Source organism: Martes martes (genome assembly GCF_963455335.1).
Source record: "Martes martes genome assembly, chromosome: 2".
Classification (NCBI taxonomy): Eukaryota; Metazoa; Chordata; class Mammalia; order Carnivora; family Mustelidae; genus Martes; species Martes martes.
In genome coordinates, this window is record NC_137889.1 from 190,251,855 (window position 1) to 190,396,033 (window position 144,179).

General features: G+C 33.2%; 1 protein-coding gene across 5 annotated transcripts; it reads right to left on the reverse strand.

Moving 5' to 3' along the window:
• Nucleotides 1-2,625: 2,625 nt before the first annotated feature.
• On the reverse strand, nt 2,626-102,708 carry TECRL (trans-2,3-enoyl-CoA reductase like). Of its 5 annotated transcripts, none has more exons than XM_080796586.1 (12): nt 102,394-102,708; nt 76,423-76,474; nt 46,428-46,472; nt 40,663-40,766; nt 33,019-33,134; nt 27,755-27,860; nt 26,414-26,486; nt 21,837-21,880; nt 12,588-12,645; nt 5,344-5,429; nt 4,767-4,812; nt 2,628-3,891 (listed from the first exon to the last, which is right to left on the reverse strand). In XM_080796586.1, the coding sequence occupies exons 1-12, from the start codon at nt 102,625-102,627 to the stop codon at nt 3,764-3,766; spliced, it is 1,092 nt and encodes a 363-aa protein (XP_080652712.1). In that variant the 5' UTR covers nt 102,628-102,708; the 3' UTR covers nt 2,628-3,763. The 5 variants fall into 5 exon arrangements, with proteins under 5 accessions (XP_080652715.1, XP_080652716.1, XP_080652712.1 ...); XM_080796588.1 differs by having other exon boundaries at nt 40,663-40,691; nt 102,394-102,672; XM_080796587.1 differs by having other exon boundaries at nt 40,678-40,766; nt 102,394-102,672.
• Nucleotides 102,709-144,179: the final 41,471 nt, after the last annotated feature.

Consider the following 144,179-nt stretch of genomic DNA (forward strand, 5'->3'; position numbering starts at 1 on the left):
GACTACTTGTGATCTCTGTCTGTCAAATAAATAAATAAAAATCTAAAAAAAAAAAGAATAATAATAATTATATTCTTTGGGTAAACGATTTGGATGATAGAGGCTGAAATCTGTGATTATATTTTTGCCCTCCTGCTTAAGTTTATTTCCAGCCTTTGTTGGGAATGGGTCCTTATTTGTGAAGACATAGTAAGTTCTACGTTAACGGAGGGACCCATTGTGTGAGACTCATTTGCCAACCTGGTCTTTTCTACATTGCATAGTTTCATCCTCCTAAAGACCCTTAAACTGAGTTTCATCCTTTGTCTCTAGATGTGTAGAAGGGAGATATAAAACATCAATTAAATCAATAAATAACTCTATGAAGATATCATTGGACATGATTTTATAGATCTATAACCACTAATGATATATTTTTATTTTTTAGATTTTAGGGGGTTTTGTTTTGTTTTTATAAACGGTATGTTCTGCAAAAGTGATAGAAAAGAAGAGCAATTTTAAGATATTAGCAAATGGCCTGAGAGAAGATTGAGCATATGAACCAGATTCCCAGTTCCATAATTTAAACAGGCGTTTACAGCTTGAGGTAATCTCCATTGCTTTTTTATCTATCATAAACATAAAGAAACATAAACACAAACATAAAGAAACCTTATAGTATCTTTAGATGTTTAAAATCAGAGTGTAGATGATATGTGGAGAACTTATGTATTACTTTGGAATAGTCATGAAAATACTACCATCAGGCTATTTTTATGTTGTTTTTATTAACCATGAAGGGCTGGTAGGTAGTTCTATATTACTATGTCAGTTAATGGAGAGGAAATACTCATTTTACATGTTTCCCTTTGTGAAATATAGAAATAAAAGACACAGACACTGTGTCCCTACAGAAGACTTTTTTCTATTCAGTTTCTCTTCCAGCAAACTTAGCTGTTTGAACCTCTCATTTGTACAGTATCCTTTTTGCTGAGTGAGGCATCATAACCACTCACCCATTTTAGAATAACAATGTGACTGCTGAGTTACTGATTCATTTAGAATAATTATTATTCTTTTTTTTTTAAGATTTTATTTATTTATTTGACAGACAGAGATCACAAGTAGGCAGAGAGGCAGGCAGAGAGAGAATGGAGGAAGCAGGCTCCCCGCTGAGCAGAGATCCTGATGCCGGGCTCGATCCCAGGACCCTGAGATCATGACCTGGGCCAAAGGCAGAGGCTTTAACCCACTGAGCCACCCAGGCGCCCCTAGAATAATTCTTATTCTTGTTCATTAAGGACAGATCCTATAGCCTGCTTTGAAATCCTAGGATCCAAGTATTTTGTTTCATTTTTTTTTTTATTTAAGTTTTTATTTACTTCCAGTTAGTTAACATGCAGTGTTAAATTAGTTTCAGGAGTACAATATAGTAATTCAACAGTTGCATATACTCATCATAAAAAGGGTACTCCTTAATCCCCATCACCTGTTTAATCCATCCTGGCCCCAGTAACATCAGATGGTTGTCTTTCCCTTTGCTTGTTTGCTTTGTTTCTTAAATTCCACATAGGAATGAAATCCTATGGTATTTTTCTTTCTCTGACTCTTCGTTTAGCATGATACTCTTTAGCTCCATCCTTGTCATAGTAAATGGCAAGATTTCTTTCTTTTTTATGGCTGAATAGTATGTCTGTGTGTGTGTATCTGTGTGTACCTATACCTATATTCTTTATCCATTATATCATCAACTGACAGACATTTGGGCTGCTTCCAAATATTGGCTATTGGAGATAATGCTGCTGTAAACATAAGTATGCATGTGTCCCTTGAATTAGTGTTCTTATATTTGGGTAAATGCCTGATAGTGGGATTATTGGTTATATTTCGGCATCAATGTCGATAAAATGGTGTAAATTTATCAGGTTCTTTTCTTAAAATTTTTTTATCTTACTTTTTTCAGTATTCCAAAATTCATTGTTTATGCACCACACCCAGTGCTCCATGCAATACGCGCCCTCCATAATACCCACCACCAGGCTCAGGTTCCCTTTTTGAGGCAATGATTCCTCCAGGAAATAAAAATTAGAAAGAAATAAATTTCAAAAAACAGTTCATAACCCATTAACCAAGATGTGATTCCCAACTGTAAGGAAATGATTGATATGAGATAGATATGAGGGAATGTAGCACCATGGGAAGACAGACGTCTGTCCTATATGTATCCCATTCTTCCTTGCTGCATCAAAGAGCTTCTAGTCCTGTAAGAATGTGCAAACTTCCTGGATTGGTATCAATTAGGATCTAGTTAAGAATACGTAACATATTTTTTGTCTTTCAACAAAGATAACTATCACAGGTGGTTGATTACATAGATGTATCCGGCATATGTGGTTTAAAGCATTAGTACCTCCTTTTAAGACTTTTGCACGATTCTGTGCTACTTTGCTGAGTAGGTATTAGGGAGAGTTCAAGTTTGTTGTCTTCCTCTTAGATATTTTAATGCTACACATTTGGGAATGATAACAAAGCTTTTAAAATGGTGCTTTTGTTATTTTTTGAATAATTTGACACATATATTAATGATAGATACCCACAGATGAACACATACCTACATTTACCAAAGATATTTAGTCAAATATGCATATAATCTAACAGCTTTAATGAGGATATTTTGATATATATGGAGAAATTTGAAAGGCTCTAGGAATTAACAAATCTAAAGAATCCCAATTTAAAAGTGAAAAAAACTCAAATTAAAAAAAAATATTTAACTGATTTTTCTATCAGTCATCTCCCTGTCATAATATACATGCATATTCAAATACACACTCACACATATGCAAACAAGCTTTGAGAGGACATAGGACATATTTCCACTCTTAATCTCAAAAGATCGTCAATGTACTCTATCATCACATATAATCAGTTTGAAATATACATATTTTAATATATATTTCATATAAACATGGTTTATATGGAAATATAAACATATATTTAATGTGCAGTATATATTCAAATGATTTAGTAAAAATGTCTAGAAAATATTTTAATTTTTATAGTTTCATAATAGCAACATAGAATGTATGTATGAGTAAATGAATATGATAGATTACATGTTTAACTTTTAATATAGGTAGAATTTTCATAGGAAATTGAAATGTACTTCTCAATAACATGTTGAAAAATAAAGAAAATAATAAATTACTATCAAAATATGTAAAATTCAAGTGATTTAAATGTCACAATTTTTTTTTTTTTAACTTTAGAATTCAGGTGTTTAATTGTCTTAAGCAAATAGTATTATGCAATATTGAATGAAGTAAGAAAATCTTGTTTAAGGATCAACCTTTTAAAAATATATTGGGTACTATTTTTTATTAGTCATATTTGTAGTTTCTACTTTTTATTTGCCTCAGGTTTATTCCTCTAAACTTAGCTAGATTCTACCATTTAATATTTCTACTCAGTAAAAGTACTGTAGTTTTGTTTTTTTTTTAAGATTTTGTTTATTTATTTGACAGAGAGAGATCACAAGTAGGCAGAGAGGCAGGCAGAGAGAGAGAGAGAGGAGGAAGCAGGTGCTGAGCAGAGAGCCCGATACGGGACTTGATTCCAGGACCCTGAGATCATGACCTGAGTTGAAGGCAGAGGCTTAACCCACTGAGCCACCCAGGCACCCCTCAGTAAAAGTACTGTAGTTTTTGAAATTCTGTTAATTATTGTCAACAATTGCCCATGTCTGATTTATTGAGATTATATACTGTTCTTCTATACACTTTTCCTACAGTATGAATGGAATCATTGCTGATTTTCTATGCATATAAGAATTGAATTTCTTCAAATAAATCTTATGCTTCTTTTGTGCCCACAGAGACATCTGGATACTCATCAGAAGTGTAAAAATCCCAACTAGAAAAAAAAAAAAGGAAATAATTATTATTTCTTATTCCTATGATAGATATAGCAAGTTATATTAGAAAACAACTATCATATTTAGCTCTTAAAATATTTCTCAAGTACTTCACACTTCCACATCAATTTTCCTTACTCATATTAATTGTCGAGCATAATATATGTTCAACTATTTTATTGTATGATTGAATAAACATAGAAAGTACATAGCAGAGGTCAAAATAAATCCACATTTTTTTTTATTTCCAACTGCCACAAAGTATTTCCAAATAAGGAATTTTAACTCTCTGAATTTTTCAATAGTAGTTTTCTGTATGTATATAATATACATCTGCACATACACATGTGTATGGCAAACTGCATTAATTATGATTCAAAAATTTTATACAGTGGAACAAATAATGGATGAAATGGATGTAATACATACCCTTTCCAATACATGCAGCTCATTTCAATTTAAATCTCCTATGTGTGTTAAAATGCCCAGCATTTAAGATTACACACTCATGCTCCCAGCCTTCCCTTCAGAGACATCATGGACACTTGAAGGACACAACACATACACATGTCTGTGTTCATGCATAAGAGAGAGTTTCAAGTGAAGTGCATTATTACCACCACTTCTGTTAAATTCTTGCTGTTTAATAAATATATCTGGGCTACATTTTCCAGGTTGGATTAAGTCACGGTTACCTAGATAATTTTGTTTCATTATATTTTAATACTGCTAAAAATATCCAAGATAAAAATAAACGTAAAAGCCTCAAATCCTTTTGCATAAATGCCAAACTTTAGCACTGTAGAAATTTGTTCTCAGAAACCACTTCTCCCAAAGGTGCATTTACTTAAATGTCAAAAAACCTAGGTCTTACCTGGCAGAGTTTGTGTCATGATTGTGAAACTAATCCATGATCCAATCTGTTAGATTAAAACATAAATTAATAAATACCTATGATTAATATAGTATTTTTTTTCATTTGTGATATTATATAGGTAATGTGAAAGCTTAAAACACAGTAGAAAAACTATGGGTAGAAATAAATTTCCCCCAAATAATACTTTTGTTGTTAAAAATGATAGTCATAATTCCATAAACAGCATCATATTCATAAAACAAAATGAAAGATATTGTTCCAAAAATTTTGAAGATATAAAAAGGAATCCTGAAATATCTTAAGACATTTTATATGAAGATTATATTTTTTAAATAAATACATGCGAAAATATTCATTTTTTGCAGGGAAAATTGTGGTTAAATGTTCCAATTTCCTATGCCTATAACTTGAATTGAAATAATACATCATAATTTATATCCCTGTGCCAAATCTACAGATAAAATCTGTGTATAATCATATATATTAAACTTTAATATATATGTAAATACATAAACATATGCATTTAGTATATCATGGGATAAAGTTTAATTATTTACGTAAATAAATAGCATACCTCATAGGTGTAGTTAGGACATGAAACCAGGAAAAACATCCACGTGAAGGGGTTGTAATTTGGACTTGGAAAACATGCATTAATTCCTTTTAAAAAGAAGGATATAGAATATCAATGATGATACATATTGCAAATTTAATCATATGTCTTATATAATTCTAAATTGCCTGGAATAACTTATACTACATAAAATGTCATCACATATTTATAGAAACCTATTTCCTAGATTACTCAGAAGAATCCCAGTTTCAAATGTTATGACCTTTTGACTCAAACAGAATATCCGTCATTTTCTATGTCTACAGCTATGTTACTATAAAATTGCAGAATACACCATGATAATCAGTTCTTTAAATTCTAATATATAAATGTTATTTTTCATAATAAATGCAGCTGAATTGCATAGTGAAATAGTAAATGTGCTTTAACAATCGCATGCCTCTTCTCTTTTAGTATCAAAGAAGATGATGTTTTTGGTTGAGATTATTAAATACTTCAAACCTCCCTTTCTATTTAATTAGTGAAAATCCAAGGGGAATTTTATAAGGATGTCATTTATATTAGAAAAGTGTGAAAATCTCTCATAAGAGGATTACAATGAATATCAGCAGAGTTAATATTCAGAAATACCACATAAATTACTTCTGCTTAGCAATCAGAATTGTTATTTACAGTTTTCATTATACTTAGCATATTGTCGCTTGATTTTTGTGATTTTTTTGCCTTCTAATTTCTTTCAAGAAATGTTTTAGATAACAAATTTATAGTGATTTCAAGTTGAGCTTTGAGCAGTGACATTTGTAAAAGTAAATATGAATTATAAAATTACTGTTTATTCTCCATAGCAAATTTAATCAGATAACACATCAACTAATCTCTTTTAGTTATAATTCTAAAGTCATAATGAAATGTCAGTATGTCGTTTTCAGAATTGTAACTATTGTTAAAATATCAAAGTAAAAAATATATTAGGTACTGGGCAGATTTCATGTACTGCTTATTTCAAGATAAGGTTAAATACATATACCATTTAATATTACAGATTCTCTTGATAACGTACATGCAAGTGCCTTTTTGTAACACCCATATATTCATCAGAAGAAAGGTGATTGAGGAACCTACTATCCATGTTATAAAAACTGCATTTCAGAGGTGGAAGATGCACAAAAGATAATCTGGGTTAAACCTAGTTTATGACTGTTCAGCCGCTAGTGGTAGTGGAAATGTTCAGGGATTCACAAACATGCATTTCTTCTAGTTTGTAGATTTAATAACCAATATGCCTTGGGACCCAGAAAAATATATGTATATAGATACTATCTCCTGTATCTATTTACTGTTAACGTTAAGATGTAAGTCTAGAGGTTACTAATTTAGTACTTGCATTCCCATGAAAGGTTTTCTCAATCAATAGTTACTATTTCTAATAGAACTTCCATTAAATAAAAGTCAGAAGACTTTTTACATTGCAGTGCTGCACTCCCCAGATTCTTCTTTGGGTATAAGAGTTTATTCCACAGCTTCAGGAATAACTGCTGGCAGAAAACTTTAAACTCTCAACACTTTCTATGAAGATTGTCAGACAGAAGGTATCAACCTTACACAAGATCACATTCACTCTTTGCTGTAGCCACAATCCAATATTTGACCAATGTGGTAAGTAAAGGATTCAACTCAGAATAACACTGATTGTTCATTGCACCTGTACCATGCCCCATAGGTTCGTTTGAAACTCCCCTCGAAATTGCAGACTCTCAATTTTCTCCCCAAACATGACTTATTTTTTTTCCATTCATAAAATCTCTCCCTAAGAGACCTCCTGAATGCTAATCTCCACTTCAGCATCTGCATCCCAGAAAACTGAACCAACAGCAATTTTTTTTTTTTTTTTTTAGAATGGCATTTTAAAGTGGAATGACCTACTGAAAAGCCTGCAATGAGTATTCCGTCATTAATAGTAGGTCCCATACAGATAGCTGGTGGTACACGAGTAGCTCTGCAAATGTAAAGCCTTTTACCAGTGGTATGCTGGCATGCTATACTGGTGGAAAGGAATGCTTTATTTGGTCCCATGAAATTAAGTGGTGATTACTCTCAGTGCTCTTGATAAAGACAGCTGAAATTGAAATTGACAACTGGCAATTAAAATCCAGCTGTGAGAAAGTTAGAGGACCTCATCAAAGAAGCTCTAATCTCTTGCAATGAGAGAAAGACAGAGAGAGTTGAAGACCAGGACAAGGACTTACTTGAAAGAGTAGTCAGGCTTCAAAGAAAAAAGAACTCTGATCCAAACTAGGTCTGCTAAGCCAAGGTTGTTGTTCACAAAATCTTGGAATATATAGATTTCCATGAACTCCCTGAACCTGCAGAAGTCATCCACTCCTCCCTATTAAAAGTTAGCACACTCCCTTGCTTAAAGGCAATACATATGCCACTATGTTGCAAGAAAATCCCCTCTAGGATCTTCTCCATGCCCTCTCTTAACTCCTATGTTATAGCCTAGGGCTCCAATTCAAAAAAACCTACCTGAGTTTGTTCTGGATCCGATAAGCGAACAACAACAACAACAAAAGATTATACCCCAATGGATGTACAGAACCCAGCTACCATGTGCTGGCATATTATGGAAAAATATACTGTGATTGGGGTGCTTGATGAAAAAGGCAAAATATAAAATTGGACAAGGGTAGGCTTATTATGTTGACACAGTCTTCTGAGATATAGGAAATAATGTTCTGCTAAAATGATACAAACACACTAATGTGCACCTGGAAGCACGAGCAGAGTAACGGCATACAGTAAGGAAGGAAGAAATGTTAGAATCCCATGGCAAGCAGGGGAAGAGGTATCGAATGGTCTGGGAAAGCAGGGATCCTAGATTAGTCTATACAAGGCTGAAAAAGGAAGACCCCTTTCTACGGGAAAAATTGTTTTCATGTTCCATATTCCCATGTTCTTTTTTATGTTCTTAGAACTTAGAGCATTTCCCAAAGCTATAAGGAATGTTTTCATGAAAGGGGCACACCAGCACTAAGATTAGTGTTGTTTTTCTGCAGTTCCAGTCTGAGTATAAGGGATGTCATCTTAGAATTAGAATGAACTAGTAGTGATCGAGATTTAAGGATCTGTACTTCCCCTTCTCCCAAATCAAGGCATTTCTAGTGGCAGCACTTAGCTGTCATAAGACAGAATGTGTAGTAAATTCAGAAGAAGTTTGATCCACAAAGCATTATGGCTAGTTAAAATAATGAAACATTCGTAGCGACTAGCTGATGTTTACTCAACACCACTATTTCTGAATTTAGGCAAAATAAGAGATGAATAGAGATGAAAAGAGATTTGGGGCAGCTGACTTAATATAAAATCCTTTCCCAGTTTTTGGACTTCAACCGGTTGTAAGACACTAACCTCAGTGGTGGAAGAACAACCTGGGACCTCAGGAAAGAAAACCCTGCAACACTAAAACAAGTATCCATGAAAATTTTATCCCCTAGTTGAGGATCTAGTAGGGGCACCTGAATGACTGGCTCAGTCAGTTAAACATCTCTTGATTTCAGCTCAGGTCGTGATCTCAGGGTTGAGAGAACAAGCCTCATGTTGGGCTCCACAATGGGCATGGAGCCTGCTTAAGATTCTCTCTTTCTCTCTCCTTCTGCCCTTCCCCTGACTTAAAAAAAAGAGAGAGAGAGAGAGAATGAATCTAGGTCATGCCAACAGATAATACCTGAGACATTAAACGAGCATGTTGAGGGTAAAAGGAATCTATCAGTTTGTGGAGAAGAAAATTAGCACAAATCAGCCTTAACAGTGGTTAAAGCTGTGTACTCTCCCACTAGCATGTCTCTTTTAAATTTCACCCAGAAAGAGAGGCCTACTGGCATCTTGACAGGGCTACTACCAAAAAGGATACAAATTGGATCTGTGAAAAAAAAAGAAAGAGACTGTGATGGTTTCTGTGATACACTGTTAAGATTCCCAGCAGGTATGATGGACTTCTTCCATAAATGCTGGGAGTGCTCGTAGCAGAAAGTTTTCAACTATCAGACCCTCTGAGAGAATGGTTTTGACTAAAGACAGCTGCCTTATCCTTGGTCATTCACATTTCCCAGAGAGATCCATACCTAAGTTACCTTTTTTCTACTCATTCCAATATAAGACACAAGTCAGCAAGATTATCCTAGCATCAGATACCCCTATAGAATTGACTGAGGCCACCCATGAGAGCGCATCAATTTCCCACTTAGCAAAATTCTTCTTCCTTTCTTCTTTTCCATACTTTGTAATAAATTCTTTTAAACTTATTCTATATCAGATTGTGTCTACTGGGGAGCACATTTTGTGACATCTTGTTTAAATAATAAACGTTAAATGATCTCCCTATACACAACTTAGGACTAAAACACTTCTAAGGAAGAGATATTATTATAAATTTCAACTAATACATAATGGGGAGTAAAAATTCAGGAGTAGCAGAAATTTTTCAAAGCCAACAAAAGAACTGGTATTTTAAAAAAGGAGTTTATGTAAGAAAACAAGAATGTACTGTATTATAGAAATCTAGAATTCCTGATAAGAAAAAGAAGGTCTACCCTGAGAAATGGTCTGATACCTGATAGGTCAGAACACTGGATATGAAAAACTGAAATGAGATGAAATGATTTGGAAGTAGTGAGACCAGAAGGTTTTCATCTTAGAAAACACTGCTTCCATGAAAAGAAAAGTAGTATCAAAGAGCAGTACATGGGGAAGACATTGCTTGGAGGTTTGGAGGAGAAGGAAAAGAAGAACACAGTTCTGGGAATTGGGAGGTTAGCAAAAAGGAGTGTTTAAAGAATCAAAAGATGCAACAAAGAAACCCCCATCCCCTCCAGAATACTTTAGGGACTCTACTTCAAGCTTCCGATCTGTAAAAAAAAATTTGCTATTCCTCTTTGAGGACAATCCATACACTTGAAAATGAACAGAAGTTGATCGGCATTCATATAAGCTTTCTTCCTTTTTTTTTTTTTTTAAGATTTTATTTATTTATTTGACAGAGAGAGAGATCACAAGTAGGCAGAGAGGTGGGCAGAGAGAGAGGGGGAAGCAAGCTCCCCACTGAGCAGAGAGCAGGATGTGGGGCTCGATCCCAGGACCCTGAGATCATGACCTGAGCTGAAGGCAGAGGCTTAATCCACTGAGCCACGCAGGTGCCCCTCATATAAGCTTTCTATGTCAACAAAATAGGAAGTTACTTTCTCCATGCTGATAAAAATATCCCCCCAAAAAAGAAAACTGAAAAATTTTAACAGAACATGCCTAAACAGAAGCATTTGCAGATACCAGAGAACATAATTATTATTATTATTTTTTAAACATTTTATTTATTTATTTGACAGAGAGAGAGAGATCACAAGTAGGCAGAGAGGCAGGCAGAGAGAGAGGGGGAAGCAGGCTCCCCGCTGAGCAGAGAGCCTGATGTGGGGCTCGATCCCAGGACTCTGAGATCGTGACCTGAGCCGAAGGCAGAGGCTTTAACCCACTGAGCCACCCAGGCGCCCCCAGAGAACATAATTATTAAGAATTCCAAAACTCAAAATAGATATGTTCAAAACAGAAAGAAAAAAAGATGAAAGGTGATTGTATTCAAGAAAGAAATTGTAGAAAAAGAAAAAAGACTTCTCATTAATATAGACATTTCTATTTGCCTAAGAGTGGAATGTTCAATAGAATAGGGAATATTAAGTAGGTGAACAAAAACAGCCAAAAACAAACAAAAAGCTAAAAATAGAAAATGAAAGATATTAACATATAAAGATATAACTTATATATAATTTATCCCCGATAAAGCCCACAATGCAACAAAACAAATTTAAAACTTCTAGAACTTAAAAAAAAAAAAAAAAAACCATGAATCAACCTACTGGAAGATTGCATCATGTTTTTGGGAAAATTGTCCTGAAATTATGAAATCCAAAACCTATCTGGCAAAATTAATAGACTTAATGGTAAAGAAAAAGTCTTTGAGTCTCAAGGCAAAAGGACCAAATCAATTAATAGAGAAGACAAGAGTAGATTGGCATCTGCTTTCTCAAGAGCTACATACAAGCAAGATAAAAGATGAAGTAAACACTGAAGAAAAGAAGTCTTTTTCACACGAACAATTCCAAAGTCATATTTGACTTCAGAAACATAATGATTGAAAATTTTCATTTTCAAATTATGATACCATAATCCAAATAGATGAAGAAACTTGAGCAAAGTTTTCCTTTGTAATTCTATATATTATATGAAAAACATTATTTTGGAAAGTTTTTCACCAACCTGCCAGAAATGTACAAGTTAAGAAAATGTTAAGACAACCAGGTAGATGTTAAAAAACACTTGAGGCAATGCACCTTTATATTTGCAACTAGACTGATAACAGCATGAATTCCAAATGTTGACCATTGCCATTTAAAATTATAATTAGGGGCGCCTGGGTGGCTCAGTGAGTTAAAGCCTCTGCCTTCGGCTCAGGTCATGATCCCAGGGTCCTGGGATCGAGCCCCACATCCAGCTCTCTGCTCAGCGGGGAGCCTGCTACCTCCTCTCTCTCTGCCTGCTTCTCTGCCTACTTGTGATCTCTGTTTGTCAAATAGATAAATAAAATCTTTTAAAAAATAAAATAAAATTATAATTAAATTATGTATCATACACAAAAAACAGTATGGACCCATACCTATAATTAAACCTGAATGAGAGGATTGATTTATAAAGAATATCTTTATATAAACACCGTGAATTTTGTGAAATACTTTAAACTAACTACTAAATTCAAAATGTCCTCCCTGGCATTGCTATTTCAGAGCTATTGAATTTGCCAAACAAAGATCACTTTTATTAGAAAAAAGTTTAAGCCACTTGAAATACAGTGGGATTATATAAATTATAATGTAAATTAGATCAAGATTGAGAATTAAGCTAAGAAATTGGCATTTATCCTGGATTTTGTACTGCCTTAATTCTTAATCATCTGTTTATTTTTTACAGATTTAAGTGAGATTGTCATTTGACGTGAGGGGCATGCACATTTCATTTTAGAGAGACCATTATTAGAAAATACGATTTAGTTCAAATATTTGAAAAACTTAGGCATACAGGAGCTAGAATTGGAACATATTGTCTTTAATGTTTCCAACTATTGCTTTAAAAATTGTTTGCTAAATTTTTTTAAAAATAGTAAGTAACATTGTTTAGAGAGATAAAGAGAAAAAGGGACTAACCTGTATGATTGGGATGAGCCAAGATTACATTGATGAAATGATTTCCAGCTTCACAAATCTGTAAAATATTTTAAACTTTTCAGTGTGATCTATATGTTCCTCTTTTAAAATCATGTTCTATAGGGGAATCTGGGTGGCTTAGTGTATTGGGTGGCTGCCTTTGGCTCAGGTCATGATCCCAAGGTCCTGGGATCAAGCCGCAAGACCGGCTCCCTGCTCAGTGGGGAATCCGCCTCTCCCCCTCCATCTGCTGCTCCCCTTGCCCCTCTCCCTGCTCCTTCTCTCTCTCAAATAAATAAAAAATTTAAAAATTAAAAATTGTATTTTATAAACTTACCAATATTCATGTGATATATTAATTCCAAAGATCCAAGAGATACATTATTACTCTAACTGCAGGGAGAAGGAAATTCGTATCCTAACAATGATGAAAAAAGCCACTGTAGATATATATTGAATTAACATAATGAGTCACATTGAGCTAGAAACTTTGAAGATATTATTGATCCCTTTTGATAACTAGGTTAAAGTTCCTTTGTTAAAAATCAGGTTGTGCTGACTATATGCTTTGTACTTGTTTAATAGGTTAAGTTTCCATGCCATAAAGAGAAAAGTCAGTTCAGGAAATACAGACTTGGCATGGGTATGCATGCTCTAAATTCATTAGCACATTAGCAACCCTGTTACTGCAACAGTGGTAGTATGATGCCCACCTGGTTTCAATGTAGTTTAGAAAACTGAGTGTAAACAGTACTGTCCTACAAAGACAGGGGCTGCTTGTCTGCCATCTGACCTTCCCAGTTAATAGGCCACCATGACCATCTAAGAATCTTAAGTCTTACTGACATCTCCAGGGTTGGGATTAATAATGTTCCAAGTTTGCAAAAGCCTGAGTGGCTCAGTCGATTGGGGAACTGCCTTCAGCTCAGGTCCTGATCCTGGGGTCCTGGGATCCAGTTCCACATGGGGCTCCCTGCTCAGCAGGGAGTCTTCTTCTTCCTCTGCCCCTGAACCCCTGCTCGTGATCTCTTGCTTGCCAATAAATAAATAAAATCTTAAAAAAAAAAAGTTCCCAATTTGCAATGTGCCCTCAGAAATTAATACCCTTTCTTTTGTCATATATACGCCTCATTTGATTAACACAAGGTATATATTCAAAATTTAATACTTTGTTTATTAATAACAGATTGTTATCCAAAACCGTCATTGCTTAAAGTCATCCAAATTTTCACTATAATATATCCTATAAATTAAGCATGTTTTGAATTATGTGTCTTTCATTCTATTAATCTCTTACCATATATCTGATTTTGTTCTTTTCAACAATTTCTGTGTGGATTTCTTCACATGTAATAGTTTTGTAATTTTAGAAGAGGTTCCAAGTTTCTCAAATTATCGTTAGGAATAAAAGCTGAATTTTACATTTTCAGATAATAATTTTATAATTGAACTTATGTATAGGTGAATGTGGTTAAGAGTGTGAGCCGTTGTTTGATGAATTTGTGCTCAAATGCCTCATCTTTTACTTTTTAGAGATTACATGATTAAAACATCTGAAATTCCATTTCTTCACCTAAATGCTAATATTACTTCCTGTCTCATGATGGTTATTTTAGGATGATTAAATGAAATCAAGTGTCGGATATATGAATTACGCAATAAAACTATGATAATTTTAGTTAACAATGTCATTAATTAAAAACTTCTTCAGAGGATAACTCTACATTGATTAATCTTCTCTAAATTTCTATCTTACAAAACGGCAGCCCTACAAAACATGTAATTACTAAATTAATAATTTGTCATATTTGTTGTCTTCCTATCTTTTGCTCACCTTTCAGTCAAATCTCATGTCATACTTATTTTTCATCACTCACAGGGCCAAATGCAAAATGGAATATATGATTAAAAAGTCTTATTAATAAGCCAATTTACTTACCAAATTTTTGTGATCAAACAATATTTTTAAAATTATAGTTTTTTTCAGGAGTGTCTGGGTGGCTCAGTGGATTAAAGCCTCTGCCTTTGGCTCAGGTCATGGTCCCAGGGTCCTGGGATCTAGCCCTGCATCGGGCTCTCTGCTCAGCAAGGAGACTGCTTCCCCTCTCTCTCTCTCTCTCTCTGCCTGCCTCTCTGCCTACTTGTGATCTCTGTTGAATAAATAAAGTCTTTTAAAAAAGTATGTTTTTTCTTCTGATAAGACATATTCATTTTACGATTATCAATGTTTTAAACTCACTCAACCACCAAATTTTTTTCTCTTTCCTACTTTTCACAACACAACTAAATACAAAACATCAATCTTCTACCCAAAGTATAGGCCATGGAAAAATGAGCATTTAGGCATTGGTTAGACCACTAGCCATATACTAATGTCATAATTTATCAGTATGTTCCCCTTCCCTATAGGACCACAAATAAAACATAAAACACGCTTAAATAAATATAAAAGAAGGAGATAAAAATGTGGTAAATAATCCAACTTTTCCATCTGCTATCTACAGATAAAATGCATATCTATATACATTCTAGGGGTAGAGAGAGAAAAATCAGCTATATCTATATGTTTAGAAATAGTTTATCATCAATTTAGCAAATCTGTAATGTATTTTAAAGAGCAACTGTGACTATTTTCAACTTTCACCTTAATCACTGGCTCTAAAATTCTGAAGATTGAATGTGTCCACTATAGCTTAACTGACCTGGATAAAAGTGGTTGATATAATTTCCTCTTAGGTCAGAACTGAATAAGATTAGGAAATTCGGTCAGTGCTATAAAACTCAATATATGATTCTATCACTGAATAAAATTTCAGAAGCACATTAAATGTGAAACACTGGAACATTTTCCAGCATGACTTACACATTTCTCCTGGATTAACTTTTCACTAAATCAAATATCTTCATTTGGCACATTATATATAAACACAATGATTTCAAAAATAAAGTTTGAAGAAGTTGCTATCATTAGATTTGATTTTTACTTTACTTAAGTGTTAAATTATCTTATACAGTAAAACATACAGATGTGTTAGAAGACAACTTGCAGAGATCCACTTTTATATGATTTCTCTAATGTTCTTTATTGCAAGCTTCGGCAGGTGAACATTTTCTACTGTATCAGTGAAAACAATATGTCTATAGAATAAAATTGAGGGGCCCCTGGGTGGCTGGGTTAAGGGTTTACCTTTGGCTCAGGTCATGATCCAAGGATCCTGGGACTGAGTCCTGCATCCAGCTCCCTGCTCAGTGGGGAGTCTGTCTCTCCATCTCCCTCTGCCCCTACCCCTGCTGTGCTCTCTCCTCCACTCTCTCTCTTTTAAATAAATAAATATTTAAAAATAATAATAATAACCTCAAACTTGACACTCAAAAAAACAGATAATCACGCCAAAAAATGGACAGAAGACATGAATAGACATTTATCCAAAGAAGAAATACAAATGGCTAGCAGACACATGAAAAAATGTTCATCATCATTAGCCAACAGGGAGATTCAAATCAAAACTACATTGAGATACCACCTCATACCAGTTAGAATGGCCAAAATCAACAACACAGTAAACAACATGTGTTGGAGAGGATGTGGAGTAAGGGGAACCCTCTTACACTGTTGGTGGGAATGCAAGCTGGTGCAGCCACTTTAGAAAACAGTGTGGAAATTCCTTAAGAAATTAAACATAGAGCTATCCTATGACCCTGTAATTGCACTACTGGGTATTTATCCCAAAGACACAGATGTAGTGAAAAGAAGAGCCATCTGTACCCCAGTGTTCATAGGAACAATGGCCACAATTACCAAACTGTGGAAAGAGCCAAGATGCCCTTCAATAAATGAAAGGATAAAGGAGATATGGTCCATATATACAATGGAATATTATGCCTCCATCAGAAAGGATGAATACCCAACTTTTGTATCAACATGGAAAGGACTGGAAGAGATTGTGCTGAGTGAAATAAGCAAAGCAAAGAGAACAATTATCATATGGTGTCACTTGCCTGTGGAGCATAAGGAATAACATGGAGGACATTGGGAGATAGAGAAGTGAGTTGGGGGAAATCGGAGGGGGAGACAAACCATGAGAGACTGTGGACTCTGAGAAACAAACTGAGGGTTTTGGAGGGGAGGGGAGTCGGGGGTTGGGTGAGCCTGGTGGTGGGTATTAAGGAGGGCACATATTGCATGGAGCACTGGGTGTAGTACATAAACAATGAATCTTGGAACACTGAGAAAATACAATTAAATTTTAAAAAATAATAATAATAATAAAATCTAAACACACTAATACAAAATTTGTAACCATCAAATAGCCTCTGTCATTTTGTCTTAGTAAAATTGCTTTGGTTTCCACAGTAAAAATAAATAATATTTATTCTGAGATCTAATAGTATTTTTATAGGAATGAAAATGATCTATATTATTTCTGTATATATCTGCTCCCCCCAAAGATTTATATATGTTATCACTATTATTAATTATTGGCATATATAAGTTTATAATTTGAGCAATGTAACGGCCATTTTATAAATGTAATTTAAAAAATTGAATCTGCTAAAATGTTTCTCTGATAATCAGGTTTGTTTTGAATTTCACCTATTGTAATTTTCTCTATTTCTAATGATAATAATAATTATTATAAGTTATGTCTTATTTATCTTAATATTTCAAGAATAAGGAAAATCTTGGATTACTCTATAGTTATGAAAAGTTTCATCATGATATGCATCAACTATTATAATCTTGAGAAGTTAGTCTCTAAAGGATAAAACACATTTGCATAGACATGATATTCGGTAATAAGGCCAATATTACACGTTTTTGCATCAGAAGTTTTATAACTAATGATAACATATCACTATGGTAACATTATAAAAATTTATTCTAATTTCTAATCTCTGCTTTTTTTAAGTTAGGAAATACATTATATACATTTCAATAAAAAAAGGATAACATACATTATGTTCCAGAATAAATATGTACTATGTTAATTATGGGTTTATCAGAAAATATATATACTAACTAACACTTTTTTCATTAAGACTTTTTTTTAGATCGGTTTATAGCAAAATCAAAGGGATGGCCCCAAGATTTCTCATATATCCCTTGCTCCTAAACATGCATATCTTCTTCCATTATCTATGTCCTCCACCAGAGTGGTACATTTGTCAAAACTCATGAACCTACATTGAAAGATTATAATCACGCAAAGTCCACAGTTTACATTAGAGTTCACCCCTGGTGTTGTACATTCTGGGTTTGGATAAATATACAAGGCCACATATCCATCATTATGGTATCATACAGAGTATTTTCACTGTCCTAAAAATCCTCTGTACACCTCTTGTTCATTCCTCTCTCCACAACTCTTGCCAACCACTGATCTTGTTACTGTTTCCAGAGTTCTCTCTCTCTCTCTCTTTTTTTTTTTTAATTTGGTATGTCATATAGTTGGAATCATACCGTATTTAGCCTTTTCAGAGAATTTATTTTACTAAGTAATATTCTCCTAAGCTTTCCCCATTTTTCTCATGGCTTGATGGCTCATTACATTTTAGCACTGAGTAATATTCCATTGTCTGGATGTATCATAGTCTGGATGTATCATAGTCCGTTCACCTACTTTGGCACATCTTAGTTGCTTCCAAGTCTTGGCCATTGTGAATAAAACTGTTTTAAAAACATCCATTTGTAAGGTTCTGTGTAGACATAAGTTTCTGATTCCTTTGGGTAAATACCCAGGAGCACAATTGCTGGGTAATATGGTAAAAGTGTATTTAGGTCTGTAAGAAACTGCCAAACTGTTTACCAAAATGGCTAGTTCATTTTGCATTCCCACAGCAATGAATGAAAGTTCCTGCTGTTGTTCTTCATTTGGTGTTGTCAGTGTTCCAGATTCTTGGCCATTTTAATAGGTGTATAGTGCTATCTCATCTCAATTTGCATTTCCCTGATAGGATATGATTTGGAGCATCTTTTCATATGCTTATTTGCTAACTGTGTATCTTCACTGGTAAGGTGTCAGTTAAGGTCTTTTGCCCATTTATTAATTGAGCTGTTTGTTTTCTTATCCTTGCATTTTAAAAATCCATTGTATATTTCTGATAATGATCTTTTATCAGATGTATCTTTTGCAAATATTTTCCCTAGACTATGTTTTTCTTTCTCATTCTCTTGACATCATTCCTCACAGACCAGAGGTTTTTAAGATGAATGAAGTCCAACTTACCAATTTTATCCTCTGTGGATCATTCTTTAGTGTTTTATCTTAAAAGTCATTATGGTACCTAAAGTCATCTAGGTTTTCTCTTGTATGATCATCTAAGAGTTTAATGGTTTTGTATTTTGTACTTAGGTCTGTGATCCATTTTGAGTTCTTTGTGAAGGGTATAAGGTCTGTGTCTAGATTCTTTTTTTTTTTTTGTATGTATATATCTAGTTGCTCCAGCAACTTTTTTTTTCCTTTTTCGTCTTATGCTAATTCTTTTTTTCTTATGCTAAGAGGATGCATATATCAACAAAACAAAGTCCAGGAAGTTGTGCAAACATTAGCAGAAAAATTAGCATTTTCTATAAACTTTATATTATACAAGATTGACCTATGAATTTCCTTTTTTTCCTTCTACATAATAATGACTATCTTATATGTTGATGATCTTAATATAATACAATATTAAAAGCACTTGACTTAAACATAGGTGCTTTTCTTTCCAAACCATTTGCATATACATTTCTTATGATAAATGTGAAAGGCACACAGTTAGGCATTCAGTTATTGTGAATGAAAAAAAAAATAGCCTTGAAATATAGAATGTTATGTTCACAATGATACAGTAGGTATCTTCAACTTAGGTGATATATGTGCAAACTCAAACAACTTGTTTGTTTTTAAATCCTGTCTTAGAATCAGTTTCCTAAAACTTACATCTTAATATCATATTTATTTGTGAAAATTAAATTTGTTTTGCCTATATGGAACATTATTAAGAAATTCAGGGTTAGCAGGACTTTTTAACTTGTCATCACAATTTATAATTTTAGGAGATTGCGTGACCCTTCTGTCTCATTTCTGAATTTCTATTTGCAACAGAATATAATTACATTCAAAATTTTGACTTTTACGTAAGTTTTCTTTTCATATATACAACACTATCTATAATTAAAAGCACAGGTTGTTCTTTTTATATTAATTTAAGTCTACGAATTTAACAGCCAATGTTTGTTATGTGCTTAGAAATGTGGAATTAAAGTTATCACACCTATTGTCTGTATTGAATTTAGACAATGCTACTATTTATCACTATTTGTTTTGATACCTTGGCTACTTAAAAGACAGCAACTGTGATAAAATTTTATGACTTGCCTAATTCTCCTCCTTCTTATTTTTCCCCATTTGAAATGTATTAAAAAAAGTACTGATTAATAAAATCATGTGTGACGATTAAGTACTAGGAGCTTAATTAGGAGGCAATGTCTTTAAAAGTCTGTGTGGAAAATATATATTGCAAACCATTAGAATTTTGCTTGTTTTCAATTATGCCTCTTTTTCTCACTTTAAAAAAAAATACTATAACTGCTATGGCAAGTGTTTTCAAATGCAATGACTTTTCTTGCAGTGCCTGGATGGAATACTCAGTTAAGCATCCATTCTTGGTTTCGGCTCAGGTTGTGATCTCAGGATCATAAGATTGAGCCCCATGTCAGGCTCTGTGCTTAGGGCAGACTCGGCTTAAGACTCTCTCTCCTTCTCCCTCTGCTCCCCAACCTCAAATAAATAAATCTTAAAAAGGAAAACAAACAAACAAACAAACAAAAAACAAATAAAAACAACAAAAAAACCCTATACCTTTTCATAAAAGTTTTATACTAGGAAGTATACTAGGAAATAAATCAAGAATATTATATAAAATGGGAGATGTGTGAATATTTGTACAGAAATAACAGAAAATAAGTTTCAAAAATGTATAGTGGCTAACATTATAAGGAGGAAAAAAATGAGGGAAAACAGATATGAATCTAAAATATACAAAAATAAAAACCAAATATGTTATTGCTTTGTTTATCCACTAATTAATTATTCCAGTGGCTCAAATTTACTGAGTAGTTACTATATAGAGATCATTTGACTTGATACAAGTGGATCAACAATAAAGACATCAAAACAAACAAACTGAAACCTTGTTAATTATGAGCAATATACACATGTGGAATGTTAAAACGTGATGATATATTGACAATATATTTGCTTAAGAAATTATGAATAAAGAAGTGATTTTTGTTATTCATTCAAGCAAGGAGTATTTCTGTTATGCACAAAACTAGGTGCTTATAATACTAGAGAAGGACCTGCCCCTGCCACAGCCAATAAGTAGAGGATGTTATTAACTAAAGTATTAATTAAAATACACACACACACACACACACACACACACAGAGGTAAGCATGAGAACTTTTAACAAAGTGGTGTGATCTGTGCCTTGTATGAAATGGTGGGGTATAAGTTATGCAATACCAGCTTCACAAAGGATATAGACTTATATATAAATCAAGAGAATTTATCAATACATCAGGGACCAGGAATCATAGGAGTTAATCTATCAAGGACAAGAATGAAGAAGAACATAAATAAAGAATAGAAGCATGGGTTATATGGTGGAATTATAAGGGATATGAAGGAAAATTTGTGTTTAATGAAATAATGCGTTTTGGAAATAATAATCTGTTGTATTCAGATTGATATGTTCCCAATTCAAACAATGCATATGTAAAGCTAAATAGAATAATCTAAATAACTGGATTGAGAACACTTAGAAAAGACATTTCATCCAAAAAGGCAGACTGTTCTCATTCATAATAAGTTAAATTAACATTACGCCAAAGGGTTTTTTAGATGTTCATCTGTTAGGCTCATAATACTTTTGCTCTTAGAGGTTTGTAAGTGTATAGACAATAGGAAGAATTACTAAGTAGGATTTTTTTCAAATTCTACTAGATTCCCAATTATTCTAATCATCCTTCATAAATGAGTAGAACATTTTGATTAAGAGATTTAGAGAGCTAAAAAAAATTTAGAGAGCTAATGGCTTGATTCAGGGTAATCATTTGACTTAACTCCACTTAATATCATTAAGTATATAATATAAAAAGAGATCATATTTTCTACATGTGAAATTCTCAAATATAATTTGTTTTGCATTCTTAATAGCACTACAATTAGAGCATGAATAGCAAGTAATATAAGTAATACATACCAAAAAATTGATAGCAGATACTGTGACTTGCCGGTTTCCAAACGCTAGAAAGCAGGAAAAGAAGATGTAATGCAAACATTCATATTTTGGATTGCCACACTATAAATATAACTAAAGCAATGTTGATTGGGTATTACTACCCTCTAATCCAAAGTACTCTGATGTATGCAATTGACCCTTTGGGATAATACTTTTGCAATCTGAAAGGATAAAAACATTTTTGCTTTCAACATACACTTTTTTTCTAAGTCACCTAATTATATTTGAAATACAACAGGAATCTATTTTTAATTTATATTATTAAACTCTTTAAAGGCAGATTTAATCTTTCATTTGTTACCTTAACGGCACATAATATAGCATAATATAAGATGGCACCCAATGATAGCTCTTGTTTTTTAATGTTTAACAACAAAAGAAACATGCTAATAAAAACAACTTTTATTTTTTGCATTGATATTTTATGATAGGTAATATTTTAAGTGTTTTTTTTTTATTTTTTGGCTAAAAACAAATAAATGAGGCAAGTATTAATGTTCTCATCTTAAAAGAAAAATATAGGTTATGCAAATTCCCAAATAATATAGAATAAGGAGTGAAATAGAATTTAAGCCATTGTCCTAAAGTTACTTTTATCATGGCAGAGAAGGTAGAATATACAAAAGTACCAAAAATAAATTTTTTTATAAGCTCATCATCTGTATTAACAGTTGCATTTCCTTTTTTTTACGTGTGTGTACATATAAATTGCATTTATATAAACACATTTACAAAATTACAATGCCTCATTTTAAATCTTGCATATTTTATAAGAATATATTTAAAGGCTTTTCTAATATTATTAAACTTTCATGATAAAAGCTATGACAACATCTGCATCGTAATGTATAATGTAGCTAAGTTTAAAAACATTAAATATTATCTAATTGCTACACAATTAGTGCTACTTTAATTTTATATATGATAAGTAATGCTGCTTCAAACATCTTTCTTTATAAGTCTTTTATGGAAGTTCCAGTTCCATGGGTAGAAACTTAAAGGATAATTTAGTCAAAAGTTATATAAATATCTATGTATGGATATATGTTATATAAGTTATATATGTTATATGTATGTTATAATATGTATCTATGTATAGATATATACACATACATATATACTATATATGTATGTGTATATATATACGCATATGCACATACATAAATATGTGGAAGTATTGGAAGTTTTGTTTTTACAAGGTGTATATATCTAACTATGAAATTAAATACATTAATACATTAATGGAAAAATTTGGAAAATAGATAAAATTGGAAATGGAAATAAAATACATTAAAATCCCATTATCCATGGTAAATCAGTTAAAATTCAGATTTTCCCCTAGGAATATACATATTTGTTATGTACACAAAAGTGTTCGAACACTTTTATAATCACTTATTCCTCAAATTATATTTGCCATATAACTAAGCAACATTTGCCATGTAATTAAACATTCTTCTCCAGCTAAATAAAAAATATATATGCATATATATATTTTTTTATTTGTGCCTATTTCTAGACTAGACTTCATTCATTCAATAATACTTATTAGGAAAACGACAGGCACTATACTATGTGCTTGTGATAAAATCAATTATAAACTAAGCCAAAAGCAACTCTTATCTTAATAAAAATTACTGTCTGACAAGGAAACAAATAATAATCACAAAATAACAAAGGGAAATTTGCAATCCTGATAAGTGTTACTAAGAAAGATCTATATAGGATTTAATGTGAGAGCTAAAATGAATGATTTAATCAGGGAGATCAAGGAATGCTTTCTAGTACAAAGATGAACTCTGATTTAGAAGTTCAGAACATTTCACGTAGCAGGACAGTAAAGCCATACCTTGTTCTCATTTTTTAATGAGAATAAATAATGATGTGATGAAAACAGGTACAGGGACGAAAAGTATAATTTTAAATATTTTTAGTTTTTATTTCCAAAAAGCAAAGTTACAGGGAGTGTAATCTGAAACAAATTTTCTAGAAAAAATTTTAGCCATCATTAAAACTTTCTGTAATTTTTAAAAAAATATTTCATTTATTTATTTGTCAGAGATAGGGAGAAAGAGAGAGTGAGCACAAGCAGGGGGCGGGGCTGGCAGAGAGAGAAGCAGGGTCCCCGCTGAGCAAGGAAGCAGAGCTAGACTACATCCCAGGACTCTGGGATCACAACCTGAGCAGAAGGCAGAGGCTCAACCAACTGAGCAACCCAGGTGTCCCAAAACTTTCTGTAGTATTTTTTTTTTAAAGATTTTATTTATTTATTTGTCAGACAGATCACAAGTAGGCAGAGAGGCAGGCAGAGAGAGAAGGGAGGAAGCAGGCTCCCTGCTGAGCAGAGAGCCCGATGCAGGGCTCGATCCCAGGATGCTGGGATCATGACCTGAGCCGAAGGCAGTGGCTTTAACCCACTGAGCCACCCAGGCGCCCCCTTTCTGTAATATTTTTATAATTTTTGTAATATTTTACATTTTGCAAGAAAAAAACAGATTGTTTTTCTTTGATCGCTGATGATACTAACATTTAGGTATTAAGTTTTCTGAACATATGCATGCCAGTTTGCAGTTAATGGAATATTCCTGCCATTGGGAAGTTTTCAATTATGATAATTTGTTTCTTATTTACTTTTAAATATTTTCAAGAAGTATGAAAAATGACTTCCTTAATGGTATATGTGGTGGAAGTACATAATATGTTGTTTTTTATTCAAGTTAAGGTGTGTAAATGTACAGATGTTATTAATTTTATGCAGTCAAATCTGTTGAGAATAGGACTATACATGGTATTTATTCACTTTCCAGTTGGAATCAGTATTGTAATGTTACATATGTTTTCACAGAATCTGGGGCCTGTTTACATTTTATGCATTTAAGAGTCTTGAGAAAAATAAAATTAGGCTTTCAAGTCCTCATTTTCCTAATCGTAATGGAGAATATTAACGCTTACATAATAATATTTCTTATGATAAAAGAAATAGAAATTTTACAACTATTGACAAACATTAAGTTTTCAGTAAAGATTTTGCATATATTAACAACAATCAGCTTCTATTATTTTGCATCACATATGTGAATGTTGGGAGCCTGGGTGGCTCAGTCGGTTTAGCATCTGCCTTTGGTTCAGATCCTGCTCTCAGGGTCTTGGGACTGAGTCCTGCATTGGGTTCCTTGTTCAGCGGGGATCCTGCTTCCCTTTCTCCCTCTGCCTGCTGCTCCCCTGCTTGTGCTCACTCTTTCTCTCTGACAAATGAATAAATAAAATATTTAAAAAAAAAGACATGCGAATGTAGTAGCATTTTTCAGAGGCTCCTCTTAAACATTCTATGGAGCAAAAATATCTGTCTGTAATGTTCTAAATTTAGTAGGTACATCTCTGATAAAATATTTTTTAAAGGGCGCCGGGGTGGCTCAGTGGGTTAAGCCGCTGCCTTCGACTCAGGTCATGATCTCAGGGTCCTGGGATCGAGCCCCACATCGGGTTCTCTGCTCAGCAGGGAGCCTGCTTCCCTCTCACTCTCTCTGCCTGCCTCTCTGCCTACTTGTGATCGCTCATCAAATAAATAAATAAAATCTTTAAAAAAATATTTTTAAAACTATTTATATGATATTAAGAAATTTTCCCCTTCAGTATTCATAGTTGCTAGTATTTAGAAGACTTTAAGTTTTGAACATCGCAATGATTTACTTTTACCATGCTCAACTAGATTTGCTGATCTTAGTAAAGATTCTATTGTTGGTACTTCAAGCACAGATATTAAGATGGTTTAACTTATTTTATAAAATCCAAAATAAACCCTGACTACTCCCTTTATTTCCATTTCAAATTTCATAAACACCAGAAATAGATCAGAAAAAATAATTGTCAGTTACCTGTGAAAGCTCAATCCTATAACACTAGAGCCCTGTGTGTGCCTTGAGGGCTGCAGTAAAAACCAAAGAGAGAAAAGTGCACAGCAAATAAAAGAAATGGAATTCTTTGATGAGGACAGCTATCCACGTTTAGGAACTGAGGATTTAGGTTTGGTGCATTGTGCTTTCCACCAAAGTGCTTCAGATGAGTCAATGGTCAAGACATTTAATAAAGTTATAAACTTTATGTTACAGAAACAAATTGCTTCTATTTTTTTTCTTATTGAATTACATTTAATATAATAATTCCATATTTATTGTCTTTTTTTTAAAAACCTGATAGGTGAGTTTATGTGATTATGTGATTATATGCAATTTTTCTTCTTAATCTTCATTCTTTCATTTTGCTATCTGTCATTTTAGGAGGTTTACAATCAACTCATATTTTTGCTAGAGTTCCTACAGAGAGAAAATAAATCAAAGCATGTCAGTCAAATTTGGTCTTTTAAGTCTACATAAAAATGTAATGGAGTGTGATATGAAAACTATTTAAAATTGACATTTTTTTCATTATTTGCTTCTTTTTATAAGTTTGCCAGGTTGTTCATCATTTCTGTGTAGTTTAGAAGAGAGTTTTGATGTTGTCAAATCAGTATTGTTTCATTGGAAAGAAATCCTACATACACGGTGGTGTATACTGTGGGTGATTAATGTAGTAGGCAATCCAAGAAGTAAATCCCCAATAAAAGGCACATCCCTACAAATAAAACATAATAAAAGTTAGCGAACATATATAATCTATCATATCATTTGAAATCATCCCATACACCTACATGACACACTGAAGCTTTTTTTTTGGTTTGAAAAATGGTATGCTCTAAGCAAGATAAATGAAATGCCTCCTCACCCAATAAAGTAGCATTTTACAAGTACCTATTTGCTATCACTAAGGAAAGGGATTACTTTGCTCAACCCTTATTAATATAAATGGGTACTTAGGATATAAGGCAAATGTAACAATACATTTTAGAAATATTTTTCAACTGTCTTGACTATAAAGCAATAAATATGGATGAAGTAATAAAATAATAAATAATGTATTACATAAAATGTACTAATATTCATTTTCCAACAGTAAGTGAATAAAATAATGAATTATTTAATCATTAGTAAAACATATCCTGACAGACTATAAAGGGAAACATCCTAGTTCCAAAAATTCTAGACTATAAAACTGATCTTGTACTGATATGATAAATTTTAATATCTTCTGCCAGAATAGAAGTTAGTCCAAATGATTTTTGAGGTTTCTAAGAGTTTTGGAGTTTTTTTTTTTTTTTATTACCATGACAACAATAGAAAAACAATAGAAAGAAACAGGCATTTGCCAAAAAAGACAGGAAATTTTTAATAAGGAAATATTTTCTATGGAAAGTAAACTTTAAATTGGAAATTAAAATAAATTGGAAATAGAATTGGAAAACTGAATTGAAGCATGTCATCCAATGTATATTTCCACTTCAATATTTCATAAAACTTCCCATTTTCTTGACAGCTATTTGATGGGTTGGTTATTAACTCCTGAATTCACCATTTTTGGAAGAAAAAGACACTGTCATCTCACTGACAGCTGTCATAAATACATGGTGTTGTTTCATCAATGTTATCACACAGATGTATTTTTATAGGAATGTTCATGTATGACATCCCTCGTCCTCAAGCAGCATGTAAAGAATCTGAATTCGGTGCTAAGTATTTCCAAAATTAAGGGTGCCTGAGCATGCATGGCTTGTAACAAAAAGATATGGCAAATCTTTCATGTAGAGTTATTGGTTGAACACTGCTCCAGTGAAATAGGTCACTCAGGAAGTGGCATTTCAGGAGCAGATGTTTAAGATATGATGACACAGTTGAACAGAAAAATCTAAGCATGAGGAAAATAAATATGATTGTACCATTTTACGGATGACCCAATACACAAAATTTCCCAATAATAATTAAAATTATAAAACATATCAATCCCACCTTTATCAAATTTTTCAAAGGTGTATGTCCTGCAGAAACTTTATGGACAAATAAGGTTTCCAAAAGATATCGGATATAGTGTATACAATGACAGAAGCAAGCCAAGCTAGAAAGAAAATAAAACATGAACATAGTAAGTTCCCTTCCAAAGGTCTGGCTTGCCTTAGACATAAGACATTTTTTGTTAGTTTACTAAAATATTATATATTTATTAAGAAATGTTTCCAATAATCAAAACATGAATGCTTATTTTAATACATTTATTCTAGAAATTTTCTAAATTTATTTCACAACAGTATTGTCACAATAGTTTCTATAAATTTACTTCTGATGACGCTCAAAATATTTTATTGTACCAGTCATAATCTGTATGCTCACACTTACTCCAGCAATATATAATGATTACAAATGTACTCATAACAAAACGCCCATGAATGAAGCACAAAATGTACAAGGTTTTTTTCCTAAAGCTGACACACAATGTTACATTAATTTTATATGTATAACACGATGATTTAAGAAGTTTTACATTATGCTATGATCCCCAAAACTGTACCTGTCATCTATCATCACACAATGCTATTATAATATCATTGACTGTATTCTTTATACCGTGTCTTCCACCCCTGTAATGTATTTATTCTGTAGTTGGAAGCCTGTATCTCCCATTCCCCTTTACTCATTTTCCCTGATTCCTCAATCTTGTTCCCTTTGCCATTGAAGACAACATGGATGGACCTACAGGGTATTATGCTAAGTGAAATAAGTCGGATTGAGAAAGACAAATAGCATATGATTTCACTACACTCATGTGGAGTCTAAAAAATAAAATGAATAAACACACAAAAAAGCAAAATCAGAGCTATAAATACAGGGAACAAACTGATACCAAAGGGAAAGATGTACAAGTTTTAAAAATATCCAAAATCTACTTAGAATTCATTTGACATTTTATAGTATTCAGAATAATTTTTTATTGTCTGGTTGTCCTTTAGCAAGAACCATACATTGAAAGGTTTGAATTTCATTTATTTATGAAGTCAGTGCAGCTTTTGTTTCCTTTAGTTTGTTTTATGTTTGTTTTTTTCCTACCTAACAAATTGTAGTATTTTCTTTGTCTCTTTGTGTGTTTCTTTTTGTTTCTGCTTTCCAATTGAGAAGCTCTTGTTGCCATCTATAAATTGTTTTAAAAGTAATAGTCAGATATGATTTACAGAAGTATATTTTATGGCTTATGCTTAAAATATTTTTTTGTTAAAATCTGTATTGATTATGATAAAATACAAAATTTCAAAAAGTGTGGTTGCTATTCAAGAAAATCAATATGGATCAAAAATTGCACACTTAAACCAATAAAGCTTGAACAGAAAAATCAGCATATCATTTACTTTATGTATAAACACTGAGTCTTTATGGGATTTTATTTTAACAGAATGAAATAATGACTTTTGGTTAATAATAATAGTGACTTTTGGGAAAACGAATACATAAACATAAACCAACCTGCCTAAATCATCAGTGAATTTACTACTACTCACTAATTCATAAAAAAAAAAAAAAAAAAATTAGGGGAGAGACATTTTCTATGTGTGTATTTCTCTAAATAATAGACAAATTCTGTGAGAAATCAAAGAACAAAGTATGGATATCCAGGGGCAGAGCTTTCTAGACAGTAAGACGAAAAAGGAAAGGTTGTGATTTAGGAGAAGGTTTAAGAATTGTAGGTTCAAAGGATTGACAAGGGAATCAGTATCCCTCCTACCTTTTTTGCTCTTCATAGGAGTATATACTTGAATGATAAAATTTTCCTTTTTCTAAGAAAGCATAAAGTGAGGTTATGTCCAGCTATTTAGCAGAGCACTAAATGAGAAATTTTAGTTCATGCTATGATTAAATTAGTTCGCTTAGTTTTCTGATGTTATACTGGCATAGTACATACAGCTGTATCTTACGCTTTGGATGCATGTTACTCTCATGGTTTGTCTCCCCCTCCATTTTCCTCAACTCCCTTCTCCTCTCCATCTCCCCATGTCCTCAATGTTATTTCTTATGCTCCACAAATAAGTGAAACCATATGATATGTTACTTTGCACAGTGTTGGTAACTCACCATGTTTGATTTCATTCTAAATATTTCCATTGAATTATGGTTGACTTCCCTTCAAATATCCACTCTTTCTCTGTGCAGTGCTAAACTAATGGAATATCCATGAATAGGTTTGGGTCCAGTTCTTTTTCCCAATCATAATATTCAAAAACATCTCATCCCTTATCACATATGTTTCAAGATAGGAGTACTGTGAAAAAAAACACAGTCTCGGGGTCACTAGGTAGCTGTTGATTAGGCAATTGCCTTCCACTCAGTTCATGGTCTCAGAGTCCTGGGATTGAGCCCAGGGGGCTCCCTGCTCAGCGGGGAGTCTGCTTCTCCCTTTTCCTCTGGTCCCTCCTCCTCTCCCAGCTCATTGTTTCTCTCAAATAAATAAAATCTTGAAAAGAAGAGAAAAGAAAAAAGAAAAGAAGAGAAAAGAAAAGAAAAGAAAAGAAAAGAAGAAAAGAAAAGAAAAGAAAAGAAAAGAAAAGAAAAGAAAAGAAAAGAAAAGAAAAGAGAAAAGAAAAGAAAACACAGTCTGTTTTATAGAACTATGCCAGGTTTCTGTTGTGGAAGAATATGAAGACAACGTTCAAATAAAATGCTGAAGACATAAGAGATTTTGCTATTAATGGACTTTGAATTGCAGAGGTAGAAGAATTCCAGGAATTGGGAAGGACTCAGTGAAAGCAGCACAGAGAACTGTGGGGTTTATTAAGATGTATGAGAGAAGAGGGATGGCTTGGAAGTATGAGGTTAATGTGGGGGTCCTAAGCAGGGATTTAAGTGTCCAAATAGCCGTGTCTTCTTGCATTCAAGGCAGATGGTCCAACTGTGTGTCCTATGTGTAGGAAAGGTTTCTAGGACTGCTCTTCCATCCCTGATGATGCAGTTAGAAGTCCTTAGGGAGGTGTGGTCTCAGCCTCAGTGCAAGCAGTTCATTTGATCCCTATGGCAGGAGAGACCTTGACAATTTCAAGTATGTGTCCTCTATCTTAACTACTGTTGATTGAATAAAGTCCAAACAAGTTTAACTGGATCCGTTTCACCAAACTGTGCATCCCCTTTTCATTACTTGATGGGAATGGAGGTAATATAGGAGATACTGCCTTAGTTCCAGTGTGCAAAGATTTCTAAGAGAGCCAAAGAATTGTGTGGTAGTTGAGTCACATATAGATCTAAGCTAGCAGAAAAATGCTTTTGAACTCTGTGAAATGATTCAAAGCCATTTTGGAGAATTAACAGAGTGTGGAGCAAATGGACACAGCATTTGAAATTTGATCTTCTTAACTTTGAGAAATAGTAGTCACCCATCCTAAAGTTGGGTTGCCTTAGAGACCATGTGATTATTTTATAGATCTCTGCTAGACACTTAAATTTCACAAGTAGTTTGTGCGTTGTGTGTATCTGCTCTGAAATGATTTCCTACAAACGTAACATATTTGCTATTTTGGAACAACATAGTGCAAATTTTTATCACTGAGATGTTATAAAACATTCTGTGTTTGTGTTTAAGAATAGTAACCAACTATCAGTCAATTCCCTTAGAATGCCACTAGGAAAAAGTGGTCTTTTTTTTTTTTTTTCATGATGTGTTATATATCTAGTAGATGTATTATGTTGATCTAAAATATGAGTACATTTATATTGTCCTTATATTGAACTTTCCACCCCAGACTTCCTAAACAAATTGGTCATTCCCTTATTCCCTTCACTAGAGAGAAAATTGGTAATGTTCTACTAGGCCCTGAACAACTTGGCCATCATCCCTAAGAACCAATTTCCCCTGCCTCTCTTTGCTTCTGCCATACTAGATTTCTTTTTGCTCCTACAAAGCACCAAATTTCTTTGTACCATAAATCATGTCCACATGAAATTTCCTATTTAAAATCTGATTCATTGCTCCAGAAAACAAAGAAATAATTCAAATGCCACTTTCTTAGAAAAGCCACCTCAGAACTCCCACCCAGGTCAGATTCCTCTCTTTTATAACCTAGAATTTCTCAGTGTGAAATAAATATGTTTGTAATTGGTTCATTTATCTAATCATTCAAAACATTTTTATTGAGTATTTCTTGTAAATCAGGTAATGTTAAGCAGTGGAACTAAAATGGACATCAAAGTACATCCATTTTAGAACTTTATAGAGGGAAATATACAAACAAGTGATTATGTGAACATATAATTTTAAAGTACTAAATTGTATAAAGGAAGAACATTTCAGTGGCATATTTGCATTGGGAAGAATAGAAATAGCTATCATGAGTAAGAAATCCTGAACTTCTATTTCAAGTTTATGTAAGAGATAAGAAAGAGGTTACTGGGATGGAGGAGGAGGGACAGCATGTGTAAATGTCTTTGCGTGAAAGGGAACATGGTAGGTATCAGAGACAAGAAAGTGCCGCTGTGGTACAGAAATTAAGTGTAAAGGAAAGCTCTATATGAGATGAGAAAGTTAGGAGTCATATCACTTTCTTTTAGTATCCTTATGACCTAAATTTTGTTTCTTAATTCACTTAGAGTTTAGTCATCAAATCAGGTTCTTTTTTTATCTTTTTAACAAATTGCTAACACCACATCTCAGTGTAGAGTCTTGAATAATAATTATTCTCTTACTTTTCTATTTGGTAGGTGGAGGGAGGACACAGAGAGATTATTCTCGCAGTATGTTATATCTTCTGCTTTGATAATCGCCCTCATCTTTTTCTGTACTTTACTTTTACTTTTTACTTTAAAGTAAAATATATTTTGAATTTTGACTTACTAAAGGTAACTTATAAAATCCTTTTGTTTTTTCCTGTTTTTTAGGTCATTATTTCTTTCCTATCTTTTCTCATGTTGCCCATGAGAAGTACACATTTTTTATTTTATTTAGTTTTATATCTTGAGCCCTTTATATATGACCTCACAACTTTATAACTTTAAGTTTCTTGTGATATTTCTAAATATCCAGATTTCTTTCACTGTGATCATTATGAACTAACATTATCTATGCTTTAAGGTATACTTACTACTTCCTTGTTTATAAATTTGCAAGCTCATGTGTATACATTATTTAAAGTTACTTAAAATATATTTTCTTAGATGTAACCCACTATAATTTGGTTTATAAACAAACTTTAAAATTTTATCTGTGTACTAATTTATCTAGAGGTACTATATATATTACTTACTGTACCACTGGATGGCATAATCTTCTGGAGCTCTCTTTCATGTCATATATGTATGGGATCCTCAAATAAAAGAGGAGATATATCAGCAGAGGTCCTGTGTATTCAGCCAAAAATACCTGAAAATAAGAAGCTGATTTAAATAAAAAAAATAAATTTTTGTGGATATTATTAAGATTTACATAAAAACACAAATAAGCATGTCTACAGACTTAGCCTACTGAATGAACTTGTAAAAGGGACACATAGCATTACCTGTTTTTTAAAATGAATTATACTAGGTGCTTATATAATTCACAAGAAGTCTTCCTTACAATAACTAGCCAAGACTTAAGGAAAGGGCAATTATAAGTGGTGAATTTAAAATAAAAACAAATATTGAAACTAATGTAATTATTTCTTCATAATTTGTACACAGTAGTTTTCATTTAACCAACCAAACTATTATAAACATATTTCTTTGTGTCTCCCCAGACCCATTTACACTCCATCTTCAATGCGAATTGCTCTTATCACTGAATGGAATTAGCCTCAGTGACTTTTTTTTTTTTTTTTTTTTCAATTTACACAGCTGGGTCGTCTTGAATTTAATTGATTTGACATTGATTCAAATTGAAATAATTTAGTTCTCTCTTCTGGAAATTTTAGATTTTAATTCTAATGAGTCTGAGTAGATAGTTTAAAGGTTGCCTTCTGAATTCTGGAGCTGAGTCAACCATATATATGGAGAGAGATATCTGATCTATAGAGAGATAATCATTAAGATTTGGAAAGATAATTGGAAACAAGGTTGTTTGATTGTATAAAGATTCGCTGGCTAACTGGCTTTCTGATAGTTTTCTAAATCTATGATGGTCCATTATTAGTTTTCTTTTGATGCTAAAACCAGGTTAAAATCACTCTGGAATTGATACAGAAAAAGGAAAATAATTTATCTCTGAGTGTTCAAAGAGGAAGATTTCAGACATGACAATGATAAATTCAACTGCCATTACTGCTTTACTTTGTCTTTGCCAATTTTCATCATTTTCTAAGAAAGAAAAACTTAAAGCTGCACATGTTTTGCTCAAATATCCAGGTGTGCGTGTTGATTAGAAATTATGTTATTTCCCATAAGAACTTTGTATAACTACATAGTTAGAATACATGATATATATGCATGATATATATATATATAAAATTATGTCTGTGTGTATGTATACACACAAGTATAAACATTTTTTTAAAAGATTTTATTTATTTGAGAGAGAGAGAGAGAGCATGAAAGGGGTGAGGGGCAGAGGGAGAAGCTGGCTCCCTGATGAGCAGAGGGCCTGATGTGGGACTTGATCCTGGGACTCCAGGATCATGACCTGAGCTGAAGGCGGTTGCTTAACCAACTGAGCCACCCAGGTGCCCCTAAACATTTTTATATGTAGGTTTCTTAAGGTATACTTTTTCCATCCCATTAGCCATGGAAGACTTTTACATGAGGGTAAATATGCAACATCTGATTAAGTCAGCGTAAAGCAACTTTTTTACTGATAAACTATATTAATTTACGGCATACAACATGCCTGACTATTCAGAGGTAAAGAAAAGTATTTACCACTTTTGCATGTCTGATAATAGAGTTCAGTTAATACTCCTGAATTAGAGTAATTATTTTATTACAACAAAAAGTTTAAAATATTTGTTTCAATGCCATCTGATCTAGTCAAGTTAATTTTGAGCAAATCCTCTAGTAATATATCAGTTATGAAAAATAGTTAACCTTGACCACATGTCATTCTTTATTAAGTTAATAAAAATGCTATGACAAATATGAAGTTTCTTTGGATCAGGAAATTAAACTACAGTCTTATCTACATCATACCCTAAAAATAAATCAGGAGAACCTGCTGGCTTATAGTAATATGTTCAGGGAGGCCCAATATTTTATCATAAATATTATTCATGCTGAAACATGGAGGTTAAAACAGTACTACAGTATGAAGGCTATATCCTGCCCTGAAAGTAGTAGTGGATGATAAGAAACAACATTTAGACAATGCATCTTTCAAAAAAAGGTCCATTTGGGTGCAAATAGGAAAAAAAAAAAAAGGGGGGAAGGAATGTTTTATTAAACTTAGAAAATAATCAGAAAATAGTTTTAAAGTAAATAAGAAACAAGGACCAGATAGACAAATATTAATAAGACATACTTCTGAAAAAAATTTTTTTTCTTCTCCTACTAAAAAGAAGCAAATCCAAAACCAAAGCCAAATAAACAAACAAATATGCCAGTTATAAGCCCTAGGATATCAGATGAATTTACAAAGACTAGGAAGTCCATTATAAACCAAAAGTTTGGTAGAAGTTATATATTCAAAATAAGTATATATACCTTCTTCTTACTTTGAAGATAAATATATATATAACATCTATATTATATAATATATGATCATAGTTATAATTTATATATAATGTACATTCATATGTATATATAATATTGCTATACCATAAATAAATTATAATTATATAATTATATATATTATACTACAATTAAATTCCAATTTATGTCCAATATGAAATTATTTTCATGCTTTGCCTTTATAGAATGATCACTGTATTAAACTAATGTGCTGCTTTAAATGTAAAATTTAAACTGATAGCAGACATAGGATACAAGGCATCCTTGGTAACTGAGATTTTTTTTGGAACTTCTGTGGAATATTCAACTTGGGATGTCTAAATCGAAAAAAGAAGAAGACAATAAGATGTTTTAGAAATGTAATTTGAAACACGCAGCTGCAATTGTTGAGAACTGATTAGAATCTTTGTGCTTAGACTGGGTTTAATGCATTTCATCCTCTCGAAAAAAAGAAAACTTCTTAGTGCTATTATTATTGGGATGGTGTTGGCTTTACTTCTTTTTTAAAATTGCAATTGACAGTTGAAAACAAAATAAATTGCATTTTTCACAGTTGTTGAAAATTATTGACAAAATAAAGTGGTGCCATCCTTAATCTCCTAATGATGGGAGAGCTATTTAAATTATGAGAGAATTTCTCAACAGTGATACCATTTTGTACTGAATGAGAATCTTTGACATTAATATAATATTAAAAGAAGTTTTTGTTTTGTTTTGTTTTGTTTTAATTCAACCATTATATTAATAACATGTAATGGAGAATTTTATTCTAGGCTATTCAAACCATTGTAATGAGATCAGCATGAAAACTTGATCAAAATGTTTTTCAGGGTTCAAAGAGCTACTGAGTCACTGAGAATTAGAAGGTCAGGGTTTTTTAAACAGAACTCAAGAATAGTGATTGACTCTAGGATTTGAAGTCTGATAGCATCCTAAGAAGACTAAATCTTTAGAGGGTGCCTGAGAAGGGAGGGACAAAAATTGTTGGTTGGCATCTTTTAAAGACAGAAATGGCCTTATAAAATCTCCAGGATTTGGGTTAAGACCTAGAGCCATGATGAAGCAGAAGGAGATCTGTCTTTACAGGTACTAAAGCTCAGCCTGAAATAATTTCAGCCATCAATTGTATTGAGACAACGTAAACCAAATGCCATTAGTCTACCTGCAGGATGATAAATCAGTTTGACAGCAGAGTAACATGCTTCTAGGCCTCAAGCTATCTTTACAAGTTGTTCATGGGTGCCTGGATGGCTCAGTTGGTTAAGTAACTGCCTTGGGCTCAGGTCATGATATCGGGGTCCTAGGATCAAGTCCCACATAGGGGTCCCCTTTTTCTGAGGGGAGTCTGCTTTTCCCTTTCCCTCTGCCTGCCACTCCCCTGCTTATACTCCTTCTCTCTCTATCAAATAAATAAAGTCTTAAAAAAAAAAAAAAAGACACCAAGTTGTTCATATATATTTTCCTGCACTAGGTCAGAAATATAAATGTATAACAGGAGTAAAGATACTGTAATCGTATCCAAAAGAAACAGGAGATATTCAAAAGAGATAAACCGAAGATCTACATAGTAGAATTATGAGACATATTTAAAAATAACCTTTTATATACTCAAAAATAAAAAAAAAAGTTTGAATATTTCAGCAGATACTTGAGACCTCTGATAAGAAAAACATGGAATTGAAATATGAATCCCAGGAGGAAAATACAAAGAGAACAGTGGAAAATCAGATGCTAAAGTGATTATGATAATTTTTCAAATTAAATATTTATACCAAACAGCAGACTCAGATAACACTATAAACCCAAAGCAGGATAAATAGAAACATAATTGTAACTGTGTGCATTATAGTCAAACAGTGTCAAACAAAAGACAAATTTAATTTGAGCCAGGGAAAAGACACATTATTTCAAAAGAGCATAGTGGACTTTTCAACAGAAACTTGGGAGTCAAAAATCAAAATAACGAAATTTTGTAAAGTGAAGACAAATATAACTACCAATATGGAATTATTTTTTCCACAAAAACATTCTCCCCAAATAGTTAAATAAATACATTTTAGGATGAACCGAGTTGAGAAAATTCATCAAGCAGAACTAGAATAAATCACTAAAGTTGTTCTTCAGGAAGAATGATAATGCTCACAGATATAAACTCAGCATTAGAAGAAATAACTAAATTAAAAGTATAAATCTAAATAACTATTGAAATATAAATTTATAGTAGTGGATTTTTATTTAACAGTACCTAGAAAACTAAAATATACCACAATAGAAGGTTAGTCAGGAAGAGATTAAATATCATAAAGTCATTCAATTATCTATGAAGTATCTTCATATCAGTAAACCTAAATTAAACATTTTTTATTAGTGTTCAATATTTTCAAGATGCATATTATAATCTCTTGGGTAATCAGGACAGTTGGTAAAAAAGAGTATATAGCCAAAATAACCAAGAGGCTAATAGAAAATAAGACATGACAACTAACTCCAAATGGGGAAAAAAAATAAAAACAGAACAGAAGAATTGTAGAACACAGGAAACAAATTGAAAGAAAATACTAAGCTTGGTGATAAAATTAGGTATTTCTTTACAATAAAAATAGACTCTGATTAAAATGTAAAACATAAAAAACTATTAAACTATTAGAAGAAAACATAGGAGAAAACTCCCAAATCTAGAACAAAGCAAAGGGTTTTTACATATGGCAGCAAAGACAAAATCCTTAAAACACTGGCAACTTACACTACACTAAACTTGAAAACTTTTTGCACAAAAAAAAAAGAAAAGAAAAGAAAAGAAAAAAAAAAAAAGACAACCACAAATCTTATTCAGACAATGGAACGACAAGCTAAGACTGAGAGGAAATATTTGCAAACCACTTACCAGACAAAATACTTTATCTAGACTATAAAAGGTATTCTTAAAACTCAACAGTGTGTACCAGATAAATAAAAACTTATGTTCATAAAATACCTAAACAAAAGTGATAACAGTTTTATTTATTGTGAAATACTGAAAGCAACCCAAATGCCTGTCAGTGGGTGAAGGATAAACAAACTTCTACATTCATACAACCAAATATTACTCACCAATAAAAGGAACTGAGTATTGATACATACAATAAACAGGATGGATCCCAAAGGCACTACACTTAGAGAAAATTAAACATCAATATAAAAAAATTGAAAAACTGTCTAATTATGTTTATAACATTTGACACATGACAAAAATACAGAAATGAAGAACAGATTGGTGGTTGCCCCAGAATATGGAATACGGAAAAGAGTGTATAAATATAGAGATTAACATGAGAGAGTTCCTTTGTGGAGATGGAAAAATTCTGTATCTGATTGTGGTGGTAGATATCTGAATCTTTGCAAGGGATAAATTGCATAGAACTATAGGACACACAGGAATGAACATAAAAATGGTGAAAAGTTAATTGGATCTTTAATTAGTAAGATCTATATAATGAGAATTATTATACTAACCTTCTATCCTGTCTTTCAATAAGTTTAATGAGGCAAATATTTTCTCAATATTCCATGACAGCACACTGTTACTTGATGAAAAATATTATTAAAATCTTAATTTTGACCTTGCTATAGAGATTGTATCTAAAAAAAAAAAAAAAAGAAACCCAAGAAAACCCAACCCTATGATAATGCTTTTATTATAAAAGCACGTTTTAGTATTTTATAAATGTACAAGAATGTTATGAGTGGTAAATATTGCTTTTATTGTATAATTTAGTAGATATAAAGTGGGTATGATTGCAATGTAATGTGTATATTTTTAGCATTTAATAGGATTGACTCATTTGGAGCAAAAGATGGTGCGAACAATAGGGTTGATTTAAAAATATTCACCCTATTTCCAGAGTTCTCTTTGTCACCTAAATGACTTTCCTTTCAAATAAGCTGTAATTTTCTAGTACAATTGTCCTAGAATTCCACCTTAGCACTTTACTTTCTCTGCTCAGTGCTTATCCAAATAATGCAGTTGGAATTTCTAATGAACTCACCATTAATGTCACTAGTCATGACAAAACTTCTGTAGACAGAATTCCCTTTCCATCATAAATGTGGACAAAGGCTATGAATATTTTAACCTTTGAATATCAAAATGTGCTTGTCCAAAATCTCCTTTAGTAAAGGTCTGTTGCTATCATATTTAAGTATTAAACCCCTTGCTTACATAATTCATGCATTAGTAGGCTTTTTTATAAATATTATACAAAATAAAAGCTGTGACAATATTTTAATAAATGCAAACTTGAATTTCTCTATTTGGGAATTAAGTTATAACAAATAAATTGTTCTGTGTTAGCAATAATTTTAAAAATTGAGTGTTTATATAGAAAACTTAAAGCACTATGTCTGATTATGTGGATTGTTAATGATGGCAAAAAGAAAAGTTATCTTAATATATAAAATATTGAAAGTGCAATCCCATCACAGATATGAAATAGAATGTAATTGGAAAAACTTTAAAATTCTAAAAAAAATAAATTAAAACAATTGAATTGAAAAAATAGAATGATTGCACTATTCTTTGTAAATCAGTGTCAAAATTACTTATCAAATTAACTCTTTGCCACAAAATGTCAGCCAGTATTTCTTCTTGCTACTAAAACTATTTCATCTCTCAATTCCATAACTCGTGAATAGTTCAATGCTTGTGAACTAGTGTCAAGTATTTTCTCTGTTTCTTAATCCTCCATACTGTAGTCTTCATTCTTCTAATGCCATTGGATTCAGTTGCCACCACTTTGAAAGTTCCTCCTTCAAGGAGAGCGGAAAGTATTCCATGACCACTCTACTCAAAGAAGTCTCACTACTCCATCCTGATTTTCCAAAACCTTTGCCTTAGAACATTTTTTATTGAATATGCTATTGCCTCTTTTTCCAATGTCAAAAGAGTCTTCTTATCTCTAGATTCCTAGAAGGAAAAACTGAAGAAATATTATTTAACTAACAATGCACAGAGGAAGCAGAAAAAGAGCCAAAATTAATAGGATAGGTTCGCATTTTAAAAAAAGAATTTACTCTCCGTCCTCCAACAGTGTATTTCCATGGCTCTAATTCCTGTATAAAATTTTGGCCACAGTTCATTGTAAGAATGTAACACTTAAAATGACAGTCTGTACAGTATTTTGTTTCATTATGAACTTATTTGATAAAAATTGTCTTGTCAACAAATTTTTCCTATCAAAATGAAGGACATGTATATTGCATTTCAAATTGATACTTACTGTAGTCCAACTGACCTGTTGACCTAGGTCTGTAAAATAAAGAGTGACAATGGAGGAAGCTGCAATGCTTTGAATGGTTATGTAGTCCTTCAAAAAAGGCCCACCTTAAATAATAAGGAAAAATATTTTAATACAATTTCAAGGCATAGTGATTTTAACAAACAATTTTTAATGTGAAAAATTGTAAATACTAAGGATAAATCATACATAGAAATTGCAATGTATAATAAATATTTAAAGTGAAACAAAACGTAAACAAATGCATTTTATAAAATATCTAACAATGTTTCAAATATACGGTAGTTTCCCACCTCCACCTAAACAACGTGCAGCCTACATCTAGCTACTATCCTGTTGTGTTCTGAGAAAATGTAATATTAGATAATATCATAATCGGATATGACACAAGGTATTTTTAAAGCATAATTTGGTAGGGGGTACCTGGGTGAGTCAGTGGATTGAGTGTCTGCCTTCAGATCGGGTCATGATCTCAGGGTCCTGGGATCAAGCCCTGTGTTGGGCTCCCTGCTCAGTGCATGTCCCTCTCTCTCTCTCTCTCTTCCTGCCACTCTACCTGCTCATGCCCTCTTTCCCTCTAAAATATAGATAGATGATAGATAGATAGATAGATAGATAGATATAGTTTTTTTAAAATATTTTTATTTATTTGACAGACAGAGATCACAAGTAGGCAGAGAGGCAGGCAGGGGTGGGGGGAACAGGCTCCCCGCTGAGCAGAGAGCCTGATGCGGGGCTCGATCCCAGGACCCTGGGATCATGACCTGAGCCGAAGGCAGAGGCCTTAACCCACTGAGCCACCCAGGCGCCCCAGATTTTTTAAAGTATAATTTAGGGTTTCTGCAGACATAAATGTCAACTGTTCTCTAAATTCTTTTATTATATGATAAAATAGGGCAAGTAAATTTTAGAGGTCGTTGCAAGTATCAACAGAGTGACTTGATGTATGTTTTAAAATATCTCTATGGATGCTGTGTGGAAACTGGGAGGAAGGGAGGTAAGAATACTTAGGAAGAAGTTCATTAAGAAGGAATTTTTTGGATTAAGATGGCACTGGTAGAAATGTTAAAAGTTCATCAATTTCATATATGTTTTGAACATAGAGCAGGTTCAACCTGAGAAGAAAGTATTTCAGTGAAATAAAGGCAGCTCTTAGATTTTTGGCCTGGGCAATTAGGAATATTAAATTTCATTAACTGTCAGGAAGAAGACTGGGGAAGGAGAAGGATTTGGGGTAGAATTTAAGATTTCAGTTAAGGTATGCTAAGTATGTTGTAGTTATCAGACATTCAAGTGGGAGCTAGCAAATAGGCAGTTGGGTAGGTGTGTCTGTAGATATCTGAAAGTCATTAACATGTAAAGCCATGCTGTGTGATAAGATTATTTAAGTGTTCAGTTTGAAAAGAAAATGGAAACTGAAACAGATTTCTAACACTACGGCTTTCAAAGTAATAAGAGAAACATAGAGCAAAGATTACTGAGAAGGAATTTCTCATGAAATCAGAGAAGAATAAACAACTAATGTCTTAGAAGACGTGTAAAGGAAATGCTCCATTCTTAATAATAAACACTAGATAAGCCCAACATGTGTGTCCTGAAAGATATGTACAAAGTTGTTCATTTTAGCATTACTTATAACTGCAAAACAATTGTAAAACCTTAAATCTTCATAAATGAGACAACGGTAAATATATCTTGTTTTATTCGAAGAAAGATATACCATACAGAAAGAAAAGTGAACTAGGGCTAAATGAATCTCACAAGTATAATGCCATTATTATTGTCATTGTAATTGTTTGTATTTTTATTATTCTTTATGCCAATCTATCTGTGATTTGTCTTTATCCCCAGTCATGAAAAAGTGTCATTTCATTCTCTATTTTTTTTTTTAAGATTTAACTTATTATTTGAGAGACAGAGCATGAGCATGGGGGAGGGATAAAAAGAGAGAGAGCTGAACAGGAAACCGGGAGCCGAAGTGGGGACACTTCCAGCACCCTTGGATCATGACCTAAGCTAAAGGCAGATATTTAACTGATCCCTCCATTCTCTATTTTTCCAAAATACATTCAATGTTAATTTATGACTATTTTTAGATGATTTTCAGAATCCAATTACAATGATTTACAATTACAGATATTTTAAAGTAAGGTAAAAATGTGCACTTTTTTATATATTAATTTCAAAAATGATATTTGATAAAGCCAATATGTATATGGTAGGCTATCATTCCCTTGACTGGGTCATGTTTTGTGGCTTTATAAGAGGGATTATTCAGGTAGGTCTGAGTTAATCATGTATTATTTAAATCCGCATGAATAGGTAAGTGAGAAGAATTCGGATTCAAAGTACTAGAATCATGGTACTATAGTATCAGAAAGATTGCTGGGATGAAGATGGAGAGAACCACATGGCAAGTAAAGCAAATAGTCTCTAGGAACTGTAATGGCCTATATAATGCAACAAGTAGCAAGGAAACAGAAACCTCTGTCATAGAGCCACAAAAAAAAAAAAAAAATCTTCAGACAATAAGAATGAAATAAGAATGAAAAAAAGAAGTAGAATTTTCTAAAAGTCTTAAGATGAGAATTCAGTTCAGCCAACACCTTGATTTTGATACTCTGAGCAAAGAATCCTGCCATACTGTATCTTCAAGCTAATAAATGAGTGTTATTTTAAGCCTAGTTTATGGTGATTTGTTACACAGCAATAGGAAGTTAATGCAACATGGATCAAGGTAAAGACTTCAATATACAAATGGCCATTATCATTTTGACAATCATGTATAACAACAAGAAATGTTAATAAAGACGAAATAATCTGAGATCTCTGTACCACCTGAAAGTGCTGAAAACATCTTTCCAACATACATCTATTGACACCTTGGGGGAGGGGATTAGTTTCTACTCCTCTATCGCTCTTGATGACTTCACGGAACAGACCATTGGCATATTTTTAAAATGCAGTCCCATCAATAAGACATTTGAGTAGAAGGAGAGAATCCGGGCATGTCATTAACCACACTACTCAGACTCAGTAAACAGGGAACCTGTCCTTGGCCTTCTATGCCTATGTCCTTTACCAAAGGGAAAGGAATGTGTAGGGCCAAGAACATACTCCTAAAACAGGAGCCAGTGCCATGGGTATCAGGCTTCAGCCTCTTAAGTCCCCTAAATTTTCTGCCCAAATTATTTTAAACAAATCTGCTTTGGGGGGCTTTTCTTCCCCTCAAATGGGCCAGACACTAGTGTATGTAGTGTAGGGGTGTGTCAAGGCTCTTATATAAGTGGCATGGATGATTAGAGCCAGAGCTAGGAAGGAAATGACCAAGTCTACCCATGTTTTACCTTTCTATTGTAGAAATCCAATGATTTTAAGTGTTAGAAATTCAGCTCTGTGCTTCCAGAACATTATTAAGTATATTAATCAAGGTAGGAAGAAAGAACACATTTTAGTTACCAGTTTCTATGACAGTTGTATTACAGTTGTGACTGTAGGTCCTTACCCTTCCCATATCCACAACATTTACAGTATGACTTTTAGTATCTCCTATAAGAGTTGATGCCTATTTCTGCACTCCCTTGAATATGGGTTCGCTTAGTCAATCACTTCAGCTAACAGAATGTAGGGCAAGGGATATGACACTTCCAAGCCTGGGCCTTAAGAATTCTTGAGTGCTTACGCTCATTTGTTTGCACCCCTAAATCCACCATGAGAACAAGTCCCGAATATTCTGCTGAAGCATGAGAAACCAAATAGGGTAGAGAGGATTGGCTATAGTCATGGTCATCCTAGACCAGCCAGTCACCAAGAACCCACCAGCTGACTGAAGCTGCTTGAGTGGACCCACACGAGTAATGCTAAGACCAGCTCAGCTCAGCACAACCACTGAGCTGAAAAAAAAAAAAAAAAAAAAAAAAAAAAAGTTGTTAATTTGCTCTTAAAGTCTGTTTGTTATTTTCTTTTATGTTTTACTGGTGTCTTTTGTGTGAGGAAACAATAAAGACTAAATCTGCATGATGTCCTTGTTCATAGTATAAGCATTCTGGGAAACATATTCTGGCAGGAAATATAGGTAATATTTAGGCCTTACCTTGTTTTAGTGTTAAGATTTCTTTCCTTAATATTAATAGTTATAACATCAGTTATAACTAATTGATGAAGTATCTACCATGTGTCAATCACTATAGTGCTTTATAAATATGACCTTATTTAACACTTATAAAACACAAACCAAACCATGGGTTAAGCTCTTTATTAGCTCTACTTTATGAAAGAAGATTCTATAGATAGGTAAGAAAAGTCAGGTTTCAAAATTCTGTGTTACTCCAAACAACCTCTTTGTACCACATCCTTCTTAGCTTGCTAAAATAATTGACCCTTTGTTTTTTTTTTTTTTTTCAAATATGTCATCACATTTCTGTTCAAGGACATTTAATGGCTATATTTCATTCAGATCATACCCTGTACATATATGGGAAGGGAACAAAATAAATATATGTGAGGAGAAAGTAAAAAGCCACATTCACTAGGAAGAATGAACAGAAATTCCCAGTTTCTTGTAGTGTCCTTCAAATTGAACTATATTTTATACTGATGCTTATGGCATTCTAGAGTCTTCATTATATAAGAGTCAATTTAGAAAAAATACTATAAGATTTTATGTTATTTGAACATTCATGTGTTGAAAGGCATTTATACAGTTAACATATACTGGGCCTGCAGAAGCAAAAATAAGCAAGATGATGAATCTTCTCCATTAATCTCTAGCCAGATAGGAATTTGTCTTGCACATTTGAGCTTGCAAGAATTTGAGATCATCAAGAAAGTGTGACTTCCAAGAATACCATGATTCCTATTTCTTCAGCATAGAGGTCTTGGAGAAACCTGGAATGTCTAAGAAACAATGAAAACAAACACAACACCTTAGAGAAATGTGAGGAAATCATCATTTGTCTTTAAGTAAAGGTAATATTTGAGAAAGGATGGCCTGAGTATTAGCAAAGGAACCAGAAAAAAGAAAAAAAAAAAAAGCATTTCATCACTGTACGGAAAAATTTAGAGACTGAAATTCCTTAATAGATTTACTGTTACTGACTTTGAGTAAGTATTCTTCCAAAATTTATATGCTACCACAGCTCTTATTTAACAAGTACAAAATTAAGGTCAAGTTGATGTAATATCACTGACAATGATTCTTAATAAGAGTAACTTTTAAGTGTATCTACTTATAAATTTTTTGAATGAGGAATAGGATTTAATAATTTGAGAAACTTGAGTCTTAATACTGGATATGATATTTTCCCTAAAATTCATTCATTTTTGCTCTTCCTTAGCTCATTTATTCTGCTGTAAAAAAGAAAGAAAGAAAGAAAGAAAGAAAGAAAGAAAGAAAGAAAGAAAAAAGGGAAGGACGGAAAAAATTATTGAGCAGTATCCCTGAGAACATTTTAAGTGATAATAGAATGAGGAAATAAAGCAGTAAAACTTTTAGAAAGAGAAAGATGTTAGCTCAGATCCTGCCTCCAATGTACATGATGGTGGATGTGTGAAAATTATCTCCTTGAGACTAAAATTTCTCATGCAAAAAATGAAGCACAAACCTATGTGGAGAATCAATTGACATAACTGACTTAGAGCACTTACTACAATGCCTACCATTTAGTAAGTGATAAATAAATATTAGCTATTGATGACAGAAAATGGATTCCAAATTAAATAAATAAATCAGTGAAATTGATTCTTACCTTGTTCTAACTGCAGGCCAACGCGGGAAGGATACCACTTTGGACCTTTCCATGAAAAAGAAAGAATTTAATTGTTAGCACAAGTTCATACACATTTTAAAATCTAATATTTCTTTGGATAGATCCCTAGTAGTGCAATTGCTGGATCATAAGGTAATTGATTTTAAACTTTTTGAGGAACCTCTATACTGTTTTCCAGAGTGGCTGCACCACTTTGCCCTCCCAACAGTGTAAGAGGGTTCCCCTTTCTCTGCATCCTCACTGACACCTCTCATTTCTTGGCTTGTTAATTTTAGTCATTCTGACTGGTGTCAGGTGATATCTCATTGTAGTATTGAGTTGTATTTCCTTCATGATGAATGATATTGAGCATCTTTACATCTTTTCAGGTGTCTGTGGGCCATGTGGATGTCTTCTTTGGAAAAATATCTTCTGAACATTTTTAAATTGGATTATTCATTTTTGGGGTGTTGAGTTTTATACGTTCTTTATATATTTTGGATACTAACTCTTTATCAGAAATTATCATTTGCAAATATCTTCTCCCATTCTGAAGACTGCCTCTTAGTTTTGTTGATTGTTTCCTTTACTGTGTAGAAGCTTCTTATTTTGATGAAGTCCCAATAGTTTATTTTTGCTTTTGTTTCCCTTGCCTCAGGAGATGTGTCTAGTAAGAAGTTACTATGGCCAATGTCAAAGAGGTTACTGCCTCTAGGCAGTAATCTGTTACTCCTCTAGGATTTTTATGGTTTCAGATCTTACATTTAGGTCTTTAACCTTATGATCCAGCAATTACATTACTAGGTATTTACCCAAAGAATACAAAAATACTAATTCAAATGGATAACATGCATTCCAATGTTTATAGCAGCATTATCTACAATAGCCAAATTATAGAAAAAACCCACATGTCTCCAACTGATGAATAAATAAAGAAGTAGTATATATGTTCAATGGAATATTACTTGGCCACAAAAAAGAATGAAAGCTTACCATTTGCAATAATGTGGTTGGAGCTAAAGACTATCACATTAAGTGAAATAGTCTGAGAAAGACAAATACCATATCATTTCACTCTTACGTGGAATTTAAGAAACAAGACAAATTATCATAGGGCAAAAAAGAGAAAGAAGCAAACCAAGAAAAAGACTCTCAACTATAGGGGTGCCTGGGTGGCTCAATGGGTTAAAGCTTCTGCCTTCGGCTCAGGTCATGGTCCCAGGGTCCTGGGATCGAGCCCCACATCGGGCTCTCTGCTCAGCGGGGAGCCTGCTTCCTCCGCTCTCTGTGCCTGCCTCTCTGCCTACTTGTGATCTCTCTCTCTCTCTGTCAAATAAATAAATAAAATCTTTAAAAAAAGGTTTAAAAAAAAAAGACTCTCAACTATAGAGAATAAAGTGATGGTTAACAAAGGGCAGGTAGGTGAAGGGATTGGTTAAATAGGTGATGAGAATTAAGGAGTGCATTTATGATGACCCCCAGCTGTTGTATGTAAGCACTGAATCACTAAATTGTACACCTGAAATCAATATTACACTGTATGTTAACTAACTGGAATTTAAATAAAACAAATGATTAATCCAATTTAAAAATAGGCAGAATATATGTACATACATTTTCCTCCCCATGCCAAGAATCTAATAGTTTCTGCTGGAAGACAGATTCAATCTCAGGAAGGGCATAAAGTAGTTATTCAGTGTCATAAGTGGAGATAAATCTTGGCAGTGTGCTGATGAGCATGGTGGATAGCTATGATAAGAGCTTCATGGTTTTTCTGTTTTTGTAATTTTTCTAATTTTTCTAATTTTTTTTTAATTTTCTGTTTTTCAATCTGGGGACTGACTACATAGATGTTCAATCTGTGGACATATACTAAGGTATATGACATAGAAATTGTGCACTTTATGTAAGTTATTCTTCAATACAATGCTTAAACATCTTCATTTAAAACCAAGGAACATTGATCTTATATATTATTTTTTTATATTGGCACCTGAAAGTGGGTTATTTTCTTTACCAAGAGTAATACACGCTATTGGAATGATATATATTATTGACTTTTAATAATTATAAGCCCATTGATCATAGTAGATCATCACTTTAGTATATTTTCCTTATAATGTCATTAGGAATAAATACATAGTTTACTAAAGAATTCTACCTGGATAGAGAATCAAAATACATTTACCATACACAGCCCTAATAGAAAAAATGGATCACAAGTACCAGAATATATTTATTTTCTCTTAAAATGAATTCTGCTATCATTTTAAAGATTCTATTGAAAATTTAATTCTCAACTTTGATATCCAGTATCAAGCAAATTAACTTGTTTTATAATAAATTAAAAGAAGAGCACCTTCAAAGGAATATTCTACATTGCTCTTTTGTTTTCAAAACATTGCTTTTTAAAGTGGTAATAAGAATGATGATAATAAGATATAACTAGACCATTTCAATAGATTCTTTCTAAATTTACTGCAAAAAGACAATGTATATATGCACATTATCATGGACAAATATCTATAAGTCAAAATTGTAATCACATATTTAAAACTATTTAGGATATCTAACAAAATGTGATAATAGCATAACAAATGAGCAGACACAAAATTTAACTTAGATATTAATTTTTTAAATTAGAGGATATTAAAGTAGACACTTTTGTTTTGTATTTGTATTTACTAATAAAATTATTATTATTTATATAGCCATTGGTTGTTCTGGAATGTATACTAACATTATTTGCTGAAAGATATTTTTATTTTTTTTGAAAGATATTTTTAAATAATTATTTTTGTTACTCATAGTGAAAATCTGCTACCAAAGAAGATACGATGAAAATGCATACAACAGAGACTTCCATTGTTGTTGTTTTTTTTTTAATTTTATTTATTTATTTGACAGTCAGAGATCACAAGTAGGCAGAGAGGCGGGCAGGGAGAGAGGGGGAAGCAGGCTCCCAGCTGAGCAAAAAGCCTGATGCAGGGCTCAATCCCAGGACCCTGAGATCATGACCCAAGTTGAGGGCAAAGGCTTAACCCACTGAGCCACCCAGGCACCCCGAGACTTCCATAGTTTTAACTGAGTTTTGAATATGGGTAATTGCAGAAAATACACATATAATTGGAATCCATTTATATTGAACAGATGGAGATTGAGCACCTATGACGGGTATATGTAAAAGCTCCCAATTTATGTCTATTTAAATAATATGCACATGAGATCTTGCTTTCAACAGCACTTTGTGATGCCTCCTATGATGTAAATGAAAAACTATCATTCTAAACCCATAGATCTATCTATGAACTAAATGACTGAATACTGGCTGAACCCACAATGATACATCAGAGAAATTAAAAATTTTAAACACTTACTGGGAAACCCATGTCCTTCTAACTCTGTCAACATGGATAATCTATAAATGTACTTTTGGAATAAACTTGGCATTTATAGGTTGTGACCTTTTAACAGTGTGTCCTAGTGAAACATAGTTATTAACTGATTATACAAGCCTTTAGATTGGTTTCAGTCACCTTTTCAAAGAGCAGAGAATACATTTGTTGAAATGTTCTGTGCTTGCTGTGGGAAGGTAGAATAGGTTTGAAGAATGGCAGAAAAAAGACAATATAAATGATAAAGAACATATGTTGCTTAAGGATTTTTAGCATGGATGAATAGTCTAAAAGATTATATTGTGGAATACATTAAAGTAAGACAACTGGCTTACAAATGAATTATAACTACATAGAGGATCTAATGCATCTGCCAGTCTCCAAAATTATCAAGATACTAAACTTGATTTGTGTAACTTTTTTTTTTCATATTCTAACCATGACTTATAATTCATTTCTTTTTTTTTTAAAGATTTTATTTATTTATTTGACAGACAGAGATCACAAGTAGGCAGAGAGGCAGGCAGAGAGAGAGAGGGAAGCAGGCTATCTGCCGAGCAGAGAACCCAATGTGGGGCTCGATCCCAGGACCCTGGGATCATGACCTGAGCTGAAGGCAGAGGCTTTAACTCACTGAGCCACCCAGGCGCCCCTATAATTCATTTCTTGAAAACTGAAAGTGTTTATATCACTAAGGGATAACATTTTATTTTATTATTTTTTATTTTATTTTATTTTAATTCATTTTTATTTTTATTTACTTATCTGAGAGAGAGAGCACTAACAGGGATGGGCAGAGGGAGAAACAGACTCCTTGCTAGCTGGGACCCTGATGCAAGGCTCAATCCCAGGACCCTGAGATCATGACCTGAGCCAAAGGCAGATGCTTAACCAACTGAGCCACCCAGGTGCCCCAGGGATAACATCCTAAATGAGTAATATATGTAATTCAATATATATGTACTTAAAAATGTAATTAAAATATATTTATTTTAACAAAGTAGTATTTTCCAAACTGTTGATTGTGAGCCATTAATAAATTGAAAAATGGAATTAGTGTATTATTCTTAGCATTACTTAAAGGAATAGAATAGAATAAGTAGAGATGGATCATCATGACACTGGATGCAATGTATTGCAATAAATTCTAGATGGGTTAAATATTGTTTCTTGAACTTTTGTTCAGTAGTTCAAATTGTATAAGTACATTTTATTTTTATAAGACCAATAATAATTTCTTATTCTGAATCACCATCAAAAAGTTTTGAAATCTGTGAATCCTAGAACACTTAGGTCCTCACTTATAACCCTCAGTGAAACTTGCCCTTTACTCTGACCCTTTCCTTGATTCACCAATCCCAGTAGGAAGAATAAGTTCTGAGAGCAGTTAGGGATTAAAGAAAGTTAATAAATGTGATGGAACCTCCATATTGAACCACAGAGACTTCTGAGAATTAATGAAATTATGACCAATTTTTGTTGTTTACATCCTGGGTTCTTTACGGCTTGTGTGAGAAAAGATAAAGAACAAAAGAAATAGAGTATAGACCTAAGAAGTATGCTATGTAGAGCTGGCTCTGTTCAAGAGTTTAATGGAAGAAAGATGAAGTTCTACAAGCTTCTACATGGGTCAGTTTAATTCCTCAATATTCCAAAACTGGTTGTAGAAGAAAATAAACAAATTTGTCTGGCCTATTCGCTGTGACCTGCCACTAGATACTAATGTAGCAATCAAAGCTAATCTTGGAGATGACAGTTCCAAAGATTTAGAAACAATGAAGTCTTATTTTCCAAGTAATTGATATATACAAGATAGGAAATAGATTCTAACTATGCTGAAAAAATAACCATGACTCCTGTCAGGGAAAACAAAAAAAACAAAAACAAAAACAACAAACAAACAAACAAACAAAAAACTTTAGAAAATAAGCCTCAAGAAAATGTAGCATTATTATTATTTTTTAAAATAATCTCTAGGCCCAGCGTAGGGCTTGAACTCACAACCCTGAGATCAAGAATCACATGTTGTACCAAGCACTCCAAGAAAACATTATGAATTAAAGTGTACCAACTGTTATTTCTAATAAACCTCTTGAAAGAAAAAGTAAATTGTATGTGTATATAATTATATAGTATATAACATAATAATATATTTCTGTAATTTTTCCTTGTTTATATACACAGGAGCTTATTTGACAAAAGACTGAATACAATTTATAGAAATCAAACTTATCATCAACTTATTTTTAGTAATAACAAAATAATGGGATGATAGAATAGACAACTAGACCAGGCAGAAGAGAGAATTAGCTAGGTGGAAGATGGACCAGAGGAAATTACTCAGAAAGTAGAAACATGAAATGATTAAGAAAATATGAAACAGTTTAAAAGAAATAGGGGTTAAAAGTGAACAATATATTAGGCATACGCAAGCATAAGAAAAAATATTAATTACAATGGTAAACTATATATTCCTCCCCATACCTCATATTGAGGACAACTAGAAAAGTATGGAAAATATTTTCTCAAATTTTCCACAAAGTAATTAGAAACATGAAGAATTATGAAACCAAGCTCTGGGAGGGCAGAAAGTCCGGAAAGCTGAGTCTAGCACTGAAGTCACAGTCCCCTAGAGATAGCAGCTTTTATGGGAAGAAACAGCTGAGTGGACTTCCCACAAACTCACAAGCCTAAGGGAACAGAAGGAATAGACTACAACCCCAGTTGAGAGGTAGAAGCCCTGGTAAAAGCACAATATTCCAATTGGTTTTGCAAAATAAGGGCAAATAAGAAATAAGTCAGTTCCTACAAGAATTGAAGCTGAATTTTGAATCATCTCATTTCCTGTTTGGATTCAAGTGATCTATAACCTCCACAGTCCTGCCCAAGAAAGCAAAAGTAATTAACATTTTTCAAATTTTCATGGATGGCAATTAAACTGATGCCAGATTTCCAAATAGCAACAATAAAAGGCATTAGACAATTCTTCTAAATGGAGTATCTTTTAAAGAAAACACAAGGACATTACTAGAGTGAGAAATCTCACACTCAGTAGACCCATTCTGCCTGTTATTAGTTGAATACCTAAAGGACCAACTTTTAGAAAAGTAAGTTAATTCAAGGATGAAAAGATAAGGTAAACTAAACAATGTTGAACAAAGGAAATGGCATATATGTGGATACTTCTATATAAAATAGCAGAATATATATACATATATACAATTCACTTATATAAAATAATATAGATAACAGTAATAATAATGTATATGCATATACAGAAACAAAATATTAGACAACAATAACATACAAAATGGAATGCACTCTCCAAAATTGAAAGCATTCTTAAGATTTAGATAATTCTAAATACATTGGATTATTTAGGAAGAATATAGAAACATTGACTAATCTCAGATTTTGATAAAAAGATTTTTCTTTCTTATTTATTTATTTATTTATTTATTTGAAAAGGATAAGGAGGAGCAGAGGGGGAGAGAGAGAGAGAATCGTATGCAGGCTCCACACCCAAAGCAGAGCCTGACATTTGGCTCAAACTTTTGACCCTGAGATCATGAGCTGAGACAAAATCACGAGTCAGACACAACTTATTGAGCCACCCAGGATCCCCAAAATATTATTTTTTTTTAAATTTTGAGTTTATTGTAAGCATGTTTCTATTAATTTTCTTATTAATAACTTCCACATATATTCCTTTTTCTAATATCCAAAGTACACAACTGTCTCTTTTCCTCTCAGTCAAAATATATGCTCCGACTGAAAAGTTCTCATATGTGCAAAATGAAATTAAAGTACAGGAGATATCAATCAAGTAATAGAATGCTAAGTAGGAAACATGATGTCATGACAGAATGTCCTGTGCTCTTTGCATCGTCTCCTTGGCTACACTGCTTTATTAATTAGTACTGCTATAGTCCTTCCAAACACTATAATCCTATAAGAAAGCCTGAACAAAAGGGCAGCACATGAATTCTGTTTCCTTTTTTATAATAAATAAACACCAAACATATTATACAAAGCTCCTTATGCACTAAAATACTGGCTGTTGATTTAATATTGTTGAGTCAGTTGTTTTTTTTGGTACAAATGATTCATTCAGTACAGTACTTCCCTAGAACTAAATGGACCATTCTTTTCTTTGTAAACCATTTATTTGCAGTCTTATAAATGTCAACTACATAATTAAGTGATCAAGCTAAAATAGAATCAAGGAAGCTAGTAAGATATGATATGTGTGATAGTGTTTATACATCTGAAAAATAAAAGAACCATTTCTTATTTCATCCCAACAACAACAAAAAGTTTTAACACTAAATCTGGCACCAACCAATGTATATAATTTTGCTGACCTTGAAAAGAAAATGCATCTGCTAAAGAATTTGCTATTATGAAGTGCTCAAATAAGAAAGACAGAGTGCTATCACACTGTATAATCAGCAATCACAAAGCAAGGCTTCTGCAGGAAAACAGACATGGTTCTAAAAATGGAAAATTTAAAAGCTGCATAAAAATATTCAGAATTATAAAAGAGAGCATGAAAGGAAGAAGCATAAAGTAACAAGCCAATTTCACAGTAAATACAAAGCATAAAGCAAGAATAATGTGGGGCCAGGAGAAGAGCACACAGAGTATAAACAGACTATTCCTTTATCCTCACCGGCTTAAATTCATAACCAGTTTGTTCTCCAAATTATCCACCATACTTCTAAGAAATTACCAGAATTGATCATCATGCCTATATCTCCATTTACACTGGCCACCATTAGCTATCAAGTCTCCCAGAATATTTATCATCATAATGATATTTCTTCCAATTTTGTCTTGCACAATCACTAATCAGACCCAATTGTCCACCTCTCCATGCCTTCTAACACTCCCCGAATGCACTTGAGGGCACTTATAGTCTGTCAACAGCAAAATACTTCTAAACGATCAATTTCCACTCAAAAACATCCCTCCATCTTCTTCCTTTAATAGAAAACTTCTCTGCATGATTTTCAACTAAGTATTTGTTCTTCACACTAAACCCTTCCAATTAGAGGTATGAAAATGTCTTAGGAAACCACCTTGCTATTAAATGTTGTTTCCAAAATATTTTCTTCCATTCTCCTTGTGGATTTCATACAATCAAACCTAATTTTATTTCTTTTTGTTGCCTTCTCTCTTGGACTGGTCTTTCCACTTAAAATATTCACAACTTTAGCTTAGAACGTGCTTTCCACAACTACTCATTTATCATTGTTAGTGATTTCATTTTATTTATTTGTTTGTTGACCACATACTGATACACATATCACTCACACACACACACACACACACACACACACACTTTACAATAATGTTGCTACAAATACCCTCAGACACCTGGTGGCTCAGTTAGTCAAGCGACAGTCCTCAGCTCAGGTCACCACCCCAGGGTCCTGGGATTCTTCAGGCTCCCTGCTCCCCCTCTGCACCTCCTCCCACTAGCTCTCTTACTCTCTTTCAAATAAATAATCTTAAAAAAAAAAAAAAATACCCTCAATATTTTATCTGGATTCTTGTGAGTTTTCTAAAAGACAATTACGTGTTTATTTTTGTTTTGTTTTGAAGATTTTATTTCTTTGACAGAGAGAGACAAAGTGAGAGAGGGAATACAAGCAGGAGGAGTGGCAGAGGTAGAAGCAGACACCCTGCTAAGCAGGGAGCCTGACCCTGGGATCATGACCTGAGCCCAAGGCAGACACTTAACGACTGAGCTACCCAGGTGCCCCAAGACAATTACGTTTTTGGAGATATGCAGATAATACCTTAGTTCTCTTAATCTCTCTCTCTCATATAAATACATAAATAATCTTTAAAAAAAATAAAAATACCCTCACGATTTTATTTGGATTCTTGTGAGTCTTCTAAAAGACAATTACGTTTTGGCAGGTAATACCTTTGTTTCCTTTCCGTGCTTAAGACGTTTTCAGTGCCACTTTACGGAGCTGGTTCCAGGCTGTATAATTGGGCTGTTGGACTGTCACCACCCTAACCCACTGACCAGTCATAACATCACTAAAGCAGGACAGCTAGACATTATGTATGCACTTATTTGATGTTTTTTGAAAAACATTGCATCACCTATGAATTGTTCTTGCTGCAAAATTTGGATCTGAATTCAACAAACCTTTGCAGATACCTTGTAGTTAATAGCAAACACACGGAGTAGACAAAAATGATACTATGAGGAAGCAACACAATTATGTGAAAATTATCCAAGAGAATGACCTAGTCACTTCAATAAATAGTATCCAAAAACAAAAGCGAAAAAAAAAAAAAAAAGCCAGTTGGAACTGAAGATTTCTATACTTGTTCTCAGCCAAAAGGCCAAGAAGCAATGGAACAGAAAATTTCTAAAAGATGTGAAACCTGGAACTTTGGATCGTGATTTGAACAAACCAATTTTAAGAAGGTATTTATGAGCCAGTAGGAAAAATTTGAATATGGACTAAGTATTTAAAGCATTGGTTATTTCCTTAGGAATTATAAAGGCAAGGAAATGTCTTTATTTATTTATTTATTTATTTATAGATATTTTATTTGAGAGAGACCACTCATGGGCAGAGGTGCAGAGGGAAAGGGTGAAGCAGACTCCCTGCTGAGCAGGAAGCCTGTCATAGGGCTCAAGTCCAGGACCCTGAGATCATGACCCAAGCTGAAACCAAACATTCAACGGACTGAGCCACCCAAGCACCCAGTGTCCATATTTTTAGTTAACAGCTGCTTGTGTGTGTGTGTGTGTGTGTGTGTGTGTGTGTATGAAATGACAGCAACCAAAAGGGGAAAATTGAGCAGGAATTAACAAATTCAATAAATGGTGAGGATTAATGGAAATATGCTGTTTTAAGAATTTTGTTCTTCCTGTTTCTGTATATCTTTTAAACAGTTTCACATTAATTTTTTTTAAAGATTCTATTTATCTGACAGGGATTACAAATAGGGGATTGGGAGAGGGAGAAGCAGGTTTCCCGCTGAGCAGGGAGCCTGACACAGGGCTCAGTCCCAAGATTCTAGGGTCACAACCCAAGCCGAAAGCAGAGGCTTCATGACTGAACCACTCGAGGCCCTTCATGTTAATTATTTTGAATAATAGATTGAAAGGTACCACATTTTGCTGCATAAAGGAATGAAATAGAAGAATGGTTTTGGGGATAATTTAAAATTATCTATTTTTTTAAATATTAAAGTATTGAATCAAATACAATTTTAACGGGTATTCTACATAAATTAGTTATGCCTGAGTTTGGAAGAAGGCATTATGAAGGATCATTTGTTTATTTTTTAAAAACATTTTATTTACTGAGGCGCCTGGGTGGCTCAGTTGGTTAAGCATCTGCCTTCAGCTCCGGTCCTGATCCCAGGGTCCTGGGATGGGACAGAGCCTCACATTGGGCTCCCCACTCAGCGGGAAGCCTGCCTCTCCTTCTCCCTCTGCCCCCAACTCCAGTTTGTGCTTGCTCTTTCTTGTACTGTGTATCTCAAAAAAAAAAAAAAAAAAAAGTCCATTTAAGTCTAGTGTGCCTCCAGTGTGCCACAAGAGTGTCTTGTAACTTTGCAGATTTGGATCTCTGTTTTGAGAAACACATAGACAGCAGTGACAGAAGCAGCATAGATGTTTTATAGAGTCTTAGTGCGCTATCCGCTTGAGGAGCATGGAGCTCAGTAATTCAAATCTTCATATAATCATGGTTATTTACACAGTGACAGTCTTTGCCCCGCACATGTGACTGCTCAGCATCCAGGATATCACAGAGGTAGAGCCTTTACCCTGAGTGCTCTGCAGAGCAGGAGACAACATCTAGTGAGACCCTTGAACAATCAGTCATGGGTTAGAGACTTTCCCCTGAAACTACACAGGTAACAGCTGATGCTAGAATCTAGACACACAATTCATTCTACAACCTGCAGAAAGGTCTAGACTAAGACACATGACCCAGAGCCACATTAGAGAAGAGCTCAACCCCTTCTTCTATCCCTAAAAGCCAATAATTATGAAAGCATCTGACACAGGACTGTTAAATTTAGTCAGTTAAGCATCTGCCTACCCCTCGAGTCATGATCTTAGGGTCCTGGGAATGAACCTCTCATCTGGCTCACAACACAGCACTGAGAGCTCCTCCTCTTCCTGCGAATCAGTAGCATCTTGTCCATCCTCTGAGCGCCACACAGAACATCCTTTCTGTTTACCGCTGAGCTCTGAATCTCTGTTAGTGATTTTAGTATAACTTGAATTTCCTGCCCTTTTGTTCCTCAGTTTACTCAAATTAAGATTTTCTATCTACTCTCTCACTCTTTCGCTGAGTCTTGTGCTCACCACTCCTAAACACAAATTTCAAGCATCTTACTTTCTCATCACAACCATTTCTCCTTCCTATTGACTTAAACTACTCTTTCTAACTTAAAATATTCTTTGATTCTTCAAGTACTTTCCAACAATTGCATACTATTATTATTTTTTTTCCCAAAAGTTCATTCCTCTCTAAGCTCAATTCTAGGGTTTATAGCTGCAATCACACACCCTAATCAATGATTAACTACTTTGCCCTACTTTTCCTCCGTCTCACTCCCTGGCAAACACTAAACCCTGTTTTACTCAACTATTTGATTTCCTGTATAAAATTTGAGTTTCTGGATGACTCCTATACAGAGAGAATCTCCCTGATGCTGTCTGAACCGCATATCTTTCCCAGTTACTTTTTTTCATTACTCTGTTTTTGATCTTCCTATCTAAAATGATTTTATGTACTTCTAAAGATGTTTAGTATACATTTTTCTTTATTGTTGTACAACCTCTATGAGAACAGACAGACATAATTTTTATTACCATTGTATATGCAATGATTAGAAGATTGCCTGACACATAAGAATGTGATTTTATAAGATTTGAATAAATATATGACCTTTTATTTTTTTGATATATATATATTTTTTTAATTTCTTTTTAGCATAACAGAATTCATTGTTTATACACCACACCCAGTGCTCCACGCAATATGTGCCCTCCATAATACCCACCACCTGGCTCCCCCAACCTCCCACCCCCCGCCCCTTCAAAACCCTCAGATTGTTTTTCAGAGTCCATAGTCTCTCATGGTTCACCTCCCCTTCCAATTTCCCTCAACTCCCTTCTCCTCTCCATCTCCCCATGTCCTCCATGTTATTTGTTATGCTCCACAAGTAAGTGAAATATATGGCCTTTTATTGAAGAAGAATTGGTAGAAGTTTAAAAAATATATATATAATATATATTATAATATATTATAATATTATATTATAATTTTATGATATAAATTATATAAATTTATAAATATTATAAATTATAAATAAATTTTATATATTTATTTTATAAAATTTTATATATTTATTTTATAAAATAAATATATTATAAATAAAATATATTTATTTTATAAAATATTATAAATTATAAATAATTTATAAATTTTATAAATATATATTATATATTATATATTATAATATATTATAATATTATATTATAATTTTATAATATAAATTATATAAATTTTTATATATATAATTATAAATAAATTTTATAATATATATTATAATATATAATTATAATATATATTATAATTATAATATGATATATATTATATATATTAAATATATATATATTTAACCAATTGTGAAATTAGTTATTATATAATAAATCCTTTTCTCTATGTAGAAAAGTCAATGTTTCTTTGCTAGTTAACTACAAAGTTTGTAGACATTCATGGTCTATACTTCACTCCTTACTCTAATCTACTAGTCGTCTTATTATTTAAGCAAGTTATTTATTTTTCTCATCTGTTAAGGGAAAAAAACTTCTAAAAATATAACAAAGGCATCTAACTATTAGGGATGTTGTGAGTGTTAAATGAAATACTATGTACAAAGTACCCAAAACTACTACTAACTAATTTAAAATGTGATATTAACTTTAATTTTAAAACAAAGCAACATAAAATCTTTCAATCATTTGTATAGATATAAGATTTTCTGCTAACAAATATATACATTCTTGGAACACAGCTTCCGCAAAATCATACCCTGAAAATAATGGGTTATGAGAAGTAATTAGGGATATAGTATTTAAAATCTGTACAACTCTGTATCGTGATCACTAAGAGAAACCAATAATAATTACAATAAAAATACCACACAGTTGAAGAGATGTTTAAAATAAATGAAAAAAAAAGAATGACAGAAAGTGTGTGGCTTTACCTTGTTTTAATAAAGTAAAAGAAAGGTTGATGGAATTGTGTGTAAGAAATATTTTCAACAGCTGAATAACAATAAGAGGCAAAGAGACAATCCACACTTCCAAGGTAGAGCACATGGGCAAATTGAGCCAGGTAAGAAATAGGTATTGTGATATAGTATCTATTTGTCCTGAAAGTAATGTGTTCATGTTGTGTTCTCTGCATTTAACTACTGTTCATTCCTCCTTCAAAATGATGCTATGCTCAGAAAAAAAAAAATATATGAATAATTGTAAATTCCAGATTAGGTTAATATTATTCTCCTATTTATCAATCATATGTGAACTGATTATTATCACAGAAAAAAAAATATAGCAAGTAAATAATCAAATAGAAATAATCTCATAATGAAAATACAGTTGTTATCTGGGAATAATGCCAAGAAAACATTCCTCACCCCACACTTCAAATTATCTATTAAATAGAGTTTTCTTTGTTGCCACCAAGAAACATACACACATGGAGATATATAGAGAGTGAGAAAATTTTGAAGGCCTTATATGCTATCAGGAGCTTGAACTTGATGCCGGAGGGATAAGCAGGAATGAGCTACTAGAGCCAATAAGTGTGTGAGAAAAATGTATCCAAAAGACTATTATTGGCATCTGCATGAAAAATTACACAGATTTGAACTGTGACTATGAGAAGGTAATGTGCTGATTTCAGATATACCAATTGTACAGAATTAGTATTTGTCCTTAGTAGCAGTCAGTTATTTAATAGTTAGACACTACTTTCAGAAAACTGTATTTTAACACCCAACCCAAGAATTTAATTAAATAAACAAAGGTATATACATGCATACAGCTGTATGTACATATACCTACACAGTCACACATACCTATGCACATACACATATAGTTGCTTTTATAATTGGGCTATTTCATTTATTTTGAGGCAGGCAAATACATTAATTTGCCATTTCCCAAGCCCAGTAGTTCAAATATAAACAGAATGCCTAGGATGAGTATGGTTTCTCATTATCGAATTGTGGCAAATAGTGAGAAATCCAAAAACACTTTTCAGCAGAGGCAGATAAATAATTCAGAAGTTTAAAATCCTCTATGTTAATAAACCTTGAGCATTTTAATGGCATTTTTACATTGCAAAATAATTCACTATGAGCTAAATTCATTAAATATTGTCCCTTGAGCTACTTCATTTCCATTTTCATCCATCCTTTAAATATGGGAATATACCTTGAATGTTTCCAGATTGAATCTATTCCTTTAGCTTTGTGTGTCAAAATTCTAAGAAATTTGCTGAGGTGTCTGCAAAAAATACAATATATTGAGAAGCTACACTGGCAGTTTATTATACTGCCAATTATTATACTGTTGAAAGTTCTGGGAAAGAGTTTTAATTTCATTCATTCATTAGTGTTAATTTCTAAACCATGGCAATTGTTGAGAGCACACAAAAAAAGAAAAAAAAAAACTATGTCAAATTAAGTGGAAGAATGTTGAAGACAGAACTTGGGAAATACTAGCTTTTAAGAAGCCAAATGAGAAGTCCTCAAAGAGCCTGAGAATGAAGGGTCAGAGAGAAGACAAAAAAAAAAAAAAAAAATCTGTCTTAGAATCAAGTGGACAGTGTTAGAATCAAATAAACAGAAAGAGACAATGAGAGCGGTATACCAAGTCAAATGCAATTGAGAGTTCAGGTTACACATAACTAAAAATGATCTACTGCCCCAACAAAAGGGAAACTGCCAGTGACCTTAGAAAGGTCTTTGGCATACTGACAAAATAAAGTGTTTTGAAGTGAGTGCTGAGTGATGGAGAAAGGAAGAGTCATGGTATTGCTATAAGTGGTATGCAAGTTGGGAAATTCTTGATGAAAGAATTTTTAGAAAGCTTTTGAAGATACAGGAAAAAAAAATGTAATACTCAAAGGAGTAAATCTACTAAGGATTTTGAGAGACAATTGCCCAGTGGAGCTAAGAGTCTGATCTGGATTAATCTGTAAGAGAGCAGTTTAGATAATATACAGAAGAATTTTAAGTTAGAAACTGATATGGATCAACCAGTAAGAGCTCAGTTTAGATAAAGTACAAAATATAATTTAAGCTAGATGATAAATCAGAAGAAACGTAGTGTTTTAGAGAATATATCTCTCTGAGTCCAGAACAAAAGAATGAAATGTTTAGAATCATAGATGGACAAGTTATTTGTTTGACTTCAAATATTAAAATTATAACTAATATCAAATCACATGATGTGGACAAATGGTAAGTAGCTAAATCAGAGTGGAAGTGAAAATTCCAGAAAAAGCAAGTAGTTTTGAGACTAGCATATTGGATTATTATCATTTTAGATGCAATTTTCAAAGTAATGCCAGGGCTTAAAATGAGGGGGAAATCTAATAGCCAGAATTTATTAGATCCCTCAAAGAAAATAGAGAAAGTTTGGGTAGGTAAGTACAAACAAAGAAGTATAAATAGTAATATACTAGAATGACATGCATCTTATAGCATGGAAATTTTATGTGAGAGAAAACTTTATGACTTAAATTTTTAAAGTAAACTAGATAAAAGATGAGGAATTTGAGAAATAAGACAGAGGATCACAGGGGAAGGGAGGGAAAAATGAAACAAGATGAAACTGAGAGGTAGACAGACCATAAGAGACTCTTAATCTCAGGAAACAAAGAGAGGGTTGCTGCTGGGGGGTGGGTGGTGGAAAGGATAGGGTGGCTGGGTGACGGACACTGGGGAAGGTATGTGCTATGGTGAGTGTTGTGAATTGTGTAAGACTGATGAATCACAGACCTGTATCCCTGAAGCAAATAATGCATTATATGTTAATAGTTTTTAAAAAAGATGTACTGCAGATTGTGACAAAATTATAGATTTCACTTGATAAACATTTTGTCAACCTCAAAAAGATACTATAAAAATGTCTAAAATATTCTTCCTACATTAAAGCTTTGACTTTTTCACATTATTTATGTACATCTTGGAATTTTTAAAAAATTTATTTGAGAGAGAGAGAGAGAGAGAGAGAGAAAGCATGAGAAGGGAGAAGGTCAGAGGGAGAAGCAGACTCCTTGAGGAGCTCAGAGCCCAATGTGGCACTCGATCCCAGGACTCTGGGATCATGACCTGTGCCAAAGGCAGTAGCTTAACCAACTGAGTCACTCAGGTGCTCTCATCTTGGAAATTATTGAGTTTTTAGACTAAAAAGACACTAAAAGGGAATTAAGATAACCTATTGTTAAGAACTTAAAGCTATAATGAGTTTTGACGTGTTAATAAGAAATAAAAAAATATTTCTAATATATATTGTTTGGAGTTTCTGAAAGTGTTTTTTCTACACTGAAAATGTTAGGTAAAAGATTTCTTTATTCATATAAATGCATTTGTTAATTTTTTTCAACACAAATTTTAGATCATCTCTATATTTTCTCAGCTTTATAGTAGAAAAGGTAAATATTTTAACTACATATAAATTTTATGACAATTCCCTACCATATGATCACACACACATACGCACCCCTGAGGTCTCTATATTAAAATGCACATAGTATACAGAGAGTACATAATATCACCCTACTATCACTTAGGAGATATTATAACTAAAAGCTTTGTCAATGTGGATTTATTCTAAGAATGTTTTTCTCTAACCCATTTCATTAAAGAACTAGTACTCATTAAAGTAACTGGTGGAAAGATGAGAGTGCCGTGCAGGCTCAGTTTTGGTAATTACTGGAAAATTAAATGCAATGGTAATATGGAAATGTTTGGATTCTTATATATACACAATATCATGTCCCTGAAAATGTAATTCAAGGTTATGAACCCTAAACAATACATGAAAGAGATATCAAGAAGTTATTTAACCAAACTTATCAATAAAAGAATGGCAAAATCATGATACCAAAGAAGTAACATAAAAGAAATTCCCTAGCATTTAGATATTGTTTTGTAAAAAACTGAAGAAAATAATAAAAATAAATATGAAAGAAAGAAAATAGCTCTATAAATTCACTAATAATAATATACGATTAGAATATAAAATCCTAAAAATAAAATATAATTAAAATGGTGAGAATTTGGTACTCTATCCCCTATACCAGGATAAATTACAGATTTTTTTTAAAGTTAGGTGAAAAATAAAACGATACCTTACAAGTGTGAGAATAAGGCATAAATCAATATCTCTAAAGATTAGATGATGAAAATAATACTTCTGAATAGGCTACACAAAACAGAATACACACCAAAATAAATAATTAATTTGAATAATAAAAACAATTTTTCTAGCAAAACTGGGGGAAGGTGTTAATGTCCTATATACTAACTCATAAAGATCTTCTATCTTGTTAAGAAGCAAAAACATCAAAGTAGGTAAAGATATGGGTTAAGACCATGAACAGACAATTTCCAGAAAAAAAATATTAAAATCTCAAATAAGAAAAAATTAATTCACCAGTGATTCACTAAATACTAATTATTTTTCCACACATCAAATATCAAAACTTATTAACTTGTTAATATACAGGGCCATTGAAGAAAGGAAGGAAGGTCTCTAAACTACTGTTTTAAGTCTATAAACTAGGAGAGAAAGTTTGGCAATACATGTTAGGATTTCAAATAAGCTTTGTTTTATGATAGCAATCTTTTCTGTTATTATTTTTACAAGTACACCTAAAGAAGTTCACAAACATGAATTATTCTGGTCAGTATCTTGATGTGTGGTACATGTTAATTATGCAATAAATATTTTTCAATGTTCAACATTGTTGAGTAAATAAACATAATATTTCTTTATTATAGAACAATTTGAATGTGTATCCAAAAAATGTCTATCAACCATCCAAAGTATATCTCCAGTGATGATCAATATATATCAAGAAAATATGTTGATGGAAAGGCTATTGGAGAACATTATGTAAGATATGTGAAATTGTATATATAGTCATAGAGAAGAATCTCTAGCTTTTAGTAAAGACATTAATAATATTCTTTGTGAGTTTTTGTATTTTTGGAAATTTATCCTGTATGTTCATTATTTTATTATAGTATAAAGTGAAGCTATGGCCATCTTGCAAAAATAATCTCATTAATTGAATCTGATGCTTTGCCAACAAAATACATACATATCAAACCAAAAAATGATACATGAAAATGAGACATTGTGGGCACCTGGGTGGCTCAGTAGGTTAAGCATCTGCCGTTGGCTCAAATCATGAACCAGGGTCCTGGGGTGAAGCTCCAGGTATGGCTCCCTGCTCATCAGGGAGTCTGCTCCGCCCTCTTCCTCTCCCCCAACCCATGCTCTCTCTCTCTCTCTTAGATATATAAATAAAATCTTAAAAAAAAAAAAGAAGACATTTGTACACTAATATCTTTTGGGATTACAGAAACTACTGTGATACACTTTAGCACATCTCAATTTAACAATGAGATTATTTATTTTTCAAAAGATTTGCAATAAGATCCAAGTAACTTTAAATATGACCTGTTTTATGAAACATGAAAAATTAAAGATATTTTAACCAACTAGATAGATGACAAAATATATAAGAATAACCCATTTTAGACATTTTCTTGTAATAATGAAGTATCATTAATAAAGTATTCAAAAAGGTCATTTTCTTGTCTTTAGATTGTTTACATAGAATTTCACTGTGATGCATTCTAAGTTTTTCTGAAAATTTCCTTAAGGGACAAAGTCTCAGAAAAGAGAGGACTAGTGTTGTTAAGACATGTCTTAATAGGCTCCCTTGCTATTTTACATTACTCACAACATTTTATGTCCATATCTTTTATGTTCATAATTTAACCAAAAAACAGTAGCAAAAAAAGAAAAGCCAAAAACAGAGAAAGGAAAAGAAAGTAAAAAACAAAAGAACATTGTCTTTTCATTAAAGTTTGCAAGATAATGACATCGTACCAGTGGCTTTAGTACACTGTGTGTTTTGCATTATTGAGAATGTTCCCTTATACAGTATCATAACTTGTCCAGATATTTCACTGTCCAGGTATCTATTTCCTTTGAATTTAAATTTCTTCACATAATCACATATTCAAATATAAATTTGAAATCACTCATTTATTAAAGATAGAATAGCTTTTCTAATATTTGGTGAATCTATAATACCGTCACTTGCTCAAGTTCAAATAATTCTATCTCAACCATTTTGACTTTTGGAGATGATAAACCAAAATTATTTCATAATAATTGGGAATTATCAGCATGTCATTAAATGCCTTTGGAAATATCAGCATGTCATTAAAGATGAATCAAAACAGCCCTGATGTTGCAGAGCAATCCACAGGTTTAAACGTCCCAATATGAGAGATGAAACAACTTACAAACAAGATCATACCTCATGCACTTTGGGAATTATATTAGTTATATTAGTTATATATATTATTATATATTATATATTATATATATATTAGTTATATTAGTTATGATAGTTGTATTACATGAAACTTGACTGGCAAATGGGCATCGGTTCCTAACAATGTAGTCTCCTAAGATTCTGCAAACAATAATGTATCACGTAGGTAAACTGAATTTTTGACATTTCTATGAGTTTCTGATGACATTAAGTACACAGCAATGTAAATTTGACCAGTATTTTAAAGTAGTCACGATGAGAAGAGGTCTACTTTCAACACCTGGTGCATTAATATGTGCCAGTGGTTGACCCTATGATTTGAACTGAAGCCACAAAAACAATTCTGGCTCAAGTAAGGAAGTTAAGAGAAGTATCTACGACAAGGCCTTTTCATCAGTTAAGACAACAGAGAAAACAAAATTGTATTTTTCTATATATCATTAGCTGAATTTCACAATAGAAAGCATCAATGAGGTATCATAAGAAACCATGTTCTGAACAATACATTATTACACTTCGTAGTTGCAGTACTTATGTACACTATAATGAAATAAATGTGCTATGTAGTCCCTTTTCAAAATATTATCTCAAAACATTTGCAGTTCTTAATATGTTAGTGGATGATACATTTTTTAGTTCTTTTTTTATCTCAACTTGCCACTTTTGAACAAATTAATCCTCAATCTCTCTAAAATTTCAAGATTAGAGAAACAATCTTCTTCCAGCATTACTTTTTTTTAAGATTTCATTTCTGTCTCTTAATGTGTAAGTTGTTGACTATTTTAAAATAGACTTAAGAAAAATAAAATTGGATAAATCCTGTCAATTCCTTTTAAGAATCAAGAGAGCAGGGGTGCCTGGGTGGCTCAATGGGTTAAGCCTCTGCCTTCAGCTCAGGTCATGATCCCAGGGTCCTGGGATCGAGTCCCATATCAGGCTCTCTGCTCAGCGGGGAGCCTGCTTCCCCAACCTCTCTCTGCCTGCCTTTCTGCCTGCTTGTGATCTCTTGTCTGCCAAATAGATAAATAAATATATCTTTAAAAAAAAAAAAAAGAATCAAGAGAGCATCTGTGACCATACAGAGTAACATTTACTAACATTAATGTAAAATAAAAATTTAATTGTTTTTTTAACGAATGAATTCGACATTAAGCCATTCTGGAAAATCATTCAATTTGTGTGTATGTGTGTATGCTTGTGTAGGCAGATGTGTTTCTGTATGCCACAAAGTCCTGATGGTTAGACAATGAATATTCATCTATAGCAGTACAGCACAATACCTGATAATTTAACTTGAATGAGTATTTGTTGAAATAAGTTGAATTAAATAATTTTTGTTACTCAAGTAGCAAAAAGAAAAAATATTTTTTTAAAGATAATATTGAAAATACAAAAAAACTGGGTGACTGGGTGGCTCAGTTGCTAAGTGTTTGCCTTTGACTCAGGTCATGACCCCAGGACCTTGAGATGGAGCCCCACATTAGGCTTCTTGCGCTGTAGGAGGTCTGCTTCTCCCTCCCCCACTCCCCACTCCCCCTGCTTCTGTTCCCTCTCTAGCTGTGTCTCTATCAAATAAATAAATAAAATCTTTATATAAAAAAAGAAAATACAAAAAACCTAAACTATAATTTTGTGAGACAATCATGTGGAAACTTGAAAAATATTTCCAATTTTTTAAAAATTACCAAATATTATTTGGCTTCAAATTGTATTGATTCTTTCTTTATTGAAGAAAACAACAATATGTGGAATAAAATTGTTAAAATGATGTATATAGCATGCTTAATAAAGAAGAGATATTTTGAAAATCCTATTAAATTTTAAATGGGTTAAATACGATTTATAAAAATTCACTCCTTTCCTGAAATATTTTGCATGAGACTCATGTAGGACGCGGTTAACTAACATATCTCTTTTGTTATTTCTAGTTCAGGGAGACCTATATAATCTATTTTTTTTAAAGATTTTATTTATTTACTTGACAGAGAGAGAGATCACAAGTAGGCAGAGAGTCAGGCAGAGAGAGAGGGGGAAGCAGGTTCTCTGCTCAGCAGGGATGCTGAGTCAGATGCAAGGCTGGATCCCAGCACCCTGAGATCATGACCTGAGCCGAATCCACTGAGCCACCCAGGCATCCCTAATCTATTTTTTTTTTATGTCAAGTAGCACATTTCTTAGAATTTCTTCAATAACAAGAACATCAGTATTTTTTTTCAGAGCATCAGTATTAACAGGATTTATTAACATATCTCAATCTTGAAATCTAACTGTAATATTAAAACATTAGTGAGATGTTTGACCATGAGTGAAGGGTCTTATTGGACTGTGGTGATTAGATTTCCAGAAGGGAACTAGCCACTTAATTCCCATAACTTTCATAAAATGTAACCTAGACTGTTAACCCAAGACTGAATAACCAGCCAAATTGTTCCATATCTTTATCTAAATTCTTGGTAAGACTCATAATTTCTGCTGCTGAGAAAACTATTATAGAAAGAATATTAACTACTTATAGAGTTAGTAGTTAGCTTTTTTAAAGAAAAACATTCTGCCACTTCTTCCCATGGTTACATTTATCACTTTTCTAGCTCCTTTCATAGAGAGATCAGGGAATTCTACAGCCTTGTCCAGGAGGCTCCTTTCAGGTTGCTTAGAGAATACTCATCATTCTATACTATATGTCATAAATCCTTCTACTGTGTTATCTTTGTTTTGAGTTATTCTCCTTGAACCTTTCAAAGTTTATCATTGTTTATGTCCCCCTGGCCTTTTGGCAAAGAATTATATGCATTTCAACTGTCACAATAAATTATACATCCCTTTATATGTCTGAAACTGCAATTGGTTTGCTAATTCCATTGCCTTTTCTTGCTTCTCTCTCCTACTCCCTTCACCCTCCCCTGACCCCAAGCTCTCTCTGGGAACTCAGAGACAAGTAGTCCAATAAATTATAAACATCATTGAAACTTTGTATGGTGATACCAACTAATAGATAAAACACAGGCCATGGGTAAAATGACTTGGTTTGTCTTTCAGAAACTTCCTTGATGACACAGAAAGAACGCACTGGATACACTTCAACTGATTGTTATTCACTTTTTACTTTAGTTCATATATCACTATTTCTGAGATCAGTCTCACAGGAGAAAATTCCATTGACAATTTCAAACTATATTTGCATTCATTCCTCTTATTCTTATTAACATTATTAATCCTCATCTTATTAGCTGTTGTTTTTAATTTAACAGCTGATCTTACACGGTGCCATGTGACATTAGACAGAGATTTCAATTTTTATAACCAAATGTGAAGTATGCATAGAATTATAGTAATATTATTCATTACATAATTTCTAAAACTAACTTTCAAGTTAGTTCTCTATTTGCAAATGGGGGATAATGATAACATTTCTGAAGTAAAATACACAGGTAATATCTGAACTTCTTCCTGGAAAAACAATTTAAAATTATGACTCAGTAAAAGAGAGACAATGGAGATTAGTGGTTTGAGTACAGGTTACAGAGTCATATTCCCTGAGTTTGAATTCCAGCTCTGCCATTTATTAGCTATGTGACCCTGGGCAAGTTATCTAATCTTTTTCTAAGAATTTTATCTGTAAAATGAAAACTAAAATACTACTAGATAATCATAAAGTTGTATTTTTAAATATTTGCTGCACAGAAATATTCTTACAATATTAGTAACAAGGAGTGACTACTTGGTAAAAGTTGACTATATTTATTTTCCTTACTATAAACATCAATGCAAAGGAACTAGAATAAGACATACAAAGATATTATAAGGCACAATATTTGATAGCAACAACTCAACTTTGATGTCAGCTATAATATTTCAATTAAAAATGAGAGTATAATTAAGAAAAATCAGATATTTTCATGGAGAATAAAAACGCATTTCTATCTTGATGATTTAGTGAATTTTGTAAAGATAGACAGATTATCCCAAATAATATAGAAAAACATGAGCAAACATGAGGAAGGAAGAGGGATATTCTGAGACAATTTAAACTTAATAATCAATTTTTAAAGTGATTCAAATGTCCAAAAAAACAAAGAAAAAATGATGCTCTAATCACTGACAGAAAGTGTGAAATTTAACAAGAAGAAAATCATTTGAAGGAGAATTAGAGGTTTTAACTATCAAGGGACAATTATGTGGAGAAAAAGCTTATAGGTTTTAGAAATAGATTTTCTGATAAAAATAGATTTCTGCAGCCCAGGGATGGTAATGAAAGCTAAGAGAGCTATGTCTTTGAGGAATAATGTTTGAAGAGCACAAGGATACTAATAATTGAGACACCTTGATTTGAAGAAAGAAGAGAAAACAATAACAAGATAAACATCACAGGGGAAGAGCTTTTCTTTTCACTTTCCTTGTCCTTCATGGTTTCCTCTAATTATCTTAAACACGATTGTTTATCAATTTTGACAAATATGTTACTGGTCCATAAAAAATTGGTGAGTAGAAGAAATTCATGGAATACCATTCTTATTTCATGGTGGTATTAGTTCTGACTTTTGGAGGGCTTAAAACATCTATTTTGGGTTTTGCAACCAATTTCAACATGTGTCAGGGGGAAGGAGGGTGTTCCTCCATAACTACCTGTGGTTGGGACACCACTGTGGCATCCCACAATTTAACTAAATTCTGACTCTGTATACCTGGAGGTACCAACAGATTCCACAGGTTAAGAGTTCAGTCCTATAGGACTGCCTTTCCATTACTTCAAAAGCCAGTTGCAAGTCCAGTTTGTCACCTGTTCTTTCTGACCAACTGCTTATAAAACAAAATTTCCCATGATCTCTTCCTCAGGTATCATTAATTTGTGAGAGCTGCTAACAGAACTCAGATAAATATTCTATTTATTAGACGACCAGTTTATTAGGAAAGGATATAACTCAGGAATAGTCTGGTGGAAGAGATGAATACAAGGATTGAGAAAAGTCTCAGATCTTCAAAGATTTGTCTGAAAAAAAAACATACTTCCTGAATCTCCACATGTTCTCCAGAAGCTCTCTGAATTCAATCCTCTTGGCTATTGACAATTGATTCAAACTTTAGACCTTCCCCTGCCCAGAGGCCTGGGGGTGAGACTGAAAGTTCCAAACCTCCTGGCAACAAGCCCCCATTTTTAAGTGTAGTCCAAAATTTGCCTCATTAATATTACAAAAGACATTTTTGTTGCTATCATTACTTGAGCTATCCCAAGGTTTTTAGGAGTTCTGTGCCGGAAACTGGGATGAAAACCAAATATACATCTCTTACTATAAATCAAAATGTCACAGCATCCTAATTTTTTGATAATTTAAAAAGAAATATGATCTAGAAGCACTAAAAAGCATTTACTACCTACAATTTTCCAAAAAAAAAAAAAAAGAAGTGTTCAAACCTTAGTGTCAAATGTCAAATAAGGATCTAAAATATTTCTGATGAATTATCTAGAAAGAAACTATTCATCAAGTATTTGGTACAAGTACTCATAGTAATCAAAATCTGACATGGTTAATCTTGTCAATTATATACAAACTTTGATATAAGCTTTGAAAATATAAACATTGATGTAACTTTGAAAACATTTAACAAATCTTATGCAATTCATTATTACATAAAAATTGAATTCCATTCAGTATTCTTCAAATGTTCATTAGATTTTATATCTCACCAACTTTAAAACTGTGGATTTGTCAGTGTTAAATGAACAAAACTTTTAGAGTCTCTAAACATAAGAGAGTTTTAAACAAAGATTAGAGCAGAAAGAAATAATACAGAAACAAACAAAGAAAAGTAGAACAGATCAACAAAACTAAGAGCTGGTTCTTCAAAACAGGTAATAGAACTGATAAAATCCTAGCCAGATTTATCAAAAAGAAAAGAGGAAGGACCCAAATAAATAAAATCACAAATGGAAGAGGAGAGATCACAACTAACACCAAAGAAATACAAATGAATATAAGAGAATATTATGAAAAATTATATGCCAACAAACTGGGCAATCGGGAAGAAATGGACAAATTCCTGGAAACATACAAATTACCAAAACTGAAACAGAAAGAAATACAAAATCTTAATAGACCCATAACCAGCAAAGAAATGAAATCAGTAATCAAAAATCTCCCAACGAAAGTCCTGGGCAAGATGGCTTCACAGGGGAATTATACGAGACATTTAAAGAAGAGTTAATACCTCTTCTCCAAAATATAAATGGAAAGAAAACTTCCAAGGCCAGCATTACCTTGATTCCAAAACCAGACAAAGACCCCACTAAAAAGGAAAATTACAGGTCAATACCACTGATGAACATGGATACAAAAATTCCTAAAGATACTAGCAAATCATATCTGATAGTACATTAAAAGAATTATTCACCTTGATCAAGTGGAATTTATCCCTGGACTGTATGGCTGGTTCAATATTCACAAATCAATCAACATGATATACCACAGTACTAAAAGAAAGGATATATGTGATATATAGTTGCCAGGGAAACATGCTCTTCACAGGGAAGAAAGTGTTCTGGAGAATGAAGAGTTTTTGTATGGTTATATACTTTGTACTTCTTGTAAAAGTTCAGAAGATTATAGATTAGCATATAGGCAGGAATCACAAATTTTAATGTTAAGGAATTCAGGCAGTAGGAGCATTGATTGATACCCATGGAATAGACAGCTTTCCCTTAGGCTACTCATTTATAAGCAGGTGTACAAGGTATGCTTAGGGGGGCCATTAATCAGCCCCTTGGGTTAAATGAAGTTTATATACAGTCCTGTTAACTTAGAAAGAAAGCTAAAATGGCTTCCCTTGTATACCAGATCTTTAGAGAGCTTTTTCCTCATTCATTTTAATTATAACTATGGTATTTACCTTCACCAAACAATCACAGAAGTCATTATTCACAATAAGTGGTTGATGGCTAGTTCTTTTAGAGATTATGCATGAAATCATAATAGTATTCAGAGCGCCTTATCTTGTTGTGATTGCAAATCACTTTTAGCTACAAAACCAGTAAAAGTTTTTAAAGATTTGAAAAACATGTGTTTTTTAAAACTAGTTAGATGAAATCCTACCTTTTTACAACTTTGTACAATAATGGTATTGTCTAATCTCTGCTTTAGATTCCTTGGCTTCCTTCCTAAGACAAGTAATGACAGAGTTCTGAAGGCATATATTCAGTAGACCTTTGCTTTTAAAAATCTTTAAATTCTATTTATTAATATATCTTCTATTTTATCCATGCTATTGCATCCATCAGTCTTCTAAGGAAATCTAGACTATAGGAACTTAAATACTTTTGAGTGTGATAAAGCATAACAAAATAACTTGTAACATTTGGGCAGAATTTTTCCACTATAATTACTTGTTATTCTGGCAAACATTTTGATTGTTGATTGATCAAAGCCACAAAGTGGAATATAACATTACAGATTTAAATTAGTACATACACAGTTGCCTGTGGCTTTTTATAAGTCCTATAATGTTCTAAAATATTAACAATTGTTCTAATAAAGTCATATTGTACCCCAAAAGAGAATGAAATTAAATTTAAAATAAAGAAATCATGGAGTAGTTGTTGATTTGGGTAACATGAAATAAGGTTATGCTACTCAGCTTTAATATGTAATGTAGGTTTTTTTTTTTTTAATTATTTATTTGACAGAGAGAGAGCAAGACAGAGATAGATCATGAGCAGGGGGAGGGGTAGAGGGAGAAGCAGACCTTTCTGAGCAGAGACCCAGAAGTGGGACTTGCCCTAAGACCCCAGGATCATGACCTGAGTCGAAGGCATACATTTAACCATCTGAACCAAACAGGTGCCCTGAGTTTGTTTTTTAACATGGAGTTTTTTTTTTTTTTTTCTAATCTCTTGAAATCTTAGAAAATATTTACATAGTTTTAGTCAGAGTGTCACCTAGACTCCCATGATTCTTAATTTTTCAGCTCAGCCCTAACAAGATTTAATTCTGCTGCACAATTTTTGTGAGAAAATGAGAGTAGACACAGCATGTCCTATAGGGCCGTGAGTGTGATGGTCTCTGAGAGTCTCTAGGAGAGGCTTCAAGATCCAAGCAAGAACAATCATCACAAGTGTGAATAAAGGCATGTGTGGAGGTTCAGAAAGACTGAGTATTGCAGCTGAGACATTTCATACATTTTTTTGGTGATTACAAATGAGAAGGAAAGAAATAGATGAAATTGCATGAATGTGAACACATATAATTTAAAGTTTCATTCGAATCTCTTTTTCATGAAACCACTGTTCTTTCCCTCTTATTTTAAAAACTAGTATTTTAATTGTGATTTCCTTCCTATTCTATTTCTTCACTAGTCTGACTGCTGTGGTATCATCAGGGTAATCTAAAAGATGACTCTTAAAACAAAGCTGAACTAAAAGATTACAAAACCTGGAAGAGGAAAAGATAGTCACTTTACAGGGCAAGAAAATCACAGTAAAGAAAGTTTGAAAACAGAACTAAGAAAAATGTAAAGCTAAACAGAATCTCCAATTTGATGGACTTACAGATAATTCTCTGTAATGTAACACAGCAAAAAATGTTTTTGTGCTTTGTAAAACTTAAAAACCAGTAAGTTTTTGAAGTAAAATACAATGAATGAAAATTGTTTGAATACTATATTTCTTTTTTTATTAAAGTATAACTGACACATAATACATCATTTTCAGGTGTGCAACATACTGACTCAATACCTATATATATTATGAAATGATCACCTCGAGAAGTAAAGTTATCATCTGTCACCATACGCTTTTATGTCAACTATATTTCCTATGCTGTATAACACATCTCCAGGTGTTATTTATTTCCTAAATGGAGGATTGTACTTCTTAATCTCTTTCACCTATTTTAGTCCATCTCCCTATTTCCCTACCCTCAGGCAATCAATTGGAGATTCTGTTTAATGGATCTACCAAATAATAAAAAGCAAGCAGAAAAGTGGTACTAACACTAACAATTTACGATGGTAAAAATGAAACAAAACAAACTTATGTCTTGATCGCCTTAATATTTTATGTTTAGGATATTTAAAACCCAATAACATTGAATATCTTTTAAGTTTCATAAATATATTCAAATAATAGTAGTCTTACGTGTGTAACTACAATTGTTAGATTTTTTTACAAACTTACTTCTTTACTTTCTGACATAGAATAAATTTTTTATTACGATACCTCTGATGCTGTTTGTTTGCAGGCCCTGCAGTTAAAATAGGAATTATTAATCTTGTAAAGAAGGAAACACAGTCATCAGAGGACTGGGTTTCCTGGAAGGAGAGTTCTCCTTATTTGTCTTTTATTTCCATTCTTTTTTCTCTTAGGTGTTTTGACTGATCTTGATTTCTGGTCTCCCTGCAATTTTTTTACTTCGTTTTTGGTTTGACTTTGTTTAAGTTAAGAATAAACTTTATTGAAAAATTATAAAATAAAAATAATTTAAATAAACATCATATAAATATTTCTAAGTAAATACAAAGAGACCCCTTAATGAGGTAAATTTAGCTATTAATAAAAGTAAATAATATAGTTTTAATTTACTGTATAAAGAATTCCTATGTGAAAGAGATTTGGCCAGTATAAATATATGGAGTAAAATTTTTGATTAATATTTTCCTTACGTATAAGTAAATACTTTGTCTCACTAACGTCTCTCATAAACAGAATGTTTCCTGTTATAACAAAAATGTTCAAATATGAAAGAGAAAATAATTTTGTGAAAAACTAAGAGTATTGTAGATTAGAGGTAGATATGAAAATGCTCACAGGCAAGTGGTATATACCATATTATTTCTGAGTTTCCTATAAAAATATGGTTTCCATACACTTTTCCATTCTAATATGGAACTTATTCTTACAGATACATTTGAACTAATTTGAGAAAACTGTAACATAAATTCTGAATTATATATAAAACTTACATTGTTTGTGGAATTTTTGTTTAACATCGTGAATAGTAGATGATTGCACCACCTAAAAAGGAAAATAAAATATTTAGAGAAAAAATATTTATTTATTTCCTATATTTTAAGAAGAAAACATAATTTATTAAAGTATAAAATTATTATGAAATAACCAGGGTGTTTTGTTTGACTTTTTAATCATTACTGCTTTGACAGCCTTGAAATATTGCATCTGTATGGCTTTTTAAAATTTTGTTTTTGTATGATGCAATAATGGTGTTAATTTATGAGCTTTCTAAAAGTTCATCTCAAAAATATATTTTTGAATCTTCTTTGTCCATAATATTCAATTTCTGTTTTCCAAACTGGTAAGATTACCAATTAAAATATGACTAAATGTATGAGATAGACAGAAAGTAAAAGAGTTTGTAACAGAGGAGCTTCAGTATATGAAGTTGATTTATATGGGGAAAAGAGGGAAATGTTTATTTCAGAGTATCATAAGGAAAAATATCCTATCCAAGCCCCCTCTTTGGTAATGTTATTAAATATCCTATCCCAAAATGTTACAGTTCTATCAAAATTCATGTTATATATATTAGATGTGTAATTAAGTTTATTGTTATTATTTATTCATGTTAGATATATGGATTCATCAGGACTATAAAATGTATGAGGATGAGAGTTCTATTTAAACACCTCAAGCCATCACAACATTTTTTTGACCATCTGACTTTGTTCATATCAAACTTGCAAACTGAAATTTTTCTCTATCCCTGATCCCTTTCACTGGCTTATTAAAAACAACAACAACAACAACAATACTTGAAGATCTATGGCAAAGGACATATCCATGACCATATAAGAAAATATATTCCCTTTCTCTAAACACATATAGACTATTGTGTTCGCAGCATATTTTATTACTACACTTAAATCTTACAGCTATTTTGGGAGAGTGAAATGAACAATAAAAGTGCATAAAGGATGGCACATAATAACACTCCAGGCAATTCTAATTAGCATTATTATATTATATTTAATATTTAAATAAATATTAAAAGTATAACAATGAATGTACTGATTTTACCATATTCCACTCTCTTATTAATAGACCTATAACCAAGGGTGTGCTACATTATTCACAGAATTTATTTTTCTGATTTCTTCTATGCATATGGTTTGCTAAATAAAAATGTTCTAAGATTGAAGCACAGAATGAATGATGATATTCATTCTCATTTAGGTGGTGCTGTAAACAAGCAAAGGACCTTAAAGAATCTGTTTGAAAATTCCAAATATCTCATAACATTGCTTTTGTTTGGAAGGTGTTAGAAAATATTTTTAAAACAGTTTTTTAGAGAGGGTAATATATATTTATATACTTGAATATAACTATATTTCATTTTAATATTGATAATTTAGCTTTATATATGAATTTTATTTTTTTAAAACATGGTGCTTTTGTTTTAACTTTGCTCATGGTTTTATCTTACCATTACTTAATCACAAAACAATTTTATATGTTGCTTCTTCTTATAAGGATGCCTAAAATCCATATACTATTTTCTAGAGTATCAATTATTTGTCCACCCCTCATTTCAAGAGCCATCTAATCTGGGAAAACAAATAATTTTCATGATCAATAACTGCTTAGAGTTCACTGTTACTCAGCTATCACTTGATGAAGGCATATTATCTTGTGTTTACATGCTAGTTGTTCCAACTATCTCTGCAGTCCTTGAGGACAATGACCTGGTGTTGTTGTAGTCTGTGTTTCAACATCTAGTGCACCATATAGCATGTAATAATGTTTAAAGTCACTTTTGTTGAAATAAAAAATAAAGCTGTGAATGCAAATTCATGCGAAAACAGAAGTTTTTAAATCTGGTATGAAAAGTCTTTCTCAAGTACTTTTCTGGGGAAAAGCTACAGGCTTTACCAGAATAATCTAAATGAAAGTCTTCTAATTTGATATATGCATTTTTTTCTCTGAATTTGCAAATTTTCAAAACGAAGATTATACTTTCCTGAAAGAAACCTACATGCAGAAATGGGTTGTTCTTGCAAGCTTTTAACAAAGTTTTTAATTTACTTTTTAAAAATTACATTTGACTTTCACATGTTAGAAAAGTGCTGATTTGGAATAAATCTTTGAGAACTGCCCTAGATGGAGCAATTTTAGTCAAATGCAGAAGAAAAAAAAATAATTAACTATTAAATGATTCAGACAGTATTGCTCAATTAGCCACAAGACTGTGCTTGATCAACTCCTCCAGCCCTTCAGTTGTACTCAGAGCACAAAGAGAGGAAAAGATGATAATTAACAGAATATATAAGACTTTCTGATTACTAAAATCCATGTCTCTGTAGCTTCATCAGGAAGTTTATTCATAATAACTTCTACTTTTTAGCAAGTTTTAATATCTCTTAAAAAAGACAAACTATCATCACAATAATTTATTCACTTTTATAAATCACAATTAATTGTGCAGATGGGAGAGATAAGTATTCTGACATCTGAAATCCTGAAATTCTCTTCATTAATGTTTCTTTCTCATTAGAGGAAATTAATCTTAAAATGTTAAGTAGACAAGGTAAATGGTGTTTGTTAGTTGAATCAAAATTTACTTCTAATTCCAACTGATCATGATTGAGTTTGGGGTCATTATTACTTTATCCAACAATCTAAATTGATAGAGTTTTTTTTTTTTTTTTTTAAAGATTGTATCTATTTATTTGACAGAGAAAAAGAGATCACAAGTAGGCAGAGAGGCAGGCAGAGGGAGAGGGGGAAGCAGGCTCCCTGCTGAGCAGAGAGTCCACAGGGAGCCAGATGTGGGGCTCAATTCCAGGACCCTGAGATTATGACCTGTGCACAAGACAGAGGTTTAATGCGCTGAGCCACCCAGGTGCCCCTAAATTGATAGACTTAAAACTTTTCACATTGAAGTGAAATCTAGGATTTGCTTGAATTTGCTGCCTACACATATACTGCAATATTACGCAATTAAACTCTTTTGTACTATTGCTACTTTTTAGAACTAAATTTTAGCTACTTTCTCAGGAACTCCTTGAAATGAACAGATGTCTTCAGAATACTGCTTATCCTGCTTAAAGAAATGAAAATTAAGGGATAAGGAAAAACAACAACTTCTTTGAAATTCATTTGACAGTAATTACAATGCACAAACCAAAAATTGTCAGTAAACTTTGTTTAGAAAAGAAATGTGTCCAACAGTAAAGACAGAAAACAGAATAAAAGATGAATTGAATAGAAATGAATAAATACATAGGCATGAAAATATACACATACAGGCAATATATCTGGTGCAGTTTTGCTAACTGGCATGAACTTTTTGTTCTGGTTTTTGGGATACATGGAAGAGTACTAGCCTAGAGAATCATATTTTAAGATTAATTAATTCAGGAAGGTGAAAAATAGTCCTCTAAGAATTTCCATTGAAAGATTTTACATTAGCTAATGGAATACGTACTTGCATATACTGCATAGATTTTAGTTGGAATGGATAGGAAGTACTCTGAGTGAACAAATATTATTTTACTGATAAATAAATCTCAGATCATAACTAAAATATTTTTATGATACATTTTCAGCTTTATTGAGGTAGCATTGAAAAATTAAATGGTAAGATATTTAAAATGTGCCATGTGGGGATTTGATATACACACTCATTGTTTGTTAAAGAATTTCCCCCACTGAATAAATTAACACATTTATCGCCTCATATTTTTTGTCTATGGTGAGGACATTTAAGTTCTACACTTTCATCAAATTTCAACCATACAATACAGTGTTATCACCTATAATCATCAGGTTATATAATAGATTCTCTGACTTTATTCATCTTATAACTGAAATTTTGTACCATTTTGCCAACCTCTCCTTATTTCCCCCACCCCCCAGCCCCTGGAAACCACTTTTCTACTCTGTTTCTAGGAGTTAGGTGTTTTTTTTTGTTTTTGTTTTTGTTTTTGTTTTTAATTCTATTCATAAGTAATATCATCCAGTATTTGTCTTTTTCACTGTGACTTATTTAACTTAGCATAATGCCCTCCAGCTTTATCCATGTTATTGTAAATCACAAAAGTTCCTTTTTCTGGTTGCTGAATCGTATTCCATTTTATACACACACACACACACAAACACACATACACACCATATTTTCTTTATTCGTTCAACTGTCAATAGACACTTCAGTTGTTTCCATACTTCGGCTTTTGTAAACAATGTTGCAATAAAATGGGGCTACAGGTATTTCTTTGAGATAACAGCTTTAGTTTCTTTGGGTATATATCTCAAAATTGGTTAAATGGATCATATGATAGTTCTATTTTTTACTTATTTTATTTTATTTTTATTTTTTGAGAGAGACAGAGTGCAAGTGTTTGGGGAGGGACAGACAGAGAGGGAGAGAGAGAGTCTTAAGCAGGCTTCATGCCCAGCTAGTCTGAGGTGGGGCTCAATCTTACAACCCTGAGATAATGACCTGAGTCAAAATCAAGAGTCGGCACTTAACCCACTGAGCCACCAGGCATCCCTATTTTTTTTTTTTTTTAATGATAGTTCTATTTTCATTTTCTTGAAGAACCTCCATACTGTCTTCCACAATGGCTGTACTGATTTACATCCCACCAACAGTGTACAGTGTTCCCTTTACTCCATATCTTGGCCAACACTTGATATTTTTTGTCTACAGTTATAAGGTGTTATTGTTTTGTGGTTTTAATTTGCATTTTCCTGATAATCAGTGATGACGAGCATCTTTTCATGTCTGTTGACCATGTGTGTTTTCTTTGGAAAAATACCTATTTTAACCTCCTTTGCCCATTTTAAAATTGGATTATTTATTCTTTTGCTTTGAGTGGTATGAGTTCCTTGTCTATTTTATAAACAAACCCCTTAGTGGGCATGTGGTTTGCAAATATTTTCTCCCATTCCATAAGTTGCTTTTTCATTTAGTTGATGATTTCCTTTTCTGTGAATTTTTTTTAAGTTTGATGTAGTTCTTCTATACAGTTTTAAATGGAAGAGGAAAAAAATGACAATGATATAGAAAACTTCTCTCTTTGTCTTTGTTGTAAGTTTTTCTAATGATTAAAGGATCTTTCGTAATGAACTGATAAAATCATGAAATGATATTTACCATTTAAATTATCACTTTTAAAGAAAAGGTTTAATCATGCTAATTCAAGTTTCATTAAACGCATTCTTAAAATAGGTTGTGCCACAAAAAGTGGTTGAAAACAACACACTTATTTTTCTCATACACTGCACGTATATCACAGACTGGCTGATGGATCTACTGTGCATTTTCCTCACTCTAGGATCGATACTGAAGAAGCAGACATCATATGGAACATTGCTTATTTCCTAGGCAGAAGTTGAAAAAAAAAGTGGTGAAATTAGATTATGTTCTGAAAGCTTCCCTCAGGAAATAAATGCATGCCTCTCACCCTCATTTCACAGCACAAAACAAGTTACTTCAAAGAAGTAGGCAAGTTTAATTTTACCAATTTCCTGTGTGAGAGCCTGCCAAAAATTCTTAATAAACAGCGCTAATGTTTACCAGAGTTTATCCTTCCAATCATCAAATATTTGACCCTATATCCCTTACATTGCAAAATACACACATTATGTCCTCATCTATGTATTTTTCTTCTTGATGGATAGATATAGATATATAGGTAGGTTAAATATTTTATATTTTAAACATTGTTTCTTAAAAATAACTTTTATCAATTTCTTTCAAAAGTAGTTTTGAAGGACAAGCTTCTAGAATGCACTTTTCTCAAAGGCTTAAATGTAGAAAAGGCAACCATATAATTTATAATCCCAATGGAGACAATTTTAAGTGTAAATATTAAATACAGCATGAAACTTGAATAAAAAAGTATAATACAGGTAGGGAGTTCTACCACTTTCTCTTCTGAACATAAAGTGCCCTAAACAGCTATTATGGACCTAAAAAATCTGAGTATTACTGAAACCTAGAATTTAGATCAATTTCAATGCTTGGTATATACTATTTGCTATTCTTTCATCTATTACTTTGATATAGATCATCATGCTTCATCACCGATATGCATTTGCTAGCTAGTGTAATGTTTTAATTAAATCATGTATCTCATTTTTTGTTTTAAATTAGTATGTAATGGAGAAATCACATTGAAAACCATTAAGCATACTGCTAACAGTCATAACTAACATCACTGAATGCTTAATAAGCATCCACAACAATTCCAAGACCTTTACCTTTACTAAGTAATTTAATTCACATACCATCTTTATGGCTTCAGATATAACGTTATTATCTTCATTTTACATGAAAGAAAACTGTGACTCTGAGTGGTTAAGTAATTTATCTGGGGACACAGGTAACAAGTTACAAGAATGGACTTTGAATGCAAATATCCTGGTACAACACTTATTCTTCACTATGGTACACGACAAAACAGAGTGGATGAGAAAGGTGAGGGTAGGGAAATGGAGGAAAATGTATTGAATATTTATCATTGTAAACATTGATTTATGAGCTGTACAGAGAGGCACTTGGTTATCATAAGCAATCTTACGAAGTAAATGACACTGAGACTTTTTAAAAGATGAAGAAATTGTAGTCATGAAATATGAATGTCTTCCTGAAGTTACATGACCAGTAACTTAAATAATATGGATTAAAAAAAAAAAACAGAGAAATATTCACTGTCATGTCTTTCTATTCATAATATTTATTCCAAGCATTATATTTTAGATATTTACTTTACAAATCAATCACCATTATACAAATGCAAATAACATTTTTATTTTATTAACATAAAATGATCCAAGCTAATGACTAATATGATATGTAAATATGTGTGGAGTTTTTTGTTTCATTCAAAAGTATTAATTGAGCACCAACTATGTACCAGTAAATTTTCTATGCGTCAGAGCAGAAAAACTCTCTCTCTTTCTCTTTCTCTCTCTCATTCTATTTTAAAATAATAACCAGCACTTACACGGTGTCTTATATGTACCAGGTACTTTTCTAAACAGTTAATTCATGTGAACTCCTTACAACCTGGAGTTAGGTCCTGGTTGATAGAGCGGAGACTGATGCACTTATCTGTTAAGAGAGCTGTGTCCTGTCCCATAGCCAATAAGAAGCAGAACTGGGTTAAATATAAGCAGTTTTATACCTGAAAGCACTTTCTAAAATACTATGGTACAATTGCACACATTAACTAATATTCAATTATAACTAATATTTAAGAAATGAGATAGAGAATAAATACATATGTAATATATTCAAGGATGATAAGTTCTAAGAAGAAAACATAAAAGAGGTAAGATATCAGAATAAGGGAAAGAAGAAATATGATTCTGATAGGAAGAAAAAGATATATGAGCAAAAGCCCAAACTAGAAAGCAAACTATGCAGATAGCTTGAAGAAGAGTCTTCCAGACACAGGTAACATCAAGGACAGAGTCTGTGTGGGATCACCACACCCAGAGTATCTGAGAAACAGCAAGCAGAGTAAGTCAGGGACAGAGTGTTTAAAGACATGACCAGAGAGATGAAGGTGGGGAGTAATGAATAACCTTCAAGAATATGGGAGAGTAGCTTGGATTTTCTTCTGAGTGATATATGTAGCTGTTGGAGGGTTTTCATCAGAGCAGTGACATGATATAACTCAAGTTTTAAAAGAATCAGTCTGGCTTCTGTAAATTGAACAGAATCTAGGTGACAATTAAAATGATAATGCAAGAATACATGATTCACGTATAATAACAAATTGCAAGTTCTATTTCGCTTGGCGATGCTGTGGAACATGTATGAGCTATAAGTACAGAAGATACAAACTATAGTATGTTTATTGTTTTGCTACATATGCCATGGGTGTTTGGTAGATCAGTTGGTATGTTAGAAGTGGTAATGATTTGAACTAAGATGGTAAAGTTCAGAGGCATATTGTATAGAGAATAAAACCATTCACTGATTGATTGAGTGTGGTACAGACAGGGAGAAATTCTAGAGAATCGAAGCAGATTGATAAACTAAGGTGAGACTTTCTTTGTCAGCTCATTAAAGAATTAGCTTCACACGTGAATTCTCTACTGATGGAAACACTTTGATCATCTTGCAATCACTTGCTGAGTGTTAGTGTCTTCAACCTCCTAAATGAATAACCATGAGGCAACAGCAGGGGCCCATCTGAAAAAAATATCACATTCCATCTCACATGCATTATGTATTATAGAACTCCACATGTTGGTCCCTCCTTTTAGGATGGATGTGATGGTGAATGATGTGAGTATTTAGAAAAGACATAATCTGGCAGAGGAGATACAGTGTCGTAGCGTGCAGAAGAGAGCTAAGCTGTGAGTCCAGATTTTTTCTATTATAGCACAGTATAGATCCAAGAAGAAATAGCTTGAAAATTAAGTATTGAGTGGAATTGTACTTACATATTTAAATCATGACATACACGGACCATTAATTTAAGTTACAGGAATTCTATTGCCAATAAAAATCTAAGAAGACATTATGTTACCCTGAAACAAATAATACAGTATATGTTAATTAAACCCAACTTAAATTAAAAAAATCTAAAAAAGAAGACATTATATCTATGCAATGCCAGAAATGCTGATTGAAAGTAAAAGCAAACAAGTACAAGTATGGATCTCTTTTTTTATAGTTGTAGAAAAATGTACTTGATTTTTTTTCTTCTCATTTTGAAATTAAGCAGATTTCACTTTAGCAATCAACAGCTCAGGGTTTGTGGCTGTTCTTGCTGCTTATATGCTTCTCAAAATGTTGAGTTAAAATTCCTGAGAAACTACTTTTGCCTTAAGAGATACATAAAATAACTCTTAAGGCAAAAGTAGTTTCTCAGGAATTTTAGTGTGAAAGCTCTTTGAAATTTTCTGAACTGTACAAAAGTAGTAGAATATGTCCAGAACGTCTCAGGCATTCTATGTTAAAGTCTTTACTAAGTTAAATTCAGGTTACAAATGGATTTTATTAAGTGAAGTTAATGAGATAATAAATAGATATTTAATGGCACAAAGACCAGTACTGACAAATGAAGGACTTAGTTATATAGCCCGTAATTCATGAAATGTTTCGCTAAAATAAGTGATAATTACATTGCATTTTTATTTTTAAGAAATCAAATAGCCAATAATTAAAAAGTCAGAAACGCCCAAACATGAAGTTATATAAAATGTGTATTTTGGAGGCAGTGAAAATGTGTAATAAGGAAAATTCAACTGCAATAAGAAAAAAGGTGATAATTAATTCACGCTTTTCACAAAATGATGTTAAAATGATGAGTTTATAAGAAGGCAGAGGTACAGCTTTCTTGACTTAAGAGTAAGATAAATTTTCAAATAAAATATCCAATATGTCGATGTAGTAGGCAGGTCACAATAAATCTCTCTAAAAAGAGAACTAACTTCTCATAGGAAAATAAATGAGTGTGACATTCATAGGCTTTATGTGGTGACAGACTGGTGGGCTCAGGTTACTTAGTTGAATCCCAGTAGATCAACAGGGATTGAAAATTATTTGATGACTGTCAGTTTAAAAATCCACTAATAAAATATAACAGATTAATGTTATGGAGCCCGAAAAGTTTGCACATTTGAAACTCTTAAGTGGGTAGAGAATTCCTTCCCAAATTCTCCAGAGGTATCTCTATAGCTATATGCCTTCGTTAAAGGCTGAAAAGCTGAGGATATAAGGCATTTAGAGGAGATAATTTCTACTTTAGGAGATTGCCCTTTACTGTTAAGAGAGACCCTCGGGACGATCCGTCAGATTGCCCTCACTGTTTATAACTGGAGGAGGTTTCTAAAGCCACTCTCAGTTCCTGCAGTAAAAAAGAAAATCACCCACTTGGACTCAGTCAGCAGTTCGTTTATGCCTCTATTTTGGCTTGTGTCATATTATCTTGTGTTGGACTACTTACATGTGATTATCCATCAAAATACAGAGACTTTCCGAAGAGGAAGGAACTTATTTTTTGTTTGGTTTGGTTTGGCTTTCATGATGGTGTTCCCAGGGTCTATTATAGTTGAAGATTGGTATTCTTCAATATGTATGAAGAAAGAAAGAAAGAAAGAAAGAAGAAAGAAAGAAAGAAAGAAAGAAAGAAAGAAAGAAAGAGAAAGAAGAAAGAAAGAAAAACAGAAAAGAAGGAAGGAGGGAGGAAGAGAAGAGAAAGTTCATATTCTAGGGTTCTGCCCTTGAAAGATACTGGATGATCCATTTTACTTTATGGGTAATACCACCTTAAAACAATGATTGGCTCCAAACCTTTGAGCTCTTATGTAGCCATACAAATAGCGCAGTTTTCACAGCAGATGCTAAAATGCACTATAAGCGTACATAAATCTAAGATCACTCACATTTATGTATAATTACACAAATTCTAACAGAAATATAAATTTCATCACTGCTATATTCTGTGTTAAGAAGCACAAAGGCCTATTGTGAGGATATTAAAAGGCTTAAATGATAGCAATGTCAGTTTCCACTTTCTGCAATATTAAACCTTCAGACCTCTTGCCCTGAGGCCTTTAGATAATTAAAAAAAAAAAAGCAAAGCAAAAACGGAATGTTGATTTCTTAATATTGCCTTAAGTTATTCCTCATTTGTTAAATACAACTGTTATGAGTTACAGTACAGGAAAGAAAGTTGTTACTGGATAATTTTGAGCAGTAAGGTCTATAAAAGGAACAATTAAAAATAGTATTTTGTATTCAAATAACATTAAGTTCACAGCAACTCATTCAGTAATGATTTTGACAGCTCTTTATTGGGCTACCCAAAATTACCAGTAAAATGTTCATCTGGACAAGGTACATGCCTAAAATATAATTTCTTTTAGTTTAGTTAGAGCAAGGAATCAAAGAAAAGCACAAGAATATCAAAGCAAAATTATTTCTCAGAAATATGTTATGTAAGCACAACGTTTAATCTTTTTGTGTTTGAACTGTTAGATCCATGAAAGAACTAGGAACCCCTTCACCACGAACTTTCCGATAACCAAGACACTCTGCTCATCTTCAGGTTTTTTCCAGAGTTTAGCTAAGCTGAGATATTGCTGCTTTGGTGTCTGTTTTGTTTGACGAAGCAGCCTGCAGTGACCTTCACCTGACACCAGTCCCTCAGACAAGAACAGGCCCAAGATAGCAGCCCTCAGAGTCACAACTAAATGTCCATTCTGATAGAGTGTTTCCAACAGCCCTGGGACTGACAGTCTCCCCTGTTTCTCAATGACTTTTCTTAATGTGCCCCTATGGTAAGACTTCTTTGGGGCTTACTAAAACCCCATCTTTTGGTTTGAATTGACTAATCGGCCTTAATCCAGGAATCCCTGGCACTCCACTCACATACCCTAATAAAGACTTGTGCCTTTGGTCCTGCCTGTCTCTATCTGCACCCTGTCTCCTCTCACCTCCCACGTAGCTCCCTGAAACTCGCTGGATACTTCCTCCAGAACCTGTAGGTAATAAACTTCTTTATTTTCATTTCTCTTGCGGTCTGTTGTCAAACCTCAGCTCACCACCGGGCACCCCGTGTTCCACTAGTGTGTGTTGATTTGACAAATTCATAACAGGTTTGGATATAGAAGATTGCCTTGATTCATTACAAGTTCAAACAGCAAAATCCCTGTTAAACCAAGCCTAGCTGAAATAAAATAGTAATGGAATATCATATTCCCTTTATCTACAATAAAATAGTAATGGGATATCATATACCCTTTACCTACAATAAAATGGTAATGGAATGTCATATTCCTTTTACCTATAATACTACATTCTATTCTATTGTACCCAGATGTATACATTTGTCTAATCTGTGTGGATCATAACCACATTTGATAGAAACTACAGTATATTTATTACATAACTATTCTCTTTTGTTACATAAAGGGTGTTGTCTAGTAAAGATTCAATCAGAAATATATGTGCATATATTTATTACTTTAAGGCTCACATGTGTCTTAAAGATGTGTCCCAAAATTTATATTTGATTTAAATTGTTTTTTACTTACTCCCTAAATATGGGTTATACGTACATACGGAAAGAAAATAAATTAACTTCAACACTTTTATTACAGTGTGAAAATTTTGTTAAACCTTCCTTCATTTTATAGTTTTTAATATATTTAAATGATATGAACATTTTTGTTTTATTTTAACATTTGTAGACTTTAATTCGTTAGCAATATTCAAGGTTCTGTGCCATAGCATTTCCTTATGTAAATCCCTACTAGAAGATGGCATTCATTCAGATGATTCTGGTGACACAGCTGGTCTCAGTAAAATTTTAAGGGAAAGAAAAATAAGGACATTGCCCAGTGTCAGAAGCTGGTTAAGTATGAGAGGTGCCTGAGTATCATCAAAAGCAAAGCAAAGCCCATGGTGCTATGGTGCCTCCTAAATGTGGCAGCTCTGAACAGGCTCCCAGAAGATTTGCTTCTCAGTTTTACTAAGCTCTCCGTCTTCAGTCTGTCTTTCTTCTTTTCTTTTTTTTTTAATTTTTAAAAAATATTTTATTTACTTATGTGACAGACAGAGATCACAAGTAGGCAGAGAGGCAGGCAGAGAGAGAGAGGAAGGGAAGCAGGCTCCCTGCTGAGCAGAGTCCGATGTGATGTAGGGCTCGATCCCAGGACCCTGGGATCATGACCTGAGCTGAAGGCAGAGGCTGTAACCCACTGAGCCACCCAGGTGCCCCTGTCTTCAGTCTTTCTATTATCCAGTCTATCTTCCACATTGTTACTAGATTTAATTTTTTGAATGTTGTATCTTAAAATATTATCTCCCTGATTTGAAAGGAAAGAAAAAGGCCAGATGCTAGAAAGTCAACTAGGCCTCTACCCTCCATTCCAGCCAAACTATCTATTCTGTTTGTTCCATTTTGCATCATCACACCATCGACTTACTTATAGTAACCCAGAAATCTTGCTTACTACTTTTCTGCTTCTTTGCCTTTGATATGCTAATTCTTCTTCCTGGAATGCTCTTTGTCCACCACTCATTTTATATATATGTGTGTGTATACACATATATACACACACATATATATAAAATGTTGATTTTTCCATTTTTCTATATATATAAAATCTGTTGATTCTCCCATTTAGTAAGTTAGCTTATTGTTTTATATATATATATATGTATATATACATATATACGTATACACACACACACACACACACACACACGAACCGAGGTATAGATGACATACAATATTATGTTAGTTTCTGGTGTATAACATAATGATCAGACAATTATATGCATTATGAAATGCTTACCACAATAAGTGTAGATACTATCTGTCACAATACAAAGTTATTTCAAAATTATTTATTATAGCTCCTATGCTGTACTTTTCATCCCTACAGCTTATTTATTTTTTAGCTAGAAGCTTGTACATCTTAATCCCCTTCACCTAATTTCCTTATCACCCCAACCTCTGGCAACCACATTTGTTCTCTGAATTTACGAGTCTGTTTCCGTTCTTTGTTTTGTTTTTTAGATTCCACTCAAAAGTGATAATGATATGGCATTTGTCAAGAAAAGAGCAAAATGTCCTCTAGGTCCAATCATGTTGCAGCAAATGCTGAGATTTCATTCTTTCTCATGACTGAGTAATATCCCGGCACTTGTGCAAGTGTGCATTTGTGCGTGGGTACCAACTTCTATAAGATTTCAACTATTCCTGGACACTTTGGTTGCTTCTAGACCTTGGCTATTGTAAATAATGCTGCAATAAACACAGGGGGGCATATATGTATGTGTGTGTGTATATATGTGTGTATACACATACATGTATGTATATATATATTCACGTGTGTGTGTGTATGTGTGTGTGTGTGTGTGTGTTTCCTTTGGGTAAGTACCCAGTAGTGGAATTATTGGATCCTATGGTATTTCTATTTTCCACACTGGTTGCACCAATTTAAATTCCCACAAATAACACATGAGGGTTTCCTTTTTTCCACATCATCACCAACATTTGTTACTTCTTGTCCTTTTGGTACTAGCCATTCTGACAGGTTTGAGGTGATATTGTGATTTTGATTTGCATTTTCATGATGATGAGTGATACTGAGTATCTTTTCGTATGTCTATTGACTGCACGTCTTCTTTGAAAATACGTCTCTTCAGGCCTTTGGTCCTTTTTTAACTGTACTATTTGATTTTTTGTATTGAGTTGTATGAGTTCTTCATGCATTTGAATATTGACCCCTTATTGGATATATCATATATCTTCTTCCATTTAGTAAGTTAGCTTGCTGTTTTGTTGATGAAGAGACTTGCTCATTGTATATTCTTGTTTCCTTTGTCCTTGATTAATTGACCACATAAGTGTAGGTTTATTTCTAAATTCTGTATTCTGTTCTGTTGAACTATGTGTTTATTTTTGTGCCAATACCATACTGGTTTTCTGCTTTGCTTTGTTTATTTATTTATTTTTAGCATACTGTCTTAATTACGACAGATTTGTAGTAGAAAGTTGGGATTGTGATTCCTTCAATGTGCTAATTCTTCCTGGGATGTTCCTTCTTGTTTCTTTTTATTTTTTTTAATTTTATTTGTTTATTTATTTATTTAAGAGAGAGAAACAGTGCACGCACAAGCCGGGGAAGGGATAGAGAGAGAAGCAGGTTGTCCTCTGAGCAGGGAGCCTGATTCAGGGCTCAATCCCACAACCTTGTGATCATCACTGAGCTGAAGACAGAAGCTTAATTTACTGAGCCACCCAGGCACCCTCTGGGATGTTTTCTCTACCTTACCCATGCTAATTAATTGTAACATATATATTTTTAACATCCTTTTGGGTCCCTCCTTCCACTCAATTTTGCTTTTCTCATCTTCATGCCTAAACCTCTATCAGATAAAAAAGTATTCTTTCTCTAGTCTTCAAAATATAATTTGTGTTAAACTTGTATATGCTATTTGCCATGTTATAATTTGTTTTAAAATTTGTAATCTATCTTTCCAATTTGACTCATGTATATTGGGGCAAGGAAATATGTTTAATTTTCAGCCTCAAGTAATCAAAGTATAGTAGCTACTCATAAAGTAACTATCTAATTTGAATAACATATTTCTTGGATATACATTTGACCTTTGAACAACATTGGTTTGAACTGTGTGGGACCACTTGTTCACAGATTTTTTGCAGTACAGCACTGTACATGTATTTTCTTTCATTGTGCTTTTCTTAATAATACATATTTTCTTTTATCTAGTAACTTTGTTATAAAAATGCTGTATATAGTACATATAATATTCAAAATACGTGTTAACCAACTGTTTATCTTATCAGTAAGGCTTCCAGTCAATAGTACATTATTAGTACTTAAGTTTTGGGGGAGTTAAAATTTAAACATGAATTTTCAACTGCATGGGGGTCAGTACCCCATATCCCAAAATTGCTCAAAAGTCAACTGTAGTTACAATTTCATTGTTAGTTTCCTTACATATACTGTTATCTGTGTCTTATGTACTTTTTCAAACCTGCATTTCTAAAATTAACTATCTTAATTCAGCTTTGACTTAATAGGAAACAGTATTTCTTTTAATAGTTTAATACTCCCCTCATAATTTTCTTCCCTAGCATTAACATTTCTCTTTTCATCCTATATCTACATTTCCTAGAAAAACGTGATTTATTTACTTTCTTTGATCCAAAGACATGTTATTTCAGCTACAATTTTTGTAGTATATTTATAATTTAGATATTTGGAAGTTATTATTTTACCTTGTTAGTCAAGAACATACAATTTTTAGAATGAAATCCAAGAGGAGCCTGGCTATGACATGTTCTAATCTTGCATCCAATACATATTTATTGTACAATAGCATTTAGGTCATTTCCATGTTATGCAGCTCAATGCTTCCTAAATTATGTAGGACAAAATATTACTCCTGAAGAAATTCTATGATATATTTGTAAAATACAATGAAATAAATTGCTAGAATAAAATGAAATACTGATAAACTAATTATATTTCTCATTTAGAAAAAAATATGTGATTGAACAAGCACAAAACTAATCTTTCAAACTGTTGGAATAGTTTACAAATGTTCATTTTCAAATACTAGGTTATTTAATGGAAATTTCAGCCAACAGTTTCTGGGAAAAATAATGTATCTGCTTATCGGGGATCGTAAATGGCACACAATGAAGTTGTCATCTCAGTTCAATCATGAGGAATGGATGTAAATTAGACAGAAGATTGGGACAGAACACTCCAGGCAGAGGAATCAAATTTTACCCAAACTCAAAGAATGGAAATTTACAATATTTTCGGGGGGCTGGGGAGTAATACAGAATGTTAAAAATGGAAGAATGAAGAAGGGTAAACCATAAACCAAACTATGTGAATCAGACTACAGGAGTCAATATAGAGTTGAAGAATGAAGGAGTTGAGACAATAAAGTTTTCAAGACTTCGGCTGCCTATGAAAGAAAGGCTTCCTAGGAAACTCAAATTTCACATTACCCATAGAGTTTCATCTAGACTGGATTTTCCCCCACATCATTGTACCTAAATTGATCTGATTAAACTAAACAATGAACACTATCCCACTTAATACAAGGGGTACTTGTTTTATTTCTTTTTGCATCTCAGCTGTATCTACTGGTCTTTCCCTTCTCACTGAAGTATATCTTCTAGGTTTCTGTGAGGAAAGAGTTACTGTATTTCTTCTGTCTCTCCGGAAACTTCTTATTTTCTTTTTCAATCCCCCCTTTTATTTAAGATCTGTACATACTGGAATTCTTCAGGCCTCTATCACTGGCTCTTTTCTTTCCTTATTCATTATATTGTTCTCTCTAAATTTTTATCTTCTATACTACAGTGACTGCAAGAGACACCTATACATTTGTAATCCCCATGTCGACATATTTAAACATGACCACTTCCCTGAGTTCTAAAACTTCAAACCCAAGTGCCTGCAGGTTATCTCTTTTTGGATATTCCACAAAGACCTCAACTTAAAAAGAACAAAACTGAGATCTTGCTTCCTACCTGCTTCTCTATTTGTCTGCACTAAAAACAGGAAAGCAAACAATTGCACACTTGAAACTAATATTACACTGTATGTTAACTAACAGGGATTTAAATAAAAACTTGAAAAGGATTTTAAAAAGAAGCAAAAAATAAACAAAAACCAATAAAAATGACTCCGTAAATTATGCCAGTCTCAGGATCTCGGTTACTCAAATAAGAGTTCAACATCATACTTGCATCCTACTTGGTTGTTATTTTTTGCAAGCAAACAAGTTCTGTTCTATCTCCTGTATCTGTCATATTCTCCTATTTCTCTTCCATTGTATTCACACATAAACATCATTCCTCCAAGGAAATTCTCCTGTTTCACAGATTGTCTCCCTTTGTTTACCACTTCCAATTACTTTGTTTCCTCGCACTGTGTAGATATCTTTGCAGTTAACATTACTTATACAGTGCTTGGCTTCCACAGGAAAGAACAGAATCTACAAGAATAAGAATTGCATCCGGTCAAGTTAGTGCATTATCTTGAACATGTAATAGAACACTAGACAAATGTCTTAAAAAATACCTATTGAATTAATAAAAAGGTTCATTGTGACACTATAGGACATCAAAATATAGAGAGAGTTGGAGAACCAGGGACTCTGGTAAATGTCAACTCTTCTCTTTCGAGATACATCCTCCAAAACTTACTCATCTATGTGTGACCTTCTAAAAGAGTATCACTGCATCTCATATATTACAGGAATTAAAATGACATCTTCTTTATACCTTCACCATATAAACAGTTTTCTTACATGGTGATATATTTCGAAAATGGAAAATGTAGACATAATTTAATTGAATACACTCAATAGTTTATATTTGCTTTACAAAAGCTATACCTGAATAGTTTTCTAAAGTATATTCATTTTTCTCTACTATATATTGATGTTTAATTCTTATATAATCCATTGGCATCTTTCATGGTGTATCATGGTATAAGTAGCCAGTGCATATTATAAGATAGTTGGATATAGGATGCTAGAAACTGATGCTACAAAGATGGCTCCTGTGATCGTACTTCTTAATTTTTTAAAAGATTTTATTTATTTATTTGACAGAGAGATAACAAGTAGGCAGAGAGGCAGGCAGAGAAAGAGAGGGGGAAGCAGGATCCCTACCTAGCAGAGAGCCCGATGTGGGGCTCGATCCCAGGACCCTGAGTTTATGACCTGAGCCGAAGACAGAGGCTTAACCCACTGAGTCACCCAGGTGCCCCCATATTTCCTCATTCTAATGCTTCCTAATCATTTCAGAATGGAATCATAATGACTGTCATAAAAAATGACTAAGTTATTACGGTTATGATATTAGTTTAATTATTTTCCTCATCAGTGGAATAATAATATTACTGATATACTACCACTATCTAAAAATATAACATTCATTTACAGAAAATCAAACATGTGGTGGACACATTGCTATGTTTTTCATATTTACAAGAATATAAAAACCCTAGATACTTCTGGAAGATACATATTTATTGTGCTTTGATTTCTAATTTACCCTACTTGTAAAAGCAAGAATTAGACTGGTTAAGTAACATGTTACAAGGAAAAAACAGTAATAATTTGCACAGCTCAAATACAGACACAAATGTCTGACTTCTGGGCATAAACCACTGCATCACATTGCCTTTCATGGTATTATGTATTTGTTAAATAAAATAGGTTCACTTTTTCTGAAAGAAATCTAAGGCAGGGCAGATGATACTAAAATATACTAAGATCAAAGTACACTGATTCCTCTGAAATTAGAATTTCATGGTGTAGTATGGAATTTCCAAGTATATCCAAAAAAAAAGGAGTGGACACTAAGGCTCCTCTGGGCTCACAGGAAATGATTATGTTAATTACTTATTTGGGGAGGAATCATTCATCTCAATTCTTTAATTTTTAATGACATAAACATGTTGAGCATATCTGTTGCTTAATTTATTATTATATAAGATACTTGAAAGATATTTTTAATTTCTAGGTGTGAATGTTAATTAAAGTTATTTTATGTCTGTATAAAAAAATAAAAACAAACTTTGGAAACTTTTTTTCTTATCAAATAAGAGAAATAGATATCCTTCAAAAATAGCACCTTTAACAAAACAGATGAACTTAGGGGAAAGAAAAAACAAAAAGGGAGGTAAATCATAAATGAGACTCTTAACTATAGAAAATAAACTGAGGGTTGCTGGAGGGGAGGTTGTGGGGAATGGGCTAAATGGATAATGGGTATTAAGGTGGGCACTTATGATGAGCACTGGGTGTTATATGTAAGTTCTGAGTCACAAATTCTACTCCTGAAACAAATATCACACTCTATGTTAACTAGATAAATTAAAATAAAAATTTGCAACTTTAAAAAAAGAAAACAAAAAAAGAAGATGTTGACTGAAGGATGAAAAAAAGAAAAAAAAGAAGGAAAGAAAAGAAAATAGCACCTCTGTCCTGAAACACATTGTCTATATCAGAAGTCAGAATCAGATGTTCTGTTTCAATCATGAAATTAAAGAGAACATGAGAATCTGGGCTAATGAAAGTCATTAGTATCTGTCAAGTGGTAGCATAGTAGTTAAGATCAAAGCCCAGAACGTATATTGGCCAGTTCAAAGTTTGGTTCTAATACACACTAATTTCTTCATTTCAAGTCTCTGTGCCACTATTCTTTCTGTATAAATGGTTGAATAGTAATACTTACATCCTTTTTACAATAACTGATGATAAAGAGCAGAGATATTGGATTATATCTCAAGACAAAATAAAAACAGGTTCCTATTAAAAATCTGCTTTATGTCAATTCAAAGTTCATAAGCTTCAATGTTCACAGTAAGAAATAGGAAGAAGGGGACTGAGGTGGAAGAAAAGAAAAAAGGGACAGCGATGGGGGGAAGAGGTGAGTGAGGCAGGAGGAAAAGAGGAAGAAGAAGAAAGAAGAGAAGGAGGAGGAAGAAGGAGAGGAATAGACGAAAAATGATATTGTCACTTGTACACACATAAAATTCTAAAAACTGCCATGAAGATGTTTTAAGACAGGTGCCATTCTCATTTTATAAATGAACAAATTGAGGCCTATATATTGTTAGCTGCATGCTTCCCAAGGTAAAATATTAAGTGGCAACATTAGAAATTAAGAATTCTTTAGCCCCTGGGTGGCTGAGTGGGTTAAAGCCTCTGCCTTCGGCTCAGATCATGATCTCAGGGTCCTGGGATCGAGCCCCGCATTGGGCTTAGCAGGGAGCCTGCTTCCTCCTCTCTCTCTCTCTCTCCGCCTGCCTCTCTGCCTACTTGTGATCTCTGTCTGTCAAATAAATAAATAAAATCTTTAAAAAAAAAGAATTTTAAAATTTCTAACTAAAGTATTAAAATTGCAACTTTTATTCAGTCTGACTACCCTATAATTCTCTCCAGTATTTTCTGGTAAAAACTGATATTTTTACCATTAGAAGGATTAGGAAATTACTGAGTGTTTTCCTTTATTTGTAACTGTCTTTCTTTAACATACAATGGTTTATTAGTTTCATGTGCACAATACAGTGATTCAACAATTCCATACATCACCCAGTGCTCATCACAGTAAGTGTACTCCTATAAGTAGTCTTTAAAATGCTTTTTAAAGTTTTGACATAGAGCAAATAAAATAATAAGAGAAAGAGGGCTCTTGAGGTCAAGTTCCTTGGAGAAAAGATTAAAGAAAAAAGAATGGGAAGATATTGGAAACATTTATCAATCCTAGCTTTTAGAGTTCTTGCTGTGCTCTTGAATCATCAATATATCACTAGATAAGCTTCTGACATTTTACAAAATAGAAGTGAGACAGGGATAGTGAGCAACTGAAAATAACTCACTGTTAAAGTTTTAAAAACTATTTTTCATATATTTTATGGTGCAATAAAAACAAGAATGATATTTATATTTTATGTCAGCTCCCTGTCTTAACCTTGAGTAGTCATATTATTTTAATCACAAATGGGATATAACTAAATTAGTTAAATAAATATCCCCATCTTCATTGTCTGCCTTATGAAAAGCTTATTAGCTTTTTATTATCAGAGCATGACTGTCAGTAAATTACACACTAACACAAAGTTAAATCCTATACATCTTTGTTGGGGGCAAACCAGAACTTTGGCCTTTAGTGAAATGGTTTAATCAATTGTCTTTTACTGTGAATATATTTTTTTCAATAATAATTTTATTTAGAATATAGTAAAAAGTACTTTCAAGTATCCTACTCCTCCAGCCCAAAGTATCACTTCTAAACGTGTGTGCATTGTCAAATCCACACATTCCTTGAACTGGCATCATTTATTCAATACATGTTGGTTAAACACTTTATTTGTGTATGTTTGTTAAATACTTTCTTTGTGCCAATCACTGTTCAAAGTGTTGGAGATACAGGAATTAAAAAAAAAAAAAAAAATCCCAGCTTTGCGCAGTGGCAGTATCGTAGCCAATGAGGTTTATCCGAGGCGCGATTATTGCTAATTAAAAAAAAAAAAAAATCCCAGATTTTGTGAAGCGGGCATCCCAGGAGCAGGGCAAATAATAAACAAAATGAAAAAGGAAAAATAAACAGTGTGTTAGAGGGTCTTAAGTAATAGCAAAGAAATAGACCAGGAAAGGGTAATAGATTATACTGGCAGATTTTACAACTTAAAAAAAGTAGTTAGTAAAAGCCCCCAAAGAAAAAGTGACAATTAACTAGATCTAAAGAAGACACTGTCTAATTTTATGTAGGAAATGATCGTAGCTGACATGGTATAACAGGCTAGTCCTAGTTGCTATGTAAGCGATATACTGAAGGTGCTAAGAACAGAAGTGGAGGAAAGATTTAAGAGTGCTAGCAGTAGAGGTGGTAAAAATGTGTCACTTTGGATATATTTGAAGGTATCACTGAGAAGATGGATTGCGTGTGGGGGGAGTGAGATTAAGATAAGAGTTATGATGTCCTTAAGTGTTTGGCTTGAAGTATTTGAAGGATGTAGTTGCCACTTATAGATTTGGGAAACTCTGTGATAAAATCTGGGGGTGAGACCGAGTGCTCAGTTTCAGATACACTCTGTTTGAGATGCCCAGCAAACATCCATATGCATGGATAGGTAGTACATAAATAGATGCATAGATAGATGCATAGGTAAGTACATACACAGCGGCATACATAGATGTCTACATACATGAATAAATGAATTTTCAGTTCAGGAGAAAAGGAGAAGCTGCAGTTACATATTTATAAGTCATCAATAGATAATATTCAAAGCTATTGGACACAATAAGATGAATTAGTAAAGATGGGGAGAAGTTCTGATGACCGAGTTCATGACAATCCGATGATAAAGCAGCAGCAAGAGGAAAGGGAGAAGCAATGAAGTAAGTTTTTAAAAATATGTGTCTATTATCCTAAAACTCACATAGCAAAAGTGTTTTAAGAAGGAGGACATGCTGATCAGTAGCAAATGTTGCTGACACACTAAAATAAAGTGTGAGGAATAACATTTGGATTTAGCAAGGAATTGACCACTGACTCACTGGTGATCTTGGCAAGTTCAACCTCTGACAAGCTATGCAAGTAGATCCTTGAATGGAGTAGGTTTAGGATAGAATGAGAAGAGAGAAATGTGGGTAGACAATATGAACAGGATGAAAATAATCAGAGAAATGGGCAGAAGGTAGAGAAAATAGTGAAGGCAAAAGGTTTTGGTTTGTTTCTTTGGTGTGCCTGTGTATGTGTGTGTGTGCGTGTGCTATGTGTATGACATTAAGTAAAAGAACCTGATTCAGTATATTTTCTTTGACCCCAAGAATTCTCTCAATGCTTTGCTTCATGAATATCCTTAGTAGATACTTTGTCAATTTCGAGTTTTAAATTAAAGGATCTAGATATAAACTAAATTTCTTCTAGAGTTCAGCATATATTACTAAAACACATACATTCTACTCAAGGTCTTTGAATATTTATATCTAACCTAAGCATTATAACAATTCATGTCAATGGGCAATTACCAAGAGGTCAAATTTAAAGTCTGTGCCAGTATCACAATGCTCATCACTTATTTTTTCTTGAATATTTATGCACATTAATTTTATCTCTCCAAATGATTATTAAAACTGAGAAAAATATAGCTTACCCCTTATTATGTTTAAGGCACCATGGTAAGCATGTTACATATATTATTCCTGTTTTCCAATCTAACCTTACAAAAATATGTTTTATTAACCTATTTTCTAAATAATGTGGTGGTGATCAAGCAATTCAGCAACTTCCCTGAGGCTTGATAAATATTATTGATGCAGCAGTGATTCGGTCCGGATATACTTAGTTCCAAAGTACACGACCTTTAACTTTTACTGCTTTTCAACACAGCACTTACTGAAAGACCGGGACTCAGTCATAAACAACACTTATTTAGTATACTGAGTAGAGCCAAGTACAATTTAAGGCACTTAAGATGACCTTACTGCTAATACAGCTGTTATTTTGTCCAAGAAAAACAGTACCTTGAACAAAAAACAAAATCAATCTTTCTCATGTTTATAAATTTGAACTTTTAGGAGCCATGGAGCAAAAAAAAGTACAATAATCCAGATTTTTTTTTCTTTTAAATGTCTTGCATTATTGAGACAATTTACCAAATGAAAAAAAAAATGAGAGAAAACAAAATCCAGTTCTCCTGACAAGTCAAACACTTCTATATTCTAAGTTGCACATCAGAGGGTATCATTGTGCAATAAAGGCGGTGTGTAATCCAGAAGTAATCCCCTCATTGGCCTACTGAGTTTCCCCAAAGGTTTGCCACTGGAGATCCAATTACCAGAACTATTCAAATGCAGGCAAAATTTCAGAACCAAAATTCCTAAGCCAAATCCTTATCTCTAAAAAAAAAATGCTGGCTCTCTGCCTGCTTATTTTATTTAATGTATGTATGTATGTATGTATTTTTGCAATACGTAACTGAAAATGTAAAACTCCATGTTTTACCTTCGAATACAATCTAAATATCAAAATTTAAATTTATGGGAAAAATAGTTTGCAGCTCTTTAGCAGATTCTCATTACTTTAAGGTAGATTTTGCACCAAAGTTTAGACACATATCAGAAAGGACACGAAAACCAGTCTCATTTTAGAATCTTGGTCTTTGGGAATCCTTGACCAATTTAACATCCATTTCATTCATTATATTTTTTCCTTTCATTTAATAAATGATAATAATAAACATTTTTATTTTTATAAAATAATATTTTATATTATATATTTTATATACTTTTATTTATATATTTATATATGTATCATATTTATATATATATTATATATACTAATATATACTAATTAAACATATACGATATATACTATGTATATACATATACTATATATACTATGTATATATAGTATATATTTTATATAAAGCATATATTATAGCAAATATATTAAATATATTTCTATATGATGTGATGTAATGTACATTATATTATTCATAAAATATAAAAACAATAAATATAAAAATGAAAAATGAAATGGAATAATAAAATACTAAAATACATTATTGTATTTTTCTTATGAGTTTTAAATTTTACTGAGTAACACAATGCAAACATTAGCAATCTGGGTAATTGTTTTAGTTTGTTTTCTTATCCATGTACAATATTTAAAACCCCAAAATTTTATTGAGATATTAAAATAGAAATAAATTGTAGCATGCATGAAATTCATAACTGTTATTAGCAATACATATTCATTATTTATATATGATTCTAGTGCTACTATAGAAAAAGAATGTGATTTAGAATTGCATAGAAATAATTTGAATCTCTTGCATTCCACTTATGACCTGTGTGAACTTGTAATAGTTATTTTTTATTTCCATCTGTAAATAAAAGTTAGTGTCACCCAACAAATAGGTTGGCCATAGTGTCATAACTACTAAGTGAGAAAATACATGTGATCTTCTGCAATTAAAAGCAGTAAACAGTTTTGTCTCTTGCCTTCTTATCTAGAATTATAGGTTGAGTATAGTTAAAAGAAATCAGTGACTGGATTTTATTTTTAGAACAATAACAAAAAACTTATCTAGCATGTCTTTAAAGAAAAATAAATGAAGATATATTATTTTTTAAAATACCAATCTTTCACAATAAATTAAACTACCAGTGACTTTTCAAACTTACGAAAAACTGAATATGTTTTAGATATTATATACACATATGTATATCCATGATGTACACATATTTATGTGTTAATTTTCTAACCTAGGAAGCATGTATTTTATCTTGCCTGAGTGACAGATTTGTGATAGGAATATAAAAGTGTAACATATTAAGCAAGACTGTTTTTTAGGAGCTTAAGCACTTTGAAATAAGTAAACTTTTCATAAAAAGTGAGATGCTCATTTTTCAAGACAATTAACTCCAAATATTTTTATATGACTAGACTTTGCCATATATGCTAAATATTTTTTTAGTAAATTTAGCACTTTTTGCTTGCTATTTTCTATGAGCACTAATAAAACTCTATGGTAATTTGAATATGTAATTAAGTAATGTGTAATTACTTATAAGTAATAATTAATAAGTAATTAAGTAATATGTAATTAATATGTACATGGAGAGAATAACCTAGAGAAATTTTGTTATGACGCTGAGAAGTTGAGCACTGAAAATTTTACCTCTGGACAATGGTCAGTGTTAGCAAGAAAAACCAGAACCTAATAATTATTGCTACCTTTTAAATTGACTGTGAAAGACACAAAAATATTTTCTACTGGAACAATATATGAAGTATCTACCCTACCACCCATAAAACTAACATTAAAAGCCAGGAATATATTTTGAGACAACCTTCTCAGCATTAAATTAACTGGTCTGCAACCTTTGGGGCAGACGAGAAATTCAATGAATGGATATCACTTACCTTATCCACAATACATATCTGCTTTCTTGTTTGAGCATCAAGTATTTCAATCTCAAAGTGCACAGTTTTTGAATGTTTAGCTACTGGAGCTGATTTTAGAGGGCCTGCTGAGAGCACAAGTTGCGACAAACAGTGAAAGTTTCTCAAGTCATTCCTCAGCATGGACCGGGTAACTCCTCGGGAAAATATTTCTCTCTTGCGTTCCGAAGTAAGGGACTTGTGCCTCTTGAACATTGTGTGAACTAGTGGGAGAATCTGTCATGTCAACAGAAGACACTTGCAAGTGTGTTGCCTTGCACCAGTTTAAATACTGCTGGTGAAACCAGGAAAGGTCAAGTGCTATGCCTTTCCAAGAGTTCAGTTTTATTTAGCCGGCTTGAAAACAATGACTGATCTATTTCTATATATAACGCGCTATTGTAAATTGCGGCAGCGTAGAGGATTACTTTACCAGCATTCCAATTATTTCTAACTTTCTCCTTTTATCTTTGCCTCTTAATATGGTCACTACTATCTGAAATCTGAAAGCAAGAAAAGAGTGGAAAGAGTTTTTATTATCTTTGAATTCTGTATGCACTAATCTTCAAGTACATATATTATTATTCACACATTCACATTTAGATGTATTTAAAATTAGCAAAGGACTTTTAGATAAATTTAAAAACACCTATTGCATAATTACATAGCAATTTTTTTAATAAATGCTGCCTAAGATAAAGATTTGTGGCATGTTTTAAATACATATACATAAATGCAAATATATAAACATATTTAATATAGAAATATCACACATGTCATATATAACATAATGTAATGTAAATAGTATATATTATATATATATACAAATGTGTATATATATAAGGTACAAATGGATGAATTCTTCACTTTATACAGGGAATAGAAAGATGGCAAGTCATCCATGAGATTAGAATATGTCGAAAGCCGTTTTATAACTCCAGGAAAAAGAAGTAAATTTCATTAGAACATTTCTACACATTATATATTATTGGCAAATCTCTGAATTTATATACAAAATTAGTACTAAACACCACATGTACCACAACAGTAAACTATGGCAAATTGAAATCTCAAAATGAACAACGAAAAATGTTAAACAACCTGGAGAGATTTGTGTAAAATACTGCAAGTACCCAGATATCAGTGTATCTGATGGACACCCGGGGGGCTCAATCAGTTAAGCATCTGCCTTCTGATCAGGTCATGATTCCAGAGTCCTGGGATCAAGTCCTGCATCAACCTCCTTCCTGGGGAGTCTGCTTCTCCCTCTGCCTGCAGCTCTCTCTGCTTAAGCTCCCTCTGTCAAATAAATAAGTAAAATTTTAAAAAGAAAAAAAAAAAAGAAACACTGAAAAATATTCAAAACATATTGTCACTGATTCAAAAGGATATTACAGGAAAGTCTTCTGAGATGTCATTTTTAATGATGACATGAAAAGCAAAATGGTTAAAATTATAGAAAGGTGTGGGGTTCCTGGGTGGCTCAGTCCATTAAGTGACTGGAGTTGAGTTCAGCTCAGGTCTTTATCTCAGGGTGGTGAGTTCAAACTCCATATTGTGGGTCCTACTTAAAAAAAAAAAAATAATAATAATAATAGAATGGTGAATCTATACAGCTATGAGACGAATATTTACTTTTATCATTAAACAATCTAATGTATTGATTTTTTCTAATGTATTGATTTTTAATTTTGACCAAACATTATGCAATAGAGAACCACTTACACATTGTTCAGTTATCATTTTTGTCCTCTAGACAACCATTATACTCAATATTTAATCTTTTGAAAACATAGAAGACAGGAAACATAGAAGACACTGTGTGTGTGTGTGTTTGCATGTCCATGTAATTACACACACATTCACACGCACATGTATTGTGCAATTTCATCACCCCAGTTGAACAGAACTCGAACCTGGAATCATCCTTAACATCTCCCTTTCTCCCACACCTCAGTTCTAATCCATCAGAAATCCAGAACACAGGGTGCCTAGGTGGCTCAGACGGTTAAGCATCTGCCTTCAGCTCAGGTCATGATGCCATGAGGCTGGGATCGAGTCCTGCATGCGGAGCAGGGAGCCTGCTTCTCTCTCTGCCTCTGCCTCTCTCTCTCTGTCTCTCATAAATAAATAAAGGAAATCTTAAAAAAAAAAAAAAAAAAAGGAAATCCAGAACACAGCCTTTTCACCACCCCATGCTACCTTCAAAACACCAATCGCATCCGTATTGCTTTTCCAAACTAATCTCCCTGTGTCAACACTGGCCAGTCTAGAATCACTTTTTTTTTTTTTTTAAGATTTTATTTATTTATTTGACAGAGAGAGAGAGATCACAAGTAGTCAGAGAGGCAGGCAGAGAGAGAGAGAGAGAGGGAAGTAGGCTCCCTGCTGAGTAGAGAGCCCAATATGGGGCCCGATCCCAGGACCCGGAGATCATGACCTAAGCTGAAGGCAGAGGCTTAACCCACTGAGCCACCCAGGTGCCCCTAGAATCACTTTATTACAGCAGCTAGACTGGTCAGGGTCTATGCTAAAGCAGATAATGCAATAACCTCCTCAGCACACAGCAGAGTCTTCCTTCTTTATGGAACAACGACAACAAAAAAATCTAAAGTTCTCTGCAAATGTCTACAAAGTCTGCATCATCGGTACCTTGTTATATCATTGATCTCATCCCTTAAACCATCTACAGTGCCTACAATAGTGTCTGGCACACAGTAGGTGCCCAATAAACATATATATTTACAAACAGTAAGTATATCTTGGAGAATGGTGTGATGCTAACAGAATGCTCAGATAAACTATTGACTTATATTAAGATGAAATAAAAACAACCTGTATGTCTGCTCAAATATAGTTTCTGTTTTTAAAAAAGAATAGTCTATGGGCCGCCTGGGTGGCTCAGTGGGTTAAGCCTCTGCCTTCAGCTCAGGTCATGATCTCCGGGTCCTGGGATGGAGTCCCGCATCCGGCTTTCTGCTCAGCAGGGAGCCTACTTCCCTCTCTCTCTCCCTCTGCCTGCCTCTCTGCCTACTTGTGATCTCTCTCTCTCTGTCAAATAAATAAATAAAATCTTTAAAAAAATAATAATAAATAAATAAATAAGAAAAGTCTAAAGGACGCAGGAGCCAAACTGAAAGAGCTCCCACTGACAAAGCTGGAATAATTCAAGTAAGAAAATAAATATTGATAGTAATGGACTCTAACTCAAAGAATATTATAAATATCCATGAGTCTATATTTGTATGAATAAATTATTTGAAATAATAAATAAATAAATAGGGATAAGGGATAATTTTGCTTACCCAACAATTACAAATAATGTATATGGATACTTTCCCCCTGAGTGTGGGTTTCACTTATAGACACACTTGAAAAAAATAATAAATGGAAGGGAAAATGGAAACTTTATAGAGGAGAAAACTAGCAGGCAGGCAGCATTTCAACTGAGAAGTCAAGTTGAATACCACCACACAGAGTTATGTTGGTTTCATGTACACCCACTAACGTCATGAGATAAAGATGCTTCCCCTTTTATTCTACTAAAATTCACTTTCTCATTATAACCATGAGAAAACATCAGACAAACACAAATTGAGAGACAGTACTTAATAGTATTCAAAATTGTCAAACACTTGAAAAATAAGGAAAAATTAAGAAACAGTAACAGATCAAAAAAGAATATATGGTAACATGACTAAAAAAAAATGCCATGCCATCTAAATTGTGTTCTGGAACAAAAAAAGAAATTAGAAAAAATGGTTAAAAGATAATAAGATTTGTAGTTTATGTGATAGTGTTGTGTCAATGCTAATTTCTGAATTTTGATAAAATACCATGGTTGTACAAGATGTTAAAATTAGGGGAAGCTGGATAAAAAGTACACAAAAAGCCCTCTTTACCTCCTTTACAATGTTTTTGTAGAACTATTCCAAAATGCAAAGCATGAAATAAACACACACCATCACCAACATGTAAAATAAGGAATGGAGAAAGAGAAACAATGGAAATGAAAGACATCTTAATGAGTGAACTGTGCCAAATCACTTGTTAAAAATCTGGGGAGAAAAAAAATTGTTCAGATATTATGCTATTCCTTATCGCATTATGTATTTTTGAAGTAGTTTTAATTTTTTTGTTTTTTTTTTAAGATTTTATTTATTTATTTGACAGACAGAGATCACAAGTAGGCAGACAGGCAGGCAGAGAGAGAGGAAAGGAAGCAGGCCCTCTGCCGGGCAGAGAGCCCGATGCGGGGCTCGATTCCAGGACCCTGGGATCATGACCTGAGCCGAAGGCAGAGGCTTTAACCCACTGAGCAACCGAGCTGCCCCTGAAGTAGTTTTAAAAATAAAATGTTTTATATTTGCTAAGGTGTGCTTATAAGATTATTGCTAAATAGATCCTAATGAAATAACACCCCTAATTAACATTAATTAATATTAGACCTGGGATGCACCTTGGTAAAATAGATTCCAATTTAAAATATGTTTAAAATAGGGCACCTGGGTGGCTCAGTCGGTTAAAGCCTCTGCCTTCGGCTCAGGTCATGATCCCAGGGTCCTAGGATCGAGCCCCACATCGGGCTCTCTGCTCAGCGGGGAGCCTGCTTCCTCCTCTCTCTCTGCCTGCTTCTCTGTGATCTCTGTCAAATAAATAAATAAAATCTTAAAAAAAATAAAATAAAAAAAATAAAATATGTTTAAAATAGAAAAAGTTGGGGCACCTTGGTGGTTCAGTCAGTTAATCATCTGCCTTAGGCTCAAGCCATGATCCCGAGGTTCTGGGATTGAGCCTCATGTTGGGCTCCCTGCTCAGCAGGAAGTCTGCTTGTCTCTCTCCCTCTCCCTCTGCCCCTCTCCCTGCTCATGAGTCTCACTCTCAAATAAATAAACAAACAAACAAATAAATAAAATCTTTTTAAAAAGTAGAAAAATTTACAAAAAGATGAAGTGTCAAATAGGAGTCTTTATTCTAATTGCATTTATTTATAATGAAGTTTGAAGGAAAGGGGTTAAGATATTGTTTTTTTTTTTTTTAAAGATTTTTTATTGATTGATTTGAGAGAGAGAGAGAATGAAAGAGAGAGCACAAGCAGGTGGGAGGGGCAGAGGAAGAGGGAGAAACAGATTCCCAACTAAGCAAGGAGTCCAACCCCATGACCCTAGGATCATGACTAGAGCTGCGTGGAGACTTAACCAACTGAGCCACCCAGGTGCCCCAAGATATTATTGTTCTTTACCTTCATAGTTTTCATTTATTTTGACAGAAAGTTATTCATTTCAGCTCATTTCCCATTTGAAGTATCATTTCTTCTTAGGTTATTCTAAATAATTAATAGATGTATTTTTAAATACATCTATTAATTTAATTAATACATTTTATTTTATACATTTAATTAATAGATGTAATTTTAAATACATCTATTAACTTAATTAATGTAATTAATTTAAATACATCTAAAAAGTTCTAGTTTATAGAAGAAAAATATATAACTGAATGTAGAGCATTTCCACATATTCCCTTTTTCCCCCACAACATAAATCTTCAATTAGCAGCACCTTGTACTCATGTGAAATTTTTGTTAAAACTGAACTAATAACGACAGATATTTATTAATTAAAATCCACAGTTTGTTTTAGAGATTAGTCCGTAAAACAGTTCTTTAAGTTTTTGTTTTGTTTTGTTTTGTTTTGCTTTGCAACTACGACATTTATTATGGTGCAAAGTTTGAAGATGGTGGTTTTTCTTTTTTCACTTTATTTTAATTTATTTTATTTCTTTTCAGTGTTCCAAAATTCATTGTTTATGCACCACACCCAGCGCTCCATGTAATACGTGCCTTCCTTAATACCCACCACCAGGTTCACCCAAACCCCCACTTCCCTCCCCTCCCCTCCAAAATCCTCAGTTTGTTCTTTAAGTTTTTGAAAAAAATAAAAAGTCATGTATCCACCTTGACGGTATCATACATAATAGTTTCACTGACCTGAAAATACCTTGTACTCCAACTTCCCACAGTTACCCCACTCTAAATCCCTGGTAATGACTGATCTTCTTGCTGCCTTCAAATTCACTTTTTCTACCATATCAGTAGTTGAAATTATACAGTATGTAGTATTTTCAGAGTGCCTTCTTTCATTTATCGGTATGCTTTTAAGTTTCTTCCATGCTTTTTCATAACTTGAGATCTCTCTCTCTCTCCCTCACATGTGCATGTATGTGTGTATAATACCTTAGTAAGGTATATACCTTAGTAAGGATGTACCACAGTTTACGTATTAATTTATTTATTGAAGGACATCTTGATTGCTGCTATAAACATTCATGTTCAGGTTTTTATATGAATATAATTTTCAAATTATTGGGTTAAATAACTAGGAGTGTGATTGTTTGATTGAAGGTATGCCTATGTTTAGCTTTGTAAGAAACTATCAGACTGTCTTCCAAAGTGGTTGTACCATTTTGACTTCCCACCTGCAATAAATGTGAGTTTGTTTTGTCCCATATCCTTACCAGAATTTGTGTTGTCAATGTTCTGGTTTTGGTCATTTTAATAAGTGTGACCTGGTATCTCATAGTTTTAATATGCAATTTTCTAATGACAAATGATGTGAAACGTATTTTGGAGCATCTTTACTTATGCTTATTTGCCATCAGTATATCTTCCTTGGTGAGGTGTCTGTTCAGAACTTTTGTCTATTTTGTAATGTTTTTCTTGTTATTGAGTTTAAGAGTTCTTTGTATATTTTAGACGTAAGTCCTTTATCAGATATGTGTTTTTCCAAATATCTTCCTCCAGTCTGTGGCTTGCCTTTTCATTCTCTTAATATTACCTTTTGCAGAGCAGAAGCTTTTAATTTCAGTGAGACCCAACTTACCTTTTTTTTTATTCATGGATTACGCTTTTGGTGTCGTACCTAAGAAGTCATCACCAAACCAGATAACCTAGAGTTCCTCCATATTATCTTCTAGAAGTTGTATGCTTTTACATTTTACATGTAGGTCTATGATCTAATTTGTGTTGATTTATGTGAAATATTTTTTCCTGTAAACATAATTTATTCCAACAGTCACTTTTTTATTAAAATGTATATTTAAATTCTAGTGAGTTAATGTATAGTATAATATTGGTTTCAGGAGTAGAATTTAGTGATTCATCACTTACATATAATACTCAGTATTCAACACGGTAAGTGCCCTCCTTAATATCCAGCATCCATGTAGCCCATCCCCCGCACAGCTCCCTCCAGCAATCCTGTTTGTTCTCTATATTTAAGAGTCTCTTATGGTTTGCTTCCTCTTTCTCTCCTTTTCCCCCCTTCCCCTATGTTCTTCTGTTTTGTTTCTTAAATTCTACATATGAGTGAAACCGTACGCTATTTGTCTTTCTCTTATTTCGCTTAGCATGATTAGGTGAAATATTTAAGATTTGTGTATAGATTCGTTCTCTTTTTGCTTGGAGTGCTTAGTTGTACTAGCAACATTTGTTGCATAGACTACTTTTTCTGCATTGCATTGCCTATAATTGGTAGATTATATTTGTGTAGGTCTATTTATGGGCTCTCTATTCTGTTCCATTGATCCGGCTATTCTTTTGCCAACATCACATCATCGTTTTTACTGTAGCTTTAGAGTAAGTCTTGACAGTGAGTAGTGTCAGTCAGCCAACTTTGTTATTCAGTACTGTGAGGGGTATTCTGGCCTTTCCTTGTCTTGGTTCAGTTTTTTATCATAGATATTCCTTTAGTTTCCAAAATTGCATTGTATATTCTCTAAGTCATAGTCTGTCAAATTTGAATATCTGCAGATTAACAATGGAATTTCTCCTGAGATCATAGGACTGGGGATTTGCAAAACTGATATGCCTTTGCTCTGAATCAATGGCAAAAATGCAAAAAAAGGAAGGGACCTTAAGCCCATCAGTGGATAAATGATTGTTACTCCTTCCTATAAATATAATATAAATTAAATATATAAAATAAATATAAGTATAAAATATATAAATATAAAATATATACATAAATATAAATATAAATATAGAGAAGTAGTTCACTTCTCTATATTTAACATTCATTGTCAGATGACTATCAAACAATGGAAATTGTAGTCATCTATACATGTTTGTGACATTTAACCAGGAACTGTCATGCACCTAAGTTTCATGAGGCAGAAATCAGATCGAGTTTTGTCCATCAATCTACCTTTAAGGCATAGTATAATTCCTGGCATACAGTAAGTATCCAACATTGTTGAATAAACAAATCATCATTTAAATGAAGTTTTTTCCCTCTAAACCAGGATATTAATGAATGGTATCATACTAAAGTACTCACTAGAGTTTAAGAACATCTTTGATAGTTGGAATCTCCTCATGATAAAACTATGCTTTTAATCAGTGCTACATGTCACCTGCATAAATCCTGGAAGACACTAAACCTGAGATTAAGTGGGTGAAAAAGAAAAGTACAGGAAGCAAAAGACAAACCACTTATCCTGGACATTTTTTGTCAACACTTATGGGAAAATCTTATATATTAGTTACAAAGAATTGGAGTTTAAGAAGGTAAGGCATGAGCAGAATATCAAAATATCCAACAAGGTACGCTATTCTTAGAACGTAGGTAAATATATAAACAAGAAACATGTGTCTAGGAAATAACATTATTTAGTGGAAATAGTATGGGCTCAAGAAGTTACTTGTAAATAGTTATGGGATCTCAAGCTTTCTATTATCTTCACACTTTGATAATGTTATAAATTTCATGAAATTATTATGAAGTCAAATAGGACAATGCATGTGAAGTACATAGAGAAGTTTCTGAAAACTAGAAGGCATTCAATATATACTCACAAGAGTTTCATGCTCTACTGACTGAGCCAACCAGGCACTCTCAGTGTGTACTTACAATGTACTTTCTCAGTGTTGGTCTCCAAAATCAGATTTATGTCTCCCCAAATCAGATCTATGCCTTTCTTCACCCCATCATCCTATTCAAGCATTCAAATTATTTCTGTTCTCTACTTTTCTAAACCTGAATAGTTATAGTACTAGTTCAGAGGAAAATGAAATTTATTCATAATAACCACAGTGATGGACAGTGTTCTAACCTAGTTCCATTGACTCCCCCAAATATCTGCAAGTATATTATCCTCTTCCTCTGTGAGGTTTATATGGTCTTATTTTTTCTCCAATTTTCCCAATTTTAGTGATACCAATGAACTACAAAATGGGCTCTGAATCAGCAGGCTAAAATCAGATAGGAAGGACCTTAGTAATACGGAAATAAATTATTTTCTGAGTCTACAGAGGATATGAACTTTCCCAAAATAATATTTTATTTTCTGATCTATTTTACAAGCTTCTGAAACTCCTGAAACTACTAAGTGGTTAAAATCACTGATGTTAACATTTCAACTAATACATAATAATTGAAAATATATACATAATAACTGAAAAACTATTTTGGTAACATGAAATAAATCACTCTAAATAGTAAAGGGACAGAAGAGTAAAACAGATTTTTGATCAATAGATTAGGATAGTTGATCTGAACCAATTATCAATTAAAAAATAATGGTAAATGCATCAGTTCAAATTACAGATAAATCATAGTTCCTCTATTCAAAAGATAGTGTAGCTAAAACATATGGGAAAGAACTCTGGTATTAAAGAAAGAGATACAGATTCTTTTTTTTTAAATAAAGATTTTATTTATTTATTTGACAGAGAGAGCACAAGTAAGCAGGACAGCAGGAAGAGGAAGAGAGAGAAGCAGGCTGTCTGCTAAGCAGGGAGCCTGATGCGGGGCTCAATCCCAGGACCCTGGAATCATGATCTGAGCCAAAGGCAGCCGCTTAACCAAATGAGCCACCCAGGCGCCCCAAGAAAAAGATATAGATTCTTATTTTAACTCTGCCAGTATGTGCTGTGTGATTTTGCGGTCAAATGCTCTACCACTGAGCTATACCCCCACGCCTGCTGTGTGATTTTGGATAAACCGGGTAGCCTCTTTTAATAGTAATTATAACATTCATGAAATGAGAAAATTCTCAGCATGATCTCAAATGATGCCTGTAACTGATTTCCAAGTTTATTTATCTTTTTTAAAGTTTATATTTAAATTCCATTATGGAAGTTTTGAGTTATTAAATTCTGCACCTGAAACTAATCCTACATTGTAGCCAAATAATACTTAAAATTTGTTTCCTGTTTAAAGTCAGCCATAACAAAATACAAATAAATCTGCATAATAGTCCTTCCCTCACAAGGTTATTGGACAGTTAAGTAATTTTTGTAAAAATGTAATATGAAATCCGTGACATTATTATTAATTAATAAATCAGACTGGAGTGAAAATATCTGTTTTTCACCAAGACTATGATGGAATTAATGGTTCATTGAAAGGCACATCCATTCGACTGAGATTTAATCTTTTTTTAAAGAAAACTGAATAAAACATAGCTTATCTTGTGTGTCTAAGGTTCAAGGTTTTTTACAAAATTAAATTTCCATGGAAGAGGAAAACGAAAAGGAGGGGAAGAACTTAATTTCAGAGTTTCAAGCTGGCCATGCATTTCTGTTTATCTTGGTTGTGTTTATCTTTTTAATTTTGATTTGAATATTCACTGAAATGTTTCCTTTGAATCATTTATACAAATTACAAACTCATCACAAACCATTCAATCTCAGTCTCTAATTCAGCTCTGCCTGCTTCATTTCCCTTAATTGCACACTGTGCTTCTATTAGGGCAGTTGGCTATGCCCTCTCTTGCCTTCTTTGAATCATTCCTGGAGAGTTTCCAGATCATTCAGGCCTGGCCTTCCCCCGAGCCTGTCTTAAGATTGCAGTTGTTCGCTGATGTGTGTTGGCACAGGCTGCCCTTTATTTTGGGAGCTGAGGCCAAGCCTATTTCTCATCCTTCTTTCGGGGATTTGTTGTCAGGAATGGTGTGGGCTATAGAGCTTCTTAATAAATGTTCAAAAAAGAACCTGAAAAAAAAAAATTAGAACCACAAAATTCAACACTTCTTGGGCAATTTTTTTTTCCCCTCTACTTTGATAGGTTGTGGGGAAATCGTGGTCAAACAAAAATTTAAGGTTGAGTTTGAGAATCAAGAACTCGGTTTGTTTATTTCTTATTACAGGTAGCTGATTTTTTCATTCAGGTGGTAGGACTGAAGCAGGTGAATTTCTTTGTTTCCATAGATCTTCCAGAAAATGTAAAATACATCAGAGAAATGAAAATGAGGCAGTACAGAGTGAGGGTATTAACCTTCCTCATAATTTGAAATTCAATATTATTATTTTTATTCAGTCTTTTAAATGTACATTTAAATAAATTTAAGTAATTAGACCTGAGATGTTTGAAGTACATTTTCACCTGGAAGCAGAGCGATTGACTATCAATATTTGAACTATCTTGTTTTAAGATTCTCTGGCATTGTCATATTGTTTTCATTTTATTACATCTTATACCACAGGATTTACATAGTTTAAATCTGCTTCGGGGGCAGGGTGGGGGGGGGGAGTGTGTACGGTGAAATACTTGGACACAGAATTGCAGAATGCTAACCTCAGGTTTATGGTCCAGGCAGTGTACTCCCTGCTCATCCACATAGCAACTCTACAGGGTGGGCTTTATTGTAGATGCAGAAACTGAGACACATAGAATTTACGTAACTTGACCAAAGCAATAGTCAAAAAGTGTTGACAAACCAGGCTAAGTTCCTAATCACTTCCCGGCATCACCTCTCATGACCACACACATTATATGTAAGGGCCTATTATTTATCTTTACATTCAGTGCTTAAAATAGAACTGTGACTGCAAAATGGTAGACAGACACGCATTCATCAACAGCACACTTTCAAAACCCAGGGATCCTTCATATAGGATATCATCGGTTCGTGGGTACAAATGTGTGTGTGTGTGTGTGTGTGTGTGTGTGTGTGTGTGTGATGATTTAGAACAATTGGTGTTATTCTTTGGCAGGCTTAGTCTTAGTGAAATAGCAAATGTAATGTCCCCTGACAAATGCATAGGCTCACACTCCTCCGACTTTTATTCAATCTATGTTTGCTCCATGAGTCACTTTCCCTGCATTCCCACATCACAGTTTTCTGGGACTTACCTGAGCCAGAATGATACCTAGAGTTACTCAGTTTCCTTAAGGGCTGAAGTAGACCAGTAATGGGTCATTATGTTTGCTATATAAGAAAATTAAACTGCGCTGTGCTGAATAGTCACTTTTTTCTGTCTTCTGATTTAATATAGTATGCAGTTTTTATAAAACAACTGTATTTTCTTAAGTTTCAGAATTTATCCTAGTTAATCTATCTTAGAAATAATAGGGCATAGTGCCTAGTATGCAAAAATGAAAGGTATTCAATAAATTTTAATGAATAAATTAATAAATGGAAATAAAATATGCTAAAGATAGATAAAATATAGTTTTGTGTTAGTAAGTATAGTCAATAACATTAGAATATTAAGCTAGAATGTATAGGGACAAGAATATTCCTTTGATTATATTAGGAAAGAAAGATCCAGTCAAAAATAGTAATACTTGAACTCTGCCATGTCTGTCTCTACTGGTAGAATGGAGAGACACTGAATGAACTAAGAGGAATCACTTATCAGAAAGATAAATCCTGGCTAATGTATCTTCTAGTGGTCTATATAATCACATAAATAGTAAACAATGGCAATTCTTTTTTTCCCCCAAGATTGATTGATTGACTGATTGATTGATTTATAGAAAGCAGGAGCAGCATGCTCCTCACTGAGCAGGGACTCAATCCCAGGGGCTCAATCCCAGGACACTGGGATCATGACCTGAGTGGAAGACAAATGCTTAACCAACTGAGCCACCCAGGTGCCCAGCAATGGCAATTTTTTACAGTTGAATACCAACTAATAAGGAATAATAGAACTAAAAAGATACCACTTTGCTACCATCACAAAACCTTTTCAGGCAAAAAATTTTCAAAGGACAATAAAACAGGATATTTATATAGTTTTAAATGTCTCCCCATAAAGTAATCACTAATCACAAAGGAAAATGTAATGTTTCATTGAAGAAACTTAGTGGTCATCACCATAAGTGATCTATTACTATAACATTAACAAAAATGCAATTAACTGTTATCTTAAATCCCCTGATATGATGTACTTAGAACATAATATTGATTTTATAATATCCCTCCCCCAATCAGTTGCTTATTCTAATCATAATCATAAGAAAATATCAGATAAAAATAAACAGGACGTCTGTACTAAATTCTTCAAAAGTTACAATGTAAGCCAATGAGCAAATAACTTCTCCAAATGAAGAAAGACTCAAGAAACATGAACAATAATTAATATTTAATTTTTGAGTAGAGGTGGGATCAGGTAGAAACTTTCAGTTATACAATAAATAAATCATGGGGATGTAATGTATACATAACAACATAGAGAATTAATCAGTGAAATCATAACAATGCTGTATGGTGAAATGTTAAATAGAATTATCACGGAAATCATCTCATAATATATAAAAATATGGAACCACTATGATGTATCCCTGAAACCAACAAAAGAGTATGTCAATTATACTTCAAAAAAAGGATGAATTTGAGATAATTGAAGAAACAATGAATTACATATAAAACAACATTATATAGATTTAATGTGCTAAATTAGATAATTTTATCATAGTTATGAAAGAGAACGTACTAAGGGAATAAATGTTGAATTATTTAGGGGAAAAGGACCATGATATTTTAAGCTAACTTCCAAATAGTTTAAGAAAGTATGGCATATACACACAAGTTAAAAATGGCAAATCTGGTTTACAGGTGTTCTTTGTATTATTATTGTTACTATTTTTATGCTTATAGCTGTTAAAAATAGAAAGCATTTTTGTTATAAATGAAGAGAGAATAAGTAGTTATGAAACAGTTCTTTAACTAAATTATGCATACTTTATTTAACGCATTATACTGGCAGCTTCTTTTTTCCCTAATCCACAGCATAATTATATCGCAGTAGTTTCATCAAATTTCTGAATGTTCATTTCCTCTGTCATTCTTTAGTATTTGATATTCTCTGTGTTGATGCTTATTGAATTAGCAAAACCAAATGATCTACCAATCCAGTTACTCTGATAAAAAGTAATATTAAATAGAATGTTGACTTGAAAAATATAGATTTGATACAAAATGGAAACTATTCTATCTGATACAGTAAGAAACACATGGATCATGAAACTATTCCCATAGCACTAAAATTAAGAATGTTTACATTTTGCAGAGTGACAATATATTTTGGGAGTTAAAACCTAGTACTAATGGCTACTTTAGAAGGCAGAATTCTGGAATTTTCTCTTTAAAATTACTTTCCTTTATATGCTTACCTCTAGTGGTTTTATGGTAAATACCAGTGTTGTGTTAAAGTGTCAAAGTTTTACATCAGTAAAACAGCATATTCATCACATATGCAAGCAGCTCAGAATCACATCTTCATTCTATACTACTTATAATTTCAACTTTATAAAGTATGGCTAACTTTTAAAGATATTCTATTTAGATTACTAGAGCAGATAATATTCATACATGTTGCTTTTCTTAGATTCATAAGTTCTGTGTTGAAGAGAATTCAGGAAAGACACATCCATTTCTTAGGATGTTGCTCTGATAGTTAAAATTTGATTAAGAAAAAATTAAGTTCACTTGAAAAATATTGTTTAATCCTCATATTCAACTGTATATTCAAATGCACATTGTATATCCTACAGTATATATTTTAGAAAATTGAAACATGTTTTTCTAGGTTTCTTAATAACTATACACTGTAAAAATAATTATTTAATAATTGCATATTTTAATTGAAGATCTAATACCAACCTGCAACAAATAAATTGACATTTTTAATAAATACTCTGGCTATCATTAGTTATAATCTTTAACTGTCTGTGGTAGGTCATATTGCACTTTGAAAGTTCCATTATGTGGAAAACCTTCCAGCACATTGTGTTGTTTTGATTGTGTCATCTTTAATTTAGCAAATGACTAAGTCATATGCTATGAGATAAAGCTTGCTCTTTTTTTTTTTTTTAAGACTTTATTTATTTGACAGAGAACACAAGCAGAAGGAGCAGCAGACAGTGGGAGAGGGATAAGCAGGCTCCCGGCTCAGCAGGGAGCCTAATGCAGGGTTCAATCCCAGGACCTTGGGGTCATCACCTGACCAAACACAGATGCTTAATTGACTGAGCCACCCCAGTGCCCAGAGATAATGCTTGCTTTTAATATACAAAGAAGGAAGTAGCTATTTTCTTGCTTCAAATTATGTCCACACAAGTTCAAAATGCACTTCAGAAAAGCATATAGATATGTATATATACTCTGATGTGCCCCAATGTTGGAAAACAAACGACAATAAAATTGCAACTTTTTTTTTGTAATGCCATTTTATTCACTTACCGATAATCTTGTAACTCAAAAACAATCATGGGTCATAAGTTTTATCTTCATTAAATACAATTTGGTACTGCAAAAAAAGGTAGTTAGGCAATATGACAAAGTTATAAAGAGGGCACAACTAGGCTTGACCCCATGTCTTTTGAGGAAAATTTAATGACCACCTGTATTTCAACGATTGTTTTTTTTTCTGTAGAGGATGAGAAGAGAAAATATTTATAAGCAAAATGTAGGTGTAACATATATCTTCCATATATGAAGATATATGTTAAGGACTTAACCCTAATAGGTTCCAATCTATGTTTGTGCATGTTTATATCTGTATAGTGGATATTGTGTAGATAGGAGAAAATACACATATTTAAACAAATGGTTATATGTGTAGGTTTTAATCATCTTATTTCTGGGAAATATATCATGAATACAAAATATCACATATAACATACCTTTAAAATTTAAAGTGTTTTAATAAAGGAAAAAGTCAAGTTTCATGATATAGCATTAAAAAAATAACGTTTAAACTTCTCTTTGTGACCATTTGTAAATGCATCTTGCTTTCTCCTTCAGTTAACCTTTCCCTGAATTTCAGATTACTTGTCTCTCAATAATATATTCTGTTGGTTTTGGAGATCAGTTTTCAATTGCTTTTCTTTCTTTCTTTTTTTTTTTTTTTCAAGATTTCTTTATTTTTTTTAGAGAGGGAGGGAGCAAGAGAAAGAATTGATGGGGGGTTGTGTAGAGGAAGAGAAAAACCCAGGCAGGCTCCACGCTAAACGCAGAGCCAGACACTGGGCTCAGTTTCATGACTCTGAGATCATGACCTGAGCTGAAACCAAGAGTCCAATGTTGAAAGACTGAGCCACCCAGGCACTTCTGGAGATCAATTTTCAATATTTATAAGCAGCACACATTCTCTTAAACATTCAATTTTTGAGATTTAGGTATATTTATGTATGTTGTCAGGAATGATTCCAATAGAAGAAAATAGTCATCAATTATATTAGATATGACATCCCACTTTTTTGTATGTACTAAAAGTTGTGACTTTTTAAAAAGACTTATTTATTTATTTGAGAGAGAGAGAGAGTGACCACAAGCATGGGCTGGGGGAGCTGAGGGAGAGAGAGAATCCTCTAGCAAATTCCACATTGATAGCAAAGCCCAATGTGGGGCTTGATCTAGTGACCTTGAGATCATGACCTGAGGTAAAACCAAAAACTGGCCACTTAACTGACTGGCCCATCAAGTCGCCCATTTGTGATTTGGTACTTAATATCCATATTACAAATTTTCCAGAGTTCGGGAGTTTTGTTTTGAATTTTTCTTTCTTTTACAAACAATTTGCACGTACATCAACAAAAATGCATGTACATCACTGTCAGTACACACATGAAAGTATTATTTCACTTGTGTTTAACTCCCAGAGGTACAACAGCTGTGCTATAAGTGCAGGCAAGTTCACTTGTGCTGGAAAATGAAGATTGTTTTCCAGAGCTGTTGCGTAAATAGAAACATTCAGCAGAAGTGTCTAAAATTTCCATTGCTCCACTTTTTCTGCTTTTGATACTGCCATTTACATCATTTTCCCCCAGTCTATTGTGTGTAGAATGGTTTTTCACTATTATATGAATTTTCATTTCCAAGATTATTCATGAGATTGAAGATGTTCTCAGATATTTGTTGATGATATGTCTTTCCCTTTTAGTTAAATCACCTCAAGATTTTTGTTTGTTTTCTAATGAATTCTTTGTTGCTTTAAATAATTTGGAGTCTTTACTATTTCTGTATTTTAAATCTTTCACTGACTATGCATATTGTTAATATATTCACCAGACTTTTCACTTGTAATAGCTAATTCTTCTTAGCTTCTTGATTTTGAGGTTGTCTAATTTATCATTTTTTTTTCTTTTCCTAATTAATTTTGGACATTTAAAACTTTCACTTGCTGAACTACTAAAGTTTGTCTTCTATATTTTATTTGAAGATTTTCAAATTTTGCCTTATAAATGTATCTTTATTATCCATTAAGAATTTATTTTTATGTTATAATGAATGACTCATTTTTCTCCACATGTATACTGAATGGATCCAACACCATTCACTTAATAATCCACTATTGCCCTGATAATCTACATTACCAGTTCTATTGGTATGAATTTTCCATATAAATAAGTAATGATATGATTCTGTGGATAGGTAAATTGCCCATTCCTGCACTTTTGCTATGGTATTTGTTTTATTATAACCTTATAAGTAGCTATGATATAAACTAGGACACATCTTCTCATTTGGTTGCTTTGCTGCAGTATCTTGTCTGGGTTTGGTTACTTTTTATTTTATATTAATTCTTGAATTATGCTTTAAGTTGCTTGGGAAACTTAATTGTGATTAACATTTGGAGAAAATAACATTTGTGTTCTTTTTTAATTTTTTTTTCAGTGATCCAAGATTCATTGTTTATACACTACACCCAGTGCTCCATACAATATGTGCCCTCCTTAATACCCACTACTGGGCTCACCCAACCCCCCCAGCCACCTCCCCTCCAAAACCCTCTGTTTGTTTCTCAGAGTCCACAGTCTCTCATGTTCTGTTTCCCCCTCCATTTTCCCCCAACTCACTTCACCTCTCCATCTCCCAATGTCCTCCATGTTATTTCTTATGCTCCACAAGTTTGACTCTCTCTGTTTGACTTATTTCACTCAGCATAATCTCTTCCAGTCCCGTCCATGTTGATACAAAATTTGGGTATTTATCCTTTCTGATGGAGGCATAATACTCCATTGTATATATGGACCATATCTTCTTTACGATACGTTGAAGAGCATCTTGGTTCTTTACACAGTTTGGCAACTGTGGCCATTGCTGCTATGAACATTTTGGTACTGATGGCCCTTCTTTTCACTGCATCTGTTTCTTTGGGGTCGATACCCAGTAGTGCAATTGCAGGGTCATAGGGTAGTTTGATGTTTAATTTCTTAAGGAATTTCCACACTATTTTTTAAAGTGGCTGTACCAGCTTGCATTCCCACCAACAGTGTAGGAGGATTCCCCTTTCTCCACATCCTCTCCAACACATGTTGTTTACTGTCTTGTTGATTTTGACCATTCCAACTGGTATAAGGTGGTATCTCAATGTGGTTTGAATCTCCCTGATGGCTAGTGATGATGAACATTTTTTCATGTGTCTGCTAGCCATTTGCATGTCTTCATTGGAGAAGTGTCTGTTCATGTCTTCTGCCCATTTTTGACATGATTATCTGTTTTTTGTGTGTTGAATTTGAAGAGTTCTTTATGGATCTTGGATATCAGTCCTTTGTTTGTAGTGTCATTTGCAAATATCTTCTTCCATTCCATGAGTTGCCTCTTTCATTTGCTGTTTCCTTCGCTGTGAAGAAGCTTTTTATCTTAATGAAGTCTCAAAAGTTCATTTTTGCTTTTGTTTCCTTTGCCTTTAGAGACATGGCTTGAAAGAAGTTGCTGCGGCTGATGTCAAAGAGGTTACTGCTTATGTTCTCCTCTAGGATTTTGATAGATTCCTGCCTCACATTGAGGTCTTTTATCCATTTTGTGTATGTTGTAAGAGAATGGTCGAGTTCCATTCTTCTATACATAGCTGATTTTTCCGGCACCATTTACTAAAGACACTGTCTTTTTTTCCACTGTATATTTTTCCAGCTTTATCAAAAATTATTTTACCGTAGAGTTGAGGGTCCATATCTGGGCATGCTACTCTGTTCCACTGGTCTATGTGTCTGTTTTTGCGCCAGTACCATGCTGTCTTGGTGATCACAGCTTTGTAGTAAAGCTTGAAATCAATCAACAAAATGTCCCTAGTTTTGTTTTTCTTTTTCAACATTTCCTTAGCAGTTCAGGGTCTCTTCTGGTTCCATTCAAACTTTAGGATTGTTTGTTCCAGCTCTTTGAAAAAATGCCAGTGGAATTTGGATCTGGATGGCATTGAAAATATAGATTGCTCTAGGCAGTATAGACATTTTCACAATGTTTATTCTTCTGATCCATGAGCATGGAATGGTCTTCCATCTTTTTGTGTCTTCTTCAATTTCTTTCATGAGTGTTCTGCAGTTACACATTTAACACCTCACCTTTCATGGCTCCCAGGCAGGGCAATGGCTACCAAATCACATAGCTCTCAGAACTGGATGAGGCTTTGTGTTTACAAGTCCCCTGGGGACCACGTTAAACAAAGAGACAGTGTTTAACAGAACTCTGCAGCAGCACCAGTGCAGAAAGAGCAAGCAAAAAGTCAAGGCTCCCAGTTTCTCCCTGGATGGGGTTTGACTGTATATTTTCCCAGCTGCTGCCTGACACTCAGGCTTCTAATTTGCTTGCATCTGGGAGCTGACTGGGATCCCCTAGGAGCCTGAATGGGCTGATAGATATTTTGCCTCATCTTCTCCTCCCAGCTCACTCCAACAATTAAAGAGTTGACAGCTTCCCCTAGAAGAAGCATGTGCACAACCTGTGAGACTGCCACCCAGGAGACTGCCCCCTATGTCATATAGCTCTGGAAGCTCTACATTTCTGGATCCCCTAGGACACAAGGCATAAACAGGTAATTTTATATAAATGCACAAGTGGCTCTTTCCCCTGGCCCAGCCCAGGGCCACTGGGAAAAAACACCCAGCTCCCAGGTTCTCCCTGAGAGGAAGTAGACTTTGTATCTGACATTCCAACTTTCACAACTGCTGAGAGAAAGCCTTCCAATTAGCCCATATCTGGGAGCTGACTGGGCAGGCAATTAGTTGTCCTCTGGAGGTCTGAATGGGCATGGGGGAATTTCTCTTTGGGACACTGACTAGACTTGGCACACCATAATCTCCTGGGGACCACTAAGAGCAAAGGCTAGGATTTGGAAAAGTACAAACCTTCTAGAGGCACCAGAATCCCATGCCAAGCTGAGGATTTTTGCATCTATATTCATCAGGGATACTGGCATGCAGTTTTCTTTTCTTGTAATATTCTTACCTGGCTTTGGTATCAGAATAATGCTGGCTTTGTAAAATAACTTTGGAAATATTCTTTCCTATTAACTTCTCTGGAAGGATTTGGAAGGATTAGCATTAATTTTTTTTTTTTTTAATTTAGTAGAATTCACCATCTGGTCCTGGACTTATCTTTGTTGGGCAACTTTTTAGTATTGCCTTAATCTCTTTATTTGTTATTGATCTATTCAAATTTTCTATTTATTTATGGTCCAATCTTTGTAGGCTGTATGTTTCTAAAATGTATTCCTTTCTTCCAGGTTATTCAATTTGTTGATATATGACTATTCAAAATAGTTTCTCTTTATTCTTTGCATTTCTGTAGCATAAATTGTAATGTCTTCCCTTTCATTTCTGATTTTTTTTTTCTTTTCTCCTTCTTCTTTTCTTCTTCTTCTTCTTCTTCTTCTTCTTGTCTGGCTAAAGACTTGTCAATTTTGTTTGTCATCTCAAAAAAACAATTTTAGTTTTGTTGATATTCCTATTATCTTTCTAGTGTCTATTACATCTATTTTTGCTCTAAATTTGAGATTAATTTATTCTTCATTTCTCAGTTCCTTGAGGTATAAAGTAAGGTTGTTTATTGGAGATCTTTGTTTTTGGGGTTTTGTTTTACTTTCTACATTTTTGACCAAGGCAAGAATTGGACAAACCTCCACGAAATAAATAAACTAAAGTCATCAGTTAAACTCCAAGAGTTTCTACAATCATTGAAAATGTTTGCCTTCTCTTCCTCCTATTCCTTTTACAAAAATCTAATGCCCCCCAAAATGAGTAGATTTATATTTTAAATCATTTTCCTGATTGTTATCAGTGTAAGAATTAGCCTGTTAGAGATATTATTTTATTTTGAAGAAGAAACTTCAACTCTGAATTTTGTTTTTTAAAATTTTATTTATGTTTACAAAAGAGAGAGAGAGAGATGATGCATGTGTGCACATGAGGCAGGGGGAGGGGCAGAGGGAGAAAAAGACTCCCCATTGAGCAAGGAGCCTGATATGGGGCTCAATCCTAGGACCCTGGGATCATGACCTGAGCCAAAGGCAGATGCTTAACTGAGGAGCCACCCAAGTGGCCCTCAAATCTGAATTGTAAAACCTCAGCTCTGATAATATTTTTTCTTGAACTGGAGAATTTAGACCCTTTACATTTATCACATTTTCCATATATTAGAATGATGAAGATGTATTAATTTCTATTCTTTTTGTAATTTTCTCTCCTACTCTGCCTTTTGCCACTTTCTTGAATTGATTGATATTGCATACTTTACTTTGTTTTTTGTTACACTGTTTTCTTTCTCCTTATTCTTCTCCTTGGGAATTTCACACTTACTTATATTCATTAGTGAACTAAAATTTTTGCACTCATATTGAGCTTAAAAATAGCATGTGAATGCTATTTGATAGATTTTTTTTTTCAGTTCTGAAGCAATGTAATGAACTTTAGATTATTTTGTCTTATTAATCTCTTAACATTCATTCTATTCTTCTCTAGTATGTTTATTTTATATTGATATCTTTATGCCACAATTTGATATTATTATTCAGTATTATTATAAATTATTAGATTTTTAAATGCTTTCTATTTCCTTTGATCATGATTCTATCCTCAGACTTCTTGGATGAATTTTATTTTTTTCCTTAAATTCATTCTTTAATTTTCTACAGAGATAATTTACCAGAACAAACCTTGCATGCTACTGTATATCTGGAAATATTTTTCCCCTTTTTATTAGCTTGGCAATCAATATGCAATTATTTAAGATACTATTTTGTTGTTTATTCTTCTGTCGTTACCATTATGGTAGTAACAGCCTTTTTTTTTTTTTTTTTCATTTTTCTGTACGTGATCTATCACTCCCTCTTCTTTTTATTTTTCTTTTTTTTTAGGATGCTCTAAAGATCTTCTTTTTTAATATTAATTAAACAAAAATTATTAGACAAAAATTAGACAAAAATTATTAGACAAAAATTAAAATGTATGGAAGAGTAACATCCACACACACTCATCACTTGGAGTCAATATTTATTGATCTAGCCATCTTTGTGCCATCCCCATCCACTTCCCACCCATTATTCCCATCCATTTCCTTTTCATCATCTGATTATTTTCCAGTTAATCCCAAATATCATAAACATTTTATATCCATGTCTCAAAGTTAAATAGTCTCCAGAAATATTTTAAAAATACTTTTGTCATCTAAAGATTTCACAATAATTCCTTAATAAAATTTCTTAATAGTCCCATAATAATTCCTTACTAGAAAAGCTAGTCAGGGTATGAAACTTCCCGCAAATGCCCTATGATTATCTTTAATAGTTTATTAATTTGAATCAAAATTCAAATTAGTTCCAGAGATTGCAATCTATATATTCAATGCAATCCCTATCAAAATACAACCACAATTTTCACAGAACTAGAACAAACAACCCCAACATTTATATGGAACCACAAAAGACCCCAATTAACCAAAGAAATCTTGAGAGAAAAAAACACAGCTAGAGGTATCATAATCCCAGATTTGAAGATATACTACAAAGTTGTAGTAATCAAAAAGGTTGGTGCTGGCACAAAAATAGACACATAGATCAATGGAACAGAATAGAGAGCCTGGAAAGAAACCCATGCTTATATGGATGATTAAGCTATGACAAAGGAGGCAAGAATATACAATGGGGAAAATAGTGCCCTCAATAAATGGTGCTGGGAAAACTGGACAGCTACTTGGAAAAAAATGGAACTGGATACTTCCTAACACCATCACACAAATGGATTAAAGATCTGAATGTGAGACCTGGAACCCTAAAAAATCCCAGAAGAAAATATAGCTAGTAATTTCTTTGACATCAATAGTAGCAAATTTTTCTTAGCTATGTCTCCTCAGGCAAGAGAAACAAAAGTAAAAATAAACTATTGGGACTCCATTTTATTGAAATAAAAAGGTTTTGCACAACAAAGGAAACCATCAACAAAACACAAAGGCAATCTACTGAATGGGAGAAGATATTTGCAAATGATATATTTAATAAGGGGTTAATACCTAATATATATAAATAACTTACACAACTCAAAACTAAAAAACAAACAAACAAGCAACCTGATTAAGAAGTGGACAAAAGGGTGCCTGGGTGGCTCAGTGGGTTAAAGCCTCTGCCTTCGGCTCAGGTCATGACCCCAGGGTCCTGGGATCGAGCCCCACATTGGGATCCCTGCTCAGCAAGGAGCCTGCTTCTTCCCCACTCTCTGCCTGCCTCTCTGCCTACTTGTGATCTCTCTCTGTCAAATAAATTAAAAAATCTTAAAAAAAAAAAGACCACATAGATATAAAATATCTTTTGGATTCAGAAATTATCTATGACTCAGTAATCCAGTAATTATTATAATGCAATCACTATGAATTTATAATATCTCTATCACCATAGTGTGTCATACATGTTATGTGTCCTGGGCAGTACCTATGTATGGATTCTCTGATAGATTAGTCACTAACAAAATTTTATGAAATAATGTCCACTTTTTAATTTTTGAATCCTACAAATGTTTAATGCAGTGTCTAGCACAGAGAAAGCTTAATAAAAATGTGTAAAATACTGAATGTTTCAGTCAAAATCAGTAATCTGCTGAAGATTTAATTTTAATAATAACACTATAAACTGCTTAGAGTTGATTCAAGGTTCTGATTATACATCTATTTTATTTGAGAAGCACTAGAGAGTTTGATCTCCCACAAAGTTTTGTTTAATCTTATATTTTGTCTAGAACACAACTTCTCTGTTCTCTGTAAGTTTACTACAAAGACCAAACTTACCCATTGGAAGCAGGAGTGTTCCATAAAGTTATTGAATCAAAGAAAACAAGACAGAAAATGGAAATCGAAATTAGTAGCAAGAAAAATTATGGTGTCAGAAGAAATTATCCAGGAAAAAAATAATGTATTTAGCAATTTGACTGAGAATATATTGTATTTATTTCCTCCAAATTGAATCATAATATCTTTTTTGCAGCCTTGATAATATATGTATAATATAACTGATAACTACCAAATGTGCATACTAAATCATTATCACAAAAAAGTACTTGTATAAAGAGCCCTTTAAATAACTTGAAATAAGTCATAAGTTTAGCTAAAGCTTTTAACTATCAAAACATATCTCAAATTTTATTGATTCTTCTATAAAAACTCCCTTTTATCTAAATATTATTAATGGAATAAAACATCATTATTTCTTTTATTTCCAAATGTCTAGCTCTGTAATATAAAATTAAAAATTCAAAAAGTTAAGGGAAATACAACACTAAAATAAAATTCTGCATCTTTCTTGAAATTTTACATTTCTTTTAAATTTAAGCGAAATAAATCAATACACACGTATTTTGCATATGTTTCTCACATAAGCCTGTACAATAGCACTAATAAAAATTTAATTCCTTTTGCCCTCCTGCTATTCTTGACAAACAGGCTAGCTTCTGGGGAAATTCACAAGATAAGTCATCTGGCTACGTTCTCATAAAAACACAGGCTGTGAGAGGCACTAACTGCATTTTAAAAAATGATTGTGTTTATAATACATATTTTAGTGATTTTTTTTCCAACTGAGAATTATTTTCTGTAAAATCTCAGCACAGCAATAAGAAAAATAGGCTTCCGTGAATGTAGGTATCAACATACCTTCTTACAAAGTATTTTCAAAATTCTTAGGAAAGCTTCTGAAAAAGGAACAAAATATATTTTAACCCTCAAAAAGAGAAACAAACGTTTCAGTTTCCAACAGAAATTCAATCTATATTTCCTGTTAATGGATAAAAATTCAGTTTGTATGCAAACTTTCTCACACCCAAGTCCCAATTTGATTCTCCCAGTGTGAGTAGCTAAGAAGTCACTTCTCTGAGTTCATCACTGCTTCAGATCATCAGGATAAACTGCCAGGATCCTCAGACAATTGTTAAATTGTGTGTTTCTTCATTATGTATTTATGCACTTTTGTTCCCAGTGGTTAATGAAAATACATAATTAAACCCTAAAGGAATAAAGGAGAATCGCCTTATATAAGAAATGAACAAATTTAAAAGTGGAGATAAACACAGACAAAACAAAACAACATAAACAACAATACCTTACAATTAACATTCTTATTTGGAATTGAAAGGATCAGATACATATTTATATTTTTGTATTTAGAATTACATATTACATGAGTAGAGTTAGAATTTATAATTCCGAAGATACACAGGAAAACAGAAATTATGAAAAGAAAAGTTTTGATCACTTGGCTTTAACAGTTATGTTTTGCAACATCAGTGGCCCATTCGGATGGTGGATATAAAAAGATGATTTAAATGAAAACCTCAGTAAATTGAATACTAGAATTTCCTTGGCGAGTATCACAACTCTGCAATATATTCTCTTCTCGTAATGGAGAAAGGGAGATAATTATTTTCAATCTCACATCAAAAGGACTTTATGAAAGGAGCAAAGAGAATTTGATATTTGCTGAAGTCTGCTTACAGAACTCGAAGGGTTAGTTTCAGAAGGACTTAATAAAGGACAGAACCTGGAGAGGCACCTTCTTGAGGACAGCTCCTAGAGTGTCTTGGGGCTAGGAAGGCTTAGAGCTGTCTCTCAGGAGAAAGAAAAAAGGCTGGAAGGCAGCTATTTTTATATCTTTCTCAGTTGATGGCCTGAGGAGGCCTGGACCCTATCAGGAGAGTTAGGGGAGGAATTTTAAGTGGCCATCTGGTGGAAATATAACTTCTCTTAAGCGAAACACAGGTGAGGGGTCCGCAGCAGAGGACAGTTTGAAAAGTCTACAAAGCATTCCATGAAAATTAGAGCATCAGTTACAACCACTTCAGAAGTCTAAAACGGAGCATGTTAAGGCTGAGGGAGAGTATAAGTTTATCTCCATGCAATCAGAATGTGCTTATTATATAGTATATTAATCAGGTGTCTCTAGAGAAACAGACCATAGGACCTGTGTGTGTGTGTATTAGTATATTATGTATTATGTATATATATCATAGGATGTGTGTATGTGTATGTGTGTGTGTATATATAATATGCACACATATATCAATGCATCTAAGTGTTTATCATCTGTCTGTCATCTATCTATAAAATAGAGAGAGAGAAAGAGAGAAAGAGAGAGAGAGGGATATTTTAAAAAAACTGTCTCCTGCAATTATTGAGGCTGACAAGTTTAAATTCTGCAGGCTAAGCCAGCAGGCTGCATACCCAAGGAAGAACTGCAGTTTGAGTCCAAAAGCAGTCTACTGGTAAAGGTTCCTCTTCCTCCAGGGAATTTTATTTTTTTTATTAAAGCCTTCAGCTGATTGGATGAGGCCTACTCACATAATGGAAGATAGTCTGCTTTACTCCGACTATTGGTTCAACTTTTTAAAGTTTGGATTTAAATTCCAGTTGATTAATGTAGAATGTAACATTACTTGCAGGCTTACAATATAGTGATTCAGCAATTCCATACAACACCTGGTGCTCATCACAAGTGCCCTCCTTAATCCCCATCACTTATTTCACACATCCCCCCACCCACTTCCCCTCTGGTAACCGTCAGTTTGTTCTCTACAGTTAAGAGTCTGTTTCTTCAACATGTGTTGGAGAGGATGTGGAGAAAGGGGAACCCTCTTACACTGGTGGTGGGAATGCAAGTTGGTGCAGCCACTTTGGAGAACAGTGTGGAGGTTCCTTAGGAAATTAAAAATAGAGCTTTCTATGACCCTGCAATTGCACTACTGGGTGTTTACCCCAAAGATACAGATGTAGTGAAAAGAAGGGCCATCTGTACCCCAATGTTTATAGCAGCAATGGCCACAGTCACCAAACTGTGGAAAGAACCAAGATGCCCTTCAATGGACGAATGGATAAGGAAGATGTGGTCCATATACACTATGGAGTATAATGCCTCCATCAGAAAGGACGAATACCCAACTTTGTATCAACATGGACGGGACTGGAAGAGATTATATATATATATATATATATATATATATATATATATATAATATATAATATATATATTATAACAAATAATATGGAGGACAAGGGTAGATGGAGAGGAGAAGGGAGTTGAGGGAAATTGGAAGGGGAGGTGAACCATGAGAGTCTATGGACTCTGAAAAACAATCTGAGGGTTTTGAAAGGGCAGGGGGTGGGAGGTTGGGGGAACCAGGTAGTGGGTATTATGGAGGGCATGTATTGCATGGAGCACTGGGTGTGGTGCATAAACAATGAATTCTGTTACGTTGAAAATAAATAAATAAATTTAAAAAAACAGTCTGTTTCTTAATTTCCCCCCCCCCCGTTTTTCCCCCTTTGCTCATTGGTTGTGTTTTTTTAAATTCCACATTTGAGTGAAATTCTGTAGTATTTGTCTTTCTCTGCCTGACTTATTTCCCTTAGCATAATACTCTCTAGCTCCATCCACATCATTGCAAATGGCAAGATTTCATTCTTTTTATGGCTAATACTCCGTTGTGTATTTATATACAGATATATATATATATATGGCTGAGTAATACTCCGATGTGTGTGTGTCCTTATCCATTTATCAGTTGATGGACACATGGGTTGTTTCCATATCTTGGCTATTGTAGATAATGCTGCTATAATCATCAGGATGCTTGTATCCCTTTGAATTAATATTTTTATATTCTTTATATTCTCTAATTGCTGGGTTACAATTCTATTTTTAATCAGTCTATTGATTCAAATGTTAATCTTATCTAAAAATATCTTAATGGAAACATCTAGACTGTTTTCTCTTAATTTTATTTTAATTGCAGTATAGTTACATACAGTGTTGTATTTGGTGTTTGATTAAATATCTGGGTGTCACGGCCTAGCAAAGCTGACACATAAAATTAATCATTACAAATAGGTAGATATTTTAATCAATAAAATGAAAATTTTTTAACTAAAAGAGATTGGAAGATTTTACTATATAAAAGTGAAAAGAAAAGCCATGGGATTGACCTTAAATTGCATCAATGAGATTAGGAAAATTTGTCCTAAATGCAGTCAGTCAGGGGAAAAATGATTTTGCTTCCATCAGACCTTAAAATAATATAACATAAGAATGGTAACAAAGGGAAGAGGAATCCCCCTGCCTCTCTCTCCTTTCTCAGCTATTATGGATTAAAACACAGAGAAAAAGAAATTCTATTTTCTCCAGTAAAAATAATCTCATATTCATTTTATTATAAAAGTGTATTAAAGTCTGTTCAGTTTAGCCTACAAAATGGTCCATTCTAAGTCATAAGTATCAATTTTACCATTCCTTTTGCCTATCTTAATCCTTACTCTGGTGAACTCCAAAGTATTACCTCCTTTGTGCCTAATTCTAGATGGGTGTATATGTTTGAAAAACTCAGAAAACTTTACTGGTTGCACTCATTTTATATTCAAGACAAAAAATATCTAATAAGTTCTATATGTTTCCCAATCTGTCGACCACATTTTTCTACTCAACTCTCCCACTTTCCTAGATGCCTTTTTCACAGATTCTCTTAACTCTTCAAGCCTCCAGAAATTATTCTTCTCCTAAATTCTACTGAAAAACATATTACTTATTTTTCAGTGAAAATTAGAGCAATTAAAAAAGACATTCCACACATTATTTTTACACATAAATAAATTTGCTTCCACAGAAATTGCTTTAATTGTTAGGATGGGTAAACACTTATGCAGCAACCTCCTTGGTAAATTCGATTTCATCCCTTCTTGTACACCAAGAACACTGCACTAGGAATTATATTCTTCCTCTTAACCATCATTGTGATTGAACAAACAGATACTACAGGTATAATAGTAAAAGACACTCTAAGGTCTCCTACATACCAAAAGAAAAATATATATTTTCTTGATCTTGCTTTTCCCCTAAGCAACGACCTCATTTCTCATCTTCCTTTGAAATCCAAGCACTTACATAAACATCCTCACACTCACTATCCCCATTTCTTCTCCTCCAATTATTACCTGAATTTATTCTGGTCAGACCATCCAGCCTGGTAGTTTAAAGAAACTTCTTGTCAAGGTCACAGGTGGCTTCTAGATTGCCAAGTCTCATGCAAAATCTTTAGCTTTCATCTTACGGAAACTGCCAGGAGTAGTCGACAAAGTTGATCATACCATCCTTCTTGAGAAACTTTCTTCATGTGAATTCTGGGACACTATTCATTTTGGTTCTCTTGTAATATGTGTGACTCCTACTTAGTTTCTTCTGTAGATTATAAACCAACTTCTAAGAAGTAGGCCTCTGTATCTTAGAGGGGCTGTTCTCTGTTTGTCATTGTTGTTGTTGTGTTTTTGTTTTTTTGGGGTTTTTTTGTACTCACCTCTGAGTGTTTTTGAGTTTTGTGCCTGCAAATATCATTAACATGCTAACGATTTCAAACTTTGCCTCTTCACACTAGATTCTACCCTTAAACTCAGATTTGTATGTCCAACCGCAAACATGGCATCTCCATTTAGAAGTTACCTCAAACCTAATAAATCTGGGGCAGAAGATACCCTTTAGGTAAAACTACTCTCTCAGATTCTGACACTTCAGTTGTGGATAATACATTAACTACATACTGTGGCACATACATAGAGACACACAAAAATGCACCAATAAGAAAACTGAAACTGTGTTTGATCCCTTCTCTTTCATCCTACATTAAAATCATCTTAATATAAAAAAAAAAGTTTTCATTCACAAAATCTGCAAACACACACACACACACACACAACTCACAGTCCAATCACCCTTTCTATTCTGGTTCTAACTCAAGTAATCTGTCACCTGGATTATTTCAATATTCTCTTAACTGTTCTCTCTTTTTTCAACATGCAATGTCCATATAGCAGTCCTACATATACTTTCTAGCTCCGTCCATGTCATTGAAAATGGCAGGATTTCATTCTTTTTTTATAACAAGATTTCATTCTTTTCTTTTTTTTATGACTGAATAATCTTCATTCATTCTGCTATTGATGGACATTAGGGCTGCCTTCATAATTTGGTTATTATCAATAATGCTTCTATAAACATAGGGGTGCATGTATCCCTTTGACTTATAGTTTTTGAGTTCCTTGGGTAAATACCTAGTAGTGCAATTGCTGGATTGTAGGGTAGTTCTATTTTTAATTTTTACAGAAATCTCCATATTGTTTTCCATTTTGGCTGCACCAATTTGCATTCCCACCAACAGTGCAAGAGTGTTCCTTTTTCTCCAAATCCTCACCAACACTTGTTTCTCCCTAATGTATTTGTTCATTTCTTTCCCCGCCTGAATGTGAGACTATGATGGAAAAAAAACTTTATCTGCTTTGTGTAATTATGTAGTACCTCCACCAGGAACACAACCTAATATTCAGTGGATGTTGAATAAATATTGTTCAAAGATAGGAAAATGGGTGGGTGGATGGATGGATGCATGAATCAATGGATACATGGTTGGATGGAGGGGTAGAGGAGAGTTATATTGTGATATTAGACTTAGAAATATTTAGACCACAGACCAAACACCAAGGAGTAACTAAAACTTTTAGAAACACTTGTGCAATTTGAAACAGAGGATATCGTTTCAATTATAAGAAAAAGCTCTAAGGGTAAAGCAATATTCTAGATAAAAGGGAATTTACTCTTCATTTATGATGACAGATCCTAACCTTACAAATTTACCAATACTGGAACAAGAAAAAAAATATTTTAAGCATAAAGACAACATGGAAATAACAAAGAACTGAAGTGATCAGAGGAATGATGATAAGAGAAATCCCGCTGGCATCTGCATGGATACATATAGAGGTGAAGTAGTGGAGGACATAAGAGATGATGAGTTTTTCAGAGTCTCTTCGGTTGTTGATAGTATTAAGCAGAGCTGAACACCTTGCCCTTAAAGTTCGGGACAATAAAAACAATTTTTACAGGATATATCATGAAATGACTAACAACTGGCTTCACATACTTTCCCTTTCTTACTGTTTAATTTCAAAATTTTGTTAAGAGGCCTGACTAAAGGGAAGGTTTCTGATTGACTTGATGGAAATCTCCAAAATATATCTATGGATTTGTTTAATGTTAACAGATTTTATAAAATCACAGAGATAGCAATTTAATACTTGTAGTCAATTTTTATGACATAGCAACTAATATTTATCTACGATCCTCTCAACATGGCTTTTGATAACAGTTTGCTTAAATCAATAACATTACTTATAATACTATAGAAGGGCCTGACATTTTCACGTTTTTCTCCTTTCTAAATTGCAATCATTTATGTAATGAACACTCAGGCACAGAATTCTCTACAGATTTGAATGAGCGACATTTGATCAGGCTATCCCAAAGATAAAGAAAAAATAAAAGTATGCAGGAGTTTAGAAGAAAGTCAACCTACAATAAGTGTGGCCCTACAAATATTATATTTTCCCACTAAAAGGAAATTGATAGATAGTTTTATTTAGCAAAACAGTTAGCTAGACTATTTTACCCACACATACAAAGTTTATTTGATAGGAAACATCACTATAATTTCACCATAATTTTTTCAAGATGATTATATGCAGTAGTACTGCTCCCTCTACTTTATAAGTTGTATTTTCTCAATTATGCTGAAAACAAGGGAGTTATAAACATATCACATATTGGCTTTCAACATTCTAGCCATCGTTTAGGAATAATAAGTCTGTTGTCTTAACAACTGAGTAAGATTTTATCTAGAGTAGTTTGCTATCATAATAGTAGAGACCCTTGGAAAAATTTAATGAATGAAATCTGACTAAATAAATAAGCTTGTTCATCTTCAGATCTATACAAACATCCCAGCCCATATCAGACTAAAATTAAAATTGTGCATAGGGGACAGGGGAGCTTAGGATTCATTTCATTTTCATTGATTAATAGATTTCTCATTTCTGCCGGGAGATAGCTGCAAAATTTCCATCTATGCAAGTAATTAATTGGATAGTCTTGTTATTTTCCTATCTAATGGGAATGAGCAAGTGACACCCAAGTTTAGGTGAAATAAATAGTCTTCTTTTTGTCATCTTGCTAACATTTTTCCATTATTGGTTTTCAATTAATGTATAAATGAAAGTGGCCTCCCTAGTGCTACTATAAAACAGACTTTATAACAGAAGAGAAATATTTAATGTTTCTGTGGTGCATGAGAAACACTGTAAATGTTACGGTTTAGAGAAAATAAAGGTGATATTATATATTCCTCATTGTCATACAAAAACCTAAGAGCAGATCGATAAAATTCACTTACCTATGTTAGATTTAGAAATGTTATAACACAGACATATTCTGTTATCTTTCACTCAATAGACTAATAGAGAATTTAATCTAAAATATTTTCCTGAAAACTTTATTGATGAGATGTTTTTATAAAGTAGCTGTTACAATATAAAATACATATCGTCTGATTTAATTAAAAGAGGACTCTTCCTAAAAATACTTGTTGTGGAGGTTTAATAAGAAATTAACTAGGGGCACCTGGGTGATTCAGTCAGTTCAGTGTCTGACTCAGGATTTTTGGCTCAGGTCATGATCTCAGGGTCCTGAGATAGAGCCCCGGGTCTCTACACTCAACGGGGTGTCTGCAGTCTGCTTGAGGATTATCTATCTCTGTCTCCTTCTGCCCCTCTCCTGTTTGCACACTCTCTATCTCTCTTTCTCTAAAACAAACAAATAAATAAATAAATAAATAATAAAACTTTTTAAAAAAGGAAATTAATTAGTTACTATCTAGTCATTTCTAATAGTTAATCCAATCCTTCCCCATTAAAATATATTTTGAGTTTGTTCATATTTGTTTCATTGTAAATACTGTTGTCACTTCTTCACATTAAATATGAACACTTGACAATATATATAAATCATAGATACATATTCCATGTTATACTGTCGTTATCAGTATTCTAGGATTACTTGGTTAGACAGAATTTGAAATCACCTGCCAAAACTTAGGTTAGTCTTTGAATAGAAACTCTGAAAACTTTTTCTCTGTTTGAATTATTAACAGAAAAAATATATATATAATAAATATTTCTGCTAATTAAATATGCCCAATAGATGAAACAAAAAACTGATGGTACTTATTATTTTTGAGGAGAAATCAAATATATATATTTATTTTTAATATTTTCCAGGTTACATGAGATTTACAGTGATATGTGTAGAAATTATATAGTAACTTTGGACCATATTTAGAAGGATGAAGCTGTCGAAGGATGAATACTTATTTGCAACCAAAACTATTCATAATACAACCTTTTGCCAATAGATCAGAACCAATTATAGCTGCAAATATAGTAATAGATCTTCTGTGATCAAAGTGCTAGATTTAAAAACTGGAACTCTGGGACTCTAGATTCACTTCACTTCTGATCTACGTTACCAAATAATAGACCCTAAATAAATATTTCAAAAGCATGCACAAATGAATAGATGAGAGCTTAAAGACTTACTGTGTTCATCTATCAATGTAAAATAAAATTTCAAAATCATTGCACTTTATACCTACTATTTTTCTTCTGTTATTAGTTCTGAAATCAAGAGGCACCTGGGTGGCTCGATTGGTTAAGCTTCTGCCTTGGACTCCGGTCATGATCTCAGAGTCCTGGAATCCAGCCCCACATCAGGCTCTGAGATCAGCAGAGAGTCTGCTTCTCCTTCTCCCTCTGCCTCTCACCCTGCTTGTGCTCTCTCTCTCTCTCAAATAAATAAAATAAAATAACTTTAAAAATATCTTCTGAGATCAAATAGAATATCTATAGCATATATTTATAAATGTTGGAAATTAGAACTTCCCTGTGATCACCTCAGATACAGTGAATACTAGGTCTGCTGTAGAGAGACTAATGCCACATAAAAACCAAAATAGTACCACATAACCACAAAGACACAGGTCTTAGCATAGTTCTTGATGATTGGAATTATTTAAGGAACTCAGAATGGTTGAACCAAGTGGAAATTTTCCTGTTTTCCGTCAGTCCAACTGATATTCCATTAGACACGTGGTTTATTTAGTTTAAAGTAAATCAGCCTCTGGAATTCTCAGCTAATATCTGTGTAATCTTTATAGCTTTGAGTTTAGTTAATTTTTTTTTCACTCTTCAGTCATTTAAAAATATTTTGAAGTAATTTTTATATAACATTTTGAATCTGTGATTAGTAACAGATGGGCCAATGCTGACTACATCAGCAACAACATTACCAATGACAGCATCAGCACATGTCATGTGAAAACCCATTCTAAATGAGTAACTTGCCATCTAAGAGGAAACACATCTTAGGGTTTTTCTTAATTACCACATAATTACTTTTTATCTTATCCTAACTGCTTTCCAATTTATATGCCCACGAACGTGAAATGTTTCAAGGGACCTACTTTACAAAAACTTACTCAGAAAAAAAAAAAAAAAAAAGTAAATTTGTTTTCATGAAGGCTGTCTCACTTTTTTATTTTCATTGCCTACTGATAAAATGGAGTGGAGTAATTACATTCTTGCATTAATCTCTGTGTGATAGCCCTGTGGGAAGAATGCTAGCTCTAGGAGACAGAAGTAGTAACAGACAGTTACCACAGCGTGCATAAAAAAGACATGGGTAACACAAATATGTGAGCAGACACTGCCAAAAGGAAGTACTTAGCACCTACCATGCTGGAACAGCAGTGTGTCAAGCAGTCCCACTCTCCTGAGAGTCTAAAGATGAGACCCTCTAATTAGACGTTAGGTCAATGTCATTCAATCGCAGAATGACCACACCAACACTTAACTCTAAGCTGGAAAATAAAGAAAAAAATGGTGACATTTATTTCTTCCCATTATAGAACAATCTGGTCAAAATGACAATGGGAACCCATGCATATTTTCTTCTTTCCTCTTTGAAATTTCTGGAGAAAATATCAACAGATACTTTAACATATCATCATTAAAAATCATATAAAGAATTGAAAAGACTTTGCCTTTTAGGAATAAATGGAGATCACAAGGGTAAAGCATTTTTTTAAAAGTCTAATATGTATTGTAAGAAGGGTTCAACACAACATAAACAGAAAGAAGCCATAGGTGCATACACGTACATGCATACATACAAAACCACATATCTAGATCCTATTTGTAATAGCAAAAATGTCATAAATATATGGGAAAAATTAAACGGTATGTAGAAGATAGAATCAAAAGCATTCTGAAAATGCAGAAAAATTAAATAACTAATTTTATCTAAGATGATTCTTTTGTAAGAGAGACTATTAGTCTATATACTACTAGTATCACAGAACACAAAAAGTAATGATGTTGTGGCATCATCAATTTTAAGTGCATCCCTGTATCAAAATGTTATTTATAAAAATGTCTAAAACTCAGTTAATACAAAAAATGAGGAAATATGCCATTTTCTAGTGGCTTATTGAAATTAGATCAACTGTTTTCATACTTCAAACATATATATGAATATATTTGTTGACATTTGAGTCTAATTAAAGCCCCATATATATACAAACATATATCTGATATATATGTATAAATCAAAGATATTCTTTTGAAAAGATCATGTAATAAAAATAAAATGAGTTCTTATACAGAATAGTAATGAAAGTGGATTTGTCGTACTAGATAATAAAATATGTATAAAAGATACAGTGATTAAAGTGGGCACTGTTAGAATAAGAATGGTCAGTGGAAGGTAAAAGAAAATAAAATCACTCATTGTGAAATAAAAATTAGTAAGAAATAAGAATAGAAATAAGAATAAGAAATAAACAAGAATCACACTATCAGCTTCAATGTGAAAGGGTGAATGATGTAAAAATATCATTCAAGAAAACAGAAATAAAAGTTAAATCATATTAATGAGTAGGAAGTTTCCTTAGAATTAATATGTGAATTTCAAAATTTATCAGTAAAAACCATGCAACTCCAATGAAAAAATCCTAACAGAAATTTTATATGTAATCTAAATAGCCAATTTTAAAATTTACATAGTAAAGCAAGATCTAAATGAAGCAAAGGACTTCCTAATTACAAAAAGAAGATGGGGAAATTTCCTTACCATATACTAAAATATGTTAAGTCAGAAGTAATGAAGTGTGTACAGAGTTTAGAAGCAGACCCACAGATAGAGTTGTATCTTTTACACAATAGATACAGATGTATATATTACACAAAGACAATGTAAAGAGGTGAGCAGAGCATAAATATATGATAAATGTTGCTAAGATAATTGGTTACCTTTGTGGGTGAAAAACATGATAGCTACTGAACAACATACACAAACTTATTGATGTCAATTAAAGACCCAAATGAGGAGTGCCTGGGTGGCTCCGTGGGTTAAGCCTCTGCCTTTGGCTCAGGTCATGACCTCAGGGCCCTGGGATCAAGCCCCACATCGGGCTCTCTGCTCAGTGGGGAGCCTGCTTCCCTCTCTCTCTCTGCCTGTCTCTCTGTTTACTTGTGATCTCTCTGTCAAATATAAATAAATAAATAAATAAATAAAGACCTAAATGAGGAAAGCATTTTTTCTAAAGCTTATAGATTATATGATAAATTATATTTATTGTTTCAGATAAAAAAATCTCAAGTAACTACTGAAAACATATACTATATTATATGTTAATGTAACACACAATCACAGTCCATGTCAAGACAAAAATATCACAAAACATAAATAGGAGATGGCTATTTGTTTTTTTTTATTAACTTTTTTTAAATTTTTTTTTATTTTAATAAACATATAATGTATTTTTATCCCCAGGGGTACAGGTCTGTGAATCGTCAGGTTTACACATTTCACAGCACTCATCATAGCCCATACCCTCCCCAATGTCCATTTCCCCACCACCTTCTCCCGTCCCCCCTCCCCCCGCAACCCTCAGTCTGTTTCTTGAGATTGAGTCTTTTATGGTTTGTCTCCCTCCCAATCCCATCTTTTCATTTTTTCTTTTCCTACCTCCCCCAACCCCCCCCACCTTGCATCTCCACTTCCTCATATCAAAGAGATCATATGATAGTTGTCTTTCTCCGATTGACTTATTTCGCTAAACATGATACCCTCTAGTTCCATCCACGTCGTTGCAAATGGCAAGATTTCATGTCTTTTGATGGCTGCATAGTATTCCATTGTGTATATATACCACATCTTCTTTATCCATTCATCTGTTGATGGACATCTAAGCTCTTTCCACAGTTTGGCTATTGTGGACATTGCTGCTATAAACATTCGGGTGCACGTGCCCCTTCGGAGAACCACGTTTGTATCTTTAGGATATATACCCAGGAGTGCAATTGCTGGGTCATAGGGTAGCTCTATTTTCAGTTTTTTGAGGAACCTCCACACTGTTTTCCAGAGTGGTTGCACCAGCTTGCATTCCCACCAACAGTGTAGGAGGGTTCCCCTCTCTCCTCATCCTCGCCAGAATCTGTCATTTCTTGACTTGTTAATTTTAGCCATTCTAACTGGTGCGAGGTGGTATCTCATTGTGGTTTTGATTTGTATTTCCCTGATGCCGAGTGGTGTGGAGCATTTTTTCATGTGTCTGTTGGCCATCTGGATGTCTTCTTTGCAGAAATGTCTGTTCGTGTCCTCTGCCCATTTCTTGATTGGATTATTTGCTCTTTGGGTGTTGAGTTTAGTAAGCTCTTTATAGATTTTGGATATTAGCCCTTTATCTGATATGTTGTTTGCAAATATCTTCTCCCATTCTGTCAGTTGTCTTTTGGTTTTGTTAACTGTTTCCTTTGCTGTGCAAAAGCTTTTGATCTTGATGAAATCCCAATAGTTCATTTTTGCCCTTGCTTCTGTTGCCTTTGCAGATGTTCCTAGGAAGAAGATGCTGCGGTTGAGGTCGAAGAGGTTGCTGCCTGCGTTCTCCTCAAGGATTTTGATGAATTTCTTTCTCACATTGAGGTCCTTCATCCATTTTGAGTCTATTTTCGTGTGTGGTGTAAGGAAATAGTCCAATTTCATTTTTCTTCATGTGGCTGTCCAATTTTCCTAGCACTATTTGTTGAAGAGGCTGTCTTTTTTCCATTGAACATTCCTTCCTGCTTTGTCGAAGATTAGTTGACCATAGAGTTGAGGGTCTATTTCTGGGCTCTCTATTCTGTTCCATTGGTCTATATGTCTGTTTTTGTGCCAGTAACATACTGTCTTGATGATGACAGCTTTGTAATAGAGCTTGAAGTCTGGAATTGTGATGCCACCGACTTTGGCTTTCTTTTTCAATATTCCTTTGGCTATTCGAGGTCTTTTCTCGTTCCATATAAATTTTAGGATTATTTGTTCTATTTCTTTAAAAAAAATGGATGGGATTTTGATAGGGATCGCATTAAATGTGTAGATTGCTTTAGGTAGAATAGACATTTTTACAATATTTGTTCTTCCAATCCATGAGCATGGAATATTTTTCCATTTCTTTGTGTCTTCCTCAATTTCTTTCATGAGTACTTTATAGTTTTCTGAGTATAGATTCTTTGCCTCTTTGGTTAGATTTATTCCTAGGTATCTTATGGTTTTGGGTACGATTGTAAATGGGACTGACTCCTCAATTTCTCTTTCTTCTGTCTTGTTGTTAGTGTAAAGAAATGCGACTGATTTCTATGCATTGACTTTATATCCTGACACTTTACTGAATTCCTGTATAAGTTCTAGCAGTTTTGGAGTGGAGCCTTTTGGGTTTTCCACGTATAGTATCATATCATCTGCAAAGAGTGATAGTTTGACTTCTTCTTTGCCAATTTGGATGCCTTTAATTTCTTTTTGTTGTCTGAATGCTGAGGCTAGGACTTCTAGTACTATGTTGAACAGCAGTGGTGATAACGGACATCCCTGCCGTGTTCCTGATCTTAGCGGAAAAGCTTTCAGTTTTTCTCCATCGAGAATGATAATTGCAGTGGGTTTTTCATAGATGGCTTTGATAATATTGAGGTATGTGCCCTCTATCCCTACACTTTGAAGAGTTTTAATCAGGAAGGGATGCTGCACTTTGTCAAATGCTTTTTCAGCATCTATCAAGAGTATCATATGGTTCTTACTCTTTCTTTTATTAATGTATTGTATCACATTGATGGATTTGTGGATTTGAACCAACCTTGCAGCCCTGGAATAAATCCCACTTGGTCGTGGTGAATAATCCTTTTAATGTACTGTTGGATCCTATTGGCCAGTATTTTGGTGAGAATTTTCGCATCTGTGTTCATCAAGGATATTGGTCTGTAATTCTCTTTTTTGATGGGATCCTTGTCTGGTTTTGGGATCAAGGTGATGCTGGCCTCATAGAATGAGTTTGGAAGTTTTCCTTCCATTTCTATTTTTTGGAACAGTTTCAGGAGGATAGGAATTAATTCTTCTTTAAATGTTTGGTAGAATTCCCTTGGGAAGCCGTCTGGTCCTGGACTTTTGTTTGTTTAGAGATTTTTGATGACTGTTTCAATCTCCTTACTGGTTATGGGTCTGTTCAGGTTATCTATTTCTTCCTGGTTCAGTTGTGGTAGTTTATATGTCTCTAGAAATGTATCCATTTCTTCCAGCTTGTCAAGTTTGTTTTTGGCGTAGAGTTGCTCGTAATATGTTCTTATAATTGTTTGTATTTCTTTGGTGTTGGTTGTGATCTCTCCTCTTTCATTCATGGTTTTATTTATTTGCATCCTTTCTCTTTTCTTTTTGATAAGTCTGGCCAGGGGTTTGTCAATCTTATTAATTCTTTCAAAGAACCAACTCCTAGTTTTGTTGATGTGTTCTATTGTTTTTTTAGTTCTATTTCATTGATTTCTGCTCTGATCTTTATGATTTCTCTTCTCCTGCTGGGTTTAGGCTTTCTTTGTTGTTCTCTCTCCAGCTCCTTTAGGTGTAGGGTTAGGTTGTGTATTTGAGACCTTTCTTGTTTCTTGAGAAAGGCTTGCACCGCTATATATTTTCCTCTCAGGACTGCCTTTGTTGTGTCCCACAGATTTTGAACCGTTGTGTTTTCATTATCATTTGTTTCCATGAATTTTTTCAATTCTTCTTTAATTTCCTGGTTGACCCATTCATTTTTTAGAAGGATGCTCTTTAGTCTCCATGTATTTGTGTTCTTTCCAAATTTCCTCTTGTGATTGAGTTCTAGCTTCAGAGCATTGTGGTCTGAAAATATGCAGGGAATGATCTCAATCTTTTGGTACTGATTGAGACCTGATTTATGACTCAGGACGTGGTCTATTCTGGAGAATGTTCCATGTGCACTAGAGAAGAATGTATATTCTGTTGCTTTCGGATTGAATGTTCTGAAGATATCTGTGATGTCCATCTGGTCCAGTGTGTCATTTAAGGCCTTTATTTCCTTGTTGATCTTTTGCTTAGATGATCTGTCCATTTCAGTGAGGGGAGTGTTAAAGTCCCCTGCTATTATTGTATTACTGTCGATGTATTTCTTTGATTTTGTTATTGATTGGTTTATATAGTTGGCTGCTCCCACGTTAGGGGCATAGATATTTAAGATTGTTAGATCTTCTTGTTGGACAAACCCTTTGAGTATGATATAGTGTCCTTCCTCATCTCTTATTATAGTCTTTGGCTTAAAATCTAATTGATCTGATATAAGGATTGCCACCCCAGCTTTCTTCTGATGTCCATTAGCATGGTACATTGTTTCCACCCCCTCACTTTAAATCTGGAGGTGTCTTCGGGTCTAAAATGAGTTTCTTGTAGGCAGCATATTGATGGGTTTTGTTTTTTTATCCATTCTGATACCCTGTGTCTTTTGATTGGGGCATTGAGCCCATTGACATTCAGGGTAACTATTGAGAGATATGAATTTAGTGCCATTGTATTGCCTGTAAGGTGACTGTTACAGTATATTGTCTCTGTTTCTTTCTGATCTACTCCTTTTAGGGTCTCTCTTTGCTTAGAGGACTCCTTTCAATATTTCCTATAGAGCTGGTTTGGTGTTTGCAAATTCTTTCAGCTTTTGTTTGTCCTGGAAGCTCTTTATCTCTCCTTCTATTTTCAATGATAGCCTAGCCGGATATAGTATTCTTGGCTGCATGTTTTTCTCGTTTAGTGCTCTGAATATATCATGCCAGTTCTTTCTGGCCTGCCAGGTCTCTGTGGATAGGTCTGCTGCCAATCTAATGTTTTTACCCTTGTATGTTACCGACTTCTTTTCCCAGGCTGCTTTCAGGATTTTCTCTTTGTCGCTAAGACTTGTAAATTTGACTATCAGGTGACGAGGTGTGGACCTATTTTTATTGATTTTGAGGGGCGTTCTTAGCATCTCCTGGATTTTGATGTTTGTTCCCTTTGCCATATT

What these genes read in the sequence shown, in the direction of transcription:
- TECRL (XM_080796586.1), bottom strand. Translation starts at nt 102,627, where the DNA reads ATGTTCAAGAGGCACAAGTCCCTTACTTCGGAACGCAAGAGAGAAATA. An exon ending in CCCACAGTATACACCACCGT is followed by an intron (nt 21,881 to 26,413) that starts GTATGTAGGATT and finishes CCTGCTTTCTAG; the next exon opens with CGTTTGGAAACCGGCAAGTC. An exon ending in CATGACACAAACTCTGCCAG is followed by an intron (nt 3,892 to 4,766) that starts GTAAGACCTAGG and finishes TTTTTTTTCTAG; the next exon opens with TTGGGATTTTTACACTTCTG.